The following is a 144179-nucleotide window of genomic DNA, read 5'->3' as shown; positions in this document are numbered from 1 at the left end:
TTGAATACCTCATTTTTTATGTAGCCCCATAAGAAAAAGTCCAAGGGAGTTAAGTCCGGGGACCTTGGAGGCCAAGGTGTTTCACTGTAAGTCCCAATGTATTTTCCATCAAACCGTTCAGTTAAATATTGGCGAACTTCTCTGGAGTTATGGGCTGGGGCACCATCTTGTTGGAACCAGCAGCCTTGCACAGCGCCTAGCGGTAAATCATCTAAGGCATCTTCTAAATCGTGCCTCAAGATGTCAAGGTACCGCTCGGAAGTTAAGGAATTATTATAGAAAATAGGGCCTATAATCTTGCTACCAAAAATCCCACACCAAATATTAAACCCAAAGCGAACTTGATGTCTGGATAGTCTATTAACACGTGGATTTTGTTGCGACCAATAGTGTGTATTGCGCCTGTTATAAATACCGTTATTGGTCACCATACTTTCATCAGACCAAATCACTTTATATGGAAAATTAAAACTCTCATCACACATCCTGGTATACCACTCACAAAAATGTCTACGTCGTTCGTCGTCACCCGGTTTTAATCCTTGACATATTCTGAATTTGTAAGGCTTAAATTCATTTTTCCTTAAAATAAACTGAGCTGTAGATTTAGCTACCCCATTCTGGTCTTCAATTTCTCTGGTAGAAGTTTGTGGATTTTCGATAACAGATTGTAGAACAATGTATTGGTTTTCTTCATTGGAAGGTTTTTGTCGGGATAATGCAGGCTTCTTAAATGATCCATATTCTTTCAGATTAAATAACAAACGCCGAAAAATACTCTTGTCAGGTTGTCTCCGCTCTGGGTATTTGTTAGAATACATACGCTCGGCTTCCACACAATTTCTTTGGCATCAGATGTAGCAAGACAGCATATCACATTTTTCTTCGTTTGTAAAATTACCTCCCTCCATTGTAGAACAAAATAAATTAGAAAAAGACAACAACAATAAAAATACAAAAACAATAACTAAAGGAATAAACTTATGATCGACTGATAACAAAGACAAATAACATTAATGTGTCATTGAAATTGACTGGATGTCATTTTGTCATGGCCTACTCCATTTAAATGCTGAAATGTATTAAAAATCCATTTTTCTGGATAAAAACATAAGTAACCGTATTGTATCGTACATCGTTGAATTCGCAATGAAAAGCACAACCTAATACTGTGTGTACTTTTTTTCCGTCCCATAAGAAAAATCAAAGTCGATGGTGGTTCCATGGAATCGAAACGCTGTAATGAAAATTTGTTAACGTCAATTTGGAGAGATTAAAAAGTGCCAATGGAAAAGTGTTTTCCGTTTTTTCATATCATTTCAAATAGCTTTAAAAAATAATAAAAACGAAATCGCAATATTTCGGTTTTTCTCGGATATTTCCGGAACGGCTTGGAATTTTCAAATTTGTAAAACGGGATCTTGTTCGGTATCAAAATGCGCAACTTTTGTCTAATTTAACCGACACTGTATCTCTTATAGTTTCCGAGATCCCCATGCTGTGCATCCTTATCTTGGACACACTGTATTTCTTACCCTACAAACTTGTAAAGGATTAAATATTGTAAAAGACGACGTTTTTGCACTAAACATGCAAAATGCCTTTTTTGTGAGCTACTATAAAATATCAAATCAATTTTACCTCGTTCCGTTACAAATTCTGCGCGAATAATACATAAAGTCGTCGTAAAAAACTGTCTGTTAATGCGTTCTGTTCCTGTTCTGCATTACCCTATGAATTTACTACCCACAATTAACTGAATTCCTGTTTAAAAAAAGTAATAAAATGCCATTTGCTACTATCGGTAAGGTTCGCACGTTACTCGTGTTGTATGCATTGACTTAACAATTTCACTCGCTATCTTTTTCGTTAAAATAACTTTTTACCTTATCGAATAATATCGCATCTGTTTATTCAATTATTTTTTTTAATTCTATTGGTACCGCTAGATGAAAATGTCACTCTCCATTCTGGGGATGACATGGGAGGACCACCTCGCAGACGAAGTCAAAAAGTTAATTGAGAGTATCATCGGAACACCGCCGAGTCGCAAACAATAAGAGTGATGATAACATCTGAACAACGTTGCGATGATTGATGACGCACCGAGAACAAAAGCTATCTGGCAATACTACGCTTAGAATCGTATTTGTTTTGTTGAAACTTGTGACATTTTATTTTTAAAATTATTTGCATAGAAAATAGTTATATTCGTTCATACACAGAACCTATATCTGCATCGTAGCATAGCTAGAGATGGAAAGATGTTTTAATTACTAAAAAAAGCATTTTTTTCCGTAAAATACCCAACTACATACCGATTTAGCGTGCGGGAAGCTTCACTTTACCACGTCAGTTTCGTTTCCCACGGATTTGAGAGCGATGGAATGTTTTCACAGATATTTCCCACCGCTTGAATTTTAACATTTGTCAATTCTCAAAAAAGGTATGGTATACAACACGTTCGGTAAACTTTTTAAGTCACTCGTTTATTAAACACTCGTTCCGCTGCGCTCTGGTCATGAAAAATAGATTCATGTTTCAAATACTCAAATTCAGTATTGCCATTGCTAGTTAAATAATAAAACATATGGAATTGTGTATTCGTGTTGTTTTGCGAAAATGCAGACAAAAACTAATTGTGGTAGAAAAAGTACACTATGCAACACATTCGGTAAATACTAAAAGGATGTCAAACTTCCATTGTCTTTACTTCGAATGTAAACTTAATTCTAAGGCTACAAGGTTTATATACTGGAAGCTCGACATCCTTTTAGTATTTCTACTGAATCAGTATCAACCACCTTCAAGCAAACGTTCGCTAAACTTTTTAAGCCACTCGTTTGTTAAACACTCGCTCCGCTCGTGTCAAATAAACTCGTGAGTCAAATGCCGTTTTTACCGCGCTTACTGTTGTGGTTATATGTATGTATCACTTTACTGAAAACACTCTAAATTTTATAGAAAACAACTAATCTTAGCTGAACTACAGCTTTCCAAAACTAGCAACCATTTTACTGAAAAATCAATATATAAGAATTGACAGCAAATTATTGGTTGCTACGCTAAGGCAAAGAATATGTTTTATTAAAATGTCCACAACTGGTTATGCTATGATGTATCAACAAGGGAACTTAAATATTTGTTTCAACAATAGAAAATATATGAAAATTCAAAAGATAGGTGCTAAAATTAACCATAATAGGCTAATAAGGAATAGAAAGAAAAGCTTTTACCAGCAAAAACATCTTAATTTAGAAACTTTTAAGAAAATATACTTGGAACGTGGTTTCAGAAGTAACCAAGAGAAAAAAAAACACAAATTGAGCGTAATAATTAAAATAATTAAGATTTTCAGGTTATATCAGGTGTGTTCAATATTTTTTCCAGGTAGCCTCCTTTGGAAATACCAGAAATATTCCCAAACAGTGCCAAAACAGAAATCCAATAACGTCCAAATATTATGCCAAATTTTAACGCAGGTGTTAATATTCATTATTGGAAAATGTTATAACTCTATAGAGTCCGGCGAGAGTCCTGTTTTGAACTTCTGTTACCTCAGCGGGTCGATTGTGTAGACCACGACTTAGTGATATTTAAAACGTCTTATAATAGTATAAGCGGCCCGCCATTGAAATTTGCGAAGTCCTTTTTACCTTATAGGAAATGATACGTTGGCCTAATGTATGAACCAGATGGTGTATGCACTGGGCACAATGGGCGCCCCGCAAGGGTCTGTATTAGGACTATTACTTTTCCTCTTGTTACTTTTCCTCAGTTTAAAACGATTGCATGGCTCGAACGACTCCGAGAACACATCGTTTAAAAAGTTTGCTGATGACTTTACGATATCTGTGAAGGGTAGGTGTGATTTATGTCTGCAAGGGGGTTTTAAGTGAGGTGAACTCTTGGTTTAATGAATTATTAAACCAAGAGTTCAACTCACTTAAAACCCCCTTGAACTTAAACCCCCTTAAGATATACCTTAATTCTCGAAAAACATGTTTTATAAAATTTCATCATGTCCAGAAGCTATGAGAGGCTTGACACAAATAGTGAAAATTGCATTACGATGTAAAGTTTCTTGGAATAGTCCTAGACAAAAACTTGAATTTTAAGGCTCATTCCTCTTTTTTTGGATCCGAGTGGGTTGCCAACCTCTATTTATTATATAACATGTCTTCTTGGTTCAGAAAGGATGTAGAGCAGGTATTTCCAAATCTATTTCCCACACCTGTTTTAATATGTTTGAAATGTGTGTATACGTGTTTCAACATAAATTAGGTTTTATGTTGAATCTTCGCTGAACGAATAGAAAAGCTAAAGACGACCTTAGAGTTCCTTAGGTAAAATATAATAGTTCTTGGAAAATTCCAGATGCAAGTTGTATGTGTGATAATTTACGAGCATTAAAAAAAGGTGAATATCTTATTACTAAGTGTCTGTACTCGGCAGAAGAGTACTTTGATTAGAGCGTCTTTCTCTTTGTTTGTTTATACATTACTGTGGTCTGGGGTAAGTAGATTAGGCTCCGTTTTATATTATTTCTTGAGAATTTCCATTTGAAAACTAAAAATTATTTCTAGTATTGTTGTTATAAGACTGTTCAACTTTAAATTATCTGAAACCATTAAAAATTGAAACTTTATGCAATGTTTATGCATTGTTATGGACATAAAACATTATACCGTTTTAGCACACATACCTATTGAGTTCTCTTAGAAATCAATCAATTAGCGCAGAATATATCGACATAAAATAATAATTCATTTTACTTTTGTGTATTGAGCCCGATTGCGGTCAGTCGTCAGACATATGGTGCATCCAATTACCGAGGGAATCAAATAGGATAATTGAGAAGAATATTCGCTACGCGTTTTATTTTCCATGGTTTTCTATTGCGAGTTACTTGATGGTCGTTCGTTCACTCGCAGTTAGAAAGATGCACAATAGTCACTTTAATTTACTCAGATGAGAAATGATTTACCGATTACTTCAATCATCGGCACAAATTAAGACAACTTATGAGCCCGTGCATGAAGTCAATGACGACGAGTCCATATCGATGTTGCACAAAGATGCCTGTTACCTTTGGATCATAAGAAATTAATTTGCTTGATTCTTCTTTAATTACTATCGGCCTGCGATCTGGTGAGTTAAAGGAACTCCTTGGTCTTGGTTCAGTTCTTACCTTCACAGAGAGTGAAACGGCAAGAGCTACTCCGTCCTGATGCCGTTTGCTTTTTTTGATTTTCATTGGTGAGGTGGCAGAAAATAGTCCAGCTGGCATCATGACGCTGTTTGGTGGTAAGTCAGCTATTGCTTCGGCGGATGACATAAATACGTTTCATGTAGTACATCCAAATTACTAGTAGTTACAGAACCGCCAATTATTCTAAACCTTTCAAAATGTCATTATTCTATTCTGGTACGCTCTTGAGTTTCTTGAGCTTGCATTTGGAATCTCAATTATCACGGAACTCGCACATTGAACGGTTTCTTTAGTGAGTCTCTTAACTGTTTCAAACCATCAAATCAATCAATCAACTTCCAAAGACGAAATTGCAATTGATCTAGGTAAAGGTATAACCCGTTTAAGATAAATAAGAAACTTCGAAAAAAAATATACAGCTTGAGGGACAGATCTGCTAATCAATAAATTTAACATTACTGTTACTGTTAAAAAGACTGGTGGGAATTTTTTAAAAGTTTTATTATTTGAAACATATTACAGTGCCACCTCCATGTGGTCTCCATTATATCGGGTTCTTCGATAATTCGGACCGGGCTTTCACTTGATAAATACGGATCTTCGTTTTTAAATGTCTACATATTACGTCTACAAATGGTAAGGATTGTTTTTAAAGTTTCCACCCCAGTTGCGCAGTGCAGGCGGGAGTCAAAAATAAAGAAAACAAAATTAATTGTTGCACCACGCGCCCCGAAAGTGAGGTTATAGTACAGGAAAAAATTGAAAAACGAAAGGAAATGGATGAAAAGAAGATTGAAAGCATTATTGAACGGTTCCTTAAGGTGAATTTTAAAGTTTTCCAAAAAAGTATCAAGGAGGAAGTGAAGGATTTGAAGATATCCGTCCAGATATATCTGATATCTTTGATGACTAAAAAAAAGTTATCGAGGGTATTAGAAAACCTAGAAAGCAAAATAAACAATGCCGAACAGAAAGAAAGAGAACGAAATCTGAAGTGCACTACAAAAAGTGCTACAGAATAAAAACATCTACTTTAATGATGATCTAACGGAGCAAAACTAATATCTCTTTTAATAAACCAGAGATTATGAAAAAACCAACAAATTAAGTGCAGCGTACGTGGCCAATGGAAAAATATACCTTAAAGTACAGAATACTGACCGACCGATCAGAATAAGAAGTGAAAGCGACTTAACCCTAAAATAAATCCTAAATTCAACATAGAAAAATATATACTTACTGTGATGTGATGTGATGTGTGATGTGATGAACTAAATTATCTGCAAAACGATAAGCATAAAGTGTAAAGTCAGGACTGCAATGTTGAACTGCTTTATCTACCAAAGCAGAAGTTTACTGTTATGGGTATTTATAGACCACCGCAAAGTAATTGTGAATTTTTGCCAATGAACTTGACAAACTACTGGAACAACAAAAAAATGGATATATTATTATAGGAGATATGAACTTAGACCTATTGAAGCAATCACAAGCTATCAATAATTATGAAAACGTAATAAAAATGAATGGCTTTAAATTCCAAAACGTAATACTGCCACAAAATGCATCTAAACAAACTAAAAGTACACACACTATAACAAATAAAGACTTATCATGCACAATCAAACTGAAGAACAGCGACATATCGGATTGAAAAATTGAAGAAGGCGATAATTATAAAGAAGAAGCAAAAATTAGAAAGAAATTACCTAAATGAAGATAAGTAGTTCAAGAGCGTACAAGAAAAAATGCAGCAAAATGAACCAAAAATGTTTCAACAACTAAACAAAATAATTACTGGATAACTAAAAATACCTAACCAAACTTAAGAAAAAAGACAAGCTATACGTTAGATGGAAAAAAATAACAACGAATACTGTACAAACGAACATAAAAAAACAAGAAATGAATTAAATAACTTAAGAACAACGCTCCAGAAACGACACGCTGAAAAGAAGTTTAATGAAGCAATAGACAACTCTAAAAAGACCTGGAAGATTTTAAATGAAATACCGAACACCGAAGAAAACAAAACCAAAAAATCAAATAATTAATGCAACGCGACAACCGACCAAAGACGATAAAGAAATAGAGAAAGCATTTAATATACATTTTGCAAAAATTGGAGAAACTTTAGCCAACAAAATAAAGCAACAGTCCAATACCAATTTTAAAGAAATAAAAGTTGTAGAACAAGGATCCTAAAAATAGAGGAAACGATTAACTCATTAAAAAATATTTGTGCCCCAGGCATCGATGGTGTGACAAAAGTAGATCTGTAGGTAGAACTTCATCACCATCAGAATCGTCCCGATATACAAAAAATGAGCGCGCGACGAAGTGAATAATTACAGGCCAATCATCCTACTCAGCACATCATTCCGATTTGCTACCCGTTAATTTAATTTAACATATGTGAATATTTCTAATTTTCTATTGCGATATCGATTCGATTTTTAAGCGTTCCTAAACCCTTTCGGACGACTTGGATCTAAATCATCGTGCAATGCAAATGCCCTTCTCCTCCCATTAAGACGATGTAAACCTGATAACAAGCCTAGCCGGGAGATACCCCGAATAATTATGATTCGGACATTTGTTTGGGCGAAGCCAGGCATTGTTCAGAGTAGAAAAAAAATCTGAAAGTCACGGTCGTAGCCTGCTTAGTACTGTGCGCGCGCGGACGTAACTAGACCAGAGATAAAACGTAGGCGTGGGCAGATTTAAGATCGCCGTTAACAATCCATCAAATTACAAACGATGAAAGCGCTAAAAGCTTTTCGACTTGTTTATCGTTATTACAATGCCAATTATTTTTTATTATAGGTAGCCGTCGAACATTTTGCGCTAGATAAACGTTGTATACATAATATAGACTCGGGTTTGTTCTTTGCTGATTTATTTCCGACATCTAGCCCGGAGCTGCCTCGCTCAAACGACGAATGAATTTCAAATTTCGTGTCGTTTCTGATCTTTTTTTTTGCGGAGACGACCACGATTTGTTCACTGCTGTCTAAAGTCCGGTCGACACTATCCAATTTCAGTATACAGAGTGTTTCAAAACGAATGGGGCAGCATATTCTTTGTATCATATTTTGAAGTCAATACTTACGAAGATACAGAGGTGTGAGGATTTGTTCGAAATAATCACTTTTGCGATAACTTTTAGGTGGCACCACCTGCATACATATTTATAAAAAAAATTGTATATTCTCAAATTTAATTTCATTTTCTGATATTTTCTATTCTATATTCAATTACTGTATCTTAAGCCGTTTTGGGTATATTTACGCTATTTTGAAAAGAATTCAATACGTCTTTTGCCAATGAGAATTTTTTTTAACCTTTTCAGTAAAAAGTACTTCAATTCCCAGAAATTATCAACTTATTAGCAGTTATTTTTATAAGTATGCTACTAGATATGCTATTTTGCTTTTTAGTTAGTTTTCTATAATATAAAATTAAGGTAGGTTTTGGTTCTTGGTTAATGTTTTATAAAATTAAAGTAGGCTTTGATCAGTTTGTGTTCATTAAACAACTAAAATCGTAGGAGGCATATAGTCATAATTTTGACAGTTTTGTGATATTTTAAGGTATCTTAGCTACGTACGTTCTGTTAACAATCCCAAGGCGTAATAGCTGTTAACAGTATCACTCCGCAAATAGTAAGACAGTCCTGTGAACTAGTGTTGAGAAGATATATATTATGCGTGCAACAAAACGGCGGGTTATTTGAACACTCTAATTTTATTGTAAAATTCTTATTATTAAATTAATAAATCTTAAATAAGTAAAGAACCTTTATTTATGTAAATATATGAAAATTTTACCGAGTTCTTTTCTCGATCTCTTTTGACACTTTTGTCCGCTTATTATTTAAATGCCTTTCAAAATTGACTAGCAATAGCAAAGCCTACTACCCTGAAATCTTATTTTCGTAATTTATCTGTATTTATCGTGACATAACCTGTTACACTTGGTTGAAAATCATTTTTAAAGATTTTGAAAATGTAGAAATTCGATATGGCGCCCATAAGACACAAGTGGACTTCGGCTGTGCGCAACATAGTAAGCCTAAATTTCTTAAAGCCATTTTTAGCATCACAATGTACAATACTAATGCGAATAATGCCCATCAAGAAACTCCAATTGAATTTGAAAAAACCTCCCCATTGGGGTGTTTCAACATCAACTAAAGCGTGGTTCACAGTTCAGTTATATGTAGATAAATATGGACGTTTGCGGAACGGATAACTGCGCACTCAAAAGTAAGACTTTAAACTAAAATTACATTTTGTCCGACAAATTGATGTCGGACGTACAGAAATTAATTATAGACTCATTTATGTCGCCCCCCGCCACGGAAATCTTTAGTAAAAGGCGAAAGATTTGTTCGCTCTGACGGGAGACCAGAGTGACGTACTAACAGTAATGTTGATTAGTTATACATGCAGAGTAGTAGCGAGGAAGCTACGTGCACACCTAGCGACATCTGCGGCTGATTGCTGAACTATTACGGCTTATCCCCTTGCCCAATTTGCCCTTACCCTGGTCAACGAACAATGGGAAACCAAAATGTTTGAATCGGAGAATTGTTTTGCCATCGTCACACTCGTTTGTGCAAAAACACAATCATATATATTTTTTTACATACTCAAATTTAGCGCCATTTTCTAAGTAATAAAGGTATTGTTCAATATCTTTATTTTAAGTCGTTTTCAAGATATTTACATTTTAACCTAGCAATGCATAACAGACAAATTTTTATTCTTTATGGAAGAGACATCTTCAGCACGAATGAAAGATTAACGTGTGGGCAGGCATACTAAATAATTATGTACAAGAATCATTTGAATTACCCCCAACTTTGACATTTATTACAACACGTCTTCATAGATTTGATGGATGTTTGGCTTAGAAGAAATACATGATACCTTAGTTTAACGGACCACCACCCCATATTACGCTAATTGTAAGAAATTATATTAATTTAAACTTTCCCCATAAATGGGTAGGCAGAAGTAGTCCGCTTCACAATAAATAAGAACTAAAAGTTCAGATTTTCACCAAATTATATATTTTGACATGACAATTGTTTCGACAACACCGTGTCTTTATTTAATCAATTGTCATGTCAAAATATATAATTTCGTGAAAATCTGAACTTTTAGTTCGTATTTATTTTGATAAATGGATTTTCATCAAGTAAAAGCCGTAGCCCGAATTTGAAATGGTTTAGAAAAACTCAATAAACAGTCGTGAAGAACTTTGGTATAAAATTCCGAATGCAATTAATGAGTTCCGAATCAAAAACTCATTTTATAAAATAAGACAATCCTTCATTAAATGAATTAAAAAATGTATCGAAGTGCACGGTCGTCCCGTGGAACATCTGCTCTAAATTTTTGTTATTTGTAATAATTATTAAGTTGGTCAATTAAATAAAATTTGCTTTGATTACAATTATGTAAAACCAAATTTCCTTATTTTGGATTTTCATTAGTAATAATATTAGAAAGAAAAATAGTGTTTTTTTGTGTTCTGTGTTATGTTTTATTCTCGGTAATCACTAGTAACTATTAAAGGGATAATCTAAATAATAAATTAATAGTCGACTGTTACTTACTCTGCATAGCGAGTTATAAATCCAAAATATCTTCAAAACGGCTTAAAATACTGATATTGAACAATACTTAAAAAACACAAGATAATTACCCTGTCTTATCAGAAATTAAATATGATAATGTACAAAAAAATAGGATGGTATTTTTGCAAAAAAGTGTGCACAGGTGGCACCATCTACAAATTATTGCAAAACTGATAATGCCATCTAATTTCTCACCATCGAAAATCTCTACATATGAATTTTTGTGCCTATATTTTTAAAATTGTGAACGTGTATCTTCGTAAGTATTGCCTTTTTTGAAATTCATTAATATAAATATAGTTACTAAATTCGGAAGAAGAATCCGTATTAAGTGCAATTACATCTGATGAACATAAAAAAATATTTTTCTTTTGAAAAAGGAACAGGAAACAAACTTGGAAAATTTACGAAAACAAACGAAATTTTGTTAACAGTATTCTTTATTCTTTATTTTTCATTTTCAAATATTTTGTTCATTTGAAAGCGAAAATAATTTTCCTAAAACAATTAAAAATATGTACTTATACTTGTGTAGAAATTCTTATTTCGACCATTTCAATCTTTAGAGTGTACCAACATCGTAAAGCTCAGACTTGTAAAGGAAAGTGAAAAAAAAATGACTTTCAAATAGATTTTTCACCCAATCAGTCCCTTAATTTTGCCCATCAGCGTAGAAGATTACCAACATCATAATAATTTTTGTTAGTTATCTTGTTTATTTAGTTAATATTTCTCTAAAATAGTACTTAACTTTTTCCACAATACAGTAAAAATGATGGCCAAGAACAATGTGGGTAGCGCCTAATTTTTCCCACTACGTCAAGATGAGCAATGTAGCAGACTATTATATTTGATCACCCTGTACGTACTCGCCAACAATCAGGTCTCGCAGAGTTGTAGATTAAAACCAAGACCGTACATTTTCCACTGATTTATCACGACCAGCACAAATGTAGAGCCAGCAAATTTGAAAAATCTGCTTAACCTCCTTAGAAATACATCTACCCGTTCAGTTAGCTCCGCTTAGATACAATCTAACGCTAAAGCAGCAAAATTGTATTGAACAATATAACTGTGTAGATGGCGATATTCGATATCGCAAATGGACTAGCACAGCCATTATCGTTAACTAAGATATAAATCTGCTCAACATTAATATTAATTTCATCCGATGCTTCTAGACCGTTTTAATGAAAAAATCGTTTCTCGTGATTTCAACAATTTACAAAATAATATAATGTACAAGTAGTTTTCATTTTTGAATTTTCCGCCACTTATGGAAGGTTAGCTGAAGGTGTACATTTTGTTTTTTGGAAATTTTTCGGCAGAGCTTTATGGAATGTTGAATGGGAGGATTATTTTGTTAGTAATTTAATAACCAAACTGTTTCTCTGTTATTGGATGAATCCCACACTACTGAAGAAAACATGATTTTTCAAATTTGAATTTGAAGACTCAAGTTGAAGCAAGATTGCGATCAATTACGATAATATTCTAATTTTGGCTGGTAATATTCTATAAGCAAAGTTATATTTATTACTTCAATTTGAGGTTAAATTAGACAAAAGTCTAATTAAACTTTTAGAATAGACCCGAATATATTTAAAACAAATTTAAGAAAAATGTATAAAAAACAAGCAACAATGTCGCAATCCATATATAAAGGGTGAGTCAACGATAGTGTAAACTTCATTATCTGATTGGTTTCAAAAGTTATGACAAATTGTTAAATACAAAAGTTGTGAAGATTTCAAGAAAGCACAATTCAAAATTACTTTAAAGAATACACGGTGGTGTAAAAAAGCGTGACGAATAAAACATACATTTCGTTAAATAACACCCTATTTTTAAATTTTGTGTTGAATGCTTTTTACAATTCTCCAACGTGTTTATAAATAATAATACATACATAAACATAATAGTTTTTCCAATATTTTACTTTTTCTTAAAAAATACTAGTTTTCACCTTGCAACGAATTTTGAATTGGATACTACATGGTGTTCAAAATTAACTAATATATTTTAAATTGAAAAATCTCGATTTTGTTCTTACAAAAATCTATAAATTTTATTGAGTATGTTATATTTATACTTTTCCACTATTTAACTTTCTTTCTGTCTGAAACTTTTGCTATAATATTACTGACAACTGAGTAAATAAATTCGTAAAATTTATTGTGGTGTCAGTAATTACAAAAAAAAAACTAAGTATGGATTTTCCCAAAGTTCAATTGATATGATTTATATACAGGGTGAAGCGGAAAATAATACATTATGCAACAAGTGCGGTAAACGGCATTTGAGTCACGAGTTTAGTTGGCACGAGTGGAGCATAAATGGGTAGACGACAAACTTAATAAAAGTTGCAGGTTTTTGTAATATCTTTCAGAAAAAATAATATTGTGTGTGGTATGTTATTTAAGAAAATCAATTTAAAATGATCTAAATATTCACCCTCTAGCATCTAATTCAAACTCCGTTGCATATATCATTTACGCCATCTTCAAATAAAGCTAACATAAAAAATAAAGGCGTTTTCGTAATTTTTTGCGCAAGTGGGAAAACTAGTATTTTGTCAAAAATCTTACATACCGATATTATAATTAATAAAAAAGTTGAGAAATTTCAAAACGAATTAAAAACAAATTTAAAAATAGGGTGTCCTATTTAAATTTTTTAAAATGTATGCTTCAAAATAATTTTAAATTGTATTTATTCTCATCCTGTATATTATTTGAACCGTCATTCTCAGTTTTTAGGATTTATTATTAGATGAGAACGAGAATAAACCAACTAAATTCACGTTCCTGAAATAGGCGATAAAAAACCACAAACTGGTATTCAGGCCAATTGATATCGATTCGGATCTGCGCACAAATATCAGTGTCGAAACAGAAGGAAATTGTTCAACACGTAAAAGTAACGAATTAGTTCATATATCATTATCCTCAGGTTCGATTAATAATAATTGTCGGATTCGATCGGGCATTGAAATCCATCCTACCTGTATCGAATTTCACGTTACAGCAATTTTGGGTAGGTAGTTATCTTTTCATCTACACAAGATTAATTACTGTAGAGAACGTAGCAGTTAATAATCTCATATGTGCGTGCGCGAATGAAATATAGTTTATAATGTTGTTCCGTCTTAGATGCGGTCGTATATCAGGATTATCGCAGTCGCTAGCGTACAGGCTGCCAACAATTCAAGGAACATATTCCCTTGCATAATAGACACCGAAAAAAGGACAAACGGGGAGCGTTTCACATTCAATCACATTTACATTCGATCCAGATTATTTTTGTTAAAAATTATGTATCCAAGAAACTCCGAAATGTATGGTAGCTAGAAAAAGCTGATTGGCCAGATCCACGATGATTTAATCAGCCCGTGATGTGTGCTAGTTGCGTCTTTGTGAATTCAACTCGCATTTTATATGTTTAAAATTCGTTATTTACTTGCTGTCTCATGACGTCATAGAGGACAATAGAACGTTTCCGATTTTTTTTTTCAGAAATTCGTAAAAACGGCAAAAATTAACAGCTTTCTTGAAATCCTGGAAAAGTGGTATACCGAGTAAGAATAATTACTAGATAAGAAGTACTATAAACTTTGGCAACAATGGTTTTCCACACCTGTGTTTTAACGCTGGTCGAGTTTTACGAGTAGTTGTATTTCCGGACGCTTTTTATTTGGTGAAACATCTTGTAGAGGTCGTCGGATAATAAAAACAGGGATTAAATTAAATTAGACATATATTTGCAAACAAGGTAAGCAAAATCTAACGGCAGTATTTACCATCGAGAGAGAACGATATATTCATTGCTGTCAGTTTGAGCAAGAAGGGTCGGACAAAAGGGGTCAAACCCATTTTGCCTGACTTTCGTTACAACCCAGTTTTCTTCTTTAGATGAAGAAACTGAATTTGTTGAATATATTAAAGATTTGGATTTGGTTTTTAAGAGTTAACCAGAAGAGATTTGTGTGAAATTGCAGAAAAAAAATCATTTAACCTATGACCATGGCAAGGGCCCGTGGCTTCAATAGACCTCAGATTGAGTTTTTCAAAATATGTTTCGATTTCTTGCCCTCTCAAGTCACAGAAATCGATGATCAAAATAAACTAAATTTTGAAAATCATCCAAACTTCTACACCACTTGATGACTCGAACATTCATAATATTTCTTTCTTCGCTCCGAAACCTACTAACAATAATAATGATTAAAGTGTGTCGTCCGAAGATAATAACATACCATGAGAACAAAATGTTTCGAGTTGTGAATTTACGTGCAGTGTTAAAATGCCACAATAGAAAAAAAGGATAGCTCTAAAGTAGGAGGTACTTACATCAACCCCTATGAAGGAAGAAATTCAAAGTCAATCAAAAAATAGTTAAAAATAAATTGCAGTAAAACATCAAATTACTGAGTTTAGCATCCCGCTAGCTTTAAAAATTTCAAAACGTGCCAAAGAATTTTTCCCCTGAAGAGGATAGTGTACATGTGAATTTAGAGAAAAATTTTTATTTTGTAATATATTGGTGCAATTTTTTATTTGTTGGTTTATAATTAATTAATTCTCATATTTCTTTCCTATTTCTTTGGGTCCTTTTACCCGTTTACTATATTCTTTTTATTGAACAGTTTACAAAAAGAAACCCAACTTTTCACGAGTCAGTGTTAAAATATATTTCACTTCACTTCATGGGAGTCTTTGCTTTGTTATATGGACTTATGAGGTCCTAAACGTAGCTCGTAGGATTGATTTACAACATTAAGGATGTACGCCTAATATATTAATTTACCAAAAATCAGATTTAATGTAGTAAAAACCGTTGAAGTGAACTTGAATTTAAGTTTATAAAGAAAATGTGGATTTATTTTTTAGAAGTAGATTCGTGTTTTTATTATTTTTTATGTTTAATTACTAACCGATATTATTAAACATTTTTTAGATTTTAAAATGATGATAACAAACAACAATAATAAAATATAATAATTAAAGTCTATTAAAAAATAACTAGAGGTAAATAGAATAGGGAAAGGAAAGGGTCATTTAATAAAATACATGGACTCAAATTATTGGAATTTGAAATAAGTATAAAATCGGCAGTTTAAATTTTTCTTTGCCCCAACTAATGCAAAATTACAATGTACCTAACCGTACGGCAGTCCTGCCGAAACAACACTATATCGTGAAACAACGTCTCCAATAAACGCTACAACAAAACCTTAATGTTTTACTGCATAAGCATAGTTTTCAATTATTATTTTAATAAATCCAATACTAAGGTTTAACTTACTTTAAATTAACTAATTCTAATGTGTCAGGAACTATTTCAGTTAATAACTTACTAGATATAAATAAATGGTCCTTCCTCTTTTTTTAACGGGTACAAATAAGAATGTCTAAGCACAGTGCATGTAGGTGTTCCTAAACTTTTACCGGTTAGCAATTAAATGCTTAAATGACATACACTCAACCCAAAAGCGTACGTTGCAAGTATATACAGGTTCCCAGGGTCGTTATACCAAATTTAAAAGCTCCCAGTTACCGTAAGGGACGAAAACCCCATCAAAACGCAAAAGGCAGCCGCCAACCGGTCAAGCACCAGAGATTTCTTTCACATGCGAGACGTGACGCAGGCATTTTGTAATTCGACCGGAAAAAATAAAGATAAACGCGACGGTAACTTCCCCGTATGAACCGACCAGTTTTTTTTATAAATCGTCGATACAATTAATAAAAATCGATGCCCATTTCGCGGTATAAATCAGGACCGTGACGTAAAGAGCGGCAAGATAAGGAATTTTTATCGACGCAATAGAACATAAAGCGCCTTTTTTTCGGTTTTTGCAATCGAGGAACTCTGTCCGTTCATTTCAACACCGATTTTTTGATATTGATAGCCATTAATTTTAAAAAATTGATAGCAGAAGATTTTAGAATTATTGAAAATCTAACAGTATCGTTTGTTTGGAAAACCAATTATCGAAAAACGTAATTTTTTTAATCCAAAGATGAACTTTTTGAAAGGAAATATTTTATACAAGTTGTCTAAGACAATCTTTTTTTGAAAATAAAAATGAGTATTCGATTTTTTCCAAAAGAACATTTTCAAAAACAGTAATTTAATACTTTCTCATTGGTTAGTTAAGGTTAGACCGCATTTATCAAAAATAAATTTGTCATATTGTCGATCGTTTTCCTCTTTACAACACTGTTTTCGTCAAAAATCAATAGCAATATGTCTTTTTTATTATCTACATCCAAGGCGCGCCGAAAATGCAAAATGTATTTTTTTGCATTATTTGCGCCCAGTGCGACACTTCTTGACACGGTACTCGGTGATTAGATTATTACCTTACAATGGACCGATTTAGATACTGCTGATACTGATCCTGATATAGTATTCCTAGTAAAATCAAAAGGTCTTTATTTTGTAAAGTGAATTACTTTATAGTAAAAAAAGAAAGATAAATTATGTTTTTTGAGATAACGAGATTGCTGCCTTTTTCAATTACGTATCCAAGCAGAGTATAATTAATATTGATTTTCTATTCGAATATTTTTTGTTTGGTAAAAGTAGGAAAGATGTGCATACTATACTTTTTCCATCACCGTTTGTTTGTGGGAACATTTTTGAAAAACAACACGAATACATTCATTGACATGACCATCAGAATTGACATAAGTCAAAATTCAAACCGTGCGGTAATATCCCAGAAATGTCCGAAGGGATTCGGAAAAAATTAATTATTGATTTTTTAGAGTTTACATTCATGCAGATAAAAAAATTATTGTAGTTCAGTATGTTAAATCAGTAAAACAGCTGCTCAAACAATATAACATTGTCTTGAAAGAAAAACCAAAAAATAGCGAACAAGCTCAGTCCAATGAGGACTTATGTAAGGCATTGATTGGAGTCAAAGTGCCACTTAAAAAACTGGGCAAATCAAAAAATTGAATATTTATAAAAACACCTATACCATTCACGAAATTGGAGGTTACCTCTGTTTTTTTTTGACAGATTCCAGAGGCTTTAATAAATCAAAACAAATTACAGGTACAAATTTATGTCAGAAATTGAGAAGAACACAAAGTTTTAGAAAATATTTCAGAAGCCTTTATAGGTAATTTCACAAAATTCGAAAGAGAACTGAAGAAAATAAATAAGAACTAAAAGTTGAGATTTTCACGAAATTATATATTTTGACATGACAATCGTTTCGACAACACCGTGTCCTTATCAAATGTTAACAAGGGATGTTGTCACTGTAAAATTTTTATGTTGTACAAATTTATCTGTCTCTCTCTCTATGAATAAAATACTTTTATTACGAATTTTTATAAGTTTCATTTATATTTACTCAAAAGTAGTATAGGTATAGGTAAAAAAAATAGGGAATTTCAAAAGGACGGGTTTAGTTATAAAGAAATAGTTCTGGTTTTATTTAAAATAATATTAATCTTATAATTGTTCATATAATAAAAATACATATTTGCAATATATGTTCGTTAAAACGCTGATGTTATTTTGACATCTGTCAATTGTGAAGGCACGCCACTGTGTTGCGGATATGTATTCAAAAACGAATGATCGTAGAAAACATATAATGCGTGCGTTTATAACCTCATGACTAAATTGTCGTTTATAAGACTACAAAAAGCGAATATGAAAGAAGAAGCGATTGTTCAACAAGCCTAAAGTTAACATATAAATACGAGAACTCTCTCTCTCTCTCTCTCTCTTATCATGTCCAATAACCTTTTTCTCTATTCACTGGCAAAAGGTGTTCATTTTCTTACATGAAACGAGTGCCAATATAACTATTTGCATACGTAAGTGCTCCAAGCACTTTAGACTTCTATATCGAAATGTAGTTTTTAAGATAGCCATAAAGAGAATATCAGTATGTGTCTATTAGTTCGGAATCGTCAGCTGCCGTGACTTATTTTTTTTCGCTGTTACCTTGTAAACACCAATTTACATACTATGCTTTTAGATGCTACGCCGTTTTTTTATTACGGTCCACATTCTGAACATTTGATATTTTGTAGCTTTCTAGTTTTGTATATAGATTAATTATATATGTACAGTTTGAAATTAAGAGTCTTAAAACAATTTTTTATGGGCTAATCTTGGTAGATATTGCAAAGAAGAAAAACAGTTGTTTGCAATATACAAGCATGGTTAAGAGTGGTGCAAAAATCAAACGACTTTTATGGCATTTGGATTAACGATAATATATTTCTCATATCTCATTGTCCGAACCACGCTAGAAGGGTAATCAGTAATCTCATCAGAAAACAGTAACAAAACATTCTTAAATTTACAAAATATTAATATTTGAAATTTGAAATTACTAATTCAAACAACAAAAAACAGAAAAACGAGATTTTCACTGTCAGATATCTTTGTTCGTTGTATCATGAATATCTACATTTTAACTTTAAGCTCTACTATTATAATGTGGTCGATCTGGCAACACCGAATGGTAGAGATTTATTGTTGTTTGTGTAGTAATGAGTGATCTAGCCGGGAACATAATCTTGCAATTATTTATTAATTAATATGGTTCTGTGATTTTACAAAAAAATTGCATATTTTTTAATAATAAATAATCCTTGTCTACATAGTATCACATAGCGAGTTAAAAATGTAAATATCTTGAAAAGAGCTTAAAATAGAGATAGTGAACAATAACATTTTTTTTCTTATTAAATAGCAGAAAATTATCAGGATTTGACGATATACAAAAAAAATATTATGGTTTTTTGCAATTAGAACGATATATGAAAAAATACGGGTCATTAAACGTCTAATCTGTCTTAAATGTTGGTGTAATAATAACCAGGTTTTCTTGCGTATAGGGACCATTGTCCTATCAAATCTTTCCTGACAGTTCACGAACGCCTCGAGAAATAATTACGACCGTGTAGAATGAGACCTATAATCGCGTTTAGTGCGCGTTAAATTATCTCCTTGTAGCGAATAAAGAGTGTCTTCTATGATGGATAATATCGGGCGGGCCTGTTCGGGTAAGATTACGTTATAGATGATATAAAGATTACGTTTAGCGGACGAGATTTTATTGGCAGATGGTGTTCGATCGAAGGAAAGCCGCGGACAATAGACTTCCGGTGAACGTTTAAAATTTTTTCTTCTAATATTTATCTAATTTTGTGTGTGTTGAGCAGCAGCTGAAGAGGTGTGACGGAAGCTCTTTATCGGGCGCATTGCAAGTTTACCTAGTCTAGCTTAGTCACACATTACCAAATTGCTGTGATGCAATCGTAATTTTTGCTGAGTCACGCGTTTTTCGTTGTTATTGGGTAGGGCTGTGGAAGAATTATTATTCAGATCGTTGCGGAGATGAAAAATGAAAGTAGTGTTCCTCGCCCCCGGCTTCAGTTTTCTATGCATGCAAATGTGTAACCACATGGGTCATAAAACATCTGTTGCTTTTTTTTTGCAGGAGTGTCGAGAGGTTTTTTTTATTACTCTTCACATTGCGTGCATAAACTAATTCTGCGTAGGACTGCCACAAAATACTAGTAACAAATATCTTCTACGAGAACTGCCTTTTATATTTCGGGATTTTCTTAAACTAGTCCTGTCATCTGGCGACTAACCTTTTTATAGGGAAGTTTGACATTTTGAGGTCAGGTTTACTCAGTTAGGTTTTGGCAAAAGAGTGTTATTTGTGTTTTTTGGGATAAATTAAAAAAACTGTGATGGTTAAAAATGGAACTTAATCGGGAGGATTTCCGTGCAATAATTTTTTTAAATTTAAATCAACAACAATGCATCGATGAACTTAATTCGACTTTTGCAGTTAAAGCACCATCTAGGACTACTGTTTATCGCTGGTTTTCGGAATTCAGTAGTGGTCGTAGTTTTCTTAAGGATGAATTTCGTGAAGGTCGTCCAAAATCGGTGGTTATGCAAGAAAACATTGGGGCAGCGCGGAAACTGATTTTGCAGCATCGTCATGTGACTTACCATGAGATTGAGGTATCTTTGGGCATTAGTGGGATCAGCAGACATACAATTTTTTGACATAATTTGACATCAGCTCAAAAAAATGTTCGTGTTGATTGATCGAAGGAAATGCCAAAAAAATACGAACGCGTCTATAAAATCATGAAAGGTGATGAATCATGGATCTATGCAGATGAACCTGAGAGTAAGCAACAGTCGACTGTGTGGGTCTTTCAGAATGAGACAAAGCCCACAAAAGTTGTTTTTTTCAGGAAAACTGACCACGTTGTAACTGTTTGGTGAAAAGTAAAACAGTTAATTCTGAATGGTACCTATTCATTTGTTTGCTGAAAGCTTTCGAAAACATTAGAAAAACCACCCAACCACTCTCCACCACGTCAATGCTAGCTCTCACCGATCAGTGCAAACAAAGAAATTTTTGAGCAATAAAAACGTTGATTTGATGAGCCATCCACTTGATTTCGCACCTAATGACTTCTTTTTATTCCCATACATTAAGAATAAATTACATGGGCAACGATTTTTGATTCCAGAAGAAGCGATTGATGCGTTTAAAAGGCATTTTTTAGAGGTGCCCGAATCGATTCGGGAATAATATATTATGCAACAAGTGCGGTAAACGGCATTTGACTCACGAGTTTATTTGACACGAGCGGAGCGAGTGTTTAATAAACGAGTGAGTTAAAAAGTTCACCAAACGTGTTGCATACTATATTTTTTTCTACGACCGTTAGTTTTTGGGTACATTTTCGTAAAACAACACGAATACATTCACTGACATGGCCGTCAGAATTGACAAACGTCAAAATTCAAAGCGTGGAAAATATCTCCGGAAACATCCGATTGCTCCCAAATCCGTGCGGTAAAATCCCGGAAATGTCCGAAGTGGCTTGGTTAGTTTGGTTGGTTTTATCGAATGCAGCAGTGTAATGATTATTTAATGAAAACCGGCATCGGTTTTAAGACATATTATGATCAAGCTCTGAACGACAAAAAAATCGAAATATCCGAAAAATCCATGCTTATAGTGATAAAGAATATTCGTATAGCTATTAGAGAAATAAGGGCATAGGCTGAGCATAATAGAGGAAGTTATGAAGCAACTATGAATCAAATGCTTCAGAGGGTCCATGGTATTTAACAACCAACATGGCCGGTAACAGATCGTCGATAAGTTTGGATAGAGCATTTTTATGGGAGTATTATTTTAGAATATGTTTTGGAAAAACAAGTTAAATGTGTAAATGGCTGTTTAGAAAGAAAATGGCGCAAAATGCAGATTAGTGAGTGAAATGTAGACTCATGCCCGGAAATAATGAAAATATTATATACTCGGTAACCGAAATAAGTCAGCAAAATATTTGGGACGTATTGTGTAGTGGAAGGCTGTCTTTTTGTGGTTGTCCATTAGGTGAAAAACTATTTTCTCTTTTTTTTCCAAGAAAAGTGCAGTAGTCCAATTTTTCAATTGATTTTATTGGTTGTCGCTATATTTCGTAGTACTTGGATTTATAGGCGCTCATAAATACGCTATATAAAGTTAGAACAAAGTCACAGTTTGCATTTCAGTGATGACAGCTTCGCAAATGGATCTCCAATTCGCCTTCAGAAATTTGCAATTCCTTTTTTCAGTTCTAGATTCTCCTGGGAAATTAATGAACGGTCGAATTTTCTTATAGACTGGAACGTTTATGTAATAAATATATGTATGTTTTAGAGGAAAACACAAATAAATTTTGTATTAAGGAAGATTTATGCTTTCAAACTGAAATTAAGCTATAATGGTTCATTTGTTTTGGGTTCAGTTTATTCACTTCCAAGATTAGTATTGACAATGTCAAAATTATAGGTTAAAGGTTGCCAAAAAAAAAAAATTTCATAACGTATTTGTGAAATGGGCTTTCTGTTAATAATTCGTATTATGCCAAATACCGCAAATACAAATATTACAATACAAATAATACTGGTACTTATTTGATATGACTGAAGTTTGTCAATAAATTTATGTAAAAATAATATAAAACAAATATAATTATGCAAATAATTATCAAAACAACGTACACTTGTGCTTAAACAATTTTATCAAATTTGGGACCATGATTATTACAAAGGATCCTCGTCCTTTTCAAGAACATCTTCCATATATCTATAAAGTGCCATCACGACTCCTGAATGGGCATAATTTTATAACACGAGACAGAAGAAAGTCGTTGCATGGATGAATAACAAGTATGTTTTTCATATTACTGTAAAACAAATGTGACATTCTGGAAACTGTGGACATACTTTGCATTAATCTTTAAAACAAATATTGTCTCTTAAATTATATACATATTTTATAAATTGTTCAATTGTTCGCTCTTAACCTTCCATATATTACATCCATAACATAACTTTTGAAATATGTCAGTAATTGAATGGAATCCATTGCTCCACACATCAACTGGAATATTTTTTTTTTCGTTTTTCGAAATTTATTTCATATGCTGATGACCAAAGGGTGTATGCGCCTGTCAGGAGCATCGACGACTGTCGCAAGTTTCAGGAGGAGCTTGATAATTTTTATGACTAGTGCATAGGAATTCAACTGCTTTTAAATATAGACAAATGCTACTCTCTTAACTTCAGTAAATTAAAAAATGATCTAGCTTTTGATTACAAATTCAATAAGTAATCATATTTTGGACTAACTATAGACAGAGTTTGGAAATTCATATCGACATAGATAAAAGGACTTTATTTTGAAAACCCTAAAATTTTTTAAAAAATCAAGTACAAAATTATTGTTACCGGATAAAATATACTTCTTTTCATGCATCATCTAAGGTGGCATTTATGTGCTTTACATCTTCTCGAAAATCTTCTGGTACTACATAGGAAAAAATTGTAGGAAAGGCTTGGTCAAACAAGCGTTTACGTGTAAATGTGTACTTTTCTTCAAAATGTTTTTCACAAAGTTGGTGATTTTTACGAAACATATAACACTTTTGTTTTATAAATGCTCTCTATTACAAGCTCAAGTTTTTTTAGCTAAAATATTAAAAAAACTGAAGTTTTATCTTCTAAAAACATAAATACCACAATAAATATGGACGAAGTTAGACAAAGACGATGAGCAAACCTTTTCCTTATGGCATCTTTTGAAGAAGACTCCGAAGCCATAGAGAAAGTTTGGGCTTTCCGCACGACATAGTAAACTACCAATTTTAAATAATAGAATCAAAATAGTATAAACAGCCCAACGAATCAGAAAACACGTTAAAAACAAATAGAAAATTGGAAATTCTTTGCGTGGTCCTGCGCTAGTGATCGTTCTGGTGTTTTACGATGGACCCAATAATACCTAACATTTATTTTTATTATAAATTATAAAAGATTATAAAAGTTTTTTGTAGACTCAATATTGTCGCCCGCCACGGAAATCTTTAGTAAAAGGCGGAAGATTTATTCGGCATAACGGGAGACCAGAGTAAAGTCTGTTCATAGATATAAGAAAGTGACTAACTGATACGAATTAAGGAAAGATCCGGGCAAGCTGTAAGAATGAAATATGGCGGAACAGGTCCGTAATTTGCTTAGACTTTAATCATTTGGGGTTTTGTTAGGAAAGATACTAAACAATATTTATGTATGTATTTGTGTTTAAATCTAAAATAAAATTACAAATTATTTTTATTGCCTACTTAAATTACTTAAAATTATTCACATAATATATCACCATCACTATCGCTATCATTGTTACGACGAATGGCAAATTTCAGTTGGTGCCAAACATGTTCAATGGGATTAAATATACAGTGGTAAGGTGAAAGTCTTAAAACTGTATGCCCTAGATTTTTTCAGTAATTATCACAGACGTATTCCTTTTGTAGGTTCAAACTTTGTAGAGAACCTCAATTAATTGCTTTTTGGTATAATTGTGAAAATAAATGTTATTATACATGTAGTTTTGGATTGTTGCTTTTGTGTTACATGAGGGAAGGAGTTTTAGTCAACTGTCTACTGTAATAACTTGCATTGTCCATTACAATGACGCTATTATATATATTCAAAAATATATTCAAATAAATTAGCGTTCGGGTCATGGTAATTGAAATTAATATTTTTCGCAGACAATGTCAATTTCGAATCCATCTTTAGAGGCAGAATGCAAAATAGCTTTTCTTTATCTTTTTAATGGCGCGTTTATTTCACGTGAATCATTTGAGTGAACCCAACCATTTTCCAACATCATTAGTGTCGAATCTGATTTCATAGATTTAATAATTGCCTGTCGTTGTTTTCTGTAATTCCTTATTTTTTCCTGCTGAAAAATGTTCTCCTCTTCGCTTTATTGTGACTAGGTCGAAACTTGTCGGTTACGATCCGCAGGCAGTGCCAGCTTACGGCATACTTATCAAGTTCGGAATCAAATCGTGTAAGATGGGAAATTGATGTATTAATATTTAAATTTAATTTGCAAATAATTATCACGAGTAAAAAAAAATTGAACCCAAAAGAAAAAGATCCCTATAAAATGTAAATTAAATGCTACCTACACGGACCTACATGTTGCGGTGTTTCTTCACTTTTCTTCGAGTGAAAGGTCGTGATGTACGAGTGCCAGGTTGTGTGTTTATTTAGATTCGACGATTAGAATGTGGTATAATTTGGGGACAATATATCATGTGACAACCATTTCGGTGCCACATCATTAATAATTCTTGATTCGCCCACATGGTGTCACAAATCTGTTGTACTCTCCCACGGACATTTTTACCAATTAGCACCCAGCCGGTAAAATGATCGAATAAACTCGAAATGAAATGAAAAATCAACCGAATATTTAAATCGATTTTTAATTATCAATTCGGCTAAAAAATAATGTACCACGTTAATTATCTTATCAAATTTCTTCATGTGTGGTTTTTTGACTTTAGCATTCCCAAAATATCTATTAGTGTGAAACATTGTAAAAGGTAACCCAAACAGTTTTATCCTGTACGTTTGCAAGAATTTTATAACAGTTATTAATTTCGATGATTTTTCTGTTCAAACATTTTGGTTTAAGGGATAAGCCGCAATAGTTTAGCAATCGGCCACAGATGTCGCTACGTGTGTATGTAGCTTCCTCCCTACTACCCCGTGTCTATAACCAATTTTACATTACTTTCATCCATTTTACTAAACGCACGAAAGCGGTACCGACACCTAGCGGCAGCGGGAGCGTGTTGACAATTTGTGTAAACTCAAAAGCTGTAGCGGAAACGTCCGGTGACACAAATGGCACGCAAATTCAATGTGTTTTGGACGCCATTTTTAAAGTTTTGCATCTGCATATTTCACAGAATTTTCCCATTGCTTTTATGTATGGTCAATTCCATCCTTGTAGACATTTTCTGTAAAATATGCATGTTTCCTCTTTTTGTTGTAGAAGCAAATGCTTTTTCTTCATCTAAAGCTGTAAACTGTAGGATGTATAACCCGTCATTTTTCTTGCGTTGTATAACTTTCATTTTATCTTTTGTAATTTTTAATTTTTCTTCAGTAAATGTAACTTCAAATCCTTTTTTGGTAATTCCCTTAATGAATAATACATTTTTTGAGAGTTCTGAAATAAATTTCACATTATTTAATGAACATTCTTCATATTTTATTGTTCCCTGCCCTTTTACTATCATGTTGATGTCCTTTTTTGCCGATTTTTCATTTAATTCAACTCTTGAAGTGCTGAGGATACTTCTATTGTTGGTCATGTGTGAAGTGCAACCTGAATCCATAATCCACGCATCTTGTAATTTCTCGTTAATTTGTTTTCCATTTACCATACATGCCAAATCGGCGTTTTTGTTGTTCCATTCATTGTTTTATTTTCTTTTTTTATTTTTATCGTTTTTATTCCTAAAAAAACAATCTTTCTCTGCATGGTTTGTTTTTTTGCAAATGCTACATTGCTTGCTTGTTAATTCCCATTGACTGGTTTTATTTTTGCACTGATTCCTTACATGCCCAATTTTATTGCTATTACGACATCTTTTTTCACTTGTTGTGAAAGCAACTTCTTTTTTCTTCGGGTCTTTCTTTGAATCTCTCTTTTTCAATAACAGTATTAAAAGTAGATATTTTAGTTATTTTTCACTTTTTCCAGTTGATTCTCAAGCACTCACAAAGTATTTATATTTTTCTGGGAGTGTTGAAAATATTCGTGATATGACCGTATCATCATCAATATCGCATTTTAGTGTTTAAAATTTGTGTACTAAGTTTTGTATGTCACTTAGAAATGTTGACATGTTTGTACTCTTCTTAAATGTTAGACTAAAAAACTCTTGCATTAGTTTACATTTTAATCGTTATGTATCGCCTTCATATATTTTAATCAACTTGTCATACATATCTATACTTGTAGTACAGTCCATGATGTGCGTCATAGCTGTCTGCGAAATGGTCGAGATTATTATACGTTGTTGCGTTTGTCTGCAAACTTGGTGATATTACTTCATATATTCCCGCTGCTTTTAAGGTTATATCTACTTGAAATTTCCATATTCTGAAATCTTCCTTGCTTGATAGTTTTGTTATTTGTAATAATTCTTCATACGTCATTTTTAAAGCCATGTTTGTATGGTTTTATGCACAAACCGTTTGTTTTACTTGTTTTTTTTTAATTCAACCGCTTAAACTACTCTGAGCCCATAACCTTTTCAGAGTTGTCGTGGTAAACGATTGATCGTTTTGTGGGAATAAACACCTTTTTCAGAAAACACAACGATACTTATTTTATTATTTCCACCATTTTACGAACTCTTTTCGCTTCTTCTTCTGTCTTAATTCTAACAAAAGGCTACGTTGCCGTGTTATATGTTTCCGATTTTTACCCCATTTGTCAACAATTGCTGCACGGGTTTGGGCGCAATCGGATGTTTTCGGAGATATTACCGCACGGCTTGAATTATGACGTTTGTCAAGTCTGACGATCGTGTCAGTGAATATATTAGTGTTGTTTTGCAAAAATGTACCCAACAATTAACGGTGGTAGAAAAATTATAGTATTCCACACGTTTGGTAATTTTTTGAAGTCTCTCGTTTATTAAACTCTCGCTCCGTTCGTGACAAATAAATTTGTGACTCAAATGCCGTTTACCGCACTTGTTCCATAATATACCATTTTTTAACCCAACAATGAAAGAAAATATAATATTTATGAAGACAAACTATCTGTTTCTTTTACACAGTTGGGGCTGCGGTTATAAAAGAAAATTATGTTACTAATGAAAAAATAGACTTGAAAATCTTTAAAAAATATTTCAGAAGTTTTTATAGGCAATTTCACTCATTTCGAAAGAGAACTAGATTTGTATAAATTAGTACTTAATTCCAAAACTAAAATACTGTCCGATAACCTGTGTTGATGTTAAGCGAATTTTCAATTTTTAAAGATGTTTGATAAAAGACAGAATTTTCATTTCGAAAAATTTTAAACACCTTTAGCTATCAATTGTTTTTATAACTGCAACAGATTGTTAAATTATAAATAGCATATTGTGCAAGTTGCCATTATGTGAATGTATCAATGGGAGTATTGAATTATTAATTGTTTTATTAATTTTTTTTGTAATAGCAAATAATATTTTGTTGCTGTAAGATTACTTTGTTTTGGTCTATGTTACAGGTCTATGTTACAGGTAAAAAATTATAGGATTTCTGAAGATCAGTTTAGCTATAAAATAATAGTCCATCCTTTATTTAACATAACATTAATGTTCATAACTTTTCATATAATAAAAATGCATATTTGAATTTTTCTTCATTTCATGCATATATTCTGACAATTTTATGCATTTAAATGGGCATATATTGGGGTTTTCCGATTGAATTTTTTTCGCTCCTTGGTTATCACCTTAAAATGTGAACAATATCATCTATCTGGATTATATATCTATGGTCTATGTATGCCATGCAGCACTCCATGTTCAATTCTCTGGTCAGATATCTGTCTATTAAAAAGATTTTTGTCAAAAATCGGTCGATAGCGATAACGAGCAGCATATAAGGCTTTGTTGGCAACACCCTGTAGAACGCGAAATATAAAAGAGCGAAATTGGACGTTGCGGTCCCATGCGGGTAGTAAACGTGATAAAACAAACGACCGAAAGGAAGTTGCCGCTTGTTGTAATTTGATGAAAAAGGACAACGCAATTAAGACCAAAGCAATAACGTTCAACCTCGGAATGGATCTTACACGAAACCAACACGTATTCGGTATACTTCAAATGGAAATACCAGTCGGCTAGACCAAACGCGTACGCACTAGAATAGATTGTTGCGCTGGGAGAAAAATTCTTGCATAAGCTTGAATATAAATATATCCTTCGTTGTAAAAAGGAGTTTTTTTTGCAAAAAATTATATATTATATTTGCTACATAACAATATACATAATAAAGAAAATAAATAAATTTTTCCAAACAAAAACAAAACGGTTTTAATTACATTCTTCTTTTTAGGAGTTACATTGATCGATCTTTATGATTCTGTCACAATTTATTTATTTATTATTATGTATTTAGTTAGTTAGTTTGCTTTAGTTAGCTTAGTTACTTTAGATATATTCGCACAGAAAATTTTCTTCGATCAGTTATGGGAAACTGTAAGTAGCCGAAATTTGCAAAATCGAAATTCAACTAATGTAATGGAATGTCCGGCGTAGAAAAACAAAAAAGTGTCAAAGATGTCGTTATCAGTTTCCAAACTGCCACGCTAAAATAATTATAAGCACAAAGATTATTTGAATTTGATTATTATTTATGAAGAAAGTGATACATTTGCGAAACCGCCACCGTATGCAGTTAAGAAGATTTTAGAAAATCTTAAAAATTTTGTATATAAAATACAATTAAGCTTTAGAAATTAGCAAAATAACAATTTTGCAGTAAATGTAGTGAATTGGGCAATTTTGAAAATTTTCTTTAAATCGCTGCATACTGCTTTGCTTCTAATAGGAGTGTTATATACCCCATTTTTTATTGTACGTTAATAAATCTTTGAGGAAGTCGCTAGATGAGTGGGGGGTGGAATTAATGCTAGGCGAGATCAAATAAACAACTTACGCTATGCTGATAACATAGTAAATAGCGGTTCTCTTAAACAGAATTGAGCGTAGTGGAAACTAACAATCAACAGTCGTAAACAGGACTCATCTGCTTTATGATCTCAAATGGGTAAGCAGCTTTACATACCTGGAGGCAATAATAAGCAACATGGGACAAGCACCAAGTTTAAATAAAAATATTCTTAGATAAGGGTGCGATACTGAGACTCATGAAAATACGGAAAAGCTCATGCATAAGCAAAAACATTAAAACGAATCTGGTCCGAACGTTTGTGTTTCCTACGGCTCAGAATTGTGGACACAGAGCTAAATAACACAAATATATTGATTTCTTAGACTATCATCATAATGCATGAAGATGTGTTGCAATATATTTCGAAAAATCGTCACTGGGCGGGGCAAGTTTGTAGCGCGTAGCGCGAAGCAGCTTTTTATTATGAAAGTAAAGAACTTCGCGGTTTCGTGTGGTAAAAGGACGCATTGTTTTTCTATCGTGCTCCTGCGGACCACTATGGAACTTTCACAAAATCGATGTAATTTAATTGTGCATGCACCCTGTATAAAGTGTCCTTCACATCTCGTCGAACTTCAAAGTTACAGCACAAACAATAGCGTTGTCGAATGATATTTTTCAAATATCTCGCGCACTGTATAATTGACGTAACCTGAAACTCTCTCACGACACGGTTTACTATACTGTTCAAATAAAATTATGCCATCTTAAACGGTTTTTCATTTATTGCAAAATAATTTACCCACAAAAACGGAAATTTTTAGGATATTTTAGATTTTTTGCCCATAAACGACACACCCTGTATATGATACAATCATTGTTCGAACTAGAGGTTATAGCCCTGGATTGTCCACGCGTCCTGCTTCAAGAATTTTTTGCAAATAGTAAATGGTTTTCGAGAAAATAAGTTTTTTCTGATACCATGCAGTGCGCGGTAATAATCAATGACGACATATCGTCTTTTAGATTTTTGCCTATAACTCGAAAACCCTGTATATAATCGAAAAAATGCCCAAAATACATGTTAGTGCGCTGAATCTTCTACGTCTGCCGGTTAAAGAATTTTGCCAATCGGATCAACGATTATGGAGGAAAAAATATTTTTCTGGAAGTTAAAATTACCAAGAAAAAAAATTTCAAACATTTTAAAAAAATAGTTTTTACTTCTCTGCTAAATTTGGAGTTGATATCTGCAAATTTAGGACATTTAACACATTTCTCATTTAGCACGGAATATCGGGTGAAAACCTTAATTACCAGTTTTTGCTGTCTATGCCGGCTATATCGCAGTATAGAAGGAAGTGAGATCTGAATCATACTCTATCTGTTATAACGAATTTTCATTTCATTTCATTTCATTTCTCATGACTGAGGAAACGAGTAGAGAGAGAGACACCAGATTTTTTTTTCCAGGTAAAAAAATCAAGCACTCATAAGTCAGGTAATTGGGACGGCCAAGTTAAACCAAGCTTAGTCAGCTTTAAATTGGTTATTAAAAACTACAAGATATTGACGACTAAATAGCTACCGGCAAATAGTCCAAACAGTCCTCTTCAAAAAATCGCACGATGTTTAAACAATCTTCACTTAAAATTGATATCACAATTTTCGGTAGTTTTTATTTTGATTTTGATTTTACTTTGACGTTTGTGAATGAGTTCCTACTGTTTTGCAAAAACTACTAGCAGTCGTATAAAAAGCATACTATGCAACCCAAATGAAACTCGTACCTAAAGGGGCGTTTATCAAACTTGTGTTTTTTGGACATTTCAGACTTGCCTTCAGTTAGTGATTGTTGACTAAAATACGAATTGAATTAAAAGTTATTCTGCGAAATCATTTTTCACGATGTAATCCAATTTATAATTATTTTGGGTTTATTTTAGCAGTGCCGATACGAGTTTTATTTGTTGGTCTAAGATGACGGGTTATAAATATTTTCCCCGTAACAATTGAATCATTTCCATGGACCGAACCTCATCTATTTTTAAGATTAGAATAAATATTTACGAGACTCGTGCTGCCGCCATATCTACTTTGTTTGTTTGGTTACACTTCTGTTCGAATATTTGCCGGCTTTATGTTCTCGGGGTAGTTATTTTGAAAATTCGGATTTCGAAGTTCCAAAAAAATTTGTTTATCTTTAGCGATGTTGAGTAATTACGAGCAATTTATTTTGACGTGCTTTGAAAAAAAGTGGTCGCATTATGCATCGTCGATCCCAACACGTATGAAACACTTCCTTGTTTTGTAATTTTAGATTATTAACTTAAATAAGTTATAATAAAAAATATTAGTTAATACATTTTAATGAGCTCAGGTCCAGTAATCCATAAACATCAACTACTTATTTCAGTCTGGTCGAGGATAATTAAGGATCGGAGAAAATTCAAAATGCATTTGAATAAATCAGTTTCAAATTGGGACACCTGTAAGCCTGAGGCGTATCTTAACCCATATTATCCCAAGCATAAAAAAAAATAAAAAAATACGTTTGTGCTCTGAAATGATTTATTTTGTTGCACTTAAGAATACATTACATGTGTCAAAAAAAAAACTCGAAACATACAAAAAAATACTGGTGCGTTAACAAACCACTGGGAAAAAAACATTAAATAATGTTACATAAGATGTAACATATAATTTATACATAAATATACAAAGGAAAGTTCAAATTCGACAGAAAACAACTAAAAGTAGATTGTTTTCCAAACAGAACTTGATTTGATACCAAAAAACGCATAATATTTTACCACTGGTTTCACCTGGTTTCATTTTTGGTGATATTTTAGAAAGCATGAAGTATGTAAAAAAGGTACATTACACTTATTACAAACGTCAATTGTGTGGCTGTGGCAGATTCTACATCTTTTTCGGGCTTTATTAGTATAAACAATCATAAGGTGGCCTTCACTTCACTTCATCTATGGCAGGTGCAAGATTTCTTTGAGTAATTGTTTTATCAGTTTTTAAAAGTCGGAAAGCAATGTAAGATTTAAAATCAAATCAATCATTTCGTCATCAAAAAATGTCAATATGTCCTGTAAATATTTTTTCACGTTATTTTTAGCTTAAATTTACAAGGAATGGTTACAATACATAAGAATACACAAACCCATTGTTATTGTCCTCATCCATTTTGAGTCAAATACCTCGGAAATGCCATATTTTACGAACTGTAACGTTCACAGCACAAGGCACAAACTAATACTAAAGAACTCGCTAATTGTTGGATGTTTATTCTACATGCGCTGACTTGTCTAGACTTGCTATAACAAAGTTTTGTTTTACAGATAAAACCAGCATTCACGCACCAGTAAATATTTTCAAAAAATAAAGCATAATCAATATAGTATTTCCAATGTATGTTTTCTGCGATGTAATCTACATGCAACAAAAATGGCAATACAAATATAAAATATATTTTTTTTACTATTTAGGATTTACTTGAGAAAATTTATGTACCGTTTTTGTTAATTTTTGAAGTCATATATAAGATCTTTTTTTCCCACATAAATTAGCGATTTCTACGGTTTTGTGTCCTTTAGTAGTGAAAATAATAAAATTTCTAAATGGATGTGCAAAAATATTTCCTGGATGTGACAAAAAAAATCATAGAATAGCATTAACGCACCACTGGGACAAAAGGGGTTAAGTTTGTCGAGTCTCAGGATGCGTCGACTCTGTGGAAATGTTTGAAATCTGCACAAGTTCTCACTCAACCAATCCCGGAGTTGCCAGATAACATGGAGGATTATGAGACGCTAAATAAACATTTTCTTGCGGCTTTTGCGTCATGCTTTTCTTGATCAATTGCTTTCAGATTACGCGACATAATGCGTTTCACTTTCGCTTCCCTGTATTCATCTATAATGTTGAATCAAATGCTTCGGGAGTTGATGAAACTTCACTTTTAATGTTAAAACTGAGTTTACCCATACTACTTAACCATATAACGCACATAGTAAATTCATACCTCGAGAATGGTTAGTGTCCAACCTGCTGAAAGACAGTTTGTGTGTGTCCCATTCCTAAACTGTTGTGCAAGGTTGTCTACTTACAACTCTCTGTATTTGTTAAAAATCTATCTGTTTTTCAATGGGACGGTTCAATGTGACGGATCGATTTTTTAAGAGTTTAGATGGCAAACTTAAGACCTTACAGCTTTTGATTGTGTGGATCATTCACTTTTATGCGTCCAATTGAAATATTATGGACTCTCTGACGGTCCACTGGCCTTCTTTTGCAACTACTTGCAAAATAGGAGACAAGTTGTTAGGACGACAGCTGGTGTGTCGCAAGTTGGTGAGATGGTATCAGCGGTGTCTCAAGGATCAATCTTGAGGTCGCTATTATTTTTACTGTATATATTTGATTTGGGTACCGCGCCGCCAGTTTCTCCAATCTCAGTCATATACTAAAGATACCCAGCTTATATTTTTAGTCTATTCTATTATGATTCTATTAATGTTTTTAAGGTTAAATGCGGCTGAAACTAGCGGCTCGTGACTCTACAATGCACTTCCTGAAGAGATACTTGCATCTTGAGATAATTGGGGAACCCTTGTTGTTTGCTATCAAGGCCTAAAATTTAGGAGTAACGATGCAGGTATCATTGAGATTTAGTGAGCACATTTCAAATATTATGTCTGCATTGTCACATTGTCTCGTATTGTTTTAACCATGTTTAACATTCCTTGGTCGTCGACGCCTTCAAAAAATACAAAACAACTGTTGCGGTTTTGTGTATGACTTAAGGACTGAAGGAATGAGAATAGGCAATTTATTTGAATACCAATTCGCTGTATTAATACACAGGATCTTAAAGTCTTCTAGCCCTCCATATTTAAAAGATAAGCTAATTTTTCGCTGTGAAACCCATAATGTAAATATGAGGGACTATACCTCAACACAGACCGGCTGTTCCCGCACGCCAGATCGGTGTATAATTAGTTATTTTACAGAAGGGAGTAGAAAAAAAAATTAATCAGCATAGATGTCTTTGCCTTATGACCTTTAAAACTATTTCGAAAGAACATTAAAGGTGTGTTATTAGAAAAATGAAGTGCTGATTGGGTTTTTCGTCTTTTAATCACAGAATTATTTTTATACATACTTACTTTCCTTTTCTTTGTTAGTATTTTATTTCTCTTTACTACGGGTTTTTTTGTTATAAATTGCATTTACAAAAAGGTTTATAATATATACATTAATTGCGTTGAGTTAATGTTGTGTAGCTGACTTAGTCAGCTAGACATCGCCGTTTGAGATTTTGTTATTGTATGCTGAGTATTATGTAAATTATGTATCTCAATTGTCAATAATAAAATAATAATAGATAGGTAGATATCGTTTATTGACCACCTATAAATACATGTATTTGTGAAGTCGATACTCAGTAATATAACAAAATAGAAATAACAGCAACAATAACAAAAAGAAGAAAATATAAATACAACAACAATTTGATAAATTTAACAAGAAATAGAAAAAATAATATGTATACATATGTTTATAGAAAAAAAAAATTATAAATAAAAATATTTACTTGAGTTAACAGTATACACTATATTCTTGGGATATGCGAAAGAAATTCCTCAACTGAGTAAAAACCATAACTGGAAAGATAGCTTCTAACCGATAACTTAAATTTTCTTATCGTAAATTGCTTAGCGTTAGCTTTATACAAGCGGTTATAGTTGTTCACAAATATGTTATATATGTATGTTCAAATTTAGTTTATTTTTCTGAGTAGTGGCTAATCTAGACTTAAGTGGAACAATATTGCTAGATCCGCGTGTGTCGTAGCAGTGGTAGTCACCATGAGTAGGATACCTCTGCAAACCAGCATGGACCTCCAGAAGGTTGTAGTATATGAATAGGGAAGGCAGAGTTAGAATCTTAAATTTAATAAAAAGCTCACGACAATGTGCTCCAGGAGGAGCCCCTTGGAGAATGCGAACTGCTGCCTTCTGAAGCCGAAAAACCCGATCAGCATCTGAAGAGTTACCCCAAAGAAGCACGCCATAGGTCAGATGACTGTGAAAGAGTGCAAAGTAGATTGTCTTTAAGGTCTTCTGCGAAATGCAGTCTTTTAATTGCCTTAATGCAAAGATTTGAGACGAGAGTTTGGAACATAGATACTTGATATGAGCCGACCAGGTTAGGAAGGTATCGAGAAAGATACCTAGAAGCTTAGCAGGCTGTGACTTTACACCGCTTTTGTTGGATGTTATTAGCATTTTTCGATGTGTTAAGCTTAAGTTTATTGGCGGCGAACCATTGGTCAACCGCCTGAAGATCAGCGTCAGCCATCACCTTCAAAGTCGCAATATCCTTGTCCGAAGAGATCAAGGTCGAATCATCGGCAAATAGAATGCAGTTCGCCGTATCGACGGCCTTTACCAGATCATTAATATAAATTAGAAACAGGAGGGACCGAGGATGGATCCTTGGGGAACTCCCCTGTTAACCGTTACCATATTAGACTCGGTACCATTAACATATACATATTGCACACGGTCTGCCAAATACGATTCAATCAGACTCAGTGAATTGCCTCTGACGCCATAGTATTCAAGCTTTTGAGCCAGAATCCCAATGTCAACACAGTCGAGGGCCTTCGAAAGGTCACACATGGTGACCGAGGCTGAGCGACCCTCATCCAGGTCTCCAACCACACTGTCAATCAATGTAACCAAAGCCCGAATAGTGCACGTCCCTCTGCAAAAACCAAACTGAGACTGATTAAACAGTCCTTTGTCCTCAAAGTAGTTCATTAAATTGTCTTTAATTATAATTTCAGAAATTTTACTTACTACTGTAACAATTGCAATTGGTCTGAAATTATCTAGATTTTCTGGATCCCCTTTTTTATGCAAGGGCAAAATCTTTGTGATCTTAAGTTTTTGGGGGAAAACCCCCTCCTCCATGGATTTATTAATAAGTAAGGTAATGGGTCCTAAAAGTGAAGTTAGACATTTTTTGAAAATGCTGGCATTCAATATATAATAGTCCAGACACTTTGAATTTTTAAGTCTGAGTATGGCTTGTCTTACATCAGATTCCAACACTATTCCAATAATAATAATAATAAAATTTATTATTATTATTATTATTAATGCTTTTCCGTTTTGTACATGTATTGTATGTACATTAGGGTGCTTCATTTTTAGGCCATATTTTTGTTTCCTCTGTGTTACTTGAAAATCTGATAATTTATAGAAAATAAAAAATTATGCCGCCGGGTAAAAGGCTTTAAGTGCAATAGCGGCTTAGCTCATTTAGTAATTCATTTTGGTATTTAAATAACACAATTTTTTTACCGTTTTCATTTGATTTTTCGACGTGAAGAACATTTTTTTAGGGAAAAACCCGTGTATAGCTTTTGTAGAGCATAAAATTTGCTACAAAAAGTTCCTATGCATACTTTCTCCCCGACCAACAGCTTTTAAGTTATAGAGCTGTGAAAATAAATGTTCATTGATATCAAATCATTTCTAAATTAGAATTTATTATTTCTACATTAAATAGCACTTACTTATAAACAGAAGAACGCTTTATTTGAGTTATTATATGATTCAAGTTTCTAATTTCCAAAATTATTTTGGAATCAAATAAAGAAAATTAAAAGTGAAATTTTGCAGCAAATTTTATGCTCTACAAAAGCTATACACGCGTTTTTACCAAAAAAAATTTCTTCACCTCGAAAAATCAAGCGAAAACCGAAAAAAAGTTTTTTTCTGTGTTATTTAAATAGGAAAATGAATTTTTAAATGAGCCAAGCCGCTATTGCACTTAAAGCCTATTACCCGGCGGCATATTTATAATAAAGTATCAGATTTTCAGGTAGCGAATAAAAATGAAGCACCCTAATGTACATAGAGAATTAATTTTTTTGTTTATAATTCATTTATTTCAGAATTAATTTATTTAACCCTCAAATAAGGACGATGTCTGGCCCTTTTTGACAGGGCACGTGTTTTTTTTAGTTTATTACTACGTTACTTTACTACTTAGATATGAATAGATTTATAGAATTATTGCTTTTTGTATTTTGCAGATTCATACAGATAAAAAATTTATTTCTGAATCTGCATGCCAAATCAGTAAAACACCCACTTGAATGGCAACAAGGGGAACCCGGCACAGCAAACTATACAACAATGTCTTGAAGAAAAACCAAACAACTGTGAACAAACGCAGTAAGGCATTCATTGAAGTCAATATACTCTTTTAAAAAATGGGCAACCGAAATTTTGCACAAAATATTGTAAATTTTACATACCGAACGAGTCAGCTATATGTATCGGTGCTGGTATCGTTTAGAAGAAAACTGTAAATGACATTAAAAAAACATATATTTGAAAATAACACAAGTTTCAAAATTCTGAAATATTTCAAAATTTCTTATAGGCAATTTTACTAATTTCCGAAGAGAACTGGATTTTTATAAATTAGAAACACACTTAAATCCAAAACAAAAATACTATCCGATATTTTTGTAGATGTGGAGCGAGATTTTTTCATTTTTGAAAAACATTTAGTTATCAATTGTTTTTATAACTGCAAAGTATAGTCTGTCAATTTACGAATTGTACATTGCGCAAGTTGCAATTGCTAAATGTATCAATGGTATTTTTGAATTATTAATTTTAATTATAATTTTTTTTATAATAGCAAATAATATTTTGTCAATATAAGATTTTTATGTTTTGCAATTTGTAATGTCTGTTTATGAATAAAAAGCTTTTATTACGCTTTTTTTTTGTTTTATTTGTGTGTAGGTCTGTGGTAGAGGTAAAAAATATAGGATTTTGTAAGAATCGGATTTTTGCATTTGCATTTTTTATTCATTTGATTGATTTTTGATTCATATCGTGTTAAAACGACGCTATGTTTTATTGTATTAAATTTTAATAACTAACTAGTGTAGACGTACTATACATTTTACCTAACCTGTCTAAACAGAAGACTAAGACGACGTTCAGATTGTACTATTATTTGTAATGAAAATTATTAAAATAAAAACCAGTGAGTTTATAGACACAATGGACCACAATTTTTACAATATTCTGGGCCCGTATTTCCCTAACAAATTGAGTACCATCAACAGATGGAATGGAATGGAATAGAATAATTTCTTGAGAAAAATTTGGCGCCGAACTAATAACCATGTAGTCTTTCACGTATTTGTAGCTTTGACGTTTAGCATTTTGCACTTCAGGAGTTTAATTTTCACCTATTCCAACGGGTGCAAAACAATGCTGGAATGTCTCACGTTGTATCTCTGACATTCATCACTTGCGGCGGCTGATGCAAACATACGGCCACAAATTCTCAGCATGTTTAGCTCGACGCACGTAAATCATAGTACTTTCCAACTGACGAGACGGGGTAAATTGATAACTGGTAAACGACTAGTTAATGTCCATAATGACGCGACAAGAATTACGACAATTACCTGAAAGGCGTACTGAGATTTCCGTTGCCATCGGCTTCTCATTCGATTAGTAGAAAATGAGAAAAATGCTTTAAAAGACATGTTATCATAGTAGCATATGAGCAGGTACAAATGCCTAATTGGTTAAACAGTTAGATTAATAAATAAGATATTACGGACTCAAAAAATGAAAATCCCATAATTACTATATATATGACAAACGACTTTTCACAGAGATGTCAATATTAAATGTTTATTGAATTTAATTTGGTAGGTATATTTCAAATTTTGATTTGATTTTTATCGTTCTTGCTAATTGAATGATACAATTTTTTTCTTGTAGTTTTACCTTCCACAAAACTGTCAGGCTCGTTTATATCTAAAAATAGAATTTACACTGACAATGTTAATTTAGGTTGTCAATATTTTGTATTTTTGATTTTTGTGTCTTCTTTAAATTTATTTATTTAACAGTTTTGTTTCGATATTTGTTTGTTGATTTGTTCCTGGGTGGAGGTTGTTCAATATTAGAAAAATACTGTCAATTTCTTATGTTTTATTCAACGTTTCCATCACAATGTGGCTTTTTATCAAAACTCTGAAATACTTATAAATAATTAAAAAAATTAAATATTTTGTATAAAACTATTTACACACCTTAGTGATATTTTAAATGAATTAACAAAGTACAAATATGAATATGAATGATATTATTTTGACTTTGCAGTTTAAATCTATTAATAGTTGGTAAAAGTTTATTTAATTGTTGGTCTATTGACAACACTACTTATCATTTATAGCATTTATTGGTTTTTTAATATGTCATTTCTTTTATTGCTAATTTTTAATAATTACGATATTCTGTTAATATTTTAATTCCTTTGGAATTAAATTCATGGTTTGCTAAATATTTATGTAACTCAGTTCATGCGTTTTTAGAATATTTATATCCATTTATATGTTTTTTTATAAAAGTGGACTTGTCATTCCAATATATTTGAAAATTTAAACAAGGTATTATTTAACACTTGATTTCTTTTTAACTGGAATTTTACTTTTTAATGAAGTATGCGCTTTTAAAAAATGTTTTACAAAATTTAAATTTTAATATAATTTATTTCAAACGTTTCGTTCATGGCTGTATAACAGCTATGGCAAAATATTATATTCCTTATGTTAATTACAATTTGCTATCGAAATTGAAAAAGATAAAAAACACATTTCCTAGACTTAATTGTAATAATACCTCTTAATAATATTACCCAAAAACAAAATAGTACACAAAAATATTTGGTCAAGAAAACTTCTGAATTATAACTCTAAGCAAACTAAAAATAAAAAAAATATTTTTTTATTGGTTTAACAGATCATGCTATATAGCTCACGTTACCAGATTATGGGGCAGAAATTTTTATCGAAGATTAAACAAATAACATTAATTTATGTTTTAAACAGCAAACCTACATGTTAGTAAAAATAAAATATTAAAGAATAATACAAATAACCAGAAATATGTTTACATACCAGATATAAATAATTTATCTAAAAAAATAAAACATATCCTTTCTGAATGTGATATCAGAGTTTGCCACAAATCTTACAAACTAGTAAAATCAATTAAAACGTAACACTTGAGTTGAGAGCATATTGGAATTACAAGCCAACTTTTAAAAAATCGTATAAATGGATAAAAATATACTACACCGGCATCAAACTGACTGCTGTAAATGCTCTAAAAGATATTAGTAATTTGAGGCAAATATACTACAATTTAATAACGTAGACCAAATTACAAATCATATATAAACATAAACTTCAAAGTCGAAATATTAATGTCAATTGTTTCATATTTGCATTTTAACATTTTTATTTAAAATATTTAATTTACTTTATATTTTTATTTATTTCATATTCTTTTATAACAGTAGCCTGTGGAAATTACTTTGAAAAAGTATTTTATATTCTTGATAAAATTTAAATTTTTTAATGAATTTATCGATTATTGAACATTATATTTAGTTACTTAATTACAAACTCAAAAGAATTACTTATTGCATTTATAGAGCAGGGTGGGAACAATCTAAAACAGACAGGGATACAGTTTAATAATTAATTGAATATTTTACAGACTTAAGCTTACTAAAAGAAACATGTCAATTTGATTAATTTACACACAAAAATAATTTCTGAATTGCTATAATAGTATGGGTACTATCTATGTAAAAATCCAGGAAATTTCGTGTCATATACACCGGAGCATGAATATTAATTTGATTTAATAAGTTTGTAGAGGATGAAGATTATATGATTGCATAATGCATGTCTTTGATATGTGCGTTTCGAATACGAAGACCCCAGAAACTGAATTTGGGCCTTTACACTGGTATAATTATGAATTTCATAACAAGAATTCCATAACGAGGAACAATGCTCAAGTATACTTCTGTCAAATTATTTTAAGATATATTAAATTCAAATTTTTACAATTTGTTATGTTCTGTGAACTCTAGATGTTCTACCTGTTAAATTATTCATATATGCCCTGAAAGACAACTGATTATCAAAATATTACACCAAGATCCCGTATCTCCAACACTGGCCAACAATGTTCCTCGAATTTTATATATTAAAAGTGTTTTCGACTCATAATCATCATTAATATCTAAAAGAAAAGGCAATGGAGCAAGATTCGAACACCTGACGTTGCATAATAATTGATACAAAAATGATTTAAAAAATGTAACCAACTAAAGTTGTAATTTAATTGCCACTATTAATACTGTTACTGCAAAGTCGAAATTCAATACTTGACAATTTGATGGATCCGAAATGGTTAATTTGCAGATTGATTCATCAGCTTTCTCATTGCGCCTCGCTTGATAACTTTATCGTCGTAGTTTGCAAATAGTTCGAAGCCACTTGTCTGTGTCCGACAGGTGGAAGTGTTCACAATTATCAAAGGGAATCCGCTCTTTCGCGATGCTGTTTAGATAAATTTAAAACCGGTAATATAAACACAGCCGAGTACTGTAAAACAGACGATTCTTGGCCGTCACAACAACGGAAATTTTATATTTATATATAGCGTATCAGCATGTCGGAAATCTTCACAAGTTTACGCTTTTATTTCACTTAGTTTTCAGAGTACATCAAAAAATAAAATAAAAGGTGTGAGAAGTGGGTAACCAGAACAATAAAATTTTAAGTTGAAAATATAAGACGCATATTTTTTTAAGCTACTCGACAAAATGTTTGTACGTACGACGCAATAAGCAACCACTTGTGAGCCAGATGTTTTCTTAAAATCCGCATTTCTCGCCCCTCGCTCTGATATAATATCGATTAGTAGAAGAGCGTCATTTATAAAAAACAGTTTTGGGGTGCGGTAACATTTTAAGAAATATCTTTCTATCTTCTAACCAAAACTAACCAAAATACCAAAGTACCAAATGATTTATTTATTGGTCGGTTTCATTTTTAATTTATAAAATATTCCCAAGGAATTTAATTAAATACTAGAGCGCTCTTTTTGAACCATTTTAAACGTTGTTACTTTGCTTGTTAAAAGTCGGGGCTACTGCCGAGTGTCTCTGCCCTTCAGAATATTATGGCCTGACTTATTTATTGCACTATCGCATGTCTCTGCCCTGCAGTGCCGGTGTCGTTATTTGCGACAGGATACTTCGCGTGTCTCTGCCCTTAGTATTTATTGCACGATCGGAATAACCAGTACTAGTGATTGAAAGAGAGACAGAAACTAAAAAAATATCCTGAGCACTAAATATTATTAAGATTCACGAAACAAACTTAATATTGCTTAATATCACCAGAAAACACAGATAACAGACATATCTTGCATAAAATCTGGAACTAAGTTTAGTTTGGTACTAAGGGCAGAACACACATAGTAACTCTTTCAATCACTAGTGCTGATTATTCCGATCGTGCAATGGATACTAAGGGCAGAAACACGCGAAGTATCCTGTAGCAAATAATCACACCGACACTGAAGGGCAACAACACACGACAGTGCAATATACTGAAGGGCGGAACACACATCAGTATATTGGTACTAAGGGCAGAACACACATAGTACCTCTTTCAATCACTAGTGCTGGTTATTCTGATCGTGCAATGGATACTAATGGCAGGGACACGCGAAGTATCCTGTCACAAATAACCACCCCGGCAGGGCGGAGACAGTCGTCAGTAGCCGACGTTTAAAATAGTTCAAAGAGAGAACACACTAATAAACCAAATTTTTTGGGTATATTTTATAAATTAAAAATGAAACCGATCAATAAATAAATCATTTGGTACTTTGGTATTTTGGCCAATAAAACAAAATAATCATGAAATGCCACTACTGTACTAGTGAGGACACTCACCTCTAACTCTTCGGAATTTCACGGAATGCAAACAATAACCCGCAGCACCGAGAAATACTGGAAAGATATTTCTTAAAATGTCACTGCACCCCAAAACTATGTTAATTATAAATGACGCACTTCTACTAATCGATATTCTGGCAGAACGAGGGGCGGGAAATGCGTTTTTAAAGAAAACATCTGTAAACGAGATGTTCACAAAAATTCGCTAACAAATAAAGCGTATCTATAAAAAAAAATTCTTTGAAAATAACGCAAATTTATATATTTATATTATAGGCATTTTCAGGTCGAAATTAAACGCACTGTGTAGGTAAAATTAGGAAAAAGTTGTGTTATTTACTTGCTGCTTAGAAACTTGATTATTATTTTTTAAATAAAGTTTCTGGATTCCTCAGACGCAGGAGGTCGCTTTTGTTGACTCTTGGTAACTTACTAACGTTTCGCCAATCTGTTTGCTTCTTCAGAGCTTGATTAAAACTGGTTCGCATTTTACTCTGTACCTGCTTATATATTGTTTGAGTGGGGCGGAGCAAAAGTATCATTGACGTAGGGTTTCCATAATTTTGGTTTTAGATTTAAGGTGTCGAGAGCTTCCTTCTCAAAGGCTACCATAAATATATTTTAAAAATATTAAAAAATTAAAATTTTTGCATGTAATCAATTCTTCTACCAACGAAAAATCCAAGAGTCTGTAGAAATCTCTAAGTAACCTAACAATCTTAACCGCGACTCTGGTCAGGTCTGGGAATCAGTCCGAGACGGTGTTTAAGCCCCTCATTTAGCTCCGCCCCCCTCAAACAGTATATACTTGGATACAGAGTAGAATGCGAGTCAGTTCCAGTCAAGCTCTAGAAAAGCCAGGCGAAACGTTAGCAAGTTCGAGTCAACAAAACAGACGCAGGAGGAATCCAGATGTTTCATAATAAGTATTACAGTAACCTGTGGAAGTTTCTTTGAAAAATTTACTTGAAAAATTGTATATTTTTTCTATTTTATAAACAAAAAACAATACCTATTGACTTGTGCCAGAAGTATATTATCTAAAAGTCTACTCAACCATTTTTCAATAAATGAAATTTTATGGCATATGAACAGATCTAGTATTTTAGTTTCTAAAATTCCAGACACCACACATTAAATCCAATGCGTCCATGACGTCTCAATATTTTTTAACGCGCGTATTTTGTGTATTTTGTGGTAGTATGTAATGTGCATTGCAGAGGTTGAAGATTTGCAACCATACTTTCGTCGAACCATATTATTTTTGAAGAAAAATTTAAATTTTCATCGCACACGCTTCTATATCGCGGACAATTCTCTGGTTTAGGTCCTTGGCAAATACTATCTATATCTATTTTTGCGTAGAATAAATTGAACTGTAACTACTCCCACATTATCCTCGATTTGTTGACATTTCAGGGTTCTGAACAACTGCTTGTAAAATATTATTCTGGTTTCTTCTAAAAATTCTTTTCTTCGAGATCAAATTAGTTTTCTCAATGAACCATATTCTCTTAATTTCGAGGTAGCTCTAAGAAAATAGACTCACATGGTTGTTTTTTTTTCTGCATAAGTATTAAGATTCCCTGCTGTTGTATTTACAAAATGTAGCACGTTGGCATGTCCAATTTTTCTCCATAGTCATCACATTTCAACAATAACAACAAAAACAACAGTAACAATTCAACAATTATTCTAAAAACAGGGTAACAACAACATATGTGCAGACTATGAGACTGGTATTTATGTAAAAACATTTATTTGCAAGGCCTACTTACAAATACCTTTAAAAATGGAATTATCCTTTTAACAAGAAAGAAGCATGCAATACATCCTTTAATTTGTAATAAAAAACCAAATCAGACACAGGGTGTACTTTTTTTTTGAACCACATATGAATGTAAAGTTGATGGTTTCTCGAAAATGATATAACATATATATAAAATCTGAAATTAACATCATGTAGTGTGTGTGTGGAAGTGTCAATGCGAAAGTGTTATTAGTGTTTTGAAATCTTTTCAAATAAACTCAGTAAAAAATTAATAACGTCAAGTAACTGTTTTTCGAATTTTAAGCAGCCCGTAAGTAAGAGACAAAAAACCGAACTTTTTCCTAATTTAATCAACTGATACTGAAATTCATTGTTGGTCATTTTGGGTATAAAGCACAATAATCAGGAACTTTTTTCCATTGAAAACTGAAAAATCGGAAAGTCGTAAATAACCCCTCGAATCTACATAACTTTGTAATAGATATCAATAATAATTGTGGTCTGAGGCAAAGCGAACGTTATTAGCCTACAAAGGCTACTTTATTTAAAAATATCCTCGATTCGAAACACACGATCCGCACGTTTCTAATCGAATCGCTAATGAAAATTATAGCTTTATTCGCCGTTCTATCGCATCGCCGTTAAATAAATGTGTCTCCATTTTTTTTTTCGCCTCGAAAACGAAATAACGAGAAAATTACACGTTGTCTCGGACTGGATATTAAATAAAGCGTCGATAATTCAAGAGCCGTGACCCTAATTCCTACAACTCTTGACACGTTTGTTTAAATTGCAAAAAATGCCTCCAGACAAGAAATAAATAGGTTTAGCGATTGTCGTAATCGCGTTGACCATTGTCATTGTCTAGAGAGAAGCTCACGGAATAAATTAACTGTCAAAAAACTTTTTACAACTAGAGACGAGACCAAACTCAGCGGCGTACGTGTCTGGATATTAAAATTAAATATGGACACTGAAACATAATATCAAATTTCAAACTTCGAAAGTTCATATGTAAATATCGTAAGCTTTGTCTTATGCTAGGCGATTCCATATTTAACAATAACGTCAACGTTAGTGCGTTTATCTAGACATCGTTTGTTTACTAACTATGTGACGGTTTTTTGCTCCCTATAATATGTATAACATACAGGGTGTTCGGAAATTGAGTTCGAAAACTTGGGAGAAAGATTCAACGTGGTAAAATAATGGTAGTAAGTCATCTAACAAAAATTCGAAATCGTAATATTTTCGGAGTGTTAGCTTGTCAAAGTTTATTTTTTAAAATTTCATTTTTAATAGCAGGTCAACGGAGTAAGCTGGTATTTTACACACAGTCCTGATTTAATCGAAGTCATCGTTACACAATAAAAGTGTTTCAGACATCTGCCACCAGAGGGCACTTTACCTAGAACATTTTTTATGTTCCCTGTATTTTATTTATTTAGACTAATATTGCAAAATAGAACAAAACAACATTTAAGAATGGCGGATAATTTTGAATTTTTCCTAAAATTTGATTGAATAAAATTACTCTCAATTGGTCGTCACCCTCATACAGTGCTTGAATATGAAAGGACCGAAGATCATTTTCATGGAAAACGCCCTAAACTGTAGAGCAAGCAATTATTTCCAGAGCAGCTAGTTTTCTCGAACTGGTTGACAGATCAGCATTTACATTTTGAAGTATTCTTTCTTCTCTTGCAGCAGTTCTTTTATACCTTGATCTCCCTTTACTCATATTATCAGGTTTGAAAGATCCTCTTTCACCAAGTCGTCTGTGTATGTTGATGGCTGTCTTAACAGATGGAACGTTTCTATTGGGATAAGCCTCGATATAAAGTCGTCGTGCTTGATCGCAATTTCCATTTGCTCCTCCGTAGCGAAAATGCGATATTCATTATTTGAATATTCCTGATGGGGCATCACAGTAGCAGTTAGATAACAAGCTCTTTTAATAGAAACTAATCTTTAACGGTTTGTGACAATGACTTTTTCAAATTTCATTAAGTCCTGTTAGATAAAATCACATTTACAGGTAACATTCGAGCCGAGAATTAAAAAGTCGATTTGTGACTAAACGATAACACTTACGACTTAAAACAATAGTAACAATTTTTGAGGATTTGTGATTCTGCTTAAGGCAATCTAGTCTACCTTGCAATATTAATCTAAATAAATAAAATACAGGGAAAATAAAAAAATGTTCTAGCTAAAGTGCCCTCTAGTGAGAGATTTCTGAAACACTTTTATTTCCGAACGATGAATTTTACTAAATCAGGGATGGGTGTAAAGTACCAGCTTATTCCGTAGAGAATTTTGACAAGCTAATGGGTGTTTTTTTTATGTATAGAACTTTAAGTTGGCATTACTGTTCAAGATGGCGACCGATTTAACCGCTGTCAAGTGATTTATTCTTAGTTTCGTTTGGCAATTCATCATGAATAGACTCACGCCTGAACAACGCTTGCAAATAGTGCAATTTTATTTCGAAAATAATGGTTCTGTGCGGAATACGTATCGCGCACTACGTCCATTTTATCGTCGACAAAATCGTCCATCAAAGCAGTTAATTCGATTAACCATGGAACGTTTTCGCACCACGTTTACTCTTATTGATAACGCGCATCCCCAGAGACGCCGTACGGTGCGTACAGAAGAAGCTATTGCTGCTGTAGAGCGTAGCATTGAGGAAGACCCGAATGAGTCCATCCGCCATCGAGCACAGGAATTGGATCTGTGTCCATCCACTTTATGGAAAATTTTGCGGAAGGATCTTGGTTTACGTGCTTATAAAATCCAACTCGTGCAAGAATTGAAGCCAACGATCATCAACGACCAAGTAAGGCGTAGATTCGTTGAATGGGCCCAAAACGAGATTGCCGTTGTTACCGGTTTTCATAAGCGAATTTTGTTTAGCGATGCAGCGCACTTCTAGTCGAATGGCTATGTCAACAAACAAAACTGCCGCATTTGGAGCGACGCTAATCCTCAAGTGTATGTCGAAACACCTTTATATCCAGAAAAACTGACTCTTTGGTGCGCTTTATTGGCTGGTGGAATAATTGGTAACTACTTCTTAAAAAAAAATGATGGCCAGAACGTTACAGTCAATGGTGATCGGTATAGAGCTATGATTACTAACTCTTTCATTCCTGAATTGAATAACCATGATGTCCAGGAGATGTGGTTTCAACAAGACGGCGCAACATGTCACACAGCTCGTGCCACAATCGATTTATTGAAAGACACGTTTGGTGACCGCCTAATTTCACGTCTTGGACCTGTGAATTGGCCTCCATGATCTTGTGATTTAACACCGCTAGACTACTTTCTGTGGGGCTATGTAAAGTCATTGGTCTATGCGGATAAGCCACAAACGCTTGACCATTTGGAAGACAACATTCGCCGTGTTATTGCCGATATACGGCCACAAATGTTGGAAAAAGTCATCGAAAATTGGACGTCCAGATTGGACTACATCCGCGCCAGCCGTGGCGGTCATATGCAGAAATCATATTTAAAATGTAATGCCACAATATTATCTTTCGGATAAATAAAATTCATGTCAACCGAATAATCCATCGTTGTTTTATTGCAACTTAAAGTTCTATACATCGAAAAAAAACACCCCCTTATCACTCGGAAAATATTACGACTTCGAATTTTTGTTACATGACTTACTTTACCACGTTCGATCTTTCCTTCAAGATTCCGAACTTAATTTCCGAATAATACCCTCACTAAAACGTGATCTTGAATGCTGCAAAGTGTAAACTTATGAATAAACTAAAATTGGTTATACCACATCAACAATTCCAATTTAAAGCAAGTGGTGGAGATTACAGGTTTGGGAGTTATTCTAGAAGAAAGGTGGACATTTACTCACATGGAGCGAATGACACAAAAAGAACTAAGCCGATTTTAAAAATTCCAGTTCACTATTTGGAACCCCGGTCATAACGTCCCCTTATTATTTTTAAGATGTCTTGGATTCAAAGCAAATATTCGTCGAAAATTTTAACGCCGTATGACTAGAGGTCATTGACACAGCTGTTAATACAGCGCAGATTCTAGACTATCGCATTGGCTACAGCCATATTTTGGTGTTTAATTCCCGTAGCCATTTCCTAGCTATTAACTTTTTTGCTAAGTCATTTTAATGTTTTGAATGTTTTGACTTGTTATACTGTAGTCAACGATAGAAAAAGGTTTAGTTGTTATCCCATTGGTTTGAAAAGTTTTGAGAAAATGGTAAAAACAAAAGTTATAAGGATTATTGGGACTCACAATTTACCATAAGCTTTTATTTGTTACATATGGTGCGCTTTTTTGGTACTTAATTCATTGGTGCAATCTATATTGGCACTAAATAAATAAGTTTTGAAGAAATTTCATAAAATTTCATAAAACCAAGCGCATACAAAAATCGCCAACACGTTTATCAAAACTGGGGTAAATAAAGCAAATATAACTCTTTGCGCGGCACTGTGTATGTGTAGTGGCGAAATAAAAGGAAAGAAAAACGACTTAACGCAATGAAAATAAAAGTCACTAATCCAGACAATATACAAAAAGCGTGTAACCACATTGATCAATAATCTTTTATCAATGAAACTCCCATCCAACCGGATCGAATCCTTCGCTTTGCTTTATGAATCGATTTATCAATAATAATGTGAGTCGATCTGTAATATCCGTTTTGTCGTCGCGAAGGAGGTATTTCATCATTTCGATTTACTATTTATGGTATTGTTTATAAAGACGAAGATGCTCAAGGTAACGCAGGTGTTAGACCGGCTATAGTGTGAGACCGGTCCCAACAGAGATAGTAAAAACTTTATTTATATACTTCGGGACCACGTTATAAATAATCAGTATATAATAAAAACGTAAATAATTCATAGCATAGCACGCGGTTTCGACAAATCGGCAGTTAAAATCAGAATCTATTACACACTAGCTAAAACCAAATTATTTCAGAATTTAATTCACCGGAAACACGAAAACAAGGTTAGGTTTTAATGTTTTTACTTTAACTAGTGACAGTGTTAACTACCTACAATGGGCTGTTTAATAGAACAAAGAAAAATAAAACTGTATACTTTTACTGATACAAGTTTAACTTCCACAAGGCGTCAATTTTGTAAATAATGACAAGTCTATTTTAGTTCAAATTGAGTTTGGTTAGTAACGCATTATCGAATGTAACAAGACTGATGCCGATGCTGTAAGTTCCAAGGCAAAACTATAAACAAAAAAAAATTGAAAAAAAAATTAATAGTTCTGGAGTTTCTTGCTCTAGAGACCTCCAATGGTTTAAAGAGACTGTATGAGAATAGGAAGAAATGTTGAACTGAGGTGGTTTTTACTTGATGAAAATCCATTTAACAAAGTAAATAAGAACTAAAAGTTTAGATTTTCACATGACAATGTGTCGAAACAATTTACATGTGAAAATATATAATTTCTTGAAAATCTGAACTTTTAGTTCTTATTTATTTTGGAAGCAATTTTCTATGCGTATGATTTGAAAGAATTCATTACTTTTGCGCAACAAGAGACTTGACAAAATAATGTTAAACTTTACCTGAGTCCAACACCGAGATTTCCGTGAATAGGAAATTGAATCACTACAAACGTCAAGAAAATGTTGATTAAACAGCGATGGTCTACGTAAAATTGAGTTTTAAGAAATAAGAAGAAAATACTCCCATAAAACTGTCACATGTTCGACCTGTCAGGGGTCATGTTGGTTGTTGAAGGTCGCTAATTCTTATTTGTTGGTTTAAAATGTGTTGTTGGTTGAAAACGAGAATTCATATGCACCTATTGCGTGACCATATTTTTTTTTCGGTGTATAGTCCGATACGATAAATGATCATTAAAATAAATAAGAACTAAAAGTTCAAATTTTCACGAAATTATATATTTTTACATGACAATTGTTTCGACAACACCGTGTCTTTATCAAATGTAAAAGATCATTACTACAATAATGCTATAAACGTATTTATCTGCTCGTACTAATAATTTAAATCGGTCCAGGGTAGTAGTAATGAAATTGGAAAACAAAGTATATATACATACATATAAACACTTATTAAATAAAATTAGTCAGTGTCAGTCTGTGCTATCACAATGGTTTTAAGTTGTCCAAAATATTTTCTAATTTTTCGCTTAAAGTAACTAACTTTGCTTTTTAATTCGGCCCATATCATTTCTACAGGATTCAAATCGCAGTGATAAAGAGGTAAACTTAGGGTTAAATTAATGGAATTTTTACGACGTGGTCTACGACATACGATTTGGTCCTTAAAACTTCATCTAGTTGTGCTTTTGCATAAGTTTCATCAAAATAAAGGTCATGCTGACTAAGCAACTCTTGCAATACCTCTTTTTGGCTGCTGATCGTTGGTACTTTTTTAGGAAAAGTGTTTTTATAACTAGCATTACCATAAACTGTTACGCTGCGTGGTGGGCTACTTGAAACAATAGAATTTTTTACCCAATTTTTGAAAAGCTCACTTGTCTGGTCTTGATGATAGTATAATGTTGTTGCTGAAAGTAGCAAAGTTTTTGATACTCAATCTTCTCTCGAGCCACAGTGCAAAAGATGAAGGTACAAAAAATGCAGTTCAATGAAGAATTTTGACGCCATTTCTTTATAGTTTCATGAGTGGCGAACCAAGTCTAGTCTAAATAATAGGTATATATTTCGTTCTTCTACGCGAAATTGATGAATTTGAGTTAAAATATTTTGTCCTTGTAAACGTCGACTGATGTCTTTTCAAACAGTTTATTTATAAATAAGTAGAAACGGTATATATTATAAATTTTACCTTCATATACTCGTAATATGATCCTCTTCTAGCACATGCTCAAAATGTTCGTCAACTTACGGTCAAAACATAACCAAAGACTGCAACACCGTTAATACCAACGCCATACCTTTTATTGGATTATTGCTCGTAAAGGGCTTTCCGTTTATGATAGGCCAGGCAAGCTTTACCATGTTGTGCTGCATTTTATCAACATAAGCAGTGCTTTTATATATCTAGTAGCTATATGACTGAATTTTTACAATAAGATTCTTGGTTGTTATTCGAAGATGGCTAGGGTGTGCTTATTTAATGTTCATTTTCTCGCTTTATGATATGTTCTTTGTTTGTACTTTTCAATTTCTTTTTGCCATTGTGTGTATTATACAGGGTGTGTTCTAATTGAATGTCAATAGTTACAGGACAGATTTTTGGGTCCATTATAAACAGAAATATGTCCTAAACGTCTTAAGTTTTGAGATATAGATATTTTAATGAAATTTGGCACACATGTACTATGTATCTACAGGTATTATTTAGTGTACCATATTTTTTTTAAACACCAGTGGCGGGTTTTTACATATATATTTTGGGAGACATTGATGGTACGCCATTGATTTCTATTAAAATAAAAATTATTCTTAAAATCTAAAATCATTTTCAAAGAAATTTAATTTTTTATTTTTTTTTCAATCCGATGTACGGGTTTCGCTTAAAAAAATAGAAACTGCATGGTCACAACAATACCGTTAATATGACAGCATGCAGAAAATTTTTCTTTTATTAAATAAAAAAGAGATCAAATCTGTTCATAAACGAATGCAAATGTTATTATTTTTTTAAGGAAATCAGTGGCGTGCTTATGCATGCTGTCATATTAACGATATTGTTATCACCATGCAGAAGAGAGGTTTTTATTTTTTTAAGCGAAAACTGTACATCGGATTGGAAAAAATTTAAAAATTAAAGTTCTTTGGAAATAATTGGAGATTGTAAGAATAATTTTTGTTTTAAGAGAAATCAGTGGCGTACTATCCATGTCTGCCAATATAGACAGGTATAATTCAGTACGGCCGCCACTGCTTTATTTTCAAAAAATTGTGGTTTACTAAATAATGCTTCTCGATACATAAGACACGTGTGCGAAATTTCATTATCTAATCTAAATACAAATGTTCATACGAAAGTTTTTTTTTTAATTAATGACGTTCAATTAGATAACATCCCGAATAATGTTTCCAATTTTATTCATTATATCCACCTAGGTATGATATGCATTTTGTGATTAAATTTGTTTGATTTAACAAAATTTTGCAAACAAGTTTTGCTTAACTTCATAAGCGTCATGTAATACACCGTAAACCTTGCTATAACCTGCTATAGTTTACGCGAGTTAACTTATGAACATAGTCTGTGCTCTACTGCCGATAAATATCTTACTAACTGAACTACAATGAATAGAATATTAAAAGCGGAGCATCGTTGCAACGTCAGCTTCTCCGGTGTTAGCATTCCTAGACTTAGATGAAGACGTAACTCACGGTAAGGTGCTGGGAAGAATGGATCTGGGACGGGCAAGGATCTCATGGTTTGTTAATTTGAGAACAATCTTAAATTATCCTAATAAATGTGATTTACCGATAAGAGTGGTGGTTGTACATCTAAAGAGGGCCCAGATCTAGAACGAAACGTTGGTCTAGTTGGTTTATTACCAAAAATTCTTTTTATATAAAAAAAATCTTTTACAAGGACCTACAGGGGGCAAATGCTGCCCTGCCCGTACATAGTTTGCCCCCAAAATAAGTTACCACTACTTACTATAACTTAAACTACTATTGGTTGTGAGTTGCACCTCGCCTGTTATACACAATATATTAATCTCTTTTATAATTTTACAAAATTAAAATAGAGTAATAGGTATTTCGAATTTTCTTTTAAATTTTATTTATTCGATTGTAACAATTCTAATGTTTTCTTTAAGCGCTTTGTTGTCGACATTAGGAGATTCATTAAAATGTTTTTTCTACTCCCGTTTGTAAAATATCTAATTATCCACCGATCTAGCGTGCGGGAAGCGTCACTTTACCACGTCAGTTTCGTTTCCCACGAATCCGAACCACTTCGGACATTTCCGGGATTTTACCGCACGGATTTGGGAGCGATCGGATGTTTTCGGAGATATTTCCCACGCCTTGAATTTTGGGGTTGGTATTGGGGTTGTTTTGCGAAATGTACTCAAAAATCTAACGGTCGTAGATAAAGCATAGTATGTCAATGCTGACGCTCATGTCAGTGAATTTATTCGTCTTGTTCTGCGAAAATGTTCCCAAAAACTAACGGTCGTAGAAAAAGTGGAGTATGCAACACGTTCCGTAAAGTTTTTAAGTCGCTCGTTTATTAAACACTCGCTCCGCTCGTGTCAAATAAACTCGTGAGTCAAATGTGGTTTACCGCACTTGTTGCATAATTTACTATTACTGCATAAAACACAGCTTCTTTGTCCAATGTCCCGGTTAAATAATACTTTTATTACGAGTGTTTATTTGATTTTGTATATATTCTTTTTATTAATACACTATAGAATTCACTAAAAATGATGATGGTCTATCTGCATCTTGTTTCGTTACCCCAATAATTTTAAGAATAGGCTTCTGAAGCCGATCCAAAGAGTAAAACGATGAACTATTGTGACCTTCCCAGCCTATGACTGCATACACAGCAGCACTATGGGAAAGACTATAATAAATTTGTAATAACTGCTTTCTGGTTAGTATTTCCTTGAGTCTATAAAAAACACATATTAAGTATTTGATTTTTTTACTGTGTAAGCTATGCGAACATTCTATTTTGTATTATACTCATAAGTTATTACTAGATATTTACTACTGGCAACACTGTTCAGACTCAAATCATTAATCATGATTTCAAAATAATGTGGAACAGAGTCTCTATAGTTTCCAAAAGAAACGAAAACAGACTTGTCTGTGTTGACTACCAGTTTATTTTGATAAAGCTTGTAGTATCTAATATCCAGCGTTGATGACATGGCTGTTTGTAATTCTTTAAAATTAACATTTTAAATATCATATCGCAAACTGAAAAACAACCAATTCTGTCAAATCCTTGCCGTCCTCTCCTGAATCGGTGCCAAACGTATCCGGTAACCGAATGTAATGCGCATATTTAACGCGTGACTGACAGGCGGACCGATTCAAGTAGGTATTTATCACCGACGCGATTACAAATCCTTCTAAATATTTGAAACACAATACCGGCGATATTCGAAACTGATAATTTCGAAACGTTAAGCCCAAGCACACAAGCCGCAAGCCGTAATAAGGTTCTTAATCTAAATACCACGGAACATAATCGCTTTAACCGCCGCGTGATACGAGATTCCCGTGGTGATGCTTTGGGGTATGAATGGTCGCGGGTTTTGCTAAATAGGTTTGTAACTGACATGCGATATAAACAAATGTACGCGGTAATATGTTCCGGAACAATCCGAACTGAAGTGAACTTAAGACGTAAGAAGTTCGTCGTAAGTCCATGTTACATTTTATTTAAGTATCTTTCTAAACGTACCCAATAAAAAGAAGAAGCAATTTTCACAATTTAGCAATTCGTTTTGTTGATTTTTTCAACACAATCGTTTTCATTCAATCATGCTGTATAAAATATTGAAGTAAACGAAACTTCCAATTATTTATTTTTGAACTTTATTGTGTTCAGTTAATTGATGTTAGTTGAGCAATTACTTCGCTATGAAGTTAGAACCTACATTTTTTTCGGAACTGTATTGTAACTTGCTTTTATTAAGTACTTTACATAAGATAGTGGAAGATATGATTCTTGAGTCATAACAACGCATTTATCAAATGCCAATAGGGTGTGATATATACTTAAGTACTCTAAACGACAGTCATATTTACTTACGCTGATAATACAGGCACTCTTCCTCCTCAACACAATGTTTGATATGTGCAAGTAGAGTTTTTTCAATCTAATAAGATATTAGGGCGTTTAGCGTGGCCGTTAATAATTAATGAATTTGATAGTACAACAACAGCAACAACAACAAAATATATAATAATTATTATAATAATAATGATAATAATAATAATAACAATAATAATAGTAATAATAATAAATGATTTATTTGCCAAAGGAATGTACAATTATATTGACGAAATACTAATTGTACCTAAATATTAACAAAAACAAGGAGGATGAAAAAGGTAATATATGATAAAGATAAAGTGTGCAAGGTCACTTAGTGTCATGGAATATTGAAGTTTTTTAGTTCCTTGAAGAGATAACATTTTCAATTGCTCCGCAATAGTGTTGTAAAGGCAATAAATGTAATAAAAACATCTTATAAAAAACGTTGAATTATAAATAGTAGCCCCGATAGCGGAGAATTAACGACTGTACATTATGAGAGACGTTCGGACCGTACCATTTTATGGAGCAGTGCATCAGAATGCAACTTCCTTGTCATTGGTCAATTTATGAGATAGAGGCTCACGATGACAGATACCGTAGATAAATCTTAAAACAAGATTTTCGGACACGTTAAATTCTGTCTGAATTGACCTTATCCAGGCATGAGCCGTATACTAAGTCAGCAAAGTGATTAAACATGAGATTTTGTTTTGAGTTTTCCATAGAAAAGATCCCCCTTGCCCCTGTCAATGGCACGAATCTTATCATCAGCTATAAGCCAAAGAGCAGTACTGTAGGTGAAGCCCTGTGTGGACCTTGACCCCGTGACTAGAATTGAGGCAAAATGTTATAAAGACGTAAATGTTCTTTAATTAAATTTTTAATCAGTTTCAAATCGTTATGACTTTCAATATTTTGTTTTTTAGTAATGAGTAACATTTTATTGGGCAATATTTTCTTGAAATATGACCAGGTCCCCTTATAAATTGTCAGGAAAAAAGCGTGTGTGGAGATCGTTGTTAAAAAAAATTGATCGACTGGGTGTGTGAAATTTAGATACATGCGCTGACACCGCACAAAAGTGAACATCTCGCTTTTAGGCATGAGCAGTAAAATGACAATTTTGTTAGGTTAGTAGTTTCTGTTGCTACACATATTATAATCGTTTCTGTTCAAATTGAAATGGGCTGAATGGCGCTATTCCGATATAACCGCCTGAGGTGTACCGATTTTGCTACATTCCACACATTTTCTAAGGCATTCTGGTTTTTGTGCAATGCATAGTACAGCTACCGCCTTGTTAAAGGTATGCGATGATATTTTTTAATAGAAGCCTATTCTACAGCAATTTTCTATTTTTTTTGGCTGTATGTAAAATATCAAAAATGTGTTTTTCTGTGTTTAAGTGTGTAGCATAATTAGAATCTAAACTATTGCTTTTAAACGCTCTTTTATGTTCGTTAATGCGTTTCTTGAAGGATGTACCTGTTTGTCCAATATAAATTTTAGGACAAGATCTGCATTTCAACCTGTAGACACCTGATTTTTGAGATTTTGGACATTTCGTTTAATTGTTTTTTAAAAATTTTCCTATTGTGTTCTTAGTTCCCAAAGCTATTTTTAAACCACATTTTGACAAATGTTTTGAAACTTTTTTACTGGGTTCTCCTATGTATGTCACACTGAATCACGAGGTTCATTGCTCTAAACTCCATTACTTCGGTCTTAAAAGTTGGCCATTTGTCTCAAGCAATTTAAGTGAATGAAGTCAGAGAGTATAATTATGCTACTCATTTTCACCGTTTTTGTTTCGGGGGGTTCCGTAAGGAAGTATATTGAACCCCTTATTGTTTTCTGTCTATACCGCGGATCTTTCTGACCATTTAAAATATCTGAAATCGCATCAGTATGTCGATGATATGCAGTTTATCTTTATCGTTTAATTTTGAAAACTCACTGCTGATCAACAGCCACATTAATTCTGACTTGCGACTGTTTTCAAAAATTTCTTGTGCCCATGCTCTTATCATAAATGAAACGAAAACTGAGGTACCATTTTTTTGAAAAAAACGATAGTTCGTGCAGGAACATTGGTTTGAAGGTCTTAAATAATGAGAATATTTTTTGAATTGCACGTATCTTATTTACTGCAGAGAAGCTATGGAAAACAAAGAACTCTCTATATATTCATAGATATTTTAAATACAGACATCAAATCAAAGGTTATGCGACCCTCTTATTCTTTCCCTTTTATTTTGTAATTGTATTTATATAACCTCTCCTTCACAGTGATATAATCGAGTCAATGTAAATTAATTCATAAAATCTCGTCATTTAGGGTAGTTAGGTCACTAACTTTGCTAGATCTCGTCACCCTTCTATCTTATACTGATTTATTTATTATTGTTTATAGATATATAAATAAAGACCCGTTGTTATTGTTATTATTATGATTATTATTATTATTAACCCGTATAGTCGTCACAAATGAACTTTTTTTTATAAAACTCTCTTTCCTTCGGCAATCAAATTAAACTGATACTTGGCGGACCGAATTTTTTTTTACGCGCCGGCTTTTGGAATGTAAATTAAAATAGCGTTTCTTTTTTTACGATTTTGTTTAGCTAAATGGAAATGGGCGAATAATATAACTGTCCAAAAGGATGATGCGATTAGTAAACGCCTGCAGACATTTTTACGGTCGGCCATAAATAATTATGCATATAATTACTAACCAGGTGTTTCTTTTATTTTGACATTTAGACATCGCTCGGTTACGCTTTAGCAGACCGGAAATTTCGGTAGCCGGATATCATAAAATATCCAACGTTTCGAAATCTGATTCATTTTAAGTTTAACGGGAGAGCCCTTCTTTTTATAGTGATCGATTATCTGCCGAATTTTTAACGAGTCTAATCAAGATAATTTACTAAATACTAACAACATTTATGTGAAATCAAAGTTTTTAAATTTTTTAGGAAATGATAGGTCAGAATTCATATTTGACGCGCCTGCGCATCACTGAAGGTTGGCGAAAATGGCAGTAAACGCTTCTCTATTCCTTGCCGTTATCAATAGGATATCGGTGTCTAATCTTGTCCACTCTGTTTTCGTCGTCTGAGACCCTTCCGGCCTTCTATCTTTCCTTCTATGATTAGTCTCAAAAGTTGATATCCTTCTTCTCTGTATATATGTCCTAAGTAGCTGATTTTGCGCAGTCTAATGTGCTACAGGAGTTCTATGTCTGCACCCATCATTCTTATAACATTCTCATTTGTCATTCGTTTTGTCCATGGAGTCTTAAAAAGTTTGCGGAAGACCCACATTGCAAGTGCTTGCATTATTCTTTTTCCCATTGTCAAAGTTTCCGCGCCGTATAAGAGCATAGAATAAATGCATGTTTTCACAAAATGGTATCCAGTATCCAGTGACAGGGTAGTATTTGTTAGGAATGTCTTTATTCTCACAAATGTGAATCTGGAATTTCGGGTAATCCAGCACCCACGATATTTAAACTTTCTCACCAATTCTATTTTAGTATCGTATATTCGTATATTGGCTAGTAAGTTTGATATGTGCTGATGATCATCACCTTTGTTTTTAATATAATAATTGTCAGGCTATGTTGATCACCTGATTCTACAATGTTCTGAAGTATCTGCTTAGCGTATATTGTTAAATATTTTACCGTTCACCTTTATGCCAATTTCGCTGTTCTCTAGTCCTTGTTGAAATATATACTCGCAGTAAATGTTAAATAAAAGAGGTGAGAGAATACAGCCCTGTCGCACTGTTCGACTTATTGCTGTTTATGACGATACGGTGCCACCAAATCGAGCGAAGTGGCTTGGCTTGGTTAAAAAACTAAGTCATTTTTTAACCAATGGCCAAAAACAAGACGTTTTAAAAATTGCAAAAAGTTACCGATTACCCTTATTCGACTAAAGGATGTGTGATAGATAATTTTATCTTTTCTCTTTTATGGCAAGCGCAAAAATTTATCCAAGAAGGTACATATTTTTCATCAAAAAGAAACCTTACATACATAAGACAAAATATAAGATTTCCTTCACTCTACACACCCCTTAGCAATCATTCACCCATTCTCCCACTTATTCTGAAAGGAGAATATTGTTTCACTCAACAATCATGTGGGTTTTTAAATTTGCTTTGATGGGTAATAATAGAAGTACAATAGAGTCTGAAAAGTGATTATAAAATTTAATACGCATTACATAGCTCATGGAACGAGGCCACCCATGCTGTAATGTAAACGTGGACAGGGAAAGATTCTTTTTTGGGTAATCATTGCCTCCCCGATGTGCACACTGTCACTCCAAGTGACGTTACAATATGATAGTGTACATAATAGCACAACCTCTCTATTTATAGATTCCTCAGTTTCTACATAAACATAAAAGAGTACTTATTCATTTTTTTATTAACTGACTTGACATGACTCTCCCAAGATAGGTTAAGTTTATGGACAACAATTTTATGACTTTACTCGAATAGAACGCCTGTCTGAGATTATAAAACTACTTCTTTCCGAATATCTAGAAAAGTGACTGATATTCAAAGTTAGGTCATTCCCATCACCAACGAACTGTTCATTCCTTGCATCAGATTTAACTGATGAACATCAGAACAAGAGCCATATTATCTGAAAAAACTGATAGCTGTCCCATATATTTAATGGGCTATGGTACATCGCTTTCTATATCCGTTTCTCTAAATATGAAGATAGTCAACTATAAAGCAGAGCCCTCACTCCACATTTAATGAGTTTCCGCGTTAAGCCTTCATGATTAATCAAAAAACAAGTCAGTAACTTTAAGTTTTTCATTCAGTTTCTTAACGATCAAGTTTACTATTACTTTTTGGAAACCGAACTAACTCTTAAATAAGTTATTAAACTTACTTTTAAACTTAATAGCCTAACCGGCATTACATAAAAAAAAATAATTTTTAATATTGATTTAATTGTTAATGGTCCACCACACTGCTTGTTATGCATTGCCAATAATTTGCTTGTACTTCTTAAGACGTTATTTAAAATTATTAGTAATTATCATTAGTACATTTAACCAGTTTGTGATACTTTTCAAAAAAAAATTACCTTGAAAATATGAACACTTGCCGAGGGAATACGATAAAATCAAGAAATCAGTAAAGGTCTGCAGTTATGAAGCACATTTCACAAAAAGCTGCACTGAATCAATTTGCTCAAGAGAATCATCAATATTTCTGGCCTCCAAGCCATCTCTTCGCCCCAGCCTCGGGACTTGACTCTGCAGTAAGGGTCTGTCAGTTGGTAAGATTCGATTTTTATTGTTTTAATTTTAGCAAATTAATTCGCCAGTACTCTAAACATCCTCGATTTTTCGCAATATCAGCTCACAACTCATTATATAGGTATTAATTGACACTAATTATGATTTCAATCGAATAAGGATACCTTAGCAACTACAAAAACACATAAAATGAGTCTTAGAAATATTGTTTGAACAGCGGAAATGTCAATTTATGTAGATTCTTGAAAATCTTACCACAACAATGATATAAAAAAATCGAAGAGTCTATCTACGCTCCCAACCAATACACTCTATGCAATACATTGTTGTATTTCTACATGAACGAAGTTGATTTAACTGTAATATAATTATTGTAGAAACAGATAAAAATTCATTAGAAGAATTGGTACTTGATTAGATAAGGTCCGCATTTTGAATGTTCAACAATTCTTTTTTAATCTCAACCATCTTAAATGTTATATTGTTTGATTAACTAGCTAATTAATTTTGTAAGTTCTGTTAAATTTAGCGACAAATTTCAGAGTAATTTACTATTCTTGAAAAAATAAAAATGTTACTCCCTTAGGAGAGATTCGATTGGTTGAATTCTTGAAAGCAGGGAAAAGAAGTAAACCAGAGAAAAAGGATTCTACGGATTTGTCAATAGCAACACCAGTAAACATCAATTATTTTATCACCCACACCCACCTCCGCATATTCTATTATTCTAAAAGTGTATGGTTTTAACCTATCCTTTTTAATGAAAACAAAGGAGAGTAGTGGACCGGTAATAGGTAATGCCACTGTTACATTTCATTGTCCTTTCAAGGTTCCTATCGACTCTAATCAAATGAGTACAAGATATTTAGCGTCGAATAAAAAGATCTGATTCAAGTTTGTTGAGGTGATAACGTGAATAAGCAGAAGAAACGAAAAAAAAAAAAACAATTTGGTATTGGCTCTTCTTCATTTCTATCATTCATCCTAGGGGGCAAAAATATTAATGAGGGAAGCACGTCGACTTTTGCAAATTTACCTACAAGATTTGTATTCCCCAAAATTGGGGAATATCGAACCAGAGAGATTGATTGTGGCACTTTGTTAGTCTTTTTAAGTATATCAATATTTGTTCCTAAAAGTTTATTGGCCCATTATGGACTGAACAATAAGTTGAAGAAGTGTGGATATCTTTTATATACCAAAAAACCTTTTGAGATTAGCGACGCTTACCTTGGACTGGAACAATCTCCTGAAACCCTCCCTCGTGAACTTTTGCTCCTGAGCCACGATCTCCTGGCATCCCCTCAAATGCGCCATACGCAGCCTTTCCCTCAGGTTCTCCTCTTCCATGCTGCTCATCGGTACCAGTGATCTTCTTCTGGCTGCCAACTGTTCGTCCACCACCGGTTTATTATTACTACAAGAAGGCTTTTTTTCAGCGTCACAATGCGTCCCGACGCCTATCGAACGCGACTGGATCGTCTTTTTCGCGATTTGTTGATCTTTAATTAGATCCAATGTTTGGGTTACGCTCGTTCCGCCACTGTTTCGACTTGCTGTTTCTGGAAGGTCGTAAAAACGAAGAATTTATTCGCGTAGTTATATAGGCGGGGTTTATTTTTAGTTACCCCGCGTGGGGTCCCGGGGGAATATCCTATTGTTCAGATTCGAACGAAACTCGAATTTCCTTGTTTAGTTCTACGAATTTAGATTGACGGGCAAAATATTTGTTTTGGGATTTTTAAATTCAATTCACCTCTATTTATCATCTTTTCTCGCCGTTGCTCTGTGATATATAGAAATAGAAGAAATAGAAAAGGATATTAACGTGCGTTTGGTGTCTTTTTTTCCTTAATAGTGGTAATAAAAATCCTAATATTCAACAAATATATGTTAAACATACGGTGTGGTCATTTTAGTGTGCAACATATGGGAACTGTACAACTGAAAGACTAATATTGCCAAAAGTTGATGCATGTTCCATAATCACGGCATACAGGGTATAATAAAAAATAAAAAAATTGCACACTAGTAAAATACCCATATTTCCAAAAATTTAGCAAAATTGTATTAAGAAAATTTGTTAAGAATTAAAAATTATGTCGTAATATCGAAACAGGGTCTAATATGATAAAAAAACTTTTTTGTTCCAAAAATATCAATAATTTCCTTATTACTTTTATCATCATAAATAATTTTATTGTAGTAAATCATTCAAAATCAAATCAATTAAGCAATTTTTTTTTCAATTCCATATAAATTGTAAAATCAACTAAGAATTTAATTTTTTTAGAGAAACAAAAATGTTATGTTCTTTGCAACTATATTTAATACACATTTCAAGTAAATTTTGTTATTTTAAATAACTATTATTACAAACATTTAGTATTATAAAAATACGTGTAATTGCACGATCATAAAATTTGCTAACGGTTGATCTTAGTACATTGTGTTCAAGATTATTATTATTAGTAGTGGTGGTTAGGTGGAGAAGACATTTGACACAAAATTTGTTAATAATCAAGCAATTCTTATTTGACAATAACAATCAATGTCATCAGAATGTCAGACTGTAATGTTTACGTCAAAGTGTCATCTCTACATGCCATTAATATCGGCGAGTATTTTAGTAGGATTTAATATTAGCCAATTAATAGTAATTTATAGCTACAGTTTGCTATCAAATTTTATTGCTATTTATTGTTGCTATTTTTATCGCGACTTCATATTATGCGAATTATAATTAGCACTGCTTTTGCTACTTAAAAATAATTTTATATATTTTTAAAAATAAATAACTTTGCAGTAAACATAAAATTTGTGTTCAATTTTACAAATAAAATGGAATTGGAACAAAAATTTGCTAAAATGATTTGATTTTCCTTCAGTACTTAAAATTATTGAGAAAAAAAAAGAAAGAAAAAATTATATTATATTATATTATATTATATTATATTTTTCAAACAGAACACTTTTTTATTTTGCTCTGTATGTGATTTTTTTTGTATTTTTTGTTATTACCTTTATGCAATTTGAGATGCAAATATTGTAAGTGCACCTAATATGCACCAACTCTTCACCAAGTATTTTAATTGTGCATTTATTAAGAAAATATATTTTGCACAATAAAATTATCACACCGTACCTAAAAAGGAACATATTATTCGACTTAATTAAAAAAAAATTCTATAATTTTTAAGAAATATAAATTCATATTAAAAATGTTACAAATTTTCTAAAAAAAAATTAAATTATTTAATAAATCTTATGTACAAAAACATAGACATATCAAATAAAGTGAACATTCATATTAAATAAGAAGTAATTCAAAATTATTTCCAAACATCTAAGATAAATTAATTTATAATAGAACGAATTTCTGTGTCAAATTGCAGATTACCCAACTGTGTGATTATCATGACCTCTAGAAAACTTATTTTTTCTTTAGGTAGGTTGTAATATGTAGTCCTACTACAAACGAATTTAAAATCAAAGAATCAGCTGTATCCATAACTCTATTTATTACGTCATAATTTTAGATACCAAAGGACACTAAACGATTTGAGTATTTTTAGGGACGCCGCTGGAACAAGATATGAATATAATAGCTGCGAAAATGTCTAAAAAATGTAAAGTTTTGAGAATTTATTTTTTTAATATACTTATTGACTTATTGACTAGAAATATTCTTATCGGGCATTTAAAAGCCTAAAACCTCTAGAAAATATCTGTAAAAATTTTTGGAATGTTGTAATGCTGGTTTTGCGCAAAAATTGTATACACATTTCTGAGGGCGACATTTCAAGGTAATATAAAAAAAAAACACTTTATTCTTTTGTCAATATTTTGTAGATCCAACTGACTTAATATTACATGTTTTAAGGTGATTTTAGTTAATTATTTAAATCATTATTAATTATTTAAATTTATCCCAACCATTAACAACATGTGATTAACATAGTGGTTAAATCAAAAAATACTTTTTGACCAAGAATTGAAGTGATAGAAATTTTATTTCTTATGTTATTTTCAATACACTCCTAAAAATAAAAAAAATTATGTAAATCCATATTTCTTGGAGTATAATCGAAGTACTTTTCACACTGGCAACACACGACAGGATAAAAATCTAAAAAGCGCATGTGAAAGCTTTATGGACGGATGGTCCACTAGAACAAAACGCAAAAGAATGATCAGTACTCTCTACTCACATTAGTAGCACGAATGATTTGAAATAACAACGCTGCCGCGTTACTTTTATTCGTCAATCTCTTAAAAACTGAAACACACCGTTAAATTGTCCATCCTGTTTAATGATACTTGCCAATAAAAATTTAATTTTTTTTAAGTTCTCGCCTTAAGAAACAAGCTATACAGTTCCTTGTCGTCATTATGACAAGTAAGTTCGGAAATTGAAACTATTTTTGACAAATTGTTGTAAAAACCGATTCGAAAACCAAATTAACAGTATCCAACCACAAAATTATAGTTGATTATACGAATGGATTGTACAATACGAAATCGACTAGATAGAGGTAAAGTGGCGTATTTTGGTGCGTAATTTACAACTATCTACCCTACAAATTGGAATTACTAAGTTTTTTCGGGCTTGTGCGCCCATCATCACCTTGTTTGTTTAAAATACAGACCTGTATTTTATATTTAATATTTTAATGAGATTCTGACATAATACATGCCCCAAAATCGACGAGAAAGCCACATTTACACACAAAATAAAGCGGCCATGAAATAAAAGCATTATTACGTCAAACCGTTTTGACGCATTTATTAAATATTAGACTTTAATTTATGTTTTATTTTGGTAGCTAATTATTACAGTAGCAAAAAAAAACATTTTAAAAATAAATGTAAAAAAAAATATTACCACTAATCAAAAAGGAAACAATTGAGAACCTATGAGAAACACACTTATTAAATTAATATTGAAAATATAAAATTTATTTGATCCCGTAAAATAGGTAATAACACAGCCCAGAATCATGGAAACTGTTCAAATTGAAAACCATCTGCTTCAATCTATTTAACTATAAGCCTTCGCAATTTGAATAGTGCACATTGAATGAACCGAGCAGGAATTGCTGCAATTTCTCGAACTGAATTGAGTCGTAGATTTTGTAAATACTCCCATAAGAAGTAATCCAGTGGATTTATATCTGGACATCTTACTGGCCATTGCATACATGCAAGATTTCCTATGCACTTATTTGGAAAACCGTGACTTGTAAAAGTCATTATCTGCTTCAAAGATTATTTTGGAGCCAGTTAGAGAATTCTAGCCCGCATAATTTCATTACTACGTCTAAGCTTTTGTAGGGATTACAGTGGTTTGGATATAATATCCCCCATATCCGCATTCTCGGAATTTGCAGTTCATTTTCGATACGACTGATCGATCCTCGAGGTGTATTATTAAGCTAAAGTTACTAACAAAATTAAAAAAACAATTTGAGATCTATATTGTTACTATATTTATAATATTATCTTGTTCAGTAGGATCAATTCCGGAACCAAACTCATTTCTATCCAATTCTGGATAATTCCGGAGTTTCTGAAAGAATTTGTAACAAATACGCAAAATATCGCGTTTTTTTCGTTTTGAAAGCACCCTCTTTACTACCACATCTCAAAGAGCTCTTTCGAAATGGTAAATAAAAATTGCAGGTCTGCACTAAAAAAGATTAAGTGGATCATGGGCACAAAAAACCGAAACGTCAAGTTGCAACGAGAAAGGGCCATTTGTTTTAAAAAAAAATTGAAATTAAGGCCTGTAAAAAATTCAAAAGTCAAAATTTTTCAAGCACATCCTCAGCAATGTCTAAAGCAAGTTTAAGAGAAATTAAGATTTAAAGAGGAAAGCAAAATTAATACAGTAAACAGTAAATTATCCAAAAAATTTTCTCGTTATTATAATTTTAAACTTTGGTAATTTGTACATTTTTAGCCCTTTGCGTAATACCAGGGATAAAATGGACCGCCTAAAAATTCTAAAAAAAAGGCTATTACGTATTATTATAACCGAATCATAATTAATTTATAGAAAGTGTTATTTTTTGGATAATTTTATGCACTTAGCGTAAGGCCAGAGGTTTCAAAAATCTTATAAATAGCAATAATAAATTTTTTAATAGATAGAAAAATAGTTACTCATCAGTAACGTTTTTTTTTAAATATATTTTTTTAGTAAATAATTATAATTATGATATTTTATAAATTAGGGAAAGAGGACCCGACGCTAAATTTTGGGAAAATTTAGTTAAAATTAGTCAAAAATAAATCGACTTGACGGTTAAAAGCCCCAAAAAATAACAAAAAGCTTAAGTGGGTCTCTCTGCCCGACCCTCCCCTACACGATTTGGGAGATTTTTTACTTTCTTTTTTGTTAAATGTTCCTTTCGAGAAAAAAATTACCCTCGTTCACGTTCGGATCGTCCGATCCCACCCGAGCGTCCTCGACCGGTCGAGGATTTCGTTCCGCTTTATCGTCGCACTCGACTCGACTCTCGGGCGTCGCGGCGCCGTCGGTTCCGTTTTCGTGCGACATTTTGCACCGATTTTCCCGCTCAACGACGGCCAGGGTCCTGCGCGCACGCGCGCATCGAACGTCACCGAAAACGGCACAGAATAAACCCGCGGGCGTTTTTCGTCAATTCGTTCGATCACAGAGCGTAGAACTGACGTGCGATCGAGTCGGATCGCGGTAGGCCGGTCGTCGCCGTTCACTTGTCATCCTAGGGTGGTGGTGGGTGGGGTGGTGTCGCGGTCACTCGATTTGAGTTGCTCAAGGCTCTCTCTCCCCCCGCCGTGACAATTTCTAAACTCGGGGGGCGGCGGCCATTTGATTTGCCCTTGTCGAAAAAAATCGAAAGTCGAAAATCTAGGGTCCGGCGCCGACTTGGATTGGCTGGAACGTGTCTGTCCGAAGCCAGTTGGCCGTGTCGCGAAAAAAATGAGCGTCGTTGCTGCGGACAACTGGCCTACTAGGTCGTAGCAATTATCTTTGATTTGTTTGGGTTAGCTTTTTTTATTCCTTTTTGATTGTTAGTGTCAGAGCTATGCAATGAAAAAATAATTCATTACATTGGTTGAATTTGAGATGTCAGTTTGACTTGTGAAATTTATAAAATAACACTCACGATACTGATTCCTACTTTTTGAAAACAGGTTTTGAGTGTTTTTTTTGCTATAATAGTTTTTGTAGTTTACGGAATATCGAAATTTGCTACATAACCAAAAAACTCAATATGGCGTCTCAGGGCAAACAAAGAAAGTAAATAACGTTTCTTTATAGTCTGCGGCTTGTGTAGGAAAGCAAAACTGTATTTTTTTCCGTTAGTATAATAATTTTATGTTAATTTTGACACTCAAAAAACACTAATCTGTCTGGAAATTCAGCTAGTTGACGCCACTTTGCACTTATTAGAGACCGACTTCATTTATCACAAAAGAGTAGTGTTTTTCCTCTTCCTTGTGATATGCTTGGACTACCATATGTTCACTAGAAAATCCCCAATGGTTTTGTTCTGAATGCTATTTTTCTTGGGTAGCAAATTGTTTTTACCAAAGACAGCGATGGTTTGTTTTTATTTGTCTCACGTTGGGCTTTTGATTTTGATTCCCAGAAAAATTTATTCCTTTTGAAACTTCAATTAATACCGAACATGATTTCCCTAGATCATATCATCAAATCGTTTCACTTAATGAAGAGCCTGGTATGTATGTTCACGCTGCTTTTACCCTAATGTTTTTCATAAACAGGAACAAGAGATAATGATGGCTTTTGCCACACCACTGAAAATTCAGTACATTACATCATTTCTTTTTTGTGATGGGCATACTCGGCACCAAACATCTAAAGGTTTCAAAAGACTTTTTTGTGAATGTTTTACCTGTAACAATAAACCAATTAGATACCTCAAATATTGCCAAAATAATTCATGTGCATGTGCATGGTCCGTTGCATCAAAATTAGTGAACCAATGGTAGTATACACTTCATAAACTTCCTGTACTCAACATTTCCATCAATTGGGAATTATGATGTAAGAATCGATAATCAAAATCTATTAAAAAATAAAATATTATCTTGACTACTACAACAAAAATGCAATTTCTTATAGCAGAATCCAAAAACAAAGCCAGATTCAAAGTACCTATAAGCTTGCAAACACTTAAAAGTCTTGACGTGCTCCTTAGTGTAAAAGCTATGGGAAAACCCCAAATAGCATATGATATCTATATCGGTGAATGGTGGAATTCCATTAATTGAATAGTCTAGATTATCCATGTCGAACATAAATGGATCTAAACAATCTACTAATAGTAGTTCCATCTGAGATCTAAAAAAAATCATAATGTAAACAAAACAGAATTTTTAAGTTTTTTACATTACCAAAATCGGGAATTTCCTGCAAAATTTATATTAAATAATTGCTCTCCACCTGAAAATAACTAGCAAACGAAATTGGGATTTGGAATTTTTGAAATCATTGTAAAATCAATGAAATCTGTAGGATCTTATGTTTCTATGAAATCTGGTATACTAATTTTGAAAAGTGTTTTGTCCTCGATTTTATTTAACTGAGCTTTTAATATGTTGATTTTCTTGTGCTAAATTTTGCAGTCAATATGCAAACTAAAGGTTGCCAATAGAAACATACATTTTTTATTTTCAGGTTCGCGCCAGAGTGGTAACTATCGATTTTATTTTTCCAATTTTTTTTATATATCAAGATATTACTGCCATCTTTAATTGGATTGATAATTTTAAACTAGTAGTTGAACGTTTGGCAAAATAAGAAACAGGCTATTCATAAAATTCAAAAATGTTTCTTGATGAAACCCAATATTTTCATTATAGGCAGTTGGATTATATGAAGACATATCCGCTTCTGGTTGTATGTTTTTTGTACATATTCATACAATGAACTGTTAAACAAACAGAAAATATACAGGATTGGTCAAAAAGTTAGATGTTGATACAAAGTTCCTTTTTTGTTATGGAACAGCTTTTTTTTAAATCCATTTTCGAATTCTGAGAAAATTTTTATGAGCAAGAATAAAAAACCAAACGAGAGGTCAAGAAATAGCTGTTCAACTAAAAATATCCAGAAAGTCCCACTACAAGATTCACAGTGAATAAAATTGCTAGAAAATTTATAGAAATTTATAGAACAGCTTTGAGTGTATTACAAAAAGAAAAATATCATTCGCATAATATTACATTACTACAGATGATAGTTTTGTGAATTTATGGTGGAAATGTTCAACTTATATCCATTTTTTCATCGTCATATAATGTGCAGCGATAAAGCCACGTTTTGTTTAAATGGTACGGTAAATAAACAAAATTGTAGATATTGGAGCACAAATAACTCCCGGTGGATCCCCAAAAAATAATTATTCGGCAGTGATTTTGAATAACAAAATTATTGGACCTTATATTTTAGATGAAAATCTTACTTATGTTTAGTTTCTTTCCTAAATACAGCTTGATATGCCACATAGACAGAATTGGTTGGTTGCCCGAGAAGTGCATGAATCTTTAAATACTAACAAATAAATAATAAAAATAAATAATTATAAATTTTCTGAATAAATAAGTAAAATAATTAGCTTAATTCGTAAAAAGTAATTTCTCTCTTTCAAATAAAAACTGCTGGCGGCTTCAGAAGCGAAAATTAACGCTTTTTTATTATATCTATAAGAAATTTTTGAAAAACGTATTCATGTTTTTCTCTACATATTTCCAGAAGCAGTCAAAATTTTATGTTAAATTAAATTAAAAGGTAATAGGAATTACTTCATAACATTGACAAAGTTTACAATTCATCCTAGAAATAAAGGAAACGATTAACTCATTAAAAAATCTTTGTACCCCAGGCATCGATGGTGTAACAAAAAAAGATATGCATTCACTAATCCATATCATTGGACAAAAAATGGTAGAACTTACTAATAATGTCCTGCAAACTGGTAGCTACCCTGATGTGGCTAAAATTATACCGATATACATAAAAGGAGCGCACGACGAAATGAATAACTACAGGCCAATCTCTCTAGTTAGCACTTTGTCCAAGGTACTGGAAAAATTATTAAGGCAAGATTAATAAAATTTATCTAAGCTAAAATTAAATTTAACAACCATCAATATGGATTCCAAAGTAAAAGTAGTACACAAGGAGTTGATATGCTGGAATTTATGACCAATGAATTGGATAAGAACAAATATGTTATAACAGTGTTTATTGATCTTCAAAAGGCGTTCAATATACAGCTAATGATGAACAAATTAAATAAAGTGGGACTTCGTGGGGTGTGCTACTACTTGATTAAATCTTATTCTACAGCTAGAGAGTACTGTACAACAATAAATAATGAAAGCAGTGAACGACTTATTTCCAACGTCGGTATTGCTCAGGGATCGGTATTAGTGCCACTACTATTTTCGATGCATGTACAAAGCCTAAAATATGCACTGATAATACTGCATTAGTTTACTCGGGTGATAGTGCGGAACAGCTTGAAGAACTTATTAATAAAGATTTACAGCAGTATTTTGAGTGGCTGCTCTATAACAGACCTTCCTTAAACGCCCATAAAATGAAATAAAATATGATATTTAAACAGACAGGAAAAGCACCTTGTAACCTAAATATAAAAATAAATGAGGCGGCAGTTAAAAGAGCGTGTGAATATAAATACCTAGGGCAAACTATCTCTGAAAATCTAACTTGGGATAAACATATTGAAACTGTAATTGACAAAACTGTACCAATGCTAGATGCAATAAAAAGATGTTCGCATCAACTCAACCAAAAACAAGACAGTTGCTTTATAATAGCGTCGTGGAGCCACACCTGAGATACTTGTTAACATGCTGGGGAAACACCAGTATAGCAGGTAAATAAATCACAACGGCTGCAAAATAAAGCACAAACCTACATTATTTAAAAATATGTGAACTTAAGATACTAGAACAAACAAAATTAATTTACTTAATTCAAAACAAACTGATTGAAACAAATGTGAAACTGACTGGAAATGGACACTGTTGCAGTTACAGCACAAGAAACAATGATAAGTTAAGAAATGTATACGCAAGGATCAAAAAGAAATAAGACTCGCTAATATACAGAAGCATTCTAGTGTTTAATAAAATACGGCAAACTCTATTAAAGGGCACTACCAAGAAAATGTGTCATAACCTTAAAGACTTTAAAACAAAAAATAGAATATAGAATATTAACAAATAAATTATTTTTTTGTTGGTACTGTTTTTGTTTAAAGGTGTTAAGAACCTATTAGTTTTTCGTTGCTATATGTGAAACCCCGCTATGTGTGAACACGCCAGAGTCACGTGACTATCATGCATCAATCACGGTCCAAGTGCGTGCCGGACCGTTTGTGCAACCGAAGGGATGCCGCCCGGCGCGCCAGTACCGAACTGACCACCACAAAGGTAAGTGCGTTTGAACGGTACGAGAGCAAGATACAGTCCACACACGAAGGTGTATAGAGGTTCTATACAAGAGGTCTGAAATAAATTGTTATTAAAAAAAAACAATTTGTTAACAATTTCAACTACTATGTATTGTCTACTACTAAAGTGGCACTAATCAAATTTCTTACATAAAGTTATTAAAATACCATTCTTTTCAATCTTGTTAAATTTAATTTTATTGCTAACCCCATCGCATCCACCAAAACAACCGTCGCATCCGCGTTCAGGAATCATTTCTTTTCTAAATCTTGGGACCTCGTTCAGTGCCTAATGACGACGTACTTTTTTTCTTAAATATCAACAAACACGGCCCACCTATCAAACATTTAAGATTTTTTACTTCGTCGACATATTGTGACAAATGGGCACGTACGTAACATACTGAAGTAACGCGATGGTAATTATATTTTTAAATTAGTCTTTAATGCGTTTATTAGATTTTTTTGTGAACGCGATAAAAGGCTTAAGTGGATTTTTTGTCCGTCACTAAGATTAACTGGATTTTATTAATAATTTATTATTTATTGGGAGCCGTCAAAGTTTCGACCAGGTTCTTCACCTTTTTTTTTATAATTAATAACCCGGCATTTTTTTTGCTCGTTGGAGCGCGTACTGGCCTATCTGTCAATCAGGAATAAACAGCCTGCTTACTACTGCAGAGTTATTCGTGATTGTTTCGATGCTTGATTGCATGAGAACCGGAGTAAATCAACTTTAAATCGTCATTAGTTAGATGCACCCACAAAAGTTTCTAAAAGCAAATAAACTAAATTAATTAAAATTCTTATATTGAAGTAACTGGAGAGAATCATTTTTAATAAGTTACATTTTGAAAGCTTTAATATTTATAAGTAAGGAACGAAAACTCCCCATATATATACTGATTTAAATGCATGCAGTTTTTAGAACCTATGCATCGAAAAGAACAAAAAATGCAAAATATAAAATCTGAAACATGAAAAATCTTACAGTGACAAAATGTTATATAACATTATTAATTATATTAAATTAATATAATATACATAAAATGATAATTATGTTAAAAAAAATTATAATATAATTAATAATTCAACAATATCAATGATTCATGATTATTCTGATACTAGCAACTTGCACAACATACAATTCGCCAATTAACAAACTATTCTTTGTAGCTATAAAAATAATTGTAATAGACGTTTTTTTATTTTTAAATTCCCAAAAACTGTTGTGTCTTATATCTGTAAATATATGTATAAAAATAGAAAAACTTCTCTCAACATCTAAAGAAGTTATCGGGCATGATCTTAGTTTTGCAATTAAGTGTGTTTCTAATTTATACAAATCAAAAATTACCTGAAATTTTTACGGATTTATTAAAGTTACTGAATCCGTCAAAGAAACAAAGGTAGTTACAACAGAATAATTTGTTTTTATAAATATTGAATTTTCTTTCATTGTTAGATTTAAAAAAAAGAGTTTTTGCATCTATTAGAGCGAAAAAACATGAATCTTAGATGTTCGATGACTCTTTTATCTAATTCCCAGTTCTCGGCATAAAATACAGCAGCAGCTAACCAAGTATCCCAGTGAGTTACTGGTTGTTATCAATGGAAACTGGCCTCTTATTCATTCTGCCACCCTATTGATAACATGAGCCAAAGAATTAACATGAAATAAATTAGAAAAATATATTTTTATCAAAATTTTGTGCTGCTTTAATCATACAGGCTGCAGCATCCATGTAAAGGAGTATACATTTTTCTCTCGCAACACTGTTGGGTAAAAAAGTTGGTTACAAATCTGGTTACACTTACGAGGGCAGCGCCAAAAAAAAAGAAACAAAGTAGAGTAACAATTTTTTATTATTTTTCAATATAATCCCTCTTAACTTCAATACACTTATTACATCTTTTTATTAACAACTCAATCCCTTTAAAAAATATTCTTTTAGTTTGTCTGCAAAATGAGCTAAAACAGGTTCTTTTAACTGAACTTCGTCGTTAAACCGCCGTCCACGTAAGTCCTTTTTCAAATATCCAAACAAATAATAGTCGCTGGACTATAGGGAGGATGATCTATCTGTTGGAACCTACATTCTAAAATGGCAGCTTGTGCAACGCCAGCACTATGGACGAGTGCATTATCGTTCAAATGACGCACGCCTCTGGTCAGTTTTCCTCGACGTTTTACACTTATACGGTCTCGCAATTTATGTAATAATGTTGCGTAATATTTACCATTGACAGTGGTATTAGTTTCTTTAAAATCTATCAAAAGAATTCCTTCACAATCTCAAAACATCGTGGCCATCACCTTTTTTGTTAACTGGTAGACTCTGAATAGTCTTGGAGGTGCTCCACCCTTCACCCTTCAGAGCCACTCCATTGATTCTTTTTTCGATAGAGGGTCATAATAGAGAACCATAGTTTCATCTCCCGTCACAATAGTTTCTATCACAGGCTTCGGTTCCCACCCACAGAGTTCCAAAAAAGACCGCGCACACTCGACACGGCGTTGTTTTTGAATAGCCGAAAGGCTTTTAGGAACCCATCTTGCACAAACCTTATGCTTACCTAAATGATCATGCAGGATTCGACGAACACTTGTATCAGAAAGCTTAGTAATTTCTGAGATTTCCTTGACCTTTAAACGTCGTTCACTCAATACCACCTCTTTCACAATCGCAACAATATCTTCCGTTATGACCTCCACTGGTCGCCCAGTTCTTGAATCATCTTCAAGGGACTCCTGCCCCATTCGAAAATGTTTTGCCCACTCATTCACTACAGTATACGAAGGAGAACTCTGGCCGTACACACCATGCAGCCTTTCTTTAATATTGTTAGGTGCTAACCCGTCTTTTGTCAAAAACTTTATCACTGCTCTATACTCAATTGGCGTTATTTGCAACATTTTTCGGACACGTCTTGTTTAAAATGCCGTCAATAAAAAACTATTTGACGCAAGACTTCAATTTTTTTTCCTTAGCCTACTAAGATATATATTTAAAAGAAGACAAAGTATCATGATACTGGGGTGCATCTATGTCAGTCCGGGAAATTTTGGCGCTAAGCTCGTAAATTGTGTTTTTTTTTCCAATTGTTCGATAATCATTGGATTCATTGGTCCATTCATTACCTTGTTCGCTGTTTTTTGTTTTTCTTCAATACAATGTTACAACTTTTGGCTTTTGAGCTGGTGTTTTATTGATTTGCTGATGGACAATAAAATGCAATATATTCTCTAATATTGGAAAAACAATTTTTTTTGTACAAAACAGATAAAAAATGCAAATAATTAATTTTCTCTTTATTCTTTATTTTATTCTTTATTTTTTTTAGTTCTCTTGGTAAACACAGAATTTGCTAGTCAGCATTGAGGAGGAGCATTTTTTTCACTTTCCTTCGTATTTCTGGAAAAATTCAAAATACCTGTTTACTCAACTTACTTATTTATTGAATCTGTAGGATTCATGTTAATAAGATCTTTGTATAAATTTTTTATAAAATCGATAATGAAGCGTGCGATAATATTCCTCGGTTAAAGTTCGCCGAACGATATACAACGCTTTATGGTTTTGACGTCGGAATGAATTTAGGACCCGCCTGTTGTAAAGCGAAAGGGACCATTCTTTTCAGCACGTGTACCATAAGTCAAGGCCATATTTAAGATGTTTATGGGGGCTATACACATGCAGGCAAGTCCGCGCGCAAGTGTGTGCAGGTAAGTCCGCGAGTAAGTGCAAAACGAATTGCGGAAACACACTATTCAGGTAAACGTCGAGGTTCGTCAGTTGATGGGACCTGCTACTGTGCGAAAAATGAACGTCGAAGAAATGTGTGTGATGGCAACCGCTGTCGTTCTTGCACTTGAAAGTATGGAAAAAAAGAACAGAAAAAGACGGAAATGGGCTAAGTCGTGGTTATCCAAATTTGATAAATGAATTGAGATTAGAACCAGACGACTTCAGAAATTATCTGAGTATGGATGATATCTACCTGGAATTGTTGCATTTAACAACAACACAAATAGAACGTCAAGACACGAGGATGAAAGGAGCCATAACATCACACGAAAAATTATCGAGTACACTCAGGTTTTTAGCAAGTGGTAGGAGCTGTGAGGATTTGAAATATACGGCTATTATTTCCCCACAAGCCCTTGGAAAAATTATTCCTGAAACGTACCGAGCCATTTGCATTGCTTTGAAAGACTATGTATGTTGGTAGCAAAAAAGCATTTTTATATAATCCAGCTATTTACATGTCCGTTTTATTTTCAGTTTCCAACTACAGAAAATGAATGGAAATCAATACATACACATGAAATTTCCCACATTGTGTAGGAGCCGTAGATGGTAAACATGTGGGAATTATACAACCGCCAAACGGTGGCTCTTACTATTATAATTATAAAGGCTTTCCCAGTCTAGTATTACTTGCTATTGTCAATAGCAATTACGAATTTATTTTGGCCACTTTCGGGACAAATGGACGTGTATCGGATGGGGGTGTAATCGAAAATACGCAGTTTTATGGGAAACTAAAGTCCAATGATTTCCAACCTCCCTGATTCTTGTGAAGTAGGCGGGAATAACTTTCCAATAAAAATTTTGAACTATATACTTTCTAGAGCCAGGAATGTAGTAGAAAATGTCTTCGGCATCTTGGCCAGCAAATTTCGCATATTTCAAACTGATATAAATATGCAGCTACGGAAAACAGAATGGCTCGTATTGGCTACATGCGCTCTGCATAATCTCTTGCTGCGAAAATCCCAAGGTTATTTAGGTTTTAACACTTTGGAAATTGCTGATACTTTGCACTACGAAGAAGAACGACACATGGCATTCGCAGCTTTACAACATGGTCACAATCGTCATGCTGGAAATGATGCTAAACAAGTGAGGAATATGTTTATGGAGTATTTCATGGAGGAAGGCCAGCTTCCGTTTAAATGGGATTATGTCGTCAATGGAAATAATTATAAGTGAAACATTTATTATAGTACTTGAACGCATTTAAAATACATAGTGTACGTACAAGTTAAACAAAACATAAACTGTAGTAGAAGTAAATAACAAGTAAAATATATGATAAACAACCAAGTAATCCTAATTAATAATAATAATAACAATAATAATAATAATAATAATAATAATAATAATGCACTTATACAATGTCACAATACGCAAATAAATGTTTTAACTTATTATTGAATAAGGCTCGAAACTGGGATACAAAACTGCCAGCAGAATTTGCTTCTACCTCAGAATTTTTCGAACTCCAGAATAGAAAGAGGTTCAATTCACAGATCTTGTAGTTACTTATAAATAAAAGGTGCGCGCAAAACAAAATAAAATGGTACTTCAAAATGTAGTCTCTAATGCGCCTAAAAAGTGTCACTTCAAAAATCTCATAATCTCACCTGTGCTCCTGTTGCAGATGGACAGTCGTAAGTAACTAAAGGTTGAAAATGAGGGGGGCCCTAGGAAGCATAAAACTAAAAGATAAACTAAACTGTAAAAAACTTAGTTGTTATGTTTTCATAACACATACCTGGTTGGGCCGTTGTTGTTGTATGTTGCATGTTAGTGCTCAATTGATTGCGAGGTTGCTCAAGTGATGGCGGGTAGTTTTGCTGCATGTGCATTTGGGATTGTGGGTCACATACAAATGAATATCTATTTAAAGTACCCAATTCTGCATCGAATAGGCAATCGTTGATGATTGATGATGATGAGATTTCGTAACTTTTCTGCGACGTTCTTGCTAATTATGTCGAATCCGTCTTCTCCTCTAGTTGATGAAAGCTTTTCATTTTCCAGTGCCAAAAGTGACTCCGATTGATACATTTCGATTCGTGGTTCTTCGTTTTTTAGTAGTAAACGATTGCTTGCTACTGTCTGATATTCCACTAGAAATCGTAGACTGTTTGCTGTGCGTTTCTGGAAGAATCTCGTACACTTCACTCCTTTACTCGCCTTCTGCATTCTCTCCGTCCTTATCGCTATCAGACTGGCTCTAAAAAATAAGAACATTCACAATATCTTATTACTTACTCATCTCTAGGTATGTCAAAACCTACTGGTTCTCTTGAGATTTCCTGATATTTTAAAAATAAGAGCAGCTCGTAGTACCACAAAGTAGGTTTGTATACTTCCTCAGTGCCAGCCCCAGACTTTTTGGAATCCATACATTTTTAAAACTCCTTCCGTACACAACTTCGACTTGAATTATTTTTTTTGATAACGTCTTCCTTTGCTGCATCTTAATTAATTAATTTCCTTCAACTTCTCAACTAAAAGTTTGTATGCCTCTTCTTTTAATATTTTTATTAGAATACTCTTTTGATTTTATCTTTATATAATTCTATGAATTCCCTCATAATGCAAGTCTTAACACTTGCCTGCATGTGTATAGGCCGCTTTAGCTGACAAGAACTGTGTCGTGCAGACAGTTGTATTTTAAGAGCAGGGAAATTTTCTTTGATTAAACTGTTATATTAATTCATATTAGTGTGCTTTTTATAAATCTTTCTAAAACAGTCAATACTTGAGGTAGCTCGCCCATTAGATAGGTTAATCTCCTATATTAAAACACATTGGAAAGCTTAATTGATATCCAATTTTTTTTTTTTATTATTTATTTTCCTAGTAAAGCAGTGCAAAATCTTATGTAGATAATTGTTTTATAATGGATGTTTTCCCAGTTTGCTATTGGTTGATTTGTGGAGATTGGTTAAATCGGAGTATGCTGTCACTTTCATGAAATAGTATTTTCTTAGCCGTCGCTATTCCGTCTTGTGTTTTGTAATTAGTAATTACCAACTTACTGTTATTCAAATGTTTTTCAAGACTCATTGTGCCGTTTTTATTGAGGTATCATATACATTTTATTACAATTTATTTCTTACAAAATATGAACATTTTTCAATTTTCAAAGAAGTTGAAATTGTGCTCGGTGGCGTAATGATCGTTGGTGATTAATATCCGTCAAATTCAAATGGATCAAAGATTATAATTTTATATGTGTTTCTGTTTCTGAATTCGCCATCTGGAGAAAGTGAAGCCACAAAATTAACGTTCGGGATGACTAAAATACCGTATGCCACAGTACGTGACATAGTTGTGAATGGTGTTCAAGAAAGATCGTGCGGAAAGATCGTGCGGTCCCAAAAATTCTGCTTGACATGCACTGTGCCGGGATAGTAAGATTGTGAAGCCTATCAGAAGAATATTGTTTTAACAATTACAACTTTACATAAAAGAGACTTTGCGCGCGTTCGTACGAGGAATTGGTTTTATTTCAAAATCATCAATAACAAACATGTTTTGATGGAATCAAGAAGAATTTCGGAATAGAGGACAAGATATTTGAGAAGAAATGTTCGTTGGATGTGTCAGTTTCGCGGGACAAACGCAGTATCATAATACATGCGGGCTCAAAAGCTGGTTGGGTTTTTACTTTTTGCATAGAAGCAAAACTTGACTACCACGAAAACATGACAGCAGACATCTTTCAAAAATTGTTTTCTGAAAAAACTAAGCAAACAGTGTAGTCGTTGCTTGAAAATGATATGAGTTTTGAAAATTCACACTCAAAGAAGGATTTATTGGAAGTTCTTAAAAATTCAAAGTTGGCCATGGAGCGGGGATTCAAAGATCCCCTGCAATTTTAATCCGATCACTGCAATTTTAATACGACTGATATGGGGACAGCTGAAACCGAGTTTAACCCTTTGCACTCGTATGTTGCGTCGTTGGCCGGTCTGTCATCCCCTAAGCTCATTTCTAATATTTCTAAATTGCTTTCTTGAACCTTCGTTGAGGACATATAAGCTGTATATATTTCAACCACTTCAGTTTACATGTGCACCATTTTTGCATTTTGAATATTACTCAGTTTTGGGTAAAGTAGTGACTATTAATTTTGTATGACGCGCCTGAAAATGATAGATTGGATAGTAATAATATTAGTGACTCTAGTAGTGGTAGAGATATTATATTTACAAAAAAATAGAGCACCGTACCCTTTACCCGCGAGTTCTAGCAGCAGTGAAGAAAACGAGAATATAACACAACCAAGTAATTTTGGTCCATGGCAGGACGTCGAATGCCACGATCAGGTACCAGACGGGATTCTATTTACTTCTGGGGATAAAATGGTAGGACCACAAATTCTTGATACTTGTACAAAACCCATAGATTTTTTCAAGCTCTGATTTATCGATGAACTAATAATAATAATAGTGGAACAAAGAAATATCTACGCTAGCACAGAAGAGGTTGTCAAAAAGTGGGTAGGAGAGTTTACCGCATTTATTTAATAATTTCCAAGAGCATAACATTTTAACGCCAAAATACCTATTTTTAGTAGCATATTTAGAGGAGAATGATTTTTACAAATTTTTTGGGTGCTCCACTTGCATGAAAACTTAGGGATCAAACTCAGAACGTCAGTCACTATTTCGATTATTTGGACAAGCAATTCAAAGAATATTTTGTTCCATTAAGAGAGATATCGGTAGACGAATCTGTTGTTTATATATATGTTTATTCATTTTTGCCGTACTAAGGAAGCTTGACATCGGAAGATTTAGTGAAACACGATTTACCTGTAGGAACAAGGGTAGTGTTAATCTGTGTCAATAATTATTATACAATAACCCAGGATGAAAAGGAATTTTTACGCCGATACGAGCTTTCCACTTGCAGAAGAATTGTTAAAACTAAATGTTGTTTGACAGGTACTATTCAAATCAACCGCAAATTTATACCTGATTCTATCAAAAAACCAACATTTGCGGAAGATAGCACATCTACATGCAGATCAGGTAATTTGATGTTATTGGGATATGTCAGGAACATAACCTATTAACAGAAGAGTACGTGGAGGTAACCGACAAGTTCTAAATAAGCCAAATGTAGCGGTCAATTACAATAAATTTATGGAAACTGCCCACGGCACAGACTTTTATTCAGCGTCACACTTTTTTCTGAGGAAGTCTTTGAAATGGTGGCGAAGGTTATTTTTCTGGGGACTCGAAATATTTAGTGAAAATGCATATTTATTATACAAAAATTTCAAAACAGGGCCACAACAAAAAACCAATGACACAGTTTGTTCGGGAATTGGTGGACGAGATGACAAAAAACTTTCGGCAGGGGTCCAAAATTTCTGGCAGACCATGATCTATCGATACAGAAGAGTGGCTAAATGGTAAATTACATATTTTACGCCAAAATGATGGGAAGAAAGAAGACTGTGCGGTATATTCTAACCGTAAAGTACAAGACAGCAGGCGTTAAACGGGGTATATTTATAACACTTGCCCCGTACACATTTGCGACTGCTTCGAACGGTACCAAATAGGATGTAATTTTTTTATGTTGTGTATGAATTGATTTAATAATAACCTTAGTGATTATGAAAATAATAATAAAATATTTTTTTAAAAATCCCATAGCTTTTATAACGCGATTTTTTTTAATTAAAAAAAATATATGTAATATGTAATTTATGTATGTATATATGTAATATGTAATTTTTTTATATTGTGTATGAAATGATTTAATAATAATGGTAGTGATTATGAAAATAATAATAAAATATTTTTTTAAAAATACCATAGTTTTTATAACGCGATTTTTTTTAATTTAAAAAAAATATATAAAAAAATCCGGGTAGACAGATAAAGATGAAAATAATAGTCCGAGTAGAGTGTACTCGCGAAAGAACATATATACGAGTGCAAAGGGTTAAGAGGAAACAACACCTCGCTGAAATTTAGAAATAAATAGAAGTGAAGTAGTATAAATATCTGCTTCTCTTTGGAAAAAATGTGTAGAACATGTCATCGAAGAAGAAAACATTTACAGAACGTTAGAGAACTAATTATTAATGTACGGGACGAATCCAATGACGATATAGAATAACTTTTTATCATCTTAGCGACGTGCCGTCGCGTCATTCATACACGTGGTATTTATTTCATAAAGACTACATTCATTTATATTTATAATAAACATTTTAAAGTAAGAATTGATTTTTTACTGCATGAACTAATAATAAACGAGGAATCTCACTGACGAAACTCTACACAAATCACTCAGATTTCTCTATTTGTATGCACGAAGTAGACAAGTACGGTTCTGGAACGTCATTGTGATATTGCGAATTTATTTATTTAGGGTTACAAAGAGAACCCAAGCGAGGTGCGGTGGTTAGACCTTCACAAAAATTTACTAAAGTTAAATACCGGATTATGTCGTAAAAACGGTACTCCGTTTGGAGAACTCTAGGGAGATATAAATAAAATAATATAAATATTCGAATCGGATACAGTTATACTTTGACCAAAATTATAGTGCTTTTAGAACCGACCCCGTAATTAACTTTGCCTACTGTTTATTACTCTAAAACTGCAGCCACTTATAGAACACCCTGCCGAGCAGACCCTTAGCCGTAACCATTCCAGGACCGTCCAAGAAATTCATATACTTAGACTAACAAGATTGCTTTCGAAAAATCGTCACTGGGCGGGGCAAGTTCGTAGCGTGTAGCGCGAAGCAGCTTTTTATTGCAAAAGGAAAGAACTTCGCGGTTTCGTGTGGTAAAGGGACGCATTGTGCTCTGCGGACCACTATGAAACTTTCGCAAAATCGATGTAATTTAATTGTGCATGCACTCTGTATAAAGTGTCCTTCACATCCCGTCGAACTTCAAAGTTACAGCAAACATCGGTAAACTTCAAAAATTTGCACAAATAGTAGCGTTGTCGAATGATATTTTTTCAAATATCTGGCGCCCTGTATAATTGGCGAAACCTGAAACTGTCTCACGACCCGGTTTACGATACTGTTCAAATAAAATGATCCCATCTTTAACGGTTTTTTTATTTATCGCCAATAATTTACCCATAAAAACAAAAATTTTTAAGGTGTTTTAGTTTTTTTGCCCATAAACACACCTTGTATATGATACAATCATTGTTCGAAGTAGAGGTTATAGCCCTGGATTTTCCACGTGTCCTGGTTCAAGAATTTTTTGAAAATAGTAAATGGTTTTCGAATAAATAAGTTTTTTCTGAAACCATAATCAATGACGTCATCGCGTCTTGAGAGCCCCCCAAATAACGATTTCAATATGGATTGTTTCAAATATCCCGAGCACCGTATGTAATAGACGAAAACCGCAAATACAAAAATTGTAGCTCTTGATGCGGTCTATAACACTGTTTGAACCTATTAGCCGTATTTTTTATGATTTTTGATTTGCTTCTAATAATTTAATCTGTAAAAAACAATTTTCTAGGTCTTAGATTTTTGCCTATAATTTGAAAACCCTGTATATGAATAGAACAAATACAAGAAGACACACAAGACAAAATTTATTATATTCAAACTTGCCTGTAAGATAAATAGAGTACAGTTACTTACCCTTACCCTCTGAACCATCCAGTGAAAACATTCTCGTAATATACGCAAACATATTGCGGTTTAGTGTGAACTCTTAAGAAGAAAATAAACGCTTCTGCTTATTCGAAAATACCCCGCAGTATCAATCCTTAATCAAATTTAAAACATTCAATTTCAAATAAAAATTTCAAGTTTCTACAAATATTCGTTACATAAACATCTGTTGGATGGATTTTATTACGCTTCGGTGAAGGTTGCGGTTGAGGTATGATCTGTTCATAGATATAAGAAAGTGACCAATTGCGTTTGAATGGGATTATCCAAAGGTGATCTAAACATACAATGCAACAAGATTATTACCTAAAGTCTCGGAATTTAAATTCAGATAAAACTGTGGTCCGTAATAGAAAATAATTTTAAAACTACCTGTGTTTAATATTCTACCATACCCATAAGGCCGAAGCAAATATGCATTATAATTTTGATCGACATGAAACCTTAAGCACGACCGAATATTCCGAGCCGAACATGTATGACAATGTCACTTAAAAAATTATTTTTAATTTTCCTGTGTCCGACAAGTTAATGTCGGACGGATAAAAATTAGTAATAGACTCATTTACTTTGCCCCCCGCCACGGAAATCTTTAGTAAAAGGCGAAAGATTTATTCGCTCTGACGGGAGACCAGAGTGACGAATTAAGAGTATCGTTGGTCAGTTATCCACGCAGGGTGGGAGCGAGGAAGCTACGTATACACCTAGCGACATCTGTGACCGATTGCTGAACTATTGTGGCTTATCCCTTTACCCCGGTTGACGACAATGGGAAACCAAAATGTTTGGACCGGAGATCTGTTTCGCGATAGATGGCGCCATCCGCACACACTTTTTTTGCAAAAATACCATCATATAGTAATGATGTGAAGTGCCTATAGACCATACTAAAATTGGTTTAATTGATGAGACAAAAAATTTGGAAACAGTAATCGTTAGTAATCTCAAACTCAAAGACTCAGTCCAACCATTCTGAAAAAGAGAGAAAGGGATTTGGCCATAATGTTCATAATGTTCAAATCAGGTTCGTATACCTAAATTGACGAATCTTTACTATGTATTTGCCAAACTGCACAGCACTTTCCTTGATAAGTAAATTGTATGTAGAACTATTATTTAACAGTCTTATTCTTTCCTTAAATATAATATTCTGTATAGTAAATACTGTTAAGTATATAAATGCCGTTCTTTTTAAAAAAATTAGTATTTATTCCGCAGTGTGGTATATGGTAAATATGCTTTTGGAAAAGTTAAATTTGACACCCTATGTATTGAAAACATAACTTTTAAGTGCAAAGCCACACTATTTTGCTCGAAAGAATATATGGGTAATGAATTGACCTATTTTCTCGTAAAAATATGAATTATTTCATGTTTGTTTTCATTAAGCACATAATTTTTCGATAGTGTATTGCATGGATTAATAATGCTTTAATCGTTTTAATCAATTAAGCCCCTTTTCAGTACTCGTTGATACTTCCTGTATGCAAGCATAATCGATATTTAACTTTAATATTGTGAAAAGAACTTCCGTGATTGAAAAAATTAATTAATATGGTCAAGCAAACGTTAGTTTGGGCTAAGCTCAAGGGATTTAAACAAAAAAAAAAGAGCAACTACCTTTAACTAGAGTTTTCTGTATATCATTTTTAAGGCAACCGTTAAATTGAGTGGTCTTGGCCAGGTTTCACGAATTTTCAATCCAGGTATTTAAACGATTATTTTCTAATCTGATAAATCATCATACATCACATACATCATACAAGGGCGAGGGAAAAATAAAACACCCGTGTAATTATATAAATATATAAAAACATTTAATAAGGAAACTACACGCTAACTCATGGCTTTAAATTCCTGACGATCCAGTCGACGTAGGTCGAGACCCTAGTGTAGACGGCGGGCCAGTTGGCCATCCCGCAGGGAGTCGGCCCAAACGAAACAATCCCTACCGAATACCAATTGATTTCTCCGTTCTCACTGTCCAGCGACATCAATGGCCCCCCGCTGTCACCTCTGCAGGAGTCTTCGCCCTTTTTACCGCCAGCGCAAAGCTGACCTTTTATCAGGCTGACTCCGGCCTGTCGGTAAGTTCGGTCGCATTCTTCTGACGTATTCACTGGGACCTTAATAGAAAGCGAAACGTTATATTGATGCGACAGAGACCCTTTGCTAATGATGTCATTTTCAAAGGACCACCCGTCAAGATATTCATTACTCTGATAAAAAATTTCACCAAATGATGAAGTATCCCGCCGGTTAAAACTTCCCACACTTTCAGTAGAAAACTAGCGCTAACCCTACCCCTACTAAATAATTTCGCAAAAAATTTTGAAAAAGTAATTTGCCATAAAATAAGCGCGTTTCTAGAAAAAAAAAATTAACTGCTAGTTAGCATGGCTTTAGAGAAGTGCACTCGACAGAAACCGCTACCAGAGCCTTTGTGCACAAAATATATGTGGTGTTTTACGGTTGATGGTACCTTAGACGTTTACGGCGTACGATATATTGGATTGTTCTGAAAAAGTATCATCAACATTGAAATTTATTATTTATTTATTTATTATTATATTATTCCATGTTCCGATCCACTAATACTATACTTATTGTTTTTGAATGATAGTTTCCTATATCTATCGTTAGTGGTTTTCTAGAAATTAGGGTTTTAAACAAACACCCTGTTTATATTCATATTCATGTTTATATTCACATTCATGTGTCATTTTCCCTATGCCTAAATCGTTTGGTTTCTGAAACAAAAGTTTCCCTGAAAACCGGATTACTTTGCCAAAATTCTTTTTTAGGTGGCCACGAAATATCCGTCTCGTCTTAAATAATTTTCCGTTTCACAGCTCAATAAGATTTACTAGATTTATTTACGGTTTTTTTATTGAATTGTTACTTAATGTTATACTATCTATCTAGATAGAATATTTAGATATCTGAGTGTCAATGTAGAGAAAATAAATAAACTAAGATAAATAAACAAATATACCAAATTTTTAAGACTGGAAGTGTATTAGAGTCTCCAATTAACTTTCCCCGATGCTAAAGAACAGTAACTACGTTTAAATCTTTAAATTTTTCCTTCTAGAAAGCTATTTTTTTACATTGAACGCATATTTTACTTATTAATGTTTGTCTTCACTGTATTTTTATTGTATAAAACATTAACATATTAATTTAATTAATTAATAATATTAATGTAATTCCCTATCTCACTTGCAGAGATATATTGTGTACTTATTTTTTACTGACTTAACGAACTCTATAATACACTATAATTGTATTTTACATATGTGGGATAATAAAGATATTGATATTATTAATTATGCTAAACCGATGGTATTCTCGCTGTTTTGCTAATTTATTGCCACCGAGTGTTTGCGCTCAGTACGAGTACTTTGGAGGATCATAACAATCGGTTATCCTTTTTTGAACTATGTGCTTGTAATATATTTTAACTATTTTTGATGATGACAGAATACCTACGAATCGTTTAATCCTGGTGTCAATAAACATAGCCTTAAATGATTATTTTTTGGGTACATCTTACTTATTGCATATTGTGTGATCCGTTTTTGGATTATAAATAAGTAATTATTCATTGACTTATTACGTAAGTATAATTAACTGTTTCTTAATGTATTCTTTAAATATTGTTTACTTTTCACAAAGATATTAAAAGAAAATTTAATTTTTTGCAAGATATAAATATTAGTTTTGCTTGGATTACATGTATGGTGTGTCACAAAGTATATTGTCTTGTCTTATGACTGACCCTTCCCCAACAAACACCACGTAACGCCACCACAAACACTAAGTAACACACAAATGTGGAAACAGAAAAGGTCCTGCTAGTTTAAGACGGAGTGTTGAGAACTTAAACACTTCAATACAGCAAATTTTATAAATTGACGATTCCTACATTTGCACAGAAAATAACATTGTAATTAATCTTAACGACACTAACCAAAACTGTGTACTTTGAGAAACACCATACATGTTTACCAACTAACCAAATTATTTTTTTAAAACGTTATAAGAGGCTAAATATTTTGAACTTTCAAGTATATGAATTATATTATATTATAATTATTATTTTATAAAAACATTATAAAGAAAATATCATGTGTTCATCAAATATTAATTTGTAACCAATTTCCATTTATATAAATGAGAAAGAAGAAGACAACAATATCAATTACTAGCCTTTTTCTAGGGTAAACTGTAACACACATAGAGAAGTATTACGCCGTTGCGGTTGCAATTTAGACGTAGTTACTGCTCGTACTTACTTCCAATTTCAATTTGACGTTGCTCTCCGACATGTTCTGAGTTTTACCCCATCCGGCCACCATCAGATTTTTTCTCGCGTAGCTCCTCTGCAGCAGCTGCTCGCTTCTGGGAAGACATATTGGTCTCACGTAATCTGAAAACGGTATTCGATTATAGATGACGTCCCTAAGTGACTAGAAAAACAACTACTGCATGGGAAAAAAAATGGAAAGATGCTTACGTAGCACCTTTCACAAAGGCTGCATCATTAAATTGTAATTTGAATTTTTCGAAATCATCTCCTTTTGCCTCCTTAAGCTACCGTAGGTATGGTCTGTTCATAGATATAAGAAAGTAACCAATTGCTTTTGAATGGGATTATCCAAGGGCGGCCATTAACATACAATGCAACAAGATTATTACCTAAAGTTTCGGAATTTAAATTCAGGTAAAATTGTGGTCCTTAAAAGAAAATAATGTTATACCTATCTGTGTTTAACATTCTTTGGTTTGGTATACTACTTAGTTTAAGTTTATTAGTAATCATTCTTATTTCGTGTGTTGAACCATGTGCGAATTATGCAAAATATGTGCGAGTCTAGTGTATCTCAGGAGATGCTCCCGCCCAAATATAGAAAACACTATTCAATTGAGACTAAGGAAGCTATAAACAATATTTATTTGACTCTCATTGAACGTGGTGCCAGCAAGCAAGCATCTTTAGAAGAGACGGCCACATTGACGAAAATTCCAACATCAACTGTATGGAAAATTGGGAATAATCCCATTTAAGCGAGGAAAAAAAGAAGCGATGCTGACATTTTCTCGAGTGCAGATGAAAGTGATCAAGATACAAATTTACCAGTTATACGAGGAACAAAGCGTGCCTATATTAGATATCTTCAATAGGAGGCTTGAAAAAGATGAAACCGGTGTTAAATGTGGCAGCACTACCTTATGGAAGTGTATTGAACACATGGATTTTAGATTTAAAAAAATTGACAAAAGGCAAGTTTTAATGGAATCTTGTAGAATTCGGAAATGGTGACTGGAATATCTAGAAAAAATTAGGATTTACAGAGAACAACAAAGGTCAATTATTTACTTGTATGAAACCTGGTTCGACACTTATGATACCCTGGAAAAGGGTTGGGTTGACTCAACTGATAAGTGTAAAACAAACGCGCCATCAAAAAGAGGTAAAAGAATAACTATTGTGCATGCTGACTTTAAAGATGGTTGGATTCCAAGTGAACTTTCTCTGTCTGCGAAAAATATTAAAGATTCTTCTCTGGATTACCATGAAGACACCACCGCTGATTTATTTGAAAATTGGCTTAAACACAAACTAGTTCCAAACATTCCTCCTAAAAGCGTAATTGTATTGGACAATGCAAGTTATCACAGTAGACAGTTGACTAAAACCCCTTCCTCATGTGACACAAAAGCAGCAATCCAAAATTACATGTATAATAACGACATTTATTTTCACGAAGACTATACCAAAAAGCAATTAATTGAGGTTCTACAAAGCTTGAACTTACAAAAGGAATACGTCTGTGATAATTATGCAAAAAATCTAGGGCATACAGTTTTAAGGCTTCCACCTTACCACTGCATATTTAATTCCATTGAACATGTTTGGCACCAACTGAAATCTGCCATTCGTCGTAACAATGTTTTTCCCCGTGTTAATTCCAATGTCCTCAAACTTATAGAAACGGAAGTTTTTAACATCCCTCCACAAAGTTGGGCAAATTTTGTTAAACATATAGAAAAAGCAGAACAATCGTATATCCATATTGCAAATAATATAGAACAAATAATAATTATAACAGGTGATGATAGCGATAGTGATACTGATATATTATGTGAATAATTTTAAGTCATTTAAGTAGGTAATAAAAATAATTTGTAATTTTATTTTAGATTTAAACATAAATACATACATAAATAAATAAATATTGTTTAGTATCTTTCCTAACATAACCCAAAATAATTAACTTCTAAGCAACGTACGGACTTGTTCCGCCATATTTCATTCTTACAGCTTGCCCGGGACTTTCTTTAATTCGTATTAATTAGTCACTTTCTTTTATCTATGAACAAACTTTCTGACATTTGCACTTATCCCATCCCATGTACGCAACATTCCTACCTGTAACAGTTATTTCCCGTGCCAACCGAAGCAAACCAATGTCGTGGTATTGGTTCAGGTCGAACGGATTGTATTGTTCGTGGGCTACCCATTCTTGAACGGGTACATCTATAGCTGGTGGGGCGCACTGTTCTCCTAACAGGCTCGGAATACAGTCGATGTCCGTATCTGTATCGTATTCGCCCAGCCTGACGCTTATTCTAGAAATTAAATGCTTTTAACCTTTCCCTCAATTATTTTCCCATTTAGGTAGTAAAGGAAATAGGAATAAGGCTGAAAATAGACTAAAATTGCCAATTCTTCAAAGAAACTTCCACAGGCTTCTGGATTCCTCCTGCGTCTGTTGCTGATAAATCAAACTTGCCGACGAACTTTTCTTTCATTCTACCCTGTAGTTGCTTATATATTGTTTGAAGAGAGCGGAGCTAAAGGAGGGACATGAACGTTGTCGCGGATGACAGATTCCCATGTTGGTGAATGATAAATACCTGAGTCGCGGATAAGACTATTATATATTAAATTATTTAGTATATTATATATTTCTATGGATCCTAGGATTTTTCTTTGGTAAAAGAATAACATTTATTGTGTTTGGCAACTGCTGATGTTAATATTTTTTGTTCTGTCTCTCCAAATTATTCTTTGCCACATATGCATGCAGTGCTGGTACCTCAAATCTAATTTTTATGAGAGTTTTGTACAATTAATAAATCTGGTTTGAACGTTATATTTCTTAAGAACTTTGATATGTAGTCAACGATGTAAGGAAGGACCACAGTGGTAAGTGTAGAGTTGCTTTCGGTTTTATTGTATTTGGAAGGTTGCGGCGAAGTGTGTGGAAAGTAATGTGGAAGTTATTAGGCCAAATAACTAAAGTATCATCAACGTAGCGTTTCCATAATTTTGGTTTAAATGGAAGGTTTCGAGGGCTTTCTTCTCAAATTTAACTTTTCCGTTGGAGATGCCAACATTCCATGCATGGCAAAGAATATATTGGAGAGAAAGGACGACAAATTTGAACTAGGTTAAAAGAACATCAAATTGTCTTAAGACTACGACAAACAAAATTCATCAGCAGTTGGCGAACACAATCATGAAACCGGACATAAAATCTTATTCAATAAAATTAAAATTCTTGCATGTAATCAATTTTTCTACCAAAGAAAAATCCATGAATCCACAGAAATCTATAAGCAACCTCAAACTCTTGACGGGAACCTTCGGCACTGCACTAACACACAATAACGCGTTTTACCACAAACCGAAACTCAATTTTACGTAGTCGACGCGCGTTTCGCCAACCAAGTTGGCATCTTCAGGAGAAGATTAAAACTAAACTTAATAGAACAAATGCTCCCTATATATATATACATATCGGGAAGTGGGAGAGGGAATTACGCACTGCTCACGCAACCAATCAGCGCGTATAATGGGCTAAATGGGATTGGACCTCTGTCCTTGTTCAGTGCCTGATTCCCTCTCTTAACAATTTCTAAGCTTTCGTAGGCATCTAATTTTTGACTATTATTTACATGTTTAATAAATTTTAAATTACTTATAACTACCTTATGATTATTGTGTAACATATGTTCGGCTACACTTGATTTTTCTAATCTACCAAATTTTAAATGTGTTAAGTGTTCCTTAAATCTAACATTAACTGATCTTTTGGTTTGCCCTACATATGACTTGTCACATTCGTTACAACATATTTCATAAATTCCCGACTTTTCAAGGGTATCTAGTTTATCCTTGGGATTACCCAAGAGATTTTTTAATTTTGATCCGGACTGATAGACCCTTCGAAGACCTGCGGCCCTGAAGACTCTATCAAGTCCACTTGTATATTGGGGAGAGAAAGGAATTGAGACTACTTTTAAATTTTGCTTATCAGCTTGAAAAGTCGTTGATTTTTGAAGTTTGTGTTTAAATCTAAATTTCCTAATTAACTTATCGATAAAACTATCTTCATAGTCATTGATTCTAGCCACCTTTTTTATAAGGCTTCTTTCCACCTCAAACCATTCTTGATTTAAAGGAAATGTGACAAGTCAATGGACTAGTAAATTAAAACTTGCCATTTTATGTTGAAAAGCATGGTTAGAATCATTGGTTTTAAATTTCCAAGTTCTGCAACCAACCACTTTGAAATATTATATGTTGGAGAACATCAAAAAGAAAGGTTTTCTGTAAAAAACTCGCAAGAGTTTATTGGTAAAATCAAAGACGTAAAGCTAAATGAACATGAACTTTTAATATCTTTTGATGTTTTCTCATTATTTCCAAGCGTTCCTATACCAGAAACTTTGGAATACCTCAGGAAATTACTCGAATATAATAACTAAAGTAAAGACATAATTGAAGAGCTAAAAAATAGGGAGGAACACCTACCTGTTGAAGCCAAATCTGGCACACAAGGATGTTTGGATTTGGGAAAGAATCTGCGGGAGTAGGGATTAAGTCATTTTGAAGAAATAGTAGATTTTGATCGAAGAAATGAGATAAAATATTTTTTTTATTTTGTGGATGTTGTGTATCATTTTCCCTCATCTATCGGGGATTATTTGTACTGCAATTTTGTTTGTTTATCGTATCGTTTAAACAAAATGGTAGCTTCATCAGTGTCTGATGATGGAAAAATGTATTTTTAAACGTTCCATATTTTGGCCGTTCACTCTCTAATGGAATATTTAGGAAAGGGTGAAAAAGTTAAAGCAAATTCCATAATTAGACTTACACTTTCCAATCTTTAGGCAAATCTTTTCCCTTGAGACAATGTGCCGCTGTCAGTACATACTTCCGGTTTATCAATGCGCCGCCGCAGTTGAAATCCGACTGGCCGTCAGCTAAAATTAACAAACGTCACCCTCATAAAAATTTGATACTTTTTAACTAAAAATGATAGTGGAGCAAAATGGAGAAAAACGTATTTTTACCTACGTCTTTGATATTCAATTAGAGCCATCCAAGGGAAATCGTCCAGTTTCGCCTTGGAGCCCCCGTAGATCTTATCATCTGTAGACAGGCCGCATTCGTTTGTCGTGGGTAGCAGACTGGACGATACTGGACCTGAGTGCATTCAAAAATAATTTAATTTAGTAATTAATTTAACAATTATAGAAGCTTATCAGGGGAGCAATAACCAAAAATGAAAAAATGTGATGGGATGAGAGAATGAGATATTTCTACAAATTCGAATAAATATTATAAAGTCTGTTCCTAGATATAAGAAAGTGACTAACTGATACGAATTAAGGAAAGACCCGGGCAAACTGTAAGAATTAAATATGGCCGAACAGGTCCGTACTTTGCTTAGAATTTAATTATTTGGGGTTTTGTTAGGACAGATACTAAACAATATTTATTAATTTATATATGTATTTATTAATTATTTTTATTACTTCCTTAAATTACTTAAAATTATTCACATAATATATCAGTATAACTACCGCTATCACCGCCTGTTTTAATTATTATTTGTTCTATATTATTTGCAATATGGATACACGATTGTTCTGCTTTTTCTATATGTTTAACAGAATTTGCCCAACTTTGTGGGGGGATGTTAAAAACTTCGGTTTCTATAAGTTTGAGTACATTGGAGTTAACGCGGGGAAAAATATTGTTACGACGAATGGCAGATTTCAGTTAGTGCCAAAACATGTTCAATGGGATTAAATATACAGTTCTACAAAACTGTATGCCCTAGATTTTTTGCATAATTAACACAGACGTAGGTTCAAGTTTTGTAGAACCTCAATTAATTTCTTTTTGTTATAATCTTCGTGAAAATAAATGTCGTTATTATACATGTAGTTTTGGATTGTTGCTTTTGTGTTACATGAGGAAGCAGTTTTAGTCAACTGTCTACTGTGATAACTTGCATTGTCCATTACAATGACGCTATAACGAGGAATGATTGAAACTAGTTTTTAAACCAACTTTCAAATAAATCAGCGGTGGTGTCTTCATGGTAATCCAGAAAAGAATCTTTAATATTTTTCGCAGACAGAGAAAGTCCATTTGGAATCCAACCATCTTTAGAGTCAGCATGCAAAATAGTTATTCTTTTACCTGTTTTTGATGGCGCGTTTGTTTTACACTTATTAGTTGAGTCCGGGGTATCATAAGTGTCGAACCAGGTTTCATCCAAGTAAATAAATGGCCTTTGTTGTTCTCTGTAAATTCTATTTTATCCTAGATATTCCAATCGCCATTTCCGAATTCTAAAAGATTCTATTAAAACTTGCCTTTTGTCAATTTTTTAAAATCTAAACCCCATGTGTTGAATACACTTCCATAAGGTAGATGTGCCACATTTAACACCGGTTTCATCTTTTTCAAGCGTCCTAATTAAGATATCTAATGGAGGAACGCTTTGTTCCTCGTATAACTGTTCAATTTTACGCCGTATTATATCTTGATCACTTTCATCTACACTCATCGCTTCTTTTTTTCCTCGCTGAAATGGGATTATTAACAATTTTCCATACAGTTGATGTTGGAATTTTCGTCAATGTTGCCGTTTCTTCTAAAGATGCTTCCTTGCTAGCACCACGTTCAAATAAACATTGTTTGTAACTTCCTTAGTCTCAATAGAGTAGTGTTTTCTACATTTGGGTGGGAGCATCTCCTTAGATACACCAGACTCGCACATGTTTTGCATAATTCGCACACGATTCAACACACGCTGTATTAGACACGAAATGAGAATGATTACTAATAAACTTAAACTAAGTAGTATACCAAACCAAAGAATGTTAAACACTGGCAGGTATAAAATTATTTTCTATTATGGACCACAATATTACCTGAATTTAAATTCCGAAACTTTAGGTAATAATCTTGTTACATTGTACATTAATGAACACCCTTGGATAATCCCATTCAAAAGCAATTGGTCACTTTCTTATATCTGTGAACAGACTATACCTAATTTATTATCTCAGACCAAAACAAATCCCAATAATCCTCGAAAACTATCATTTTTGGAAAACTTAAAACTTCATGATGATAATAATGATTCATACAAGTATTGATTATTTGTTGAATTTTTGTGTGGGGTTATTTATTAGTAGGAAAAGCCAAACAACAATTATGTCCTCTATTACATCTATAATTACACCCAAAACTCCAGCATACTCAATTATTTATAAGGGCAAGGAACGCGATTAAAACGAATTAGACTGCAATTAACTCAGCCACACGAAAAGACAACGTTTATCACTACCACATTCGTTGCTCTACCATGACATCGGTCTTAATTCGATGGCCCAAAACGATGTTACTATGGACCGCGATGTGGCCCAAAAAAAGACCGAATCTCTTCTATAAAGCAAGAGCTTTGTTTAATATATTCACCACGTTCATGTTGGTGACTGCGATGACCGTGCAAGTACTACACTGTCGACACGATTTTGTGAAGATGTCTAAAAGCCTTTACGTCCACATTACCGTGTTGGCTTCTTTGGCTAAACTATTGGTGTTCGTGATGAGAAAAAACGAGTTTCTTGAATGCCTAACGATTCTAGATGGTGAATATTTTAGCAGAAGTTGTGAAAAGAATCAGCAAATAGTTCAAAAGTCGGTAGAGCACGTTAAATGGACCATGAAGTTTTTTGGCCTCAACGTTCTATGTTCTGTCGTAATCCGATCGGTTTATCCAAGTTCGTAAGCACCGAGCAATTGTTCGCATCGAAGATTCAATTCTAGATTCTTCCAGTCATCGATGGTAGCACCTTGCCGCTTGAGTTTCCATACTTCAACGATGGACCGTTTCGATATCCTTTCTATATTTTCGAAACGGTCAGTCTGGTTCTCGTAGGATGTAACAACGTCGCGATGGATCTACTAATTTTCGGTATGATTCACACGGCTTCCGCGCAGCTAAAGGTGCTGAATAGCGATCTCGAAAATTTAAACGTAGTTGGAGACGGGGCAAACGACATCCACGTAGCCAGACGGTTAAACAGTTTTTGCCAGCGTTATGTTGTTATTGAAGAGTAAGTCAGTCAGTCGGTCAGGCAAAAACGGCACCATTAATCCATCCATAACTTTTTTGTCCCCACTCTGAAGAAAAATTTTTTTTATCAATATAGTCTTTATTTTTTGGTCAGACATATCATCAAGTACAGACTAAGTTTAATTCTGATGCTATGAGGCTTATATACAAGGCAACAGCGTGCACCCAAGACCAAGTCAGGTGCAGTCAAACACGAGGTTCACCAATCCAAGGAACTAGAGCACGATGCATGATAGATCCCAAATCATATAACCGTATACGGAAGAAATTGTGATGAAATAAAAAGCAGGCTTAGGTGGAAGATCACATATTCTACAAGACCGATAGAGCTTCCGTCAAAATTGGAGAAAGGCTTCGGATAGAACAAAAAAACTCAAATTTTTGAAAATAACAGTCCGAATGAACAAACACCAACAAAAAGATGAAGCTTACAATAACATATCTATCTTTGAGGAACCTTTCCAATATTGAGCAATGGACTTTACTTGGCCCTTGCTCCTCGAAAGACATCAATGTTAGGAATTATAAGCTCTATAGAGACCGTTACTACGGGAAGGACCCGAAACAGATGAACTGCGATGGAAAGTTTTTAAGAGAAGAATAAGAATGACGAATTTGAGCAAACGTCATCAATCAGAGACTAACAGTACAACAAAATCGAGGAGATAAATTCTAAATACAGAATACTTTCTAGTGATTCAACTAGGACGATTAAAGGAAGTATCTATCGAGCACTGTAGAAATCGAGACGCTTTATTCTTATTATAACTTCGTTAACACCGTATTATAAAACAGCAGCACATCTTTATGAACTCCCGAAAATCCTCAAAGATAATGTACTACTCAACGTGTCACCTGTTCCAGGGATTCCTCAACCAGCATCTTAAGTAGATTTGTCCTTTACCTTGTCCAATTACTTGTAGGAAATACTTCTTCATTTGTAAATAACTCCAGACATTTGGCCGATATTTTAGGTAATGTAAAATTATGACCTTCCGACAAATTTGATAGCTTGAACGTGGAATGTTTATGCATCAATGTGCCCTCGGAGGAATGGTTAGACATTGTCGAAGCCAGATTGAGGAATGATACAATACTTTCATTCACAACTCTGCAGTCGATAGTGCTGTCTGTATAATTCATACTTTCAAGTCAAAGATAAGTATAATCGCCTACCGATCGATTCCCCTCTCTCACGGTGGTGGTTAATATGTACATGGAATAGGGTCTGGCTTTGATATGTTGACAATACCTTCATCATTTGGAATGGAACCTCTAAGCAGCTAGATTATTTTCCCAATAATCTTAAATCTTTGCAACCATCTACTAAATTTCCCGTTAAGAAACAGAACGGCTCTATCGGCACCTTTGTATATAGGAAACCTACACATACCGGATAGTATTTACATTTTGAATCTAACCGGAGCAATCTAGCTAAGAACCATCCAAACACTCTTCGAAAAAGCACTATGCAGTGACGATTCGATGAAGAATTAATCAGTAATATCTAAGGATTTGTTTCATAATGGCCACACTGAAAACAATCTCATACGTGAAGGGAAAGTAAAGACTGTATTCAAGCCTGGGACGACATTAAAGAGCATACTTCCAAGAACAAAGTCAGAAACATCTATTTCGTGGAAATACCTACAATATAGCAGCCTTTAATATAGCTCGCTAGTATATAAGCGTATATAAGAATTAAAATTAGTCTGCACAATTTCTCGTCTCTTAGTATTTATACTAAATCATTGTCGACCTTCAAGAATAAACTATAGGAGGTGCAGAAAATAGAGAATCACCATTTTGTGATTTCTATAGGGATACTACTTGAATGAGTCTGAAAAAAATCTTTTTTCCCGTTATGTTCCTTTGACGTTCTTTTGTGACTTTCTGTTCAACTATTTCGGAAACATCGTTATCACCATTCTCTGCTAGGTACGTACAAAAGTTCCAAGGCGTCTTTGCTTGGGGCATATTCGTCGCAATGGCCGGAAGTGTACTGGCCATCTGCAATTCCGGATCACTTCTGCTGGACGTACGTTGTGTACATTATATAGGGTAAACATTATCCCAAAATAAAATCTAAACGGAATTTCATTTTAGATGGACATCATCACGAGCGGATTTTTATCCGTAGCAAGTTACACCTTCGCCATTCTCGTGCAGGTCGCTCTGTATTCTTGGTACGGTGACGTTTTAATAGAGCAAGTTAGTATTATTCCGGATCTGTTTTGTAGCATTGGAACATTCTGTTTTTAGAGTTTACGCGTTAGAACGTCGTGTTACATGGCCTGTTGGTACCGGTTCAAACCCAAAACAAGGAAAACCTTGTGCTTACTCATGGAAAGAGCCAAAAAACCACTGAATGTGTGCGCATTTAAATTGATCTATTTGAACTTCAACACCTTTATCGCAGTGAGTGAGAGAATAATGCATTTGATTTTTGGACTCCTGTTAATTATTGTCAAGTGTAGTGGACGTTAAAAACCTTCAGTCAAAAGTGTTAGTTTTTAGGTGGGCAAGAATTTTAACATCAATTACTCATTCATTCTTAAAGACTGGTTATTCATTTGCATAAAAATTTAAAGTGTGTACTTCTTTATACTAATTCTAACAAATTTGTATTATATTCTCTTTTATACGGTGTGTCCTATTTCTGATAACTTTTAGATTCATGGTAAATTTTAAAATTTAACATTCGTAGTTTGTGGTTCGGTTTTTGCGTTAACTTATTGGAAAGGTGAAAACTGTTCCAGATAGGTTTTTCTACGTAGAATCCAGTGGCACAGTGGTGGGATAAAAAGTTTTCTGACCAAGAAAAACAATGTTTTTTTTTACTTATTTTTTCAACATAATCTCCATCAAGGCTAATACCTCATTACGGTGGTTTAATCAGGTTATACCAGTTTTAAACGTAGATTCGTCAAGCACAACTTCTTCGTTGCTCTTAAATCTTTACCGGCAAGCCATTTTTTGAGGATGAAACTAATAATAGTCGCTGGGGCTAAGTGTGGAGAGTAGGGCTGCTGCGGCTTCAATTCAAACTTCAATTAGTGGATTTTGGACATGGCAACAATCGACTATTGCGCTGATGCGTTGTCGTGATGAAACAAAATTTTTTTCTTCGACAAATGAGGTCGTTTAATTTGCACCTCGTGCTTCGAACGTTGCAATAACTCTGTGTAGCATTGACTAGTGATAGTATTATCCCTTTCAAGGTATATAATTCCTCTCGCATCAAAAAAAAAGTAGCCATGATTGCCGATAAAATTGTTTTTGCGTTCTTTGAAGTTGATTCCCCTTCTGGAACCCACTGTTTTGTTAAAGTTTTAACCTCGACAGTCCCTCCTGAGCGAGGCTCGTCAGAGGTGCTCACATGACCCATTTTAAATTCAGAAACCCACTGCTTAATAATTGAATATAATGGGGAGAAGTTTGCTAGTTTTGAATCCATCTCTTCTTTAATTTGTTTTCGTGCAAAATCTCTCAAATAGATTTAATGACACCACGTTTTTTCAATTTTTACATTTTCACGGAAACAACAGAAGCGTCTCGCCCAATGTGGAAGTAGCGATTTGGCTAAAGCTATGCATACAAAGTCTGTAGGACGCTGCTCCAAAAGTGTACCTAGTGGCGCCACCTCTTGGTCATGTCGGAAACTTTTTACCCCACCCTCGTATACAGTGTGCTAAAAGTTGGCGCATCTTCCATGAGCATATTAGGTACACTTAAAATATTTGCATGTCAAACAGTATACAAGGTCAGACAAAAAATATAAAAACGGCTCTAGAGTAAAGTACAATTATTTCCAAAAACTAATACAATATATAATGACAGTTTATATATATTTTTTTTAAGTAGCCAAACCAAGGCTAATTATAATAGGAATAAGAAATCGTCATTTAAATAACAAAATGCTTATTTTTAGTTTTTGATAGAAAACTGTATAAATTAATCCTAATTGCTTGATTAATAAGAAATTTTGGTTTCTTCAACACAGTTAACGTTATCTAAGAAAGCAGAGTTAGTTTTAATGTGTGGAGCTAATTATATACCAGTGTGTGAAGCAGCAAATGTCTTCAATGGACGACGTTCAGATATACAAAATGTATATAATGAAGAAAATCAACCTAAAGTACTTGAAGTACCAGAAGGTCCATCCAAAAAATTCGGGCTATATGGATATCAAAAAAAGTCCTGTTATGCAGATTCTCAAAAAAAGTGACATGCTTATAAACCAAAATTTATTTGTGCTTTTCAAACACGAGACTATGATTTTCGGTATGAAATTCGTGGTGCGGTATTACTAACTAGAAATTAATAGGGGCGTCTTTCTTTTGCCAAAATTTAAATGAAGATACCAAAATGAAATATCTGAATTTTTAGGACAATTTGTGTTTAGCAGAACGCTAGAAACTATAATGTGTGCATGATGGATGTCCTGCGCATTCTTCTAGAATTGTTGCGAATGGTTAAATAGAGAATTTAGAAGTATTGATCCACTGTGGCCTCCCCGTTCACCAGATATCAAACTATTAGATTTTCTCCTATGGGGACATTTGAAACAAAAAGTTTATAGGTATCGAGTATTTAATAATCTGGAACAACTTACAAATTCAATAAGAAATATTACACCAAATGTACTGAGCCCAACCGGTTTTTATGGTAGTACAATAGTATGCATCGAACTAGAAGTTGGGAATATGGAAACATTTAGATAATTTATTTTTAATTATTTTATTTTAAGTATTTATTATTTTGTTATATTTATATATAATGTGTTATTTTTCCTATTTTGTTAAATTGTGTAGTTATACATTGGTTGGTTAAGACTGAAATTTATTTTAATAAGTTTTTTATGGTATGGTGGATTTTTGTAATAATAATTATTTAAAATCAAAATTTTGCTATTAAATGACGATTTCTAATATGCCTATTATAACTAGCAATGCTTGGCTACTTATAAAGATTTTTTGTAAATTTTTAAGTGTTATTAAATATCGTTGTAATAAACGTAAAATTTGTATTTCGGTAAGCAATTAAACATTTTAGTGAATTATACAAACAAAATGGAATTGGAACAAACCTTTACTAAATTCATTTAATCTTAAATAATTTGCGATGGAACTGAAAATTATTGAAGAAAAAAACGGAAATTGTTTTTTTTGCCTTGGTAAATTTTAAAATTAAAGCATAATTTATTGTAAGCAATAATTAATTCTCAGCAACTGCGCAATTTTTGAATTTTTTGGGCTAAGTTGCTGCGTGCCTTGCAAATATTTTAAGTACTCCTAATATGATTGTGAAACATGCATCAATTTTTGGAAATGTATTTTAGTTGTGCATTTAGTAAAAAAAAATGTTGCACACTAAAATGACCACATTGTACCTCTAACACAAAACAGATATTTAATATACAAAGCACAAATATTAAATTTAAATGGTTGGGACAGTATAGATTTTCTTAACATAAATTAAATAATTAATTACAAACATTAAATCACCTGTCAGAAAGTCTAACTTTTCATAACTACCATATATTTTCATAGTCTACCTAGAAAAAAGACATCTACGCTTTCTATTTCAAATAGATCCTGTGTTACATATTTTTGGTAAGCTCATAACAAGCCCAATAAAAATATTAACAGACTTACAAGGTAATTTTATTTAAAAAAACTCGAGTTTCCCGGACAGTTTTCAAATTTTCGATAGCCTAACGCATTCAACGCATACAAAGCGTCTGAAAAAAAATGCAAAATCAGTATCTAACATCCGTAGACTCTGCATACACTTGGTAATGGATTATGGTACAACTTCCCGAAACATTGTATAATTTAAAATAAAAAAAGACAATTTCTTATTATTTCTAGCGAATCATTGTCTTCCATCTTCAAGCAAAAGTAGCAAAAACCATCAAAAATGAGACACTGTATTTTATGAGGTTTTTATAAAATGGTAATAATAATTACAGTAACTTTTCAGATTTTGAAGTGGTCGTATTCGTATTTCACGGTGCTTAGAAAACGATCTGGCAGCTACTAGAAATGCAACGCAATCATTCAGAAGTGCTGATTGCTTGCTATGTGTACACAGTAACTAAATAATAAAAATTTCAAGCGTATAAGTTTGTGTTTATGTCGATGCCCCCCAAGAGAATTTCAACAGTTAACAGGAAGTTGCTAAGGAGTTTTAACAATAATTCATTAATTAATTAATATTTGCCTTGAAAAAGATGGGGATTTTTTTGCAAATAAGTTTGTTTCAGAAAACTTGAATTTTTTGTGCAGGGCATTAGTTAACCCTGATGTGACGCATTAAAAAAACAAGTTGATGAAAACATGGGGAACATGAAAGACAGTTTTCGTATAATGAATAAATATTTTATTAAATTATATATTGGCCATTCTGGTCCAACACCTTTTGCCATCTTTCTGGCAGTAACATAATTCCCCTCTCATAAAAGTTTTGGTCCTTGCTGGCAAAAAACTGGTTCAGGTGGTTTTTGACATCTTCATTTGAGGTAAAGGTTTTGCCATCCAAATAATTTTGCAGGGACCGGAACAAATAGTAGTCGGAAGGCGCCAGATCTGAAGAATATGGTGGATGTTGCAGTACGTCCCATTCAAGCTGTAAAAGTTTTTGGCGAGTGACCAAACTTGTGTGAGGTCTCGCATTATCCTGGTGGAACACTACACCCTTCCTGTTGATTAATTCGGGCCTCTTCTCTTTAAGTGAATCATTCAATTTGTCCAGTTGATGAGAATAGACTTCTGAATTAATCGTTGTATTGTCCGGCAAAAGCTCAAAAAAAAACGATTCCTTTGACATCCCACCAAACGGAGAGCATCACCTTTTTTTGGTGAATGTTGGCTTTTGACAAGCTTTGAGCCGGTTCATCTTTTCTGCTCCATGACCTCTTGCGTTTAACATTGTTGTATACAACCTATTTTTCGTCCCCAGTAATAATCCGCTTCGAAAATGGATCATTTTCTTGACGTTTGAGGAGCGAATCACACACGTCAACGTAACGACACAAATTTCGCTCCGTAAGGACATGGGGCACCCACACATCGAGCTTCGAGGTTAAGCCCATGCCTTTCAAAGGGCCATAAACAGTCGAATTCGACAAATGCCTTTATCGCATCTTTGTCAGCTTCGACCGGCCTTCCAGACCGTGGTGCATCTTCGACATCAAAATTGCCGGATCGAAATTTTGCAAACCAGTTCTGGCACTGGCGTACTGTTAACACGTTTTCTCCATACACATCCGTCAATTTTTTTCTCGCTTGGACAGCATTTTTACCTTTTCTGAAGTAAAAAAGTAAAATATGACGAAAATGCTGCTTATTGCTCTCCATATTTAAAAGGGCACCAACCAAAAACTACTGAGTAGAATAAATAGAACTTTTTCACACACAAGCCTTGCAATATCAGCTCTCAAGACATATAATGGTTATGCGGCTTAAGTGTGAAGTTGGTTTCGAAAAAACGTAATTAAGTCCTCTGACGAGAAAAACGAAATGACTTTCCGAACAACCTTTATATATATATATATATATATATATATATATATATATATATATATATATATATATATATATATATATATATATATATATATATATATATATATATATATATATATATATATATATATATATATATATATATATATGTATATATATATATAGTCTGTTCATAGATATAAGAAAGTGACCAATTGCTTTTGAATGGGATTATCCAAGGGTGGTCATTAACTTAGAATGCAACAAGATTATTACCTAAAGTTTCGGAATTTCAATTTAAGTAAAATTGTGGTCCGTAATAGAAAATAATTTTATAGCTACCTGTGATTAATATTCTTTGGTTTGGTATACTACTTAGTTTAAGTTTATTAGTTTAGTAGTGTGCGAATTATGCAAAATATGTGCGAATTTAGTGTATCTCAGAAGATGCTCCCGCCCAAATGTAGAAGACACTATTCTATTGAGACTAAGGAAGTTATAAACAATGTTTATTTGACTCTCATTGAACGTGGTGCCAGCAAGAAAGCATCTTTAGAAGAAACGGCCACATTGACGAAAATTCCAACATCAACTATTTGGAAAATTGTGAATAATCCCATTTCAGCGAGGAAAAAAAGAAGCGATGCTGACATTTTCTCGAGTGTAGATGAAAGTGATCAAGATATAATTCGGCGTAAAATTTACCAGTTATACGAGGAACAAAGCGTGCCTACATCAGATATCTTAATTAGGAGGCTTGAAAAAGATGAACCCGGTGTTAAATGTGGCAGAACTACCTTATGGAAGTGTATTCAACACATGGGTTTTAAATTTAAAAAAATTGACAAAATTCAAGTTTTAATTGAATCTTTTAAAATTCGGAAATTGCGACTGGAATATCTAGAAAAAATTAGGATTTACAGAGAACAACAAAGGCCAATTATTTACTTGGATGAAACCTGGTTCGACACTTATGATACCCCGGAAAAGGGTTGGGTTGATTCAACGGATAAGTGCAAAACAAACAGGCCATCAAAAAGAGGTAAAAGAATAACTATTTTGCATGGTGGCTCTAAAGATGGTTGGATTCCAAATGGACTTTCTCTGTCTGCGAAAAATATTAAAGATTCTTCTCTGGATTACTATGAAGACACCACCGCTGATTTATTTGAAAGTTGGTTTAAAAACAATGTAGTTCCAAACATTCCTCCTAATAGCGTCATTGTAATGGATAATGCAAGTTATCACAGTAGACAGTTGATTAGAAACCCTTCCTTATGTGACACAAAAGCAACAATCTAGGGCATACAGTTTTAAGGCTTCCACCTTACCACTGTATATTTAATCCCATCGAACATGTTTGGCACCTACTGAAATCTACCATTCGTCGTAACAATGTTTTTCTTCCTCCACAAAGTTGGGCAAATTCTGTTAAACATGTAGAAAAGCAGAATAATAATTAGAACAGGCGATGATAGCGATAGTGATACTGATATATTATGTGAATAATTTTAAGTAATTTAAGTAGGTAATAAAAATAATTTGTAATTTTATTTTAGATTTAAACATAAATACATACGTAAATAAATAAACAAAACCCCAAATAATCAAATTCTAAGCAAAGTACGGACCTGAACGGCCATATTTCATTCTTATAGCTTGCCCAGGGCTTTCCTTAATTCGAATCAGTTAGTCACTTTCTTATATCTATGCACAGACTTTACCTATATGAATGGATAATATAGTGTACAGTAAAAACTTAATTCTGTATGTGTTATAGTAGTCTGCTAATAAAGCACGACACACGATCAATGGTCGTGACTGTAATAATGCTATTAACGTTTTTAACTGCTTGTAGGGATTTTGGGGCCAATAAATCAATCTGGTCCAGAGGAATAATAATGAAATTGACACCCAAATACACGAATATATTCTATTGTATTGCGTTATGTTTATTATTATGTTAATAATAAATACTTATTAAATAAAGTTAGTCATCAGACTAGTTTGCATCTGTCCTATCAATATCGTAGACGGATAATTCTTTTACGTTGTCCCAAGTTTTTTTTATAATTAATTAAATTCTCCACTTCAAGTGCATGATTAACACATTCTTTTTAACTGCCCTCTTGTATTAATTGACACTGAGTTTTAATTACATCAATTACACGGGCGAACATTTTTGGGTTCATATTATTACATTTAACTTTGTTTTTTTTAATTAGGTCAATATCATTTCTATAGGGTTCAAATCGCAGTGATAAGGTGGTCATCTAAGGGGTTTATTATTATTATTTTTTTATGACATTGTCTACGATTTGGTTCTTAAAACTTCAACTATTTGTTTTTTTTTTTGTATGAGTAAATAAGTAAGTAAAATAAAGGACATGCTGATTAAGGAACTTTTTTTTTGCAGCTGATAGTAGATTTTTTACTGAAAAAGGCAGGTTTTCACGGTTTGGAACCCATTGGACTAGGTGTAATATCATCTTACATTTTCGATAGAAAAAAGCCAGTTCTTTTTGCAGTAAGGAGATGTGAATTTTACTAATGGTAGTCGCACAGGGCTCCACTGGGGGTCCATTATTGCTTTTGGTCTCTTAATGGTCTCTTTGATCACATGGACCACTGCGAAGTTATTCGGAGTGGTATTAGAATTAGAAATTAGAATTATATTAAATATATGTTATATTCTCTTCTTCTTAACCCATTTTGTCACAGTGGTGCGTTAATGCACCACATATTCTATGATTTTTTTTGTCACATCCAGGAAATATTTGTGCACATCCGTTTAGAAATGTTATTATTATCACTACTAAAGGACATAAATCGCTAATTTATGTGTAAAGGAAAGATCTTATATATGACTTCAAAAGTTAGCAAAAGCGGTACTTAAATGTGTATCACATTTTCAAGTAAATCCAAAATGATAAAAAAAATTATTTTGGATTTGTATTGTCATTTTTGTTAAGTCTATAGCATGTAGATTACATCGCAGAAAACATGCATTGGTTATGAACTGAGGTGGCTTTTACTTGATTAAAATCCATTTATCAAAATAAATAAGAACTAAAGGCTCAGATTTTTACGAATTTCGTGAAAATCTGAACTTTTAGTTCTTATTTATTTTGATATTGATTATGCTTTATTTTTTGAAAATATTTACTGGTGCGTGAATGCACCACTTTTTTTTATCTGTGAAACAAAACTTTATTATTGCAAGTCTAGACAAGTCAGCGCATGTAGAATAAACATCCAACAATTAGCGTGTTCTTTAGTATTAGTTTGTGCCTTATACAGTGAACGTTACAGTTCGTAAAATATGGCATTTCCGAGGTATTTGACTCAAAAGGAATTAAAGGCGTCTATGGAGGAGATCGTGATGGATGAGGACAATAACAACGAAAGTCGTAAGTATCACTTGGATTTACGTATTGTTATGTATTGTAGCATTCCATTTCTTGTAAATTTATATATTTATATAACGTAAAAAAATATTTACAGAACATATTGACGCGGTCTATATTCCACCCGACGTGGATACCTTGACTGACGAAGAAGATATGAACGATAACATAATCTACAAGAGTTTTGGGGAACTAACTGATATAGTTGGAACTTTCGAGTTACATACACAGAATGATACAGCTGTCCTTCAGCAGTCTTGTAATTCATCAATGGGACTTATCAGATGATGAAATCCTGGAATTCAAAAGAAGACGTATGCTTTCTGCAAACGACAGATGGAAGAAAGGTCAGATTGTGTACACTCACACACCTATATCTGATGAATTTAGATCATTTGAGGAACTAAAAAATAGACTTTCTGGAAAAACTCCGCCATAGATGAAGTGCGTTATGATTGTTCATGCTAATAAAGCTCGAATGAGATGTACAATCTGCCACAGCCACACAATTTACATTTGTAATAAGTGTGATGCGCATTTACATACTTCATGCTTTGTAAAATATCGCCAAAAATGGAACCGGGTGTTACCAGTGGTGCTCTTACGCACCATAAAATATTATGCGTTTTTTTGTGTCAAATCAGGTTCTATTTGGAAGACAATCTACTTTTAGTTGTTTTCTGTCGAATTTGAACTTTCTTTTGTATGTTTATCTATAAATTATATGTTACATCTAATGTGCCCCAAAACATTATTTAATGTTTTTTCTAACCAAACTAGCCAAAACATTATTTAGTGTTTTTTCTCGGTGGTTCGTTTACGCACGAGTACTTTTTTGTATGTTTCGAGTTTTTTTTTTGACACATGTAATGCAACAAGTTCAACAAAAATAATTTCAGAGCAAAAAAGTATTTTTTTTTATTTTTTTATGCTTGGGATAATATTGGTTAAGGTGCTGTATTCTTATAGAAAGTTGGCAAGACTTAGGCAAATTTCTCCCTGTCCTGCGGTACTCTTAGTAGTGATTGCGGATCCAGACCAGTCCAGTCCCTAACTTTTTTCGGACATGAACACTGTTTCCTGCCTGGTCCTCTTCTACCTTCAGTCTTGACCTCCATCATTAGTCTCAAGGAATTGTATACCTCGCCTATGTCTTGCATCTGTTGATAATTCCAAGAACTTCCCTGTGTGCATTCATTCTTCTAACTACGTCTCGTTGGAAACATGTTCCGCACACGATATCTTGAGCATTCTACATATTATCATGACCATTACATTTCGAAGATTTCGAGTCGTTGCATCGAGCGGGCCTTGGGCCTTCAGGAAGTAATTCCATACAATCGAATGTATATAAATAAGATTTCACAAAGTCTTTTCATTATAATAAATGGAATTGTCGCACTTTCTATGCTGGATCGAAATTCCGTTTCTTTCCATTTGCATTTCTGGAAATCGCCAGCGTTTTTCTTTTTTCTGTGTTTATTTTATGGCCGAACGCATCCCCCTTTCTACCCCATTTATAAGATTCTGGGGGCTCTGTTGACTCTTCGTTATTATAACGGTGTCATCAGAATACCGTATATTGTTGACTAATCTTCCGTTCACCTTTACGTCTTCTTGGATGTTTTCAAGAGCTTTGGGAAAAATCTTTTCTGAATATATGTTGCAAACTGTGCAGAAACTGAAAATGATCCATTTTTTTTTGCAAAAAAGGCTGATTGCAATTTTATACAACGAGGGATATAGATCTACTTCTGTTTCAGAAACTTATGTCACTGCCATAATAACTCTAAAAGTCTATTACTACTCAAATAATCATCTTCTTCAAATTTGCTCCAAACTGGGAAGTTTAAATACACTAGAAGCGTGACCTAGCTTATATAACCTAATTCCAAATCAGGTCACAAATTTACCATTTCAAAATTTTAAACCAAAGTAAAAAAATTTTTTTATGGATAATTGTTTTCATTCTCTAGATGAATAGAAACGTGTGATAAAGCCTATTGTCCGACATCTTCCATTTTTTTATGTAACGTTTTTATAAGTATTTATTGTACAATTCATCTAACCGTATACATTTCTTTTGTATTTGGACGTGCTCTAAATATACTTAACCTTAGCCTGGTGAGATATTTGGAAGAAGAAAATTTTTTACACAATTTTCAAAAAGTTAACTTGTCATGTCCTGATGGTATACTAGATATCCTTTTTGGTTCCTTGCTCTAGTCCATTCCGCCATCCAAATTTTTTTCAACCAAGGGTGGGTAAACATGACAAATAATGGACTTTCCATTTATGATAGACTAAGCAAGTCAAGACCTGCTGGACTATACACGGAAAATTTACAAATAATCCGCAACCTATACTTAAATTGATTAATTTATGAAGATATTATCTCTAACATTGTTTGATATTGAAAACGCTGGGAACAGCAGAAACTAATAATTTTATGGTAATTTTCATGCAGGTGGTGACTCACCCATACTCGGAATCGCAGAAAATAAATACGGAATTCATGCATCCTCTTAAAAATTGCTATTTCTCGTAAAATGCAATTTATGTAAACACTTAGACACTGCCTTCTTAATAAAATTTATGGACATTAAATACGCGTAGAAGAGTTTTTCTTCTTCTTCTTCTTATTATTATTATTATGAGTATATTTAATTTTTTTCATTGCGTTGTCAAATATTTCATCCAAATTTAGCCCACTCACTAAATTTAATTGCAATTGCGGGTTTATTTTTCGCAAAAGCGTGTTGTGCGACATCACTATAAAAAATCTTTCCCTGGTTTTCCGAAGTGTCGTTGGAAATGAGTATCATTGTTTAGAAAAGTGCCAAAAGTAGTAGTAATTAGATTTCATGTTGTAATTCGCTATTGATTTTTTATGTTTGACCTATTTTAAACGGTAGATTTAATTTTAAGTTTAAGTATGTCGTTTAAGATGCATTCTATCCTGTTTGAACTAGTACAATCCGATAAAGCTAAAGTTTTACTAGTTCTGTCCAACTTACATCTGTTTCTCTTTTGAGAGGACATATCAATAGAAAGTAACGCGCGCCTCTTTAATAATATCCGTGAGAAAAAAATTTGTCTGAGACCAAGAATCTCCGTTGTTAACTAGTATATTTTCAGAAGAGCTTTTTATCATTTAGTGCGTTTTTATTTCAGACTTTTTGCCTTTACCACTATATAAATCGATTTTTAAATAAGCTCAATTAATTCCTTACCAAACACAACTTATACTTAAAATCACGAATCAACGAAGCAATTTTAAAACACATGTAATCTCAATAAAGACTAAATGGTAAAATAATAACGATATATACTTTTACGTAGCATGCACCACTACTACCCGCAAAGCTTAACCTTACAAATCGATCCATAATACTGAACCCTTTGAATAAAGCAAAGTCATAGCAAGCTCATGCCCAAGTTTAATCCAAACGCTGAACTCACCTTGGGGAGCGAGAGATCGCGGAGTAGAAGGAACTTCTGGTTCTTCCTTAACCAATGGGCAACACACTTTCGGCAGCATCCCTTCGAAACCGCATTGGGATCTGCGCAGCAGGTCTGCGCTGCCCGAACTAATCGGTCTATTTCTTAACAACGAGTACAAGGCCTCGCAAGAAGTTATCACTTTGCATTCGCCCTTATTTCGTCTGGGCGTAGTGCACAAGTCGTGACCCTCTGCAAAGACAAACTTTTGTTTGTTGTACTTTGCAAATTATACGATAATTTAATAAGCGTACAAAATTCTACTTCATCTGTAATTTAATAAAACATTTAGGTTGAATTAGCAAAAATGACTAAACAACGGATGCAAGATATGGCAGAAAAAGTAATTTTCAGAAAAATTCATCACTTATGTTGCTTCAAAAAATATAATTTGTTTCCCCGGAATCTAATGGTTTGATTAGTAATCGCTATACACCAAACTGTAAAAGATAGCGGAGAATGTTATTTTGAAAAGTGTCTTCGCCACTGGTGATTAAATGTATAGTTTGACCCGTTTATCAGGCATCACTAACTTATCTTATGAACTAGAATAGATTGAACAAAATGTTAAATACAAAAGTTGCTTACATTAATTTGGATTTTTTTATTTCAAATGGAATATGAATACGGATGTAGATTTGAAAGAGGAGTTCAACAATATTTAAACTGATTTATCTAAGGTATTTCCATCTTGTTCCAAATTTTCTTTGTTTATAAAAGAAGATATTTATGTGTTTTGCAAAATTCGCCCTTTGGAATAAAAAAAATTTGTTACGGTGTTGCCATACTTCGTCCACCATCATCAGAAATGAAGAATATTTAAAACATGCAGCGTCAATTCTGACAATAAGCATGAATTCTGCAATAACACGCCTTAACAATAATGATGGTTCTCATAAGTTTCCTTCATTCAGTATTAACACTATTAAACTCTTTGTCTATATTACTTTTTGTTTTTGTTCATAATGTTTACTATGGAAGAGAAAATTGATATCGTAGAATGTTATTTATTAATTAGTAAAAGTTAAACAATAACTGTTAGAAACTACATGAATAAATTTCCGTTGACTCAAGCCCTAGGGAAAAAATGTTTTCCAAAATCTACCATCAGTTTAGCAGGGAACGAAGCCTGCATTACACAGCAAAAAGCATCTTCAGATACTCAGTGAAAAAAAGTAGTTAGATATTTTATTGCACTTTGAAGACAGTCAACGACGCTCCAATCTTGTCTTCAGAAATTAGGGAATAAATTGATCAACGCGGAAATTATCCTTGAATCCAAGCAGCCCAGACCTAACTCCAATGAACCATTTTTATAACGTACTCTTAAAGATCAAGTGGAATTTGTTCGAAATTCAGTTACTTCATTTAGATACTGCATTGATTGCCCAAAATGGAGGCCATATAAAACATCTTAAATAATGGTTGGTCATTTGATTTATTTAGGATAATTCATGTTAGTAAATTTGTTTTATATTACGTTTGTTGTATTTCTAAGTTCCATCTTATTTTACACTTCTTTTTCTTAATAACACTATTACTTCATCACAATTTTTAATTAAACGTATCATCTCTATAGATTGCATATTTTTCTACAGGGCTTACTCGAAAATGTGCTGAGTAGACCCGTCATATTATATATAGTTGAATTCGCCTTTCAGCGCATAATATACAGGGGCTTCCAGTAAAAAAAAAGGAAAACTGATGAGATGCACGAAGTACGTCAACACGGCAACATTTTTTATTTAAAAATACAAGTTTTTCAAAACAAATATACGAAAAGAGAATTTGAAATAAAACTTAGATACTGTTGCGTTTAATTGCCGTACATAGTTAAATGCATTAAAATGCAGGGCGTTTCACCTGTATACATAAAAATATATTAAATTAAAAGTTCAAATTAACCTAAGCAACTTTTATATTTAACTTTTTGTTGGATATCTTCTAGTTCCTGAGATAAGTTAGTAATTCGTCATAAACGGGTAATGGCTGTCCTTTGGCTGGTAAGTTTCGAGGTTTTCTGATTTTTGACTTGTCCATTTATTTTCAAGGTTAAGAGATCTCTTGCCCTGTTAAATTTGAGTAACATCCTATTAAAATTTATTATATACCTAGCTTTTGTCTCAGGTCAAGGTCATGCGCTAGTTGGCCACCTTAGTGATCATCTCTGCGTATTATTCCGAATTTATCAATGCACATGTTATTTACTAACGAAAATTTATTTTTAATGTTATAACTACAAAAACGTACGTTTAAATTATATAATAATTGCAATGCAAAAGCCTATCAGGTATTATGCTCGCCGACACAGTTGGCGGTGATTATAATAGATGTCACGATGTCACTAATGTCACTTTAATAAGTCTCTATCGTTTTTGATTGCTATGTATTTCCTTACGTAATAAAGTACAACAACTATTCTTAATAAGTATTTACCAAGTTATTGGGACGTCGCAAAAAAGGTTTGTTGCCACTCTGCGTCATATAACTAGACAAGTGAGTGGTAACATTGCAATAGTAGAAGTTGGTTAGATTGGTTAAAATTAATTTTTATTCGGAAAAGATTGAAACATAAGTTATAAATTTAATTATGTTTATAATAGAATTTTAAAATACGGAATATTCCTTTTAGGGCATACATAGATACATAGATATATAGATATCAAAGTTGACCAAAAGACCTGTAAAAGCTAAAGAAAACTCACTTTTATTTTCTAAGTAGAACCTGACAATAAATGCACAGTGACGTTTCAAGCTAATAATTCAAACAATGGAAGGTATGATGATCTTCATCGCTTATTTTGAAGACCTGTTTTAATTAACAAAAATTATGGAATATGTCCGCAAAAAGCATGCCTTGGAGAAAATGTGAATTTTTATAAAATGCCAATAATATTGGAGGTCGAATATGTTGCGGAAAATCAGTTGGTCTGCATATGATTTGCATATAATATTCTATACAACTATTTACGCTTTGATAGGTCAATCTTTAACACTTGCAGCTATCTCGCATTTCTATCGAGTTTCTCGGAAATTCATGTTTCTCGTTTGAGATCAGGTCCGTAATTACCTATAATAATAATTTTCATTGACGTTTTATAAATGTATAGGTTACGGAAAAACCTGATCCAATTATTAGATTTTCCCATTAATCATATTCCATCATCGAAAACTTCTACAGGTACCTTCATTTTTAATAAACACAAAATATTTTATTTGTTGCTTAGTTTATATATTTATATAAGAATGTTATTTATCAGAATATCGAAAAAAAATATTGGAAAAAGTTTTTGGCGCAGTTAAAATTTAAGAAATATGTATTAAACTACTTAGATACTTAGACTAGATACTTTAATAAAGTGTTTTTCTTAAAATTTATGTGAAACACTCGATTTCAAAAAAAAAAGTTTCAAAATCGATGATGGGGAAATTCCCTACGTAAAAATAAGATTTTCTTTATCTCAACATATGGGTCTTTGATTTGGGTTGTGAGGAATGAAATATAAAAAATTACACACCTTTAAAATATTCTTTTGCCATTACATTATTAATTGATATGTTATTAATTTATGGTGAAGTGAGGCACAATGTAAGAAAAGCAACTAGAATTTATCAAGACGAAATATCTGCAGACTGCAGAGAAACTGAGGAGGCAGTTCTCAATGCAGTGAAACGTAATCCACTACAATTGTTTCTAACGAAATAAGAAATATGTTCACATAATTTGACAATAGCAGCAACTAAAGCCCTACACATACTCATACACTTCACACGTGTTCAAGATTTTTTTACCAAGAGACTATCGCTTTAACTCATAACTGGCCGCGAAAAATTCTTAATCGCACCGCCGCAGAACCAGGCCCTGTCAGCATTATCCGCCAGGATACAAAGCCAAGAGCCCCTAAAATTTATATCTTGTATTATGTTTAAATTAATACCATTGATTCTTTATGTGTTAAACAAGAGTAAAGCTATAAACAAAATAATAATATACGTTTATTCATATAAAACTATAGTAATTAAATAAAACAAACAATTCAAACAACAAAAAGTACCTAATATTTTTTTAATGTGGTAGTCCTTAAACATTTTCCAACACATAGAGGAATTTCACAATATCCGCAGATAAAGCAAGTTTCTCTCCTTATGTCCTGAATTTTGCAAACTTTGGACTGTTTCTGTGGAATTTTTTCTCCCCGAACTTTTAAGTTTTCCAAGCCTATGTGTTTTTATATCTACTGAAAGCCTACTTGGTGGATCTTCAGGAGTAGCTCTTTTTGATGGGCCTTCTGAAACTTGTGCTTCTAAACCCACATTTTCTTGATTATCTACCCAACTTCTAGCAGTTTCTAGTAAATAAGAGGTGCATTTTATTTTCTTTGCCGGGTTCAATTCCTTGTATATCACAAATGAATTAAATAATGCGCAGTTCAACATAAACACAAAGGCCTTTTTTGTCCATTTTAGACTTTTTCTTATAACATGACTATAAGGAAGGTATTGATAATATAATAAATTTATTTAAAAAATATTCTGTTATTGGTTCACTTTTGAAGAGCCGATCTGCGTTTTCTGGCATTTCATCAATATTACAAAAATGTAATGATTGTAATATTTGTCTAAACCTATTTCGGCGAATAACTTTGCCAAAAATGGGTTTCAATATGTAAATCAGTAGACCAACAATCGTTTTGTATTACTTTTTCTTACCTGCCCCATTAAAATATTCAAACCAAGAAACTTCTTCATTTCGGCTATTGTTGCATCTGTCCATTGTTTAATCTTTTTCACTGATTTATATTTGTGAATATGTTGCATAGAATACCTGTTTGTTTCCCGTCAACGCCAATAAACAAATCCACTGTATCTTGTATATTTTCAGGATTTTTTGGAAATACTTTAGCATTATCATTTGTAATTGTTGTATATGTTTTCGTTTTCAAACTCTGTACCTCCGGAATACAATAGGTAAAACTTTTCTTTTAGTATTTATTGCAATGTCTGAATCATCGCTATCATCTGTATCATTTTCATGCCCAGATAATATATCAGCATAAAACTCATTAGTCTCATTGCAAATATTATTCAAAATAGTCTTCTTCCATTCTAAAGCAGGTTAAATAATAAATTAATCTATATTTATTTCAAAATTGATAAAAAACCACTTAAAATAAATCGACTGTTTGATGGCACAAACAAAGTTGTTCTGTCAAAAAACGTACTACTATGTCAGCGGCTACTGGATTTTAACTAAAAAACAACAAAAAATAACGTAACGTCAGCGGCTACTGAATTTCGGACAAAAGATGACTTATTACTACATCAGCGGCCAGTAATGAGTTAAGCAGGAATTTTGTCAGTTCTGTCTACATAAGGTTGAAAACCAGTCTTGTCATTTACAAGAAAGGAAATTATAACTTTTCAAAACTTACATAGCTGACCCGATGAAAATCTCCATTTACTAATAGTAGCGAACTCGTCGTATCAGTTTTCTATGAATATTTCGCTGGTATTACTGGAAATCGCATTACTAGTCTCATTATTCTACCATATCATCATATTTAAATTTTCTATTGTTTGTGTTACCTGTATTAGTGATAAATGGAATTTGGTTCCAACAAGTTAGGGCACTGGCGCATTTTGATATTTATGTTAGGGAGTATCTTTTGGTCATTGATGGGTTCGTCGCGGAGGTCTCTCGTCACCAAGATCTGCTGATTTGAATCTTTTATTTATGTCGACAGTTAAAGGCACTTATTTATAACACAGCGGTACAAACACTAATCAAGCTGCAAGGAGCCATTTTCACCAATTAATTAGTTTAAATTAAAGGCCTTAAAAATATTTAAAAATGAAAAGATATTTACAGCCTTCTCAATTTAGCAATCAAAGAAAAAAGTCTGTGGTGGGCAGGTATTTTTAGAAAAGTATTGCAGTGATAGTCCATGGTCATGCTGTCCAAAATCTTTTTGTATTTTTGTAGTAAAATATGTACCAATTTACTTTTACCTTTTAAATTTTATTGTAATACTTCAATCGTTTTGGATAACTTTGCCGTAAATAAAAACAAAAAATCTTTACCGCCCTGTAGCTACGAAACGAAGCAGAATCCGAGAAAAGTGAGGAATCTTCCATCCAGCGATGGCACATGTTTTTTGACACACTCTGTATAATCGTCGTTCATTTGGTTTTAACAATTTAAAGGCAGATAAAGGTTAGTTGATTTTATTACAATTCAGAGGTGTAATTCATAATATTACCGTTAAGATGCATTAACAAGCAAAATGGCGTGACACATTTTGGTAAAAATAATTTCTATAATTTGTTTCAATAAATAAAGAAATTTTATAAAATTAACTAAATAACTTTCCCAGGATGCACCGCTGCGCTCTGCTGGGATATTTACCAACGCCACCTCTGACTCTGTTGCCATAAACATTCTGTCTCTCTCTCCATCATATACTCTCTTATATGCAAATAAACCGAGGTTCTGTTCATTTGCGAGTAGCACAATAATGTATTGGCCGATAGTTTTTTTTTCTACCAGGATCATCATCAATTTAGGTTCTTCTTACATTTTTTTTTGCTTCTGCATTTAGACGTGCAAAAGTCCCTAAACGACGTACAGGGCGCTGTTCAAGACGTTAATTATTCGATCTAATCACCAACAAAACAAAACGATAACCTTCATATCTCGACCCAGGATGTTTAAAGAAAAACGAGCAGTCATCTCTTTCTCTCTCTCTCTTTGGACGTTCGCAAATTGTTAAATCGTTAAATAGTATCACAGTAGTTGTAGTAGATGTTGCGCGGACCCGAATTTTTGGCAAAAAACAAAAATGTCTAAAAGAATAACCACCAAATTAAAATTGCGCATGGACAGAATGAACCTAGTTTGCAAAATATTCTCTATGACGTCACGTCGCGCGTTTGGGTCAGCTTGGAATGATTTCAAGATGACTGGTAGTCATTTTGATATGGGGATATCAAAAACTAATCACAAAATTTTTGACCATTCCAAGGCAATGATATTTTATCAGCCCTATTTCTAAAACGAATAATGAGATGAAACAACTTCAAATGTTTGGCTATGTGGAAATTAATGGTTGTTTTCACAAGTCATTTAAAAAAATGTCTGTTTAGGTATATCGATGTGGATACAACTACATTAACACACACATATAAAACAAATCCTATCAGTTATTAGTTAAAAAAAGGAGTTCAAAAAATAAAATTTGGGATAGTCTCGTATTCTGCAAAACTCTTTTTAGAAGTTTCAAGAAATCTCTTGAGATTGGCTATCAATGTATTTAAATTTAATTTATATAATTTTTATTACACCTATTGTAATAGTCAGTTATACTGGGAGTAATGGTGTTGTCGAGATAAATTCTTCTTTTCTCTATGGAAATTGGACAATACTTTCACCAACGTAGTAGCGAACATACGCTGTATATATGAGAAGAATGATTCTAATAGATCATAGCAACATTCGGAAAAGTGCGAGTCCCTTCATTGGCCCAAGATATGTTGCTAGTATAATTGCATAATTAGTCCACATGGTTCCATTAAAAGTGTAAATGGACTTCTAAGTATTTTATTGAGGTCGGATTTTGTTTTCCGTAAGTAAATATTATCTATTGTATTTTTTGCTGATTTAGGCTATGCAAATGAAAACAGCCATTCGTGCTAGATTACGTGCTATAACAATGGTTTCTATATATAAACGTCATCTGTTTTTTCTCAATACAACTACAAGAAAAAACTGTCAGCGTTGAGAACTACCTTGAATGCGATAACAATGCATTTTATATGAGTTTCTTCAGTTTGTTAGAAATGGCATTTTCGACGATTATTTTAGGTATGACTTGCCAAGTTCCAAGCAAGTGAAAGTATTTTTCAAATGTTAATTTTGTTATTGTTTGTCACAATTATTCAACGTTCCTTTAATAATAATACCTGATTTAGGAACCGATTGTTAGGTACAAAAAAGCCGAACTTACGGTTCAAAACAATACCGATCAGAGCGTAAAATATGAAAACTAAAAAAGTCCGATCCATCGCACAAAATTGCAGATACGTATCGATCAAACGCCCGGTCAGCCAAACGATCACTAAAATTACGACGCACTGTCCGAGTTTACATTGCACGTACGGAGTGAGTACCGAGTTGTTTATTTATATCCGTCGACCATTATACTACTGAACGCTCATGCCCGGCAGACAATTTTGCGTTAAAGAAATTGTTTAATTTAATTTGTGCGGGACCTCGACAACCTTGGAAATACCGGCACTGACTCAGGACGGGCATCGGCAGAACGCCGCCGCTGCACAATAAAACGAGATTTCAATGACGACGTCATCATCACTTCATTTTCGATGGATTAGCCATAATTTCTTATAAAGGGAGGGGAAGGCCAGATTTTTCGTTTAAAAATTGAAATGCCCATTAAAATTAATAGCATATTACGCAAGTAGGTTAATAAACGGCGTTTTAGTAAAGAATTTGTTTTGGCGCGATCAGACCGTGACAATTCACTGAGTGAATTGTCACGGGCCTATGAGAATTGAGAAGCGTCAGGTAAGTGAATGGCAATCCATGGCAATAATTTCACAAAATCCTGTGATTAAAGAATCGAAAATGTCCGACGTAGTTCAAACACAAAAACAAAAAGGAAATGGTGAAATCTGTAATACTGTGTAGATTTTAGTCTTACCACCTATCCCAACTTCGTCGTTAAAACATTAAGAATTTACGATTATCTATACTAAAATAAACCTCAACCTGATTACTTCATAAGTCTGAATAGAAATTCAAAAAAGGAAATAGGACTACAGTATTACTTTTTATTCTTAAAGTCTATTTTTAAGTGACTAAATGATACGAATTAAGGAAAGACCTGTGCAAACTGTAAGAATGAAATATGGCCGAACAGGTCCGGACGTTGCTTAGAATTTAATTATTTGGTGTTTTGTGAGGAAAGATACTAAACAATATTTATTTATTTACGTATGTATTTATGTTTAAATCTAAAATAAAATTACAAATTATTTTCATTACCTACTTAAATTACTTATAATTTTTCACATAATATATCAGTGTCACTATCAGTATCATCGCCTGTTCTAATTATTATTTGTTCTATATTATTTGCAATATGGATATACGATTGTTCTGCTTTTTTTATATGTTTAACAGAATTTGCCCAGCCAAGTAAATAATTGGCCTTTGTTGTTGTCTGTAAATCCTAAGTTTTTCTAGATATTCCAGTGGCCATTTCCGAATTCTAAAAGATTCCATTAAAACTTGCCTTTTGTCAATTTTTTTAAATCTAAAACCCATGTGTTGAATACACTTCCATAAGGTAGTTCTGCCACAGTTAACACCGGTTTCATCTTTTTCAAGCCCCCTAATTAAGATATCTAATGTAGGCAAGCTTTGTTTCTCGTATAACTGGTAGATTTTACGCAGTATTACATCTTGATCACTTTCATCTACACTCGAGAAAATGTCAGCGTCGCTTCTTTTTTTCCTCGCTGAAATAGGATTATTCACAATTTTCCAAATAGTTGATGTTGGAATTTTCGTCAATATGGCCGTTTCTTCTAAAGATGCTTGCTTGCTGGCACCACGTTCAATGAGAGTCAAATAAACATTTTTTACAACTTCCTTAGTGTCAATAGAATACATTTGGGTGGGAGCATCTCCTGAGATACACTAGACTCGCACATATTTTGTATAATTCGCACACGATTCAACACACGCTGTATTACACACGAAATAAGAATGATTACTAATAAACTTAAACTAAGTAGTATCCCAAATTAAAGAATATTAAACACAGGTAGGTATAAAATTATTTTCTATTACGGACCATAATTTTACCTGAATTTAAATTCCGAAACTTTAGGTAATAATCTTGTTGCATTGTATGTTAATCACCACCCTTGGATAATCTCATTCAAAAGCAATTGGTAACTTTCTTATATGTATGAACAGACCATATAAGTAAGTATCACTTTAATGAAAACAATATAAATTTTATAGAAAACAACCAAGTTCAGGTAAGCTACAGCTTTCCAAAACTAGCAACCATTTTACTGACAAATCAATATATAAGATTTAACAGTACATTATTGGTTGCTAGGCGAGTCAAAGAACATGTTTTATTAAAATGTCCACAATTGGTTATGCTATGATGTATCAACAAGGGAACTTAAATATTTGTTTCAACAATAGAAAATATATGAAAATTTACAAGATAGGTCTACGACTGGTAAAACTAAAGATAATAGGCTGGTAAGGAATAGAAAGAAAAGCTTTTACGAGAAAAAATTCTTCATTTTGGAAAAAAAAAACACACAATTATCATTATTATTATATCAGGGATACAATTTTAGGTAATAATGTTGTTGCATTGTATGTTAATGACCACCCTTGGATAATCCCATTCAAAAGCAATTGGTTACTTTCTTATATCTATGAACAGACCATACCTGCCAATTTTGCTTGAAACTTCCATCTTCACTGAGACTGAGACAGAGACAATTTTTTTTTATGTTTTCAAAATGTATGTAAACTACTTATAGCACTTTGTAAGAAAAGCTTATGCACTGCAATTAAATTCTACTTTGTGTATAGGGTGGGCCGTTTATCTTGGGACACTACCTATACGCAAACTATAGATGTATAGAACTTTAAGTTGCAATAAATCAACGATGGATTATTCGATTGACATGAATTTTATTTATCCGAAAGATAAACATTTTAAATATGATTTCTGGCATATGACCGCCACGGCTGGCGCGGATGTAGTCCAATCTGAATGTCCAATTTTCGATGACTTTTTCCAACATTTGTGGCCGTATATCGGCAATAACACGGCGAATGTTGTCTTCCAAATGGTCAAGCGTTTGTGGCTTATCCGCATAGACCAATGGCTTTACATAGCCCGACAGAAAGTAGTCTAGCGGTGTTAAATCACAAGATCTTGGAGGCCAATTCACAGGTCGAAAACGTGAAGTTAGGCGGTCCCCAAACGTGTCTTTCAATACATCGATTGTGGCACGAGCTGTGTGACATGTTGCGCCGTCTTGTTGAAACCACATGTCCTGGACATCATAGTTATGCAATGTAGGAATGAAAGAGTTAGTAATCATAGTTCTATATCGATCACCATTGACTGTAACGTTCTGGCCATCATCGTTTTTGAAGAAGTACGGATCAATGATTCCACCAGGCCATAAAGCGCACCAAACAGTCAGTTTTTCTGGATGTATAAAGTGGATGGACACAGATCCAATTCCTGTGCTCGATGTCGGATGGACTCTTCCTCAATGCTATGCTCTACAGCAGCAATAGCTTCTTATGTACGCACCGTACGGGGTCTCTGGGGATTCGAGTTATCAATAAGAGTAAACGTGGTGCGAAAACGTTCCATAGTTAATCGAATTAACTGCTTTGATGGACGATTTTGTCGACGATAAAATGGACGTAGTGCGCGATACGTATTCCGCACAGAACCATTATTTTCGAAATAAAATTGCACTATTTGCAAGCGTTGTTCAGGCGTGAGTCTATTCATGATGAATTGCCATGAGAATAAATCACTTGACAGCTGTTAAATCGGTCACCATCTTGAACAGTAATGCCAACTTAAAGTTCTATACATCGAAAAAAAAAACCCATTATATAGAGCGTGTTTAATAATATTGCTTCATTTTTGAATTATATACAAAATTCTAGAAATATTTTATGTATAATGTCGTAGTCCAACTGTCTTTGAAATTTTTAATTTCCCATTTCTTCATTCGGAAGCATTTATTATTTCACTTTTGTTGTAGAGAAAGGACTCGAATAACGAATTTCATAATAAATTTCAATACATATTAACACAGGGAACGCGAAAAATAAAATTAAAAATAAATTTAAAAAAACTGCCAAAAAACTTTTTCTTTAAAGGAAACTACCTATTTCTATAATTTTGTCATATTTAGCATTAAACATTAAGGTTGTATATGCCAAATATTTTTTTTATTTTTCGATATATTCCCTTTTAAACATTTGTCCATCACAAATAATATGCTGTTGCCATATAAATTCAGTTAGTGTAAGCTGGCTATGACGGCGTTTAAACAAAACAAGTGCTAGAACGCTGCCTCCTTGGACGCGTGTTTTGTTGTTGACTGCTGTCATAATTCAAATATTTTTTCTACTCCTGTCTGTAAAATACCTAATGACACACCGATCTAGCGTGCGGGAAGCGTAATTTTACCACGTTAGTTTCGTTTCCCACGAATCCGAGCCACTTCGGACATTTCTGGGATTTTACCGCACGGATTTGGGAGCTATCGGATGTTTTCGGAGCTATTTCCCACGCTTTGAATTTTGACATTTGTCAGTTCTGACCGAGATGTCAGTGAATGTATTCCTGTTGTTTTGCCAAAATGTATCCAAAAACTAACGGTCGTAGAAAAAGTATAATATGCAACACGTTCTCGTGTCAAATGCCATTTGTCAAAAGAACAAAGCTTCGAACGTGTCTTCAAATAAACACCTGTCAGAAATTAGAGCAACAGGATTACAACATCAGGTTAGATTTTTGCAACAATGTTTTGGAGAGACACTTTTCAGAAAATATATTTGCTAATATTATTTGGACAGATACGTCCATATTTACAACTTCAACTAAAATTTTGGCCTGGCCTCCAAGGAGTTACGACTTAGCACCACTAGATTTTTTCCTATGGGGTACATTTAAAGATTTAGTCTACAAACACAAACCCTCAACTGGCGAGAAATTAAACGTTGATAATAGAAGGTATCGGATATTTAAATGGGACTGAATCTGTTAGAAACGTCATTATGTACTTAGAAACCTTTTATACTACTTGTATTCCTGAAAGCGGAGGACATATTGAACTGTTACAATAATTATTATCCTTCGTAAACAATTAATGTTTTATTGATCGTTTATTAATGATAGCATGAAAGCTTGAAGAACTTAATCTAGAACCTAAACTTTATTTGCCAATTCAAAAATCAGTTACATTAGACACATGCAGTATTGTAAGCGGAATCTTTGCAATGCGGCGCTAAAGGCATTGTCAATGCTATCAGAAAGCTCTTCATCTTGTCAATAGACCGATGTGACAGCTTGACGCACTAGGAAAACTGTGAAATTGTAAATGTGAATAATAATAATAATAATAAATGTCTTTATTGAATTAAGTAAATATACATCTTATAACAAATGAATAATGAACATCTCAAACAGTTCAAACAAAAAAAAATTATTTATTAATAATTAATATTTAATACTTAAAATTCTTTTGGTAGATTATTTAATACGTTTGTCATGCAACTTGCAAATTTTCATTGACTGACCTAGAGGCGAAAAGGCCTAATATTAATGTTATGTTATTAATCGCTCTTGTTTTCCAAAAGTAATTCCGCAAGAGACCCTCAATCAATTCAGTGTTGTATTTCTGGATGCTCGAAATGCCTCCGATCAAATCAACCAGATTAAAAGAACGCCTTATTTTGACAAGTAACAATACTAGCAGTTTCTAATCATCTTCGCGAGGCAGGACACAAGATGTAATTCGATATAATCAAAATTCGATCCGGAAAAAATTCAATCGTCAAAGTTAAAAAGTTAAGCGCTGCACAAAAATAATAATGTAATCCCTTCATAGGTTTTCAACATTATCTAAATTTGGTTATTTCATATTTTAGTAACAGTACTAGCACATATTTTATACAATGGAATAAAAAAGCAAACTGTTGCCTACACATTTGTTTTTGTTATTATTAATTACCTACTTTAAGAAGAAGATGGACGGCCAAAAGATTATTGCCTTTAAGCAAAAAATCAGTCAGTCTTCTAGCTTTATTTCTACTGGTAACTTCAAAAATCAATTTATGCACGAAGTGGGATCTCTTCGGAGTCTGTGCAGTAAAAAATTAAGGCATTAATGAGTTTTTCCGGGCTATCGGCCTGTGGTCTACTGGTTTTCCTACCAAAGCTTTCAACTGCTACTGTGGCAGTCATCCTCAGTAGACTAAGATTGTAGTGCGACGACTGTTGCGCCTAAGAGCCCGGAAGATCTCATTCGTTACGATACCGGTCGTGAAAGCCTACGGAAGTATGCCTCAATTTTTCTGCTATCATTAACAGATTTAAGTCGTCTGCAAAATTTACAAGGTGTGACTCGTTGCGAAGGATCTCACTGACCAAATTGGTCACATAGCACCGCCCTTTGCAATGCCTAGGTGAAAACTGCTGTCTTCCGTAGAATATTTTCTCCCATCCATCATTAGGTGTACGATTTTAATCAGTCTAACGAGGATCCATCATGTCCATCTCTTTCTAACTTTTATAATAACATTTGATAGTCTAAGATATGAAATGCTTTGGACGTACCCATTTTTCCAGCTGTTCACAATTTTATCCACAAAATTGTATGTTGCAGTCTCAACAAATGTACTTCTAAGGTAACCATGTTGAAATTAAGAAGTCTTGTGCTACTCCCAAAAATTTCAGAAAATGTAGTCAAAGTTTTTATGTCTGTTTTTGTTTAGCAGTTGCCATACTTAAACGAATTGTTTAGAATGTTACGGGTCCTGCAACCTCTTCCTTGAACGAATTTCAGCATTTTCTTGTTCTTTAGTTTTGAAATATTTTTTAAAATGTCCTGTGGTGTTGAAGGTGATAAAAAGAAGAGTTTGTTATTGCTGAAGAGAACAAAAAAACTTCGTGTTTGTCTGATTTCTTAGAAAACTCTGATCCCTCTCAGTGATAAACCTGTCAAAATTAGAACAGATGGTACCAGGATCGCCGGGAATCTCCCGTTTGATTTGAGTGATTTGAATTTTAATCATTACGCTTCCCAACAATTTGCCACACACATTTAGATTTATTTTCACTGTTTATGTGCAGAGCAATGGACCCTGAGTTTTAGACTGCACTCTGAACAAGTCAAGTCAAGTCAAGTCAACAGCACGTTTGACGAAACGTCTGCAAGACGGAGTCAATATCCGATGCAGGAAAAATCCAGAAGTTACATACGTACGACAGACTGTGATAGTTTCTTTGAAAAAAAAAACACTTTTGTTGATTAGATTAAATTCGTTTCTTTATTACTTTTTATTGACATGATCCAGTATCCATTCTAAAGTAAAAACGACGTTTATGAAGAGGCCAACCGTTTCTTCGCACGTCCTATTTGCGCTTCCAGCAGATGTGACCCCCAATATAAAATACCTGGGGGGGCCTTTGTCTAACTTCTGTAATTGCACCGCTGCCGATCCGGAATCTCCGTAACAAACGAATGTTTTATTCCCTGAAAAAAGGGCGTATTAATGGAAATTGACATCCATATATTGCAGCTGCAGAAAAACTAGAATATCGCTTTTGTGAGACAAATTTTATTTAGATTGAGACTGTTGATAACTTAATAGTTGTGACAGATAAATGTACAAAAGATTCTTTGTATTATTTTTTTGTATTTCGCAATTCTTGTACATCCTTGGGGTTTTTTAAAGATAAATGGTTTGTTAATGGGTAGCATGTGTAATTTTGCAATCGACTATTGTTCTCTGACTGCTCTTTACGGCGACAATTCTGTTGTATGTATTGTGAAAGATTATTTTGTATGTAAGTAACTCTATTGACCTATGACCCCTTCGTTTTATAAATAAATAATAACTCATAGATTTACAAATCGTCTGGTTTCATCCTTGTTGATGTGTCCTCAAGCTCCTGTTAACTTCTTCAGAGCTTCACTGAGATACTTCTGCAGACTACTGTAATACGACGCTGGCCCGCATTCTGCTCTGTAAATGTTTGAGAGGAGCGGAGCTAAAGGAGAGACAGGAACATTGTATCGGATGAAAGGTGGAAGACCTTAAACGCTGTTAAGATTATCGAATAAGATTTTATGTCCGGTTTCATGATAATGTTCGGCAACTGCTGATGAGTTTATTTGTCGTAGTCTTAAGGCGGTTTCATGTCCTTTGAGACTAGTTGATATTTTTTGTCCTGTCTCTCCAATATTGACTTTGATTGATCAAAGATGTTGGGAGATTGATCTGGTTTAAACGTTATATTTCCTAAGAACCTTTAATATGTGGGCCGTGATGTTTTGAATGTAAGGTATTACAACAGTATGGGGTGGTTGTCGGGCGAATTATCCTTGGAAGGTTGTGGTGGAACGCTAAATACGAGGCGGGTTCAAAAAATAAGGTGACCTTTGTAATTGGACGAGCTATGTACATACGATCTTCGATATGCTTTTTGTTTTGTTGGTACACATCTGGAACATATCTTTTAATTATTTTTGTGAGACAGAAGCATTAGACATGTTTTGTGTGCTCGGAGATTTTCTGGTGTCGAAGAAAATGTAAACAGAAAGGTCCAAAATTAGGTTTGATTTTCAATTAATAAGAATATCTAAGAATTGGAGATTGTTATTTGCTTCTAATTCAAATTGCTAAGAAAGTTTAGGAGGGGCGCTTCAATCTTTGAGTCCAAATAACAGTATCATCAGGGTAGCGTTTCCATAATTTTGGTTTTTGATGGATGGTGTCGAGGGCTTTTTTCTCAAAGGCTTGTAATAAATATATTCGCAATGATTGGTAATAATAAAAAACCAATACCTGTTCCCGATGTTTGTTCATAAATTTGACTGTAAAAAAAATATGTGTTCCAGACAAATATTGTTTAATCAACATGAGAAGGTTTGGTTATGAATTCTTGGATTTTAATATATATGAAATAATGTTGAAAGTTTCAAGAATACGGACTTTAGTAAAGAACCATTCGACCTCAAAACTGAACAGACTATTGTTTGGATCTAATGAAATGACTTTTGGATAGTTCAGGTAAATGAAAGAAAATTAATTACTAAACTGTTAGTTTTCTTGGAAAAGGGTTATAATAAGAAGCTAATTATTTTTCTAGAAAACGTGTTATAAAACCAGCGTTGCTGACAATAGATCGAAGGGGTAATCCTGGTTTATAAATCTTAGGAAGTCCTTAGAGACGAGGAATTTTAGAGTCACGAGGGGTGACCGGTTTTTTTCCAGATTCTGAGTTAAGGTTTCAGTCCATAGAATCTTTTCAAATTGATTATACTATTCGTCTGTAAGAATATATTGAATTTTTTCATGATAGTCAGTTGTGTTCATGAACACCAAATCGAATTTCATTAGTTGTTGATTTCCTCTTAGTTGGAACCTTTTGCGAAAACTAATTCTTCTGTCTCTGACTATTGGTGCGATGATATATTCACCACAGAAAAGTTTGATGGTTTTCCTTATATTGACGTTAGTTTTTCGAAATTTTTCATGTTGCTCTGGGTATAAGATAAACGAAGATTTTCAACTTTGTCAGGGTATCGAACTCGGATGGGGAGAGGATAAAAGATGTTGATATAAAAGAATCTTATTGATTTGGTCTATTTCTTTACGGGTATGATGAATCCTGTATTGAAGTAAAGCAAAGCTAGATTTACGGTGAATTTAATAAGCAGACGAGGTTTTGACATGGGAAATTGGGGATAACGGAGTAATTTCACTAGTTTAATCAAATATAACGTTAAAACCAAATTTACTGCTTGTCCAAATATCTCTCAACTTTTTTGATCCGTCAAAGACAAAATTCGGCAAACAATACGGAGATTTCTATGGACTGTTGAATTTTTTTCTGGTAGAAAATAAACTCGTTATTTATAGGAGCAACGTCAATACTGGTCTTCGAGAGGCTGACTTTTTCTAGCTCTAGAATATGGGATAAGAGGACTTGATGATATAAATAAAGGTGTAGAAATGGGCAAGAAATTTAAGGCTTCAGCATACGCAGACGATTTGCTTTAGAAGAGAGCAATAGAAGAGAGAAGAAAGAAAATAAATCTGAATGTAAATAAAGAGTAAACTGAATACATGAAATTAGGTCGAAAAGAGACACACAAGGACACAAACCTAACAACAGATAATGGGTCATTCGAAAGAGTAAATGAATTCAAGTACACGCTATATTCATGGCGGAAACAATGTCGTTGCTGGCCTGAGCAATTTACTTACTTGCAAAGACCAAGAAAAGTAAAACTGAACATTATAAAATTCAATGTGATTCAATGGTCCTGCTTCGGTGCGAGGCAGGGACCATCACTCTTCGAATAAATTTCTAATCAAAATATGAAGAACTAGTAACAACTCAGTGGAGGAAACGCACGTGTGATGAAATAAGGGAAATGACTAAGTAGCTGCACAGGTCCCGATTTGATATTCGGTTTCATGACTATGTTCTACAACTGTCGATGAATTAATTTATTGTAATCATCAGGCTCGTTTATGTTCTTTTGCCTTTAATTGATCGAAGACGTTAAGAGGTATTTGACAAGTGGTAAATCTGATTTTATCTTAACGAAAAACGCAATCTTAAGTCTACTATTGAAGCTTCTATGTTAGAATCCATCCCCTCTTTCATGGTTCGAAATTCGTCATTTCTACGGAGTCCCGAAGATTTACAAACCGGGTTGGCCTATTTAACACAATAATAAATATGAACAACCAGTGCTTTTCTATAATGGATGATGGTAACATATTCACAATCTCTAATTGATTCTCTTTATTACTAGTATTATTTTAGATTTCATTCCTTGTTAGTTCAAATCAAACTATCGAGTGTTTAGGTTACGTTTCCACCTTCATATTCGAAAAAGCCACCGCGAATGTGCATTTCAACTCCCTTCACTCAATCTAGACCGTTACCTCAATGCATTGTCACATCACTATCAGACCCAAAAATCATCAGTTATCATCTCTCTTGTTTACAGATCCGTAAAACTATCTCAATCCGAATGACTAGAGCCAGAATTAAAACATCTTATATATATTTAATCCCATTGAACATGTTTGGCACCAACTGAAATCTGCCATTCGTCGTAACAATGTCCTCAACATATAGAAACCGAAGTTTTTAACAACAAAATTGACAAAAGGCAAGTTTTAATTGAATCTTTTAAAATTCGGAAATTGCGACTGGAATATCTAGAAAAAATTAGGATTTACAGAGAACAACAAAGGCAAATTATTTACTTGGATGAAACCTGGTTCGACACTTATGATACCCCGGAAAAGGGTTGGGTTGATTCAACTGATAAGTGCAAAACAAACGCGCCATCAAAAAGAGGTAAAAGAATAACTATTTTGCATGTTGCCTCTAAAGATGATTGGATTCCAAATGGACTTTCTCTGTCTGCGAAAAATATTAAAGATTCTTCTCTGGATTACTATGAAGACACAACCGCTGATTTATTTGAAAGTTGGTTTGAAAACAATGTAGTTCCAAACATTCCTCCTAATAGCGTCATTGTAATGGATAATGCAAGTTATCACAGTAGACAGTTGATTAGAAGCCCTTCCTCATGTGACACAAAAGCAACAATCTAGAGCATACAGTTTTAAGGCGTCGTAACAATATTGTTCCTCGTGTTAATTCCAATGTCCTTAGAAAAGCAGAACAATCGTATATCCATATTGCAAATAATATAGAACAAATAACAATTAGAACAGGCAATGATAGCGATAGTGGTAATGATATATTATGTGAATAATTTGAAGTAATTTAAGTAGCTAATAAAAATAATTTGTAATTTTATTTTAGATTTAAACATAAATACATATATAAATCAATAAATAGTATTTAGTATCTTTCCTAACAAAACATATTTCATTCTTACAGCTTGCCCGGGTCTTTCCTTAATTAGTATCAGTTAGTCACTTTTTTATATCTATGAACAGACTTGGAATTATACTCATACACTGTTTGAACACTAAAGAATAGTATGTAAATAATGTCAGTGAGAATATATCGATAAACAAAATAATCAAGCAACAACAATCTAGGGGTCTTTGGCTATTGTAAAATTTGCTTACTTTTCCGCCATACTTTACTTTAATAAGCAAAATGTTTTCTGTTTCCAAGATCCTAATGGCAAGAGCCGAATTCCCGTATTTTCAACAAACGTACCTCCGGCGCATATTTGTAATTTATCTGGGCCGCAGCAACCTGGGCAATCATCAGTTGTAACAACAGCAAGTTCCGCAAACATAAGTTCTGGTACGTAAGTATTTAATCTATTATTTATGGAACCCCATCCGGCTACCGTCACAAAATGCTCGCCTGCCGATATATACTTTTCCGGATGGTCCACGATATCTCCACGAGGCAAGCAGACGGGACGGACGTTATCTGTAATTAAAAAAGTGAATCTACACACTGTCAAATTCCTAACATATCCCTATAAAAGCGACCTAATTTTTGCTAATCAATCACAGTGCTGTTGAGCATCTACACCGCGAGCCAAATAAAACGATGCACTATACAATCTGGAAATCAATAGGAGATACGAAAAAATTTCGTATAAAAGTTTCTTGGACTCTCCTGACGATTTAACATATTATAATATTATTGATATAGGGTGCCCCAAAACTGTCCCCTCCGACATCAACTTTGATATTTTAAACCACCCTGAATATATCCATATTTTTGGAATCCTTGAATAAAATAAAGGTCACTTTTTTAAGAAATGCCTATTCGAATTTTGCATAGTTGAGATTCTTTTTTTTCATATTTTGATTGCCCCATATAAAATTGTGTTATGACGCTACTGATTCAGGTATTAAAATTTAACCATAGACTAAGGAGAAGATGCGCACAGACGCGCCTCAGCTTATACAGGCTGTCCCAAATAGGTGGGGCCGTTTTGTCGAATTTAATTAACAAAAAATCTCATAATATTTTTATTCAGATATCCATTCTAGGTTAAAAAACAAGGTAAGTTTGTAATTTATCTTAAATTTATTTTTTTAAAATTCCTCATGCGTTGGTTTTTGCTGAGTCGAAATTGCCAATCATCCTGTTGGCTTCTTTAGAGCTTGACTTTGCTTACTTTTTGAGATATTCGAGGTTTAAGATAACATCCGTTTAAATTCTTGTTAATTTTAAAGCTGCCCACATTAGGTCACATGTTGGCAATACTAGGTATTTTTTAAATAGCAAAGACCCGATACTACTTCTTTTACATATGTGGTACTCCAGGTATACGAATAAAACCTATTGCTAACAATACAGGGTGTCCATTAATACTTGGAGATTTTGGGAAAAAACGATTTTCACACTTTAGCAGATTTAACTAAACTTTAGAATTCATATTTAAGGAAACATTTAATGGCAAATTATCTAGCTTGATTCAAAATATCAAAATAAATAAGAACTAAAAGTTCAGATTTTCACAAATGTCAATATATATTTGATAAAGACACGTTGTTGTCGAAACAATTGTCATGTCAAAATATATAATTTCGTGAAAATCTGAACTTTTAGTTCTTATTTATTTTGATAAATGGATTATCATCAAGTAAAAGCCACCTCAGATCAATTATTGAAAATACCTAAAACACAAATAAATAATCAAAGTTTATAGGTTAACCAAAAAACTGTCTTATTTAAAATACAAATAAAATATATACTAACAAAAAACTTCACAACTATGAACTTTTTAAATAGAAATATGAAAAACAACTACTACAGAAATCTAGAAGTTTGTTTATACCTTAATGCTTAAAAAAATTGTGATGTCATAGCCAACTACGTTTTTAAACATTGTGATATTGAGAGGAACATTTTTAACTATACTTTATGGACCCAATTCACTAACACATTTTAGTTGACTTTTTTTTATAAATTTATTTATTCAAATTTGTTACCTTGGTTAGTTAGCCAATAAACTTTAATTATTTGTTTTTGTTATTAGGTATTTTCAATGAAGCTAGATAATTCAATTATTAAATATTTCTTTGAAAATGAATTCTGAAGTTTTATTAAATCTGTACTATTAGCAATAAGTTTTATTCGTATATCTGGAGTATTGTATCTTTAAAAGAAGTAAGATCATGTGTTTGCCATTTAAAAAATACCTAATATTGCCAACAAGTGACCTAATGTGGGCAGCTTGAAATTCAACAAGATTTTATACGGGTGTTATCTTAAATGTCAATATCTCAAAAAGTAAGCAAAATTTAAATATAATATAAATTACCAACTAAACTTATTTTTTATCCTAGAATTGATAGGGCAAGGGTGTACAAATTGAAATAGTAGGGTCAAATGACATAGCAGTGTTTTCCGACTTATTGCGAACGTTTAGTCGCCGATTAACAGGTCAAGAGACGGATCGTTAACCTCAATTTATTTTTCGCCAGGAAAAGTTTTTTAAACAAAGCAGATTAGTGGCGTTTTGTTATCATTACAGTTCGCAAATTAGGTTGGTTTATTTAAATTGTTTTATTAATGTCTGCCCTTTTATAGACTTAAAATATTTAATTTGTTTACCCAAAAAAAATCTGTTTTATACATTGTGAAGTAGTCGGGTGAAATGATAATCTACAGGTGGCTAAAATGATATAGTAAGTCGTTTTGCCCGACCGAGAGGCAGTCATGGTCCTCAGCTTCGATGGAAAAAGCTATAGAAGCTGTTGCTAACAATGAAATGGGATGGCTCAGAGCATCAAAATCAGGAGAAAAACGGCTTGGGCGATTTAAATCAGTTTTTCCGGAGCATGAAGAACGGGAGTTAGTAGAACATCTAAAGTTAATGGAATCTAGATTTTTTGGGTTAAGAAGAAAGGAGGTTTTAGAGCTGGCTTATCAATTAGCTGTTAAAAATGGGTTTCAGCACAACTTTAATAATCAAAAGAAGAGCGCAGACAAAGACTGGTTACGAGGGTTTAGAAGAAGAAATCCTGACATTCCCTTACGTAAGCCAGAGGCAACATCCGCGGCAAGTGCACAAGCTTTTAATAAAACCCAAGTTGCCCAGTTCTTCGCTCTTCTAAAAGATATTATCAAGAAGGAAAACATAGAGCTTATGAGGATATATAATGTTGACGAATCGGCTCTTTTTACAGTTCAGCGTCCTCAAAAAGTGTTTGCAACATCTGGCGGGAAGCAAGTTAGTGCCATTACTAGTGGCGAAAAAGGATCGCATGTTACTTTAGTTTGCTGCATGTGCACTAAGGGCAGTTACATTCCTCCTGCCTTAAAATTCGCCCGTAAAAACATGCTGAATGCGCAGGTGTGGACAAAAAGACCAAAGTTTTTGTTTATGAAATTTGTACAGACGTTTAAGTTGCACCATTTTAAAAAACACTGTCATTTTACCCATTTGTGTTGTGTCATTTTACCCACCTGTGTGGGTAAAATGAACTTTTGCAGGTTTTGGTTCAGATTTAAGCATCATAAGTATCGTTATTTTTTTATTATTTTTTTCTGTAAATAAAGACGTATAGGATAAATGATCTTGCATTTCTTACCTTTATTGTTAAGAAAAATCATTTTTTGAATAAAAAAAAATCACTTTACAAAACCCTATGTCATTTTGTACACCCTTGCCCTATCTGGATAAAAATATAGCGCCTTAATTGAATTCGCTAACCAAAAACGGCACCACCTATATGGACACCCTGTCTAAGCTGACGCGCATCTGTCAAACTGATTGAGCAGTGCATCATCTCACAACACAGCAACACAATTTTATATGGAGCAATCCAAACTATCCTATCTATCCTAAACTATCAAGAATTCGAATAGGAATTTCCTATGAAAGTGACATTTATTTTAACCAAGAATTCCAAAAATATATACCGGGTGTTCCCTTTAAAATAACAAAGCTGATGTCGGAGGGGATACTTTTGGGACACCCTGTACCAACAAAATTATAATATTTTAAATCTTCAGGAGAGTCCAAGAAACTTTTGTACGAAATTTTTTCGTATCTCCTATGGGTTTCCAGATCGTGTGGTGGGTCGTTGTATTCGGTACACGATGCACCTGGTATAAGTGTCTTTCGCGTCTAGCTAAACTTTAAAATTACAACAACCTTTGATAAATATAAAAACTTCTACCAGAAGTAGCGATTTCTAATAATATATTTTTCAAAGATCTCGCGCATCCTGTATAATAGTAGATAGAATATAATATGAAAATTGTAGCTCCCGACACAGGTTGCGACACTATTTAAACCAAATTATTCCATCTTTTACAGTTTTTCATTTACAGCTAATATTTTATGCACAAGAACGACGATTTTCATGGCCTTTTGCAGATTATTCATACACCTTCCCAGTAATTAATTTTTCCAACGACGTCAAGGGTTTGCGAGCAAATAATTCTTTTCGAAAAGCACTTTAAACTTTAAACAGTAATTAATATTAATAACTAATGAACATTATTAAAACGCATGTTACTAATTATATGCGAAATGTTGCACAGTTAATTTAAATATTTTTATTAGGAACGGTGCATCTGATAAGCAAATACAAGGGCTCATTTTTATGGTGATTGTCATAACCAAATATGTGTCAGTAGCCCATAAAAGTTGTCTAAGAAAAACAGATGGGTTAAGCTTGACTTACCGTTATACTCAGCCGGTTTTGAAAATTCAAGCAGAGCTAAGTCAACGTTAGGCATTAGGTAGGTTTTATTAATGGATAAGACTTGCGCGTCGGACACGCAGCCCTTTTCGCCACAATATGGATACTTATTGAAGATAGTTCCCACCGTCGCGGTTATGCTACAAGGAAATTCAACAAGCATAAGGTTGGAGTACGTTGATTGTAAAAATTGTGATTTTCTAGCAATAAATAAACACTTGGCGTCGGTTAACTGGGTGCTTTTGAGACTACGACGATGATTTGGTATTAGATAACTTACCAAGTATTTTAGCTTTTTGTTTCTACTAAAGAATGAACGCGTCTTGTTGTTCAGAAAAAAAAAGTACAAACAGATCCTAGTATAGTAGGCCTACGAAACGTTCTTTTAGATGAGCGATTTGTGCTACTTTTTTGGAAGGGAAGACAGCCAACGATCACAAAATTGCTTTTAGTGGAAGACTGTGAAAGATAAGGTAAGGTTAACATTTATTAGTTTCTCTGAATGACAAAGTATACAAAATATATGCACAAGTCCATTATGGGATCGTCAATATAGAAAACTTAGTGCCTGAAATTTAACATACAACATGCTAATAAAATAATTAAAAACCAATCATTTTATATTTTCACCTTAAAATTCTTCCCATGAATAGTAGTGTTTATTTAAGAAAAAAGCAAACACTTTTTCGAGGTTTTTATGAACATTATCAACAAATAGATATAGAGAGTAAACATATTGAATTTTTAAAAATATTCTCTACAACAATCTGAGCTGCTAATTCCGGAAATTGATGCCCTTTTTTGTGGAATAATTATTTTTCAAAATAAATTAGAACTAACCTTCAGATTTTCACAAAAAATATATATTCACATGCCAATTGTTTCGACAACACCGTAATATTTTCAAACTACCTGCTACTATATATACCGTCTGTCCAACAAAGACAGACAATTGGATTCTTTTTTAAATTACATTAACTCATTACATAATCGTTTAAAATTCACTATCGAGATTGAACAGGATAACTCTATTAATTTTTTTGACTTAACTGTTACAAAAACGCAAAAGCAATTAGATTTTTCCATTTACCATCAACTTTTACGCACGGACAGAGTCATACATAACAGCTCAAATCACCACACAAAATGGCTGCATTTCACTCTTTTATACACTTCTTAATACGCAACTCTCAACAGAAAATTACAACAAAAAACTTAATATCACTAAACAAATTGCACTGAACAAGGGCTACAATCCGTCCATTATCGATAAAATTATAAATAAAAAACAAATGCTGACAACACTAAACTATTTATCCGAAACCTAATACAGAACACGAACAATTACATACAGAGGAGAACCCAGTGAAAAAGTTTCAAAACATTTGTCAAAATGTGGTTTAAAAATAGCTTTCAGAACTAAAAACACAATAGGAAAATTTTTACAAAACAATAAAACGAAGTGTCCAAAATCGCAAAAATCAGGTGTCTACAGGTTGAAATGTGGATCATGTCCTAAAATTTATATTGGACAAACAGATAGATCCTTCACGAAAGGCATTAACGAACATAAAAGAGCGTTTGAAAACAATAGTCTATATTCTAATTATGCTGCACACTTAAACACAGAAAAACACATTTTTGGTGACGACTTTGATATTTTACATACAGCCACAAAAAGTATAAAATTAAACATTAACAAAATGAAACATATGCTTAACGAACAGTTACATTTAAATACCTCTCCATTATTAAACTTAAATTCTCACAACAACATTGATTAAGGTTTTACTGTCATTTTTCGGTATATATAGTAGCAGGTGGTTTGTAAATATTACATTTCATAAAGACACGGTGTTTTCGAAACAATTGTCTTGTGAATATATATAACTTCGTGAAAATCTAAACTTTTACTTCTTATTTATTTTGTTAAATGGATTTTCTTCAAGTAAAAACCACCTCAGTTCAATTATTATTGTTCCAGAATCTATTGAGCTACTCCAAAACACTAACAGATAGTGGTAGATTGTATAAGACCAAAATATATTTTTTAATAGAAACCAATGTGATCAATAAATAAATACATTTTGTTGCACAAACGTTTTTAAGGATTTTTTTACCAATTTTGAATACGATGCAGGGAATTCAGCACTGTTAATTAATTATTGTTACGCCAAACTTTAAACTAACATTTTTTTTTTCAAAATCATTTAAATCAGTACCGTCAATATCAGAGTGCCATTCCCTTCGATGTAATATAGATATAATTTTTCCTTGGTGTTTTCTAAATTAAATTTCAATATTTGCTTTCGAATTTCATTTAAGGAGAGTAAGTAAAGCCAATGATCTAGGAACTCTGCGGTATGCCAAGGTCATTTTAATAACCCTATAGAAGCTTAGATTTTGTTTCCAGGTCTAGTGCTGATTTACTATTTACGAATCTTCTGGATTCCTCCTGTTGTTGATAAATCGAAATCGTGAATCATCTTCTCGGGTCCGGACGAAACATCAGCACGTTAGATTTGGCAACAACCTGAGGAATCCGGAAACTTTGTGAATAATATGTGGAAGTTTCTGGGAAAAATTAGTGCTGATTAATCTGCGAATGTATATCAAAATATGTAAGACAGTTTTAGTCTACTTTTTATAAAGCGACTGTGAATAATATTGAAAAAATTGCAAAAGTAAGTTGACATATTTTCCAGTCTAATTTTCAGATTTAGAGCAGAAAATTATACGGCTTGCCTAAATTTCATGAGTAGCGTTAAGACTGTCTAAAATTGATTTTTTCGCTTCTTTTATGTTAAATACATCTGTAGTTAATTTCGAACACTATTATATTGTATTAAATATTGTAAATAAAATAAAAGTAGAAATAAACAAGAATGAGAGGTTTTAAGTGGATATCTGCGGGTGTAATGCCGTTTTAGTTAAAATATTTCTCGGAAGAGCCTACTTTGACCGCAATCTGATCAAAATAAATAAGAAAAAGTACTGCTTAATCCAGAATAGGAGGTTTCAAGTTGATAACTGCAGGTTTGATGCTTCTCTTCCTGTGTCAAATGGAAGTTTTTCATTCTTGATTTCGATCAGATTCAGGTGAAGATTGCAACGCTGCAACTATCAGTGAAAAACCTCACTTTCTGTGTCAAATAGTTCAGTTTTCTTGCCCATTTCGGTCAAATTCCAGTCAAAATCGGCTTCTTCGTCAATCGTTGTACCGAAAACACCGGATATCAAATTCAATTATCGATCAAATAAATGAGTGTACTTCTTGATTTCAATCAAATTTTCCTCAAAATCTGCTTCACCGCCACTTAATGTACCGAAATCTACATCAAACTGTATTTCGGGGTCAAAAAGTACCTTTTTTCTTAATTCAATCAAATTCTTTTCTTTGGTCAAATAGTGGCCATTCTTTGATTACTTCGATAAGATGGCTGTCAAAATCGGCTTTTTTGCCACTTATTGTAACCAAATCTACATGAAACCTGCAGATTACAAATTAAAACTTGTATTTCGGGGTCAAACAGTACCTTTTTTTTATTTAAATCAAATTCTTTTCTGGGCCTTTTTGTAAAAATCGATCTTTTCGCCACTTATTGTACCTAAATCTGCATGACAACTGAAAACCTTTCTTTCTGGATCAAACAGTACCTTTTTCTTCTTAATTCAATCAAATTCTTTTCTCAGTCAAATAGTTGAATTTCTTTGATGACTTCGATAAGGTCGCTGTCGAAATCGGCTTAGACAAGACTGAAAAAAATTGCATAAGTAAGTTGTCATACATTCCAGTCTAAGATATCCATTAAAATTTAACGTTTATTGGAAAGATTTTTGAATGAATTTGATTAATTAGGTATCTTTTAAAATTTCATGAACAGCGTTAATTCTGTCTAAAATTGATTTGTCTAAATTTTATTTATGTTAAATATATCTGTAGTTAATTTCGAACACTATTATATTATATTAAATATTGTAAATAAAATAGAAGTAGAAATAAATGATAATTAAATGTTTTTTTAGGTAACATGTCAATATATTTTATACAATGAACAGTTTGCTTAAGCGATAAATTATCAGAACATGAAATTATAATAACAATTACATTAGCTTTTGGAGAGTATGTTTGTAAGGTTTAAGAGTTAAAGGTAAAAAGTAATTTTGTATTACGTCTTATTTATTGCAGTTAGTACTTACTTATCAAGCGTGACATTGGTGCAGTGAGCGGCAGTTATAGCGTAATATTGGTTTAATAAGCCTCCACCGCAATATACGTCTTCAAATTCTATTAAAACCATCCATGGAAATTGTCCGAGTTTCGCCTCCTCGCCTCCGATGATTCTATCTATTGGAGGGGCCATTCCGCATTCCTCAGTGGGTAAATATTTCCAATTCTCGTGCATATCAAGATCTGCTGAAATAGTCGCTTTAATCTATATAGCCCCTGCGCGAATTAGAAAAGTCCGTCTTAAAATGACAGAAGAAAATATTTTAGATTGCATAGTATAAATTCTAAAAAGGTACTTTTCGTATGACACTGACCATCCAATAAATTCGATAACCTTTTTTGACAAAACAGGTCAATAAAAACATTTAAGCAAATGTGCAGAAAAGATCTATTTGGAACTCAATAATCAACTACAGAGGCATTTTCCATTCTTTCATTTCACTCATTCTCCTCCCTTTCCGCCTGTCACTATTAGATAATATTAGACTTCAACAGTTTTTACTTCTTCCAGAAATTGTTTTTTTTTTGTTCGACATATATTAATTACAAATTATTGTAATTTGAACCTATTTTTGTTATAATAATGATTGTATTATTCTTGTTATTAATTTATTATTATTATTATTATATTGATTATTTTAAGTTTATTACCTTGAACTAGGTTTTATTATTTTAAGTAGTTTCGTAGGTAGAACAGAATTTGCGAAAGAATCTGATACACAGGCGTTTTTTATCGTACTTTCGGAACCATACATATGTTTTTATATTTTATGTTTGTGCCATAAATAATTAACGTTATTATTGTTATTATTATTATGTCACTTATTAGTTTAATTTACTTGAATACCACCACGGTAGTAAATCATGTCTTCAATATCAAACTCATTCGGATCCAGTTCAACAGATTCTGGAAACGGAAGAAATTATGACCTTCAAATTTATTGGTTATTGTATTTATAAATTAAAGTGAATGTTTTTGTCAAAATAAATAAGAACTAAAAGTTCAGGTTTTCACGAAATTATATATTTTGACATGACAATTGTGGCTGAGGTGGGCTATTGACAGCTTTGGCCCCTTCAAGTCGGCGGGCGGGGATGGAGTATTCCCGGCTCTGCCGCAAAGGGACCGAGGTCTCCTGACCAGCCCGCTGATGGATCTGTTCAGGGCCTCCATTGCGAGGGGATACGTGTCCGAGCTGTGGAGACACAGCAGGGTAGTGTTCATTCCCAAGGTAGGGAAGAGTGACTACACGGACCCGTTTGCCTCACCAGCTTTATATGAACACTCTGTAGAGACTGATGGACCGGTATCTGAGGGACTGAGTGGAGCTGGAGGCCCCTTTAGAGCCACCTCAGCATGCGTACCGAAGTGGCGGGTCTGTGGGCTCAGCTCTTCACCATCTGACTTCCAGGTTGGAGGAGGGTATGGGCTCGGGACGGCTGTCGGTGTGCGTGTTTGCTGACATCGATGGGGCCTTCAATAACACGGCCCTGTATTCGATCTACAGAGCGGTGGAGCGTACTGGAGTGGGGACGGCCATTGTAAGGTGGATCCGCTAAAAGACCGGAGGGTCGAGGCAAGACTGGGTGGGGAGCAGGTCTCCATCGGTTCATCACGGGGTTGTTCACAGAGTGGGGTCTTGTCCCCCTTTCTGTGGTGCCTAGTGGTGAACGAGATATGGCATATTCTGAGTGAAGACCACGGGGTCTATGCTCAGGCATATGCAGACGACCTTGTGATAATGACACAGGGGACGGACGTGAGGAGGATGCAGGGACTCCTGAACGGGGCATTGGTAAGATTCTCACAATGGTGCCTGGACAACAAGTTGGCTGTCAATCCGCGCAAGGTGGAGATGGTCATCTTCACCATAAAAAAGAAGATGCACAGTACTGCACTTTGTTTCAGGCGGAAATTTTCGCTTTATTGATAGCGACCAGAGAAGTGCTTCGGCTCAACCACGGAAGCAGGAGGGTCTTCTTCTGCTCGGATAGTAGGGCTGCACTTATGACGTTGAAGTTAGTGCGTACCCGCTCCTTGTTGATAAAGGAGTGTAAAGGGGTACTGAGGAGAGTGGTTGATGAGAGGAAGGTCACGTTGGTCTGGGTGCCGAGTCACACCGGTGTCCGGGGCAATGAGGCAGCGGACGCCTTAGCCAGAGAGGGCTCCTCGCATAGGCATATAGGGCCAGAGCCTCGCTTGAGGATCGCCCCGCGTGTGAGGCGGAGAGCCTGGGCTTTTAGTTCTTATTTATTTTGATAAATGAATTTTCATCAAGTAAAAACCACCTCAGTTCAATTAAATGATGTTAGTTTTTTTTTGTTTCAGAAATTACAATATGTGTTAGATTCTAGATATTTTTAGGTGATGCATTTAACCTTCAGATTCTACTCTGCTTGCTGTAATTTTGATATGAATTTAAGAATGTCACAATTGTGTTAATACTGTGTTTATGTTTAATCCTTGGAGGTTTACAGCAATATTAAAGTATTCGACAAAACTGCAAATATAAAGTTCTTGTTCAATTTGTCTTCAACTCATTTAATTAGATATGGCAATTATTGCTTAATTATTGATATGGTCACTAGAATTTTTCTTCTAAGCGGTCTTTCCTTGACAAATTCGTACCTAAACATTCAAATCGTAAAATATTACTTCGATTGATAAAGTCTATCAGTAATTCAGTTTATATTAAGAAAAGTCATCCCAAAGAAGAAAATTGACGGAGGATTGACCATTGATAGTCGAAATATAAGGTGACTGCCAAGATATATCAAAGGCTGCAACTGCGTTTTCTCAGTTTGTGACGAGTTTCTTTCAAATACTATGAAACCACTAGAGAGTGATAGAGAGTTGAAATTAATCCACTAATATTATAGACTTATAAAACGCTATAGAATTTTCAGAGTGTAGAGTTTATTTGTAGAAACAAGTGTTATAATTCTCAACTTAAAACACTTTATTGAAATCTTAGTATTAAACTTAGAAGCCGCATAGATATAATACGGTTGTGCATTTAAAAAATAGTTACATTAAACTGCAGTTCTCTCTACTTATGTTTGAATAAAAGATTTCGTATAAACTATCGAAAATTTAAACAAAAAACACAAATTTTCATCTATTTTTTCTTACCCGCCGATTTCGTATGGAAAACCCATAGGAAACTCGTTAGTACAGCCAGGAAAACGTTCTTCCACATTTCGTTATTCAATGGTTAAATAATTGAAAATGATAAAAAATCATTGAATTGCAAAAAAAATTATGTTTAATTTATTATATTGTCGCGATAAGGATTGATTGATTTCAGCTTTATGGGGGGCTAGCGTTCTGGCTGTTCAACTGAATATACCGTGTAAAAATTATTAAAAACGTTGACTTGCAATGATACTTTAAACTGTTTACCGTTAAGGCACTAATTGTAAACTCTCCACATAGAGCTCCTATATAAAAGACTTTCCGCAAATCCACTAAATTTCATACACTAAACTGCACTGAACTGCACTTGACCATATTTTCTGTCTAAACACCGATATGTATACACCGAACACGCATTTTCCCGAAAAATTTAAGAGGACAATTTTTGATAAAATAAAACCGCTCCAGACTGAAAACTGTCGAATTGCTAAAGTATGAATTTATTTTGGTAATTAAACGCTGCAAGTTCTTATTGATTAGAAGCGAGTTTTTTGGGTGTTGGCTTCAGAAGTGCCTGTATTTTCATCATAGGCAAGGCCCTGCAACTATAGGATATTTACCTGTTCTATTTGCACTACCTCCCTGTCCTAACATTATAACCGCACAACTTCACTCGCTACCCTTGAAGAACCCTTGAAGGAAGTACACTCGCTTCCATGCGGAGTTTGGATAGTTCCTCGGGTTCAATGAATTGATCTCCTAATACTTTTAATCGGCTACCTACACCTATATAGTGGTGGTAGCTGATGGAGAGATTAATTGGAGATTCCA

At 33.4% G+C, this 144179-nt stretch overlaps 3 protein-coding genes, 3 non-coding genes and 1 pseudogene across 8 annotated transcripts in view; 1 reads left to right on the top strand and 6 right to left on the bottom strand.

Moving 5' to 3' along the window:
• Positions 1–68291, bottom strand: part of LOC132706792 (NADPH oxidase 5) — a 127062-nt gene extending 58771 nt beyond the window's left edge. For both annotated transcript variants that reach the window (XM_060678335.1, XM_060678343.1), the window contains exons 1-2: positions 68063–68291; positions 62864–63195 (exon numbers count right to left, since the gene is read on the bottom strand). In XM_060678335.1, coding sequence (XP_060534318.1) covers positions 62864–63195; positions 68063–68195 — 465 coding nt within the window. In that variant the 5' untranslated portion in view covers positions 68196–68291. The remainder of the gene's footprint in view (positions 1–62863; positions 63196–68062) is intronic.
• LOC132708444 (U5 spliceosomal RNA) lies at positions 9508–9630 on the bottom strand. Its single transcript, XR_009619954.1, has one exon. It is a non-coding gene; the product is annotated as a U5 spliceosomal RNA (small nuclear RNA).
• Positions 24224–24340, bottom strand: LOC132708445 (U5 spliceosomal RNA). The gene has a single exon (XR_009619955.1). It is a non-coding gene; the product is annotated as a U5 spliceosomal RNA (small nuclear RNA).
• Positions 68292–77118: 8827 nt separating the features above from the next.
• LOC132702912 (uncharacterized) lies at positions 77119–77707 on the top strand (annotated as a pseudogene).
• A 7418-nt stretch (positions 77708–85125) lies between these two features.
• Positions 85126–85248, bottom strand: LOC132708442 (U5 spliceosomal RNA). The gene has a single exon (XR_009619953.1). It is a non-coding gene; the product is annotated as a U5 spliceosomal RNA (small nuclear RNA).
• Positions 85249–86400: 1152 nt separating this feature from the next.
• LOC132701574 (serine protease easter-like) lies at positions 86401–119770 on the bottom strand. Of its 2 annotated transcripts, XM_060669643.1 has the most exons (7): positions 119486–119770; positions 111444–111674; positions 93985–94113; positions 93782–93890; positions 91045–91244; positions 88907–89040; positions 86401–86734 (listed from the first exon to the last, which is right to left on the bottom strand). In XM_060669643.1, the coding sequence occupies exons 1-7, from the start codon at positions 119541–119543 to the stop codon at positions 86450–86452; spliced, it is 1146 nt and encodes a 381-aa protein (XP_060525626.1). In that variant the 5' UTR covers positions 119544–119770; the 3' UTR covers positions 86401–86449. The 2 variants fall into 2 exon arrangements, with proteins under 2 accessions (XP_060525626.1, XP_060525633.1); XM_060669650.1 differs by lacking the exon at positions 111444–111674.
• Positions 119771–126624: 6854 nt separating this feature from the next.
• LOC132702838 (chymotrypsinogen B-like) lies at positions 126625–143412 on the bottom strand. The gene is made up of 5 exons (XM_060671696.1): positions 143346–143412; positions 140182–140398; positions 135964–136121; positions 131519–131740; positions 126625–126827 (listed from the first exon to the last, which is right to left on the bottom strand). Exons 1-5 carry the CDS (start codon positions 143410–143412, stop codon positions 126625–126627), a joined length of 867 nt encoding a protein of 288 aa, XP_060527679.1.
• Positions 143413–144179: the final 767 nt, after the last annotated feature.

The sequence above is a fragment of the Cylas formicarius genome, unplaced genomic scaffold, assembly GCF_029955315.1.
Source record: "Cylas formicarius isolate icCylForm1 unplaced genomic scaffold, icCylForm1.1 PGA_scaffold_10__41_contigs__length_53128322, whole genome shotgun sequence".
NCBI classification, from domain to species: Eukaryota; Metazoa; Arthropoda; class Insecta; order Coleoptera; family Brentidae; genus Cylas; species Cylas formicarius.
Note: the sequence above shows the minus strand (reverse complement) of the source record. Positions and strands in the feature narration are given on the sequence as shown.

Bases quoted from the DNA above. Each gene is read 5' to 3' on its own strand.
- LOC132701574 (XM_060669643.1), bottom strand. From the start codon at position 119,543: ATGGATCGGACTTTTTTAGTTTTCATATTTTACGCTCTGATCGGTATT. The intron at 94,114-111,443 runs GTGAGTTCAGCG...GAATGCACTCAG, and splicing joins GCGATCTCTCGCTCCCCAAG to GTCCAGTATCGTCCAGTCTG. The intron at 93,891-93,984 runs GTAGGTAAAAAT...TGTTAATTTTAG, and splicing joins TCTAATTGAATATCAAAGAC to CTGACGGCCAGTCGGATTTC.
- LOC132702838 (XM_060671696.1), bottom strand. From the start codon at position 143,412: ATGTGGAAGAACGTTTTCCTGGCTGTACTAACGAGTTTCCTATGGGTT. The intron at 136,122-140,181 runs GTAAGTACTAAC...ATTTCCTTGTAG, and splicing joins ACCAATGTCACGCTTGATAA to CATAACCGCGACGGTGGGAA. The intron at 126,828-131,518 runs GTACGTTTGTTG...CCCTTTTTTCAG, and splicing joins ATTACAAATATGCGCCGGAG to GGAATAAAACATTCGTTTGT.